This window comes from Myotis nattereri (assembly GCF_964212035.1).
Source record: "Myotis nattereri genome assembly, chromosome: 4".
Classification (NCBI taxonomy): Eukaryota; Metazoa; Chordata; class Mammalia; order Chiroptera; family Vespertilionidae; genus Myotis; species Myotis nattereri.
Window position 1 is genome coordinate 105,689,620 of NC_138079.1, and position 138,779 is coordinate 105,828,398.

At 52.3% G+C, this 138,779-nt stretch overlaps 7 protein-coding genes and 1 long non-coding RNA gene across 11 annotated transcripts; 2 read left to right on the forward strand and 6 right to left on the reverse strand.

Annotated features, from left to right (window-relative positions):
- Positions 1 to 20,231: 20,231 nt before the first annotated feature.
- Positions 20,232 to 58,054, forward strand: ITGAL (integrin subunit alpha L). Of its 2 annotated transcripts, none has more exons than XM_081089576.1 (31): positions 20,232 to 20,385; positions 21,486 to 21,588; positions 22,489 to 22,583; positions 22,695 to 22,762; positions 24,878 to 24,995; positions 25,118 to 25,248; positions 26,168 to 26,313; positions 29,411 to 29,543; positions 29,712 to 29,862; positions 32,049 to 32,122; positions 32,201 to 32,333; positions 35,156 to 35,307; positions 35,604 to 35,741; positions 36,154 to 36,351; positions 36,501 to 36,631; positions 38,152 to 38,312; positions 38,415 to 38,566; positions 39,959 to 40,048; positions 41,995 to 42,051; positions 42,144 to 42,217; positions 42,491 to 42,632; positions 46,837 to 46,947; positions 47,065 to 47,144; positions 47,270 to 47,356; positions 48,727 to 48,802; positions 53,551 to 53,664; positions 53,866 to 53,922; positions 54,002 to 54,103; positions 54,442 to 54,537; positions 55,203 to 55,313; positions 56,729 to 58,054. In XM_081089576.1, exons 1-31 carry the CDS (start codon positions 20,331 to 20,333, stop codon positions 56,897 to 56,899), a joined length of 3,507 nt encoding a protein of 1,168 aa, XP_080945702.1. In that variant the 5' UTR covers positions 20,232 to 20,330; the 3' UTR covers positions 56,900 to 58,054. The 2 variants fall into 2 exon arrangements, with proteins under 2 accessions (XP_080945702.1, XP_080945703.1); XM_081089577.1 differs by having other exon boundaries at positions 41,998 to 42,051.
- Positions 58,055 to 64,146: 6,092 nt separating this feature from the next.
- ZNF768 (zinc finger protein 768) lies at positions 64,147 to 66,706 on the reverse strand. Its single transcript, XM_081090108.1, has 2 exons — positions 66,462 to 66,706; positions 64,147 to 66,169 (listed from the first exon to the last, which is right to left on the reverse strand). The coding sequence occupies exons 1-2, from the start codon at positions 66,544 to 66,546 to the stop codon at positions 64,656 to 64,658; spliced, it is 1,599 nt and encodes a 532-aa protein (XP_080946234.1). The 5' UTR covers positions 66,547 to 66,706; the 3' UTR covers positions 64,147 to 64,655.
- Positions 66,707 to 71,749: 5,043 nt separating this feature from the next.
- On the reverse strand, positions 71,750 to 75,811 carry LOC308517564 (zinc finger protein 764-like). Of its 2 annotated transcripts, none has more exons than XM_081088770.1 (3): positions 75,421 to 75,811; positions 74,596 to 74,709; positions 71,750 to 73,568 (listed from the first exon to the last, which is right to left on the reverse strand). In XM_081088770.1, the coding sequence occupies exons 1-3, from the start codon at positions 75,614 to 75,616 to the stop codon at positions 72,673 to 72,675; spliced, it is 1,206 nt and encodes a 401-aa protein (XP_080944896.1). In that variant the 5' UTR covers positions 75,617 to 75,811; the 3' UTR covers positions 71,750 to 72,672. The 2 variants fall into 2 exon arrangements, with proteins under 2 accessions (XP_080944896.1, XP_080944895.1); XM_081088769.1 differs by having other exon boundaries at positions 71,750 to 73,571.
- Positions 75,812 to 76,126: 315 nt separating this feature from the next.
- LOC308517565 (protein SET-like) lies at positions 76,127 to 81,088 on the forward strand. Its single transcript, XM_081088771.1, has 2 exons — positions 76,127 to 76,228; positions 78,612 to 81,088. Exon 2 carries the CDS (start codon positions 79,627 to 79,629, stop codon positions 80,608 to 80,610), a length of 984 nt encoding a protein of 327 aa, XP_080944897.1. The 5' UTR covers positions 76,127 to 76,228; positions 78,612 to 79,626; the 3' UTR covers positions 80,611 to 81,088.
- On the reverse strand, positions 80,135 to 82,053 carry LOC308517566. The gene is made up of 3 exons (XR_013995853.1): positions 80,632 to 82,053; positions 80,349 to 80,443; positions 80,135 to 80,260 (listed from the first exon to the last, which is right to left on the reverse strand). It is a non-coding gene; the product is annotated as an uncharacterized lncRNA (long non-coding RNA).
- A 2,516-nt stretch (positions 82,054 to 84,569) lies between these two features.
- On the reverse strand, positions 84,570 to 84,824 carry LOC308517688 (small ribosomal subunit protein uS14-like; the record flags this gene model as incomplete). The annotated part of the gene is made up of 1 exon (XM_081088951.1): positions 84,570 to 84,824. The coding sequence occupies one exon, from the start codon at positions 84,822 to 84,824 to the stop codon at positions 84,654 to 84,656; it is 171 nt and encodes a 56-aa protein (XP_080945077.1). The 3' UTR covers positions 84,570 to 84,653.
- A 5,256-nt stretch (positions 84,825 to 90,080) lies between these two features.
- On the reverse strand, positions 90,081 to 95,806 carry LOC308517689 (zinc finger protein 688-like). 2 transcript variants are annotated; one of them, XM_081088952.1, is made up of 5 exons: positions 95,482 to 95,806; positions 95,074 to 95,187; positions 93,828 to 94,344; positions 91,549 to 91,620; positions 90,081 to 91,069 (listed from the first exon to the last, which is right to left on the reverse strand). In XM_081088952.1, the coding sequence occupies exons 1-4, from the start codon at positions 95,675 to 95,677 to the stop codon at positions 91,554 to 91,556; spliced, it is 894 nt and encodes a 297-aa protein (XP_080945078.1). In that variant the 5' UTR covers positions 95,678 to 95,806; the 3' UTR covers positions 90,081 to 91,069; positions 91,549 to 91,553. The 2 variants fall into 2 exon arrangements, with proteins under 2 accessions (XP_080945078.1, XP_080945079.1); XM_081088953.1 differs by lacking the exons at positions 90,081 to 91,069; positions 91,549 to 91,620 and having other exon boundaries at positions 92,754 to 94,344.
- Positions 95,807 to 117,233: 21,427 nt separating this feature from the next.
- LOC308517690 (zinc finger protein 689-like) lies at positions 117,234 to 119,220 on the reverse strand. Its single transcript, XM_081088954.1, has 3 exons — positions 118,690 to 119,220; positions 118,405 to 118,518; positions 117,234 to 118,289 (listed from the first exon to the last, which is right to left on the reverse strand). Exons 1-3 carry the CDS (start codon positions 118,892 to 118,894, stop codon positions 118,276 to 118,278), a joined length of 333 nt encoding a protein of 110 aa, XP_080945080.1. The 5' UTR covers positions 118,895 to 119,220; the 3' UTR covers positions 117,234 to 118,275.
- Positions 119,221 to 138,779: the final 19,559 nt, after the last annotated feature.

Consider the following 138,779-nt stretch of genomic DNA (forward strand, 5'->3'; position numbering starts at 1 on the left):
CCTGGTTTTTTTCTAGTAAGAATGTATGTTCATAGCAGCACATTTACAATGGCTAAGATCTGACAACAGCCCAAGTGCCCATCAGTAGACGAGTGGATACAAAAGCGGCGGTACAGTTACACCACGGGATACTATGCAGTCGTAATAAAGAAGGATCTCTTACCCCTGAGACAGCGTGGAGGGGCCTGGAGATTATTATGCTAAGGGAAATAAGCCAGTCAGAGAAAGACAAGGATCACATGATCTCCCTCATGTGTGGACTCTAATGAAGAAGGTAGATCCAGAGACATAGATGCATGGAACCGACAGCGGAATCTCAGAGGGAAGGCAGGGGAGGGAAGAGATCAACCAAAGACCTGTATGCATATATGCATAACCCATGGACACAGACAGTAGGCTGGTGAAGGCCTGGGGTGGGGACAGGGGTGGGGGCGGGCTAGAAGAGGTCAATGGGGTGGCGGGAGTGGACATATGTAATACTTTCAACAATAAAGATTTTTTTAAAGAAAGAAAACAATCTCACTGGACCAGAAAAAAAGAAAGAAAGAAAATAATGGCTGAAAAATATCTGGATCTAATAGATGCTCAACCCCCTCCCTGGGTTCACTCACAAGTATTTATGAAAGACCTCCTTTGTGCCGATCACTGCACTAGATACTGGAGCTATAGCAATGAACAGAACAGACAACAAATCCCTGTCCTCATGGAGCTGACATCCTAATGGAGATAGCAATAGCCGTGAAGAACCATTTGCTAGTTAGGGACAGATACTGAGGAGAAAAAGTAAAGTCTGCAGAAAGGAGGGTCAGAATGTGTATTGTGTGATTGTGGCCCGATAAGGCCTGACTGAAAAGATGACTTTGAAGTAAAGGACTAAGAGAGAAATAATGCAGAAAGAGGAGTATCTCAGGCAGAGTAAATGTCAGTGCAAAAGCCCTGAGGCAGGGGTATGCCTAGGGCAGTGATGGCGAACCTGTGACATGTGTGTCAGAGGTGACACACGAACTCATGTTTTTGGTTGATTTTTCTTTGTTAAATGGCATCTAAATATATAAACTAAATATCAAAAATATAAATCTTTGTTTCACTATGGTTGCAAAGATCAAAAAATTTCTCTATGTGACACGGCACCAGAGTTAAGTTAGGGTTTTTCAAAATGCTGACACGCCGAGCTCAAAAGGTTCGCCATCGCTGGCCTAGGGTGTTCTAAGAGCAACAGGGAGACCAGGGCGACTGGTGACCAATCAGAGGAGAGGCTTGTGGGAGTGGCACAGGGCGGGAAGGTAGCACAGGGTGTAGGGCCTCATAGGTCATGGTAGGACTGACGTAACCTGACCTTGCTGTAGCTTTTAATCTGCCCTCTAACCCCAGAGACCCAACCCTGACCAGTTAGTCTGAGACTCCACCACTCTGGCCCAACGTCCCGGTCAGTGTCCCCATTGCCGGCTCCTGACCGGGGCCTGCCACAAGCCAGGCACAGCCCCGAGTTCCCAACCCGCACCTCCCCGAGGCTGTCCCGTGGGACTTCGGCAATAGGCTCTGCCTCAGAAGACTTGAGAAATAACACCCGTGCCCACATCCCAAGTGGCAGGAAGCTTCAGCTTTGTGTCTGGGGTAAATGTGAGAAGCCCTGGTGAATCACCTCTTGTCTTAAGAAAGAGAGAGAGAGAGAGAGAGAGAGAGAGAGAGAGAGAGAGGGAGAGAGACTCAGAGTAATGACAGAGTCAGAGAAAGGAGGATTCGGAGCCACAGACAGGGAGTGAGAGGATGGCTTAAGGCGGTGAGGGAGAAAGTGATGCCGTAATCCGGGGAACAGTATTCCAGGCAGAGGAACACCCATGGCGAAGGACTTGAGATGAAGCAGCCTTCTGTGTTAGAGGGACTGAAAGGAGGCCAGTGCGGCTTGTGACACGTGGGCGAGGGAGGGAGCAGGAGGTGATGGGAGAGAGGAAGCGAGAGGCCAGGTGCATGTGGAGGGCCTTTGGATTTGGCTCTGGGTAAGATGGGAGCCATTGGGAAGTTCAGGCCAGAAGAGTGACGTGGCTGTTGAGAGATCAGATGGGGTGGGGAGCAGATGCAGACAGACAGTGAGGGGCTCCTGCAAAAACCCAGAGAAGAGAAGATGCTGACTTGTGTGAGTAGTTACATTGGAGATAGTAAGAGGTGATGAGATTCTGGCTTTTTTTTTTTTTTTTTTTGCAGGTAGAGCCAACTAATTTCCTGATGGGTTGGGTGCAAGATCTAATGGGTCATATGAAGGATTTTTGGACTTTTTATCCTAAAAGAGAAGCCACAGGATTGGTTTTAAGCAGGGGGTGACTTGGTTGTATTTGTGTTTTTGAAAGGTCATTTTGGCCTGGCCAGTGTGTCTCAGTGGTTGATCATGGAACCATGAACCAGGAGGTCAAGGTTTGATTCCCAGTCAGGGGACATGCCTGGGTTACAGGCTCGATCTCCAGTAGAGGGTGTGCAGGAGGCAGCTGATCAGTGATTCTCATCATTGATGTTTCAATCTCCTTCTCCTTCTCCCTTCCTCTCTGAAATCAGTAAAAATATATTTAAGAAAAAAGACCATCTGGCTGCTGGGAGAATAGACGGGAGGAGTGGGGTGCTGCAGAGCCGGGAAGGTGGTGGCTTACACTGGGATGGAGTCAGGTGGAGGGGTGAACAGCAAGCAGTGCAGCTCCAGGCCTTTGCCCCGGATGCTCTCCATCACCCAAAAGCCCTTTGTTCCCACCAAACAGCATTATCTTCGAGACTCCAGGCAGTCCCTCCCCGGTGACCCCATAACCATGGGACGTACTCTGTCCCAGCACCTGTCATGCAAGGTTTTCTCTGACACCTGTGAGCTTCTCACAGCTGGACTCCACAGCCCACGACCCAGTATGGGATGAATAAATGGAAAGAATGTGACTGAGGGAAGAGATCAATACCCTGATAGACCTCACAAAGCATTGCAAATCCTTTACTGTTACTGTTTTCTGTACTATTTTTTATTATGTTTTTAAAAAATATATATTTTTTATTGATTTCAGAGAAGAAGGGAGAGGGAGAGAGGGCTAGAAACATCCATGAGAATCATTGATCGGCTGCCTCCTGCACGCCCCCTACTGGGGATCGAGCTCGAAACCTAGGCGTGTGCCCTTGACCAGAATCAAAACTGGGACCCTTCAGTCTCCAGGCCGATGCTCTATCCACTGGGCAAAACTGGCTAGGGCTTTAAATACGTTTTTATTGATTTTTAGAGAGAGAGAGAGGAAGTGAGAGGAATAGAAAGAAACATTGATTGGTTGCCTCCTGCACACCCCTTACTAGGGATCAAGCCGACAATCTGGGCATGTGCCCTGACCAGGAATTGAACCAGTGACCTCCTGGTTCTTGGGTCAACACTCAACCACTGAGCCACATGGGCTGGGCTTTCTGTGCTCTTCAGAAATAAATTCAAACACTACAGATATATATCCTAGCATGAAAGCCCCTCCAACCTCAACCTCTATACTCTAGAGATAACTCAAGACATCTCTACAGCCTAGAAATAACTATGCAGAATTTAGTAAAATTCTCCTCCATCTGTTTTAATATGTACACTACAATAACAAAATGTTTAAGAGGCAGAGATGTGGGAGAGAAAGACTGCCTGCGTAGCAGACAAACAAGATGTAACACACACCGTTTTGTAATTTGTTTTTTATAAAAATTTATTGATTGGCTTGAGAGAGAGAGAGAGAGACTTGTTGTTCCACTTATTTATGCATTCATTGGTTGATTCATATATGTGCCCTGACCAGCGCTCGAACCCGAAACCTTGGCGTATCAGGATAACTCTTTAACTAACTGACCCACCCAGCCAGAGCCTAATTTGCTTTTTAAAACTTGCATTATCATGACAATCTTTCTATATTAGTACATGTCGATATACTGTATTTTGTTAAAGACTGAATAGTATTCTACAAAATGGATTTTTAAATCAGTATAACTAACTTCCTGTTATTGCTGGATATTTAATTGATTTTCCTCCCTTTTATATTAAAAGATTTCTTGGAACACATTTGTTGCATTTATTTTGAGACACCAGATTTTAGGAGGGTGGTTGACACAGGTGTGTCTCCTGCGGTGGCGGAGGACTTGCATCTGTGCCTTATGGGGAATAGTGGGTATAACCGAGAGTGTGCAGCCTGAGAGAGGAGAGTAAGGGGTGACATGAGCCCTGTCCCAATTTTGAGGGGGACTTCCAGATGGGGAGAGAACGGGCTTGTCCCGGGCATTTCCGCAGGGAGGAACCACGTCTAAAGCATGAAAGTCACAAGAAGGCAACTGAGCATGTAATACAACAAAGTACTTTCCTGCCGGCAGTGGTACTGGGGACTCAAAGGATCTCCTTGAGAAGTCTCGGGAAGGGGATACGCAGGGTCTGGCTGAAGATTTAGTACAAGGTAACATATAAGGGACGTGTGTGAGATGGTGGAGGGTTGAATTAGGTGATATTCAGGAAGCCCTTTTAGATCTGAAATTTGTTACTACAACGTCTAGTCAAAGGTATCCTACAGAATGGCATGGAAAAGTTGGCCTGATGCCTTCCAGGACCGGGAAGATTTTGACAAGTGGTGATGGGGAATGTGTATTTCAGGCAAAGGGGACAGGCCAATGTGAGACAGAGGAGGAAAAGTAGGAATTGAGGCTAAAGAAAGTTGGGGCCAAGTTATGGAGTAAGACTGAGCTTTACCTCAGGTAACAAAGAACGTTTGGTGTTTCTGCCTAGCCCTACAGCCCCTACTGGAGAACTACCCACCTCTACCAGGGGTTGAGGGTGAGGTGGCCAGATGCTGGTTTGTGTTTAGGATGTGACCCTGTTCGCTTGGCCGTAGCTGACTACTGTATGGTGGACATTTGTGTCCAGCTGGCCCAAGCACATTCTCCCTCCTGAGTGTAGAATTCAGAGATCTCAGCCTCTGTGGCCTTCTCAATGTAAATTTGGGATTAGTTTGCCACTGAGGGGCAGCCCCCTTCACCCTTTGCTGAGGTGGAGAAAGGTGGCCTGCAGAGCAACAGAGAGAAGGATAGGGGAGGTGTGGTGCTCTTTTCCGCCACCTGGAAGACCCAATTGTATCGGGGTTCCTCTAAGGCCGCGGTTCTCAACCTGGGGGTCGAACAACCCTTTCACAGGGTCGCCTAAGACCATCAGAAAACACATATATATAATTACATATTGTTTTTGTGATTAATCACTATGCTTTAATTATGTTCAATTTGTAACAATGAAATTGGGGTCAACACAACATGAGGAACTGTATTAAAGGGTCGCGGCATTAGGAAGGTTGAGAACCACTGCTCTAAGGGCTTCATAATATCCTGTAAACAAACGTATCCTTTTGATTTTAGTCAACTCAAATGAGTTCCTATTGCTTGCCAGAATGTGAGATTTGGCAAAGACCCTCTAAGTTAATCATCTATGTGTTGTTGTTTTTTGTCTTGTTTTCTTTTTGTTTTGTTTTAAATATACTTTTATTGATTTCAGAGAGGAAGGAAGAGGGAGAGAGAGATAGAAACATCAATGATGAGAGAATCATTGATCGGCTGCCTCCTGCACGCCCCTCACTGGGGATCGAGCCCGCAACCCAGGCATATGCCCTTGACCAGAATCGAACCTGGGACCCTTCAGGCCACAGGCTGACGCTCTATCCACCAAGCCAAACCGGCTAGGGCTTTTGTCTTGTTTTTTAAAATATATTTGTATTGATTTCAGAAAGGAAGGGAGAGGGAGAGAGAGACAGAGACATCAATGATGAGAGAATCATTGATCAACTACCTCCTGCACGCCCCCCACTGGGGACTAAGCCTGCAACCCGGGCATGTGCCCTAACCAGGAATGCAACCCTGGCGCTCAACCACTGGGCCACCCAAGCGTTTGAAGGGAGCTACCCAAGCTGCTGAAGGAGCGTTAGCATGTTCAGCTGCCAGAGCTGTGGCCAGAGGGGTTGGTGGTGAGGCCAGGGAGGAGGCCTTGCTATCAGTTAGATATTAGCAATCGCTGCTGCTTCCTGCCAACACTTCACCGCAGCACACAGTGCAAACACATCTGACAATAAGGCCTGCTCCGGGCTCTGTTTAATTTGTTTCCTAGATGAACTTAAGCTGCCTATTGAGAAGACAGGAAATGCTTTTCTTTTACCCACTGAGGTAGAATGACGGAAGGGAGTTCATTTTCCTTGATGTAGCAAATAAAATACACTGGGGAGCCCTCGCTGGTTTGACTCCGTGGGTAGAGTGTGGCCTGCAGACCGAAGGGTCCCAGGTTCAATTCCAGTGAAGAACATGTACCTCGATTGCAGGTTCAATCCCCGGCCTCAGTCAGGGCACAAGCAGGAGGCACCCAATCGATGTGTTTCTCTCACACTGACGTTTCTCTCTGTGTGTCTCTCCCCCTCCCTTCCACTCTATCTAAAAATCAATGGAAAAATATCGTCGGATGAGGATTAACAAAAAAAGACGACAACGCACACACTGGGTGTACTGGTATCCCCGTCACATCTGCAGCAGGCCAAATTTGGGCTTAGGCCACTTCAGAAGTTCAAGAATGATGGGCGTGTCTGGAGAATTAAGGAGGCGACCCTACGGAAGACCTCTTCAAGAGGGAGTAGAGGGATTTCCCGAGGGTGGGGAGAGACTCCTAATGGAATGAACTTGACCCAGAAACAAAGCCTTAGTTGTCAGAGAGGAGTAGTGATCCTTCACGTACATGGTGGCTATTTTTCAAGTAAATGCCTGGCTCAGCCCCCTGAACAGTCAGGGTTGAATAGAGAGAGACTGAGAAAAGGAGCGTGAGTAACGCCTGAAAGAGCTGCCCACTGGCCTGTACACACTGCAGCCCAGGAAGGAGCGCCTGGGGGCCGCCTGCACCATGATGCAGCTCAGCGCAGAGATTCTCCTCGCTCCACCACGCCCTCCCGCAGCTTTGGCATTTTCGAGGTTTTGAGACCAACAGTCAAGAATCGCTATATCGCCCTGGCCGGTTTGGCTCAGTGGGTAGAGCACCGGCCTGCGGACTGAAGGGTCCCAGGTTCGATTCCGGTCAAGGGCATGTACCCAGTGAGGGGTGTGCAGGAGGCGGCTGAATCGATGTTTCTCCCTCATCGATGGTTCTAACTCTCTATCCCTCTCTCTTGCACTGTAAAAAAAAATCAATAAAATATATTTATTAAAAAAAAAAGAATCGCTATATCTAAAGTCCTGGCTATAAAACAAGAGCCCAGGTGTGAGCTGGAGCAGTTCACGTGCCAGGGAGTGGAGCACTTTCTGAAATAACACAGGAATTTGCAGGAAGCTGGACACCTTGTGGCAGCAGGTGGGAGTAATAAGGCAACAACATGGGAGTCTTAAGATTAAGATGGTCCCCCTTGAGCTCACAGATTGGTGAGTCCTGTAGAGGTCTGAGCTGTCTGTGTACAGAGGAAGGAACTAAAGTCCAGAGAGGTGAAGAAATTCATCTGTACAACATAACAACACGGTATTGCCAGGAACTGGTTCCCAGGTCTCTGGCCCTGAACTGTATGTTCTTTTGGCCACAAAAATCAGCCACAGGCCTAGAGGCTAGAATGGAGCCCCTGGAGTGAGGTCACCCCACGACAGCTGGCCCCGTGGACTGGGCTGCATGTGAATACCCAAGGCGTGGCCTCCTGAGCCAATCCCTACCTGTGGTGCGTTCAGCTCAGCCCACCCTCGGAAACCCAGGCGGAGTTTTCCAGAACTTTAGAATGCTCCAGCCCCTTGGCCATGAGATCAGAAGGGCCTCGGAAGAGGGTGGCCTCCGAGCCCCACCCCCGTGGGGTCCTCTGGGCTTCAGTGACCTTTCCTCTGAGCCCAGCCTCCTTCTCTGGGGAATTCCTCCTTCGGGCCTCCTGGCAGGTGGGAAGAAAGGGAAAGAGCGCTGTGGTGATTCAGACGTTTTTCTGTCAGCGCCGTCCTGACCCCCATCACTGTACCCGGGAGGAAGTGGTGGGTGGGGAGCCTGGGCCAGGAGGTCGCAGCTGATGGCAATCAGCAGCATTTGCACCAGCAAATCTTGGTGAATCTGAAGAGAGAAGGTGAGCCTTGTGGACAAAAAGGGGGGTTCTATGGAAAGTAACTGCACAGGGTGACCTGGTCACAAATTCCAAACTGGGCAGGTCATGGTGTGCAGTCCTGCTCCAGGCTTACAACTTCTTCAGTAAAAGGCTTCTCTTTTTACCATAGCTAAGATTTGGAAACAGCCTAGGTGCCCATCAGCAAATGAGTGGATTAGAAAACTGTGGTACATCTACACAATGGAATACTATGCTGCTGTAAAAAAAGAAGGAACTCTTACCATTTGCAACAGCATGGATCGAAATAGGTCAGTTGGAGAAAGAAAAATATCACATGATCTCACTCATTTGTGGGATATAATGATCAACATAATTTGATGAACAAGAATAGATCCAGAAACAGAGAAGCATCGATCAGACCATCAAACCTCAGAGGGAAGGCAGGGGAGGGTGGGAGGAAGGGGAAGAGATCAACCAAAGGACTTGTATGCGGGCATATAAGCATAACCAATGGACACAGACACTAGGGGGGTGAGGGCATGAGGGGAGGTGGGGGGGGACTGGGGGGATACGGACATATATGTAATACCTTAATCAATAAAGAAAGAAAAAAGCCAGTGGCATTCAAAATTTTATTAGCCTGAGATATTACTTTTTTAAAAATATATATTTTATTGATTTTTTACAGAGAGGAAGGGAGAGGGATAGAGAGTTAGAAACATCAATGAGAGAGAAACATCGATCAGCTGCCTCCTGCACACCCCCCACTGGGGATGTGCCCTCAACCAAGGTACATGCCCTTGACCGGAATCGAACCTGGGACCTTTCAGTCCTCGGGCCAACGCTCTATCCACTGAGCCAAACCGGCCAGGGCTAGCCTGAGATATTGATAAGATTGTGATGATATGAAATTGTGTATATTCCCTGTGCAACATCAGATTTGCAGGAAAATGAAGCACTTAACATGAACTGAAATTGCTGGTACTCTGAATAAATGAGCAAGTATTACAGTTTTGTTTTTAGGGCCTAATGGGTTATATTGAATAGTTGGTTTCATCTCCTTAAGGTTTATTACCAATATCCATAAAACTTGACACATTAAAATCCCTACCCTTTGGTAAGTCCACTGTTATTTATTAAAATAAAAGTTCCTGTGGGTGATTGAGACATGTTTTCTTTCCTATATTAACAATAACTTTGAGTAATTTTAATACTAAATTTTTGTTAACAACTTAAAAAAAAAGAAAGAAAGAGAAAAGGCTTCTCTTTGCCTTCAGCAAGCCCTGTCCTTTGTTTCTGTGCCTTTAAGTTAACACATCTTTGAAATGCCTCCTTTCAGACCCCTCCTTCTAAAGCAGACCACGCTCAGGAGAGCACACATCTTAACTGGCCTGCAATCTGACCCCACCTGGATCCTCCCACCGCCATGCAATCTTCCCTCCTTAATTTGAAATGCATCAAAGGAATTGCGAAACTGTTTTTCTCTGGAGCATTTGAGATCCTGCTCCCCCGCATAGTCAGTTTAACTCAAACTCATAAAAATTCTCTACAGGTTTGGTTGTTTCTTACCTCAAGGGCTGATTAGTGCTGAGTCTGGGCAGTCAGGCCTGGTGGGCCGGTATGGGGGTGGGCGGCCTCAGTCTGCTTTTCCTGCTGCCATCTACATCAGCCACAGGCCCATGAGCCCCACGCATGCCCAGAGGCTTTTTTTTTTTTTAATATGGGTTTTAAAATTGATATTTTTATACAGAGAGGAACGGGAGAGAGAGAGAGAGAGAGAGAGAGAGAGAGAGAGAGAGAGAGAGAGAGAGAGAGACAGGGAGAGAAACATCAATATGAGGGAGAAGCATCGATCAGTTGGCTCCCATACACACCCCAACCTGGGGACTGTAATGGGGCGACCTGTGGAGACGACCACCAGGGACTCAGATCAAGATTTAGGAGCCTTTATTAAGCTGGCCAGCGACTACAGTGACAGCACCCTGCCGAAGCAAAGGCTGAACTGCAGTGCCGACTACAGGAGTTACAGCGTTTTTATTTGCAAAAACCACAAAGTTAGTTACAAAACCTTGTGTACACAATTAGTTCCCGACACAGTACAGTATCAGTACAATGACTACCTTCCTATCTATGTGTTCTAGGAACAGAGAGCACGGTGCGCCTCGCCTGGCCAGAGCACCAAATATGCAGCCCAGCACATTCCCTACTGGTCTTATTGGGAATCATATCATTGATTCTGCTTCCTGCCAGCCTTCTTCAGGGATTTGTTGGTAGTGGGTGTGGAGGACCATGAGCTTGACAGCTTGGGTTCTGCTTTGAATAATATTAAGTAAGCATTTAGTGAGGCATGGACCAAACAGTGAAATTATAAGTAGCAGGACCACTGGGCCGGCTATGGCTGACAGGAGGGTGGTTAACCAGGGCAACCAAGTAAAGAGGTTTTCATACCAATTTCCTTCTACTTTTCCTCTTTCCTCTCTGTCTAAGAGGCGTTTTCCAAGCTGGCTTAAACTTTCCCGAATAACTCCCGATTGGTTTAAAAAACAACAAGCTTCTCCCAAAACTAGGCACAATCCACCTTGTTTAAGAAATAGCAAGTCTAGCCCCTTTCGGTTCTGTAAAACTACTTCTGCTAAAGAGCTTAGAGAGTTTTCTAGCTGTCCTACAGATTTTTCAAGAGTGCTGAGGTCCTGGTTAATTTGCTGCCCTAGTTCCTTGTAGTTTTGTTGTCCAGTTACCAGAGCAGCTGTCCCAACAGCTGTGGATCCTGCTATGCCTAGCCCGACGAGGAGGGGGACTAGGATGGGTGCTCTTTTGTACCGCCTGGGCTCTGACCGTAGATGTTCTCTTCCCGCTTCTCCTGAGTAGCCATATACCTGTGGGAGTATGTGGGTTAGGATGCAAATGCCCGGATCTGATTTTGATAGTAATATTGGAGGGAAAGCACAGGGAGTAATTCCATTATCACATGCCCACCAGGTACCCTCTGGTGCAACAAAATATCTATTTAGGGACTCATCATACTCCTTAGGAAGTCCTATTACCTGGGTACAGGAAGAAGAATACGGAGAGGACTTTAGGGGTAATTTACCGGGGTTATACAGGTACCAGCTCCCTGTTAGTCCTCTAAGGTAAGACCTCGAGACTGGTGGCCCCACCTGCAGAGACCATCGGGCAAGCTTTCAACTGAGTAGTTGCGAATTTCGGAAGCATTTGATCCAAAGGAGATATTTGTCCCGATCCCTACATAGTAAGGTGGTTCAGGGTTTAGACATAACTAACAGTCCTTAGTCATATTGGGTGAAGTTTTGTTAAGGAAGTGGAACACAGCCTCTAGAGTACCCAATAAACCCCTATGAGATGTATCCCGCGGTCGTTCAAGTTCCCCCGAGGATCCGGCTGGTGTTGGAGCTGGCTCCGGTGTCTCCGTGTTGTTCCAGTCAGGCGTTCCCAGAACAGATGGAGGCGGGGTTGGAGCTTGCGTAGGCCTGGGGGGCCATAGGGGCTCAGGTTGGAATATTGGGTGCAGGGGGCCCACAGGGTGTCGGACCAGGGGAAGGGTGCGACGCTGAATGGTGAAAAGTTCGCCCGGATCCCGGCCTGACACATATATTTGGATCTCCCGTGTTTTTCCCCCTTCCCAATAGTCCGCCCTCCAGTCTGAAGGTTGTAGCATTACTGGATTGCAGTCCCCAACCGAGCAGTTGGCCGTGGGTGCCCCAGGCCTCGCTGTCCTGGTAAACCAGAGTAGTGAGTCAGTGGTCTTCCATGGGGCTAAGGTTTCACAGCCCCAAGAGGCACAGTAAAAGTCATCTTCACCCCCACACTCCGGGGGCCCTTCTCGGGGGCAGACATAATGCTGGGTTCACCATAGGTCTTGTTCAAGGTTAAGGCTTCCACACCCATATGTTTGTGTAGATACATACCCAGCATTTCCCCCTAATATCACAGATCCCCTTATGGTGAGGGGGCGGTTCCATTCTTTCCCAAATATTTTGCAAAGGTCAGTATGTAGCTTCGGGGGCCCTGAGGTGGTGGCCTACCCAATGATTTTACCGTCCAGCGTGCAGGTGACCTCCCAGGAGTAAACTGGGGCTTGGTGGGGATTCCAGCTTGCCAAAACCAGGAGGCATAAAAGGAGGATGCCTAAACAGGGTCTCTTTTCAGTCTGACCTTGAGTAGGTCTGCTGTGCGCTCTACAGTCCATTGTCCCGATGCGTCTTCAGCCTTCTTGATTTGTGTGCGGTGAATCCAGCACTTCTTTCCCCCAACTTTGACAGCAGTTGGGGTGCGTAGGATGACCTGGAAAGGCCCTTTCCACCGAGGCTCAAGAGTACCTGGATCGTGTCGCTTCACCCAGACCAAATCACCAGGGGCACACACAGGTGGACTGTTCGGGTTGGGTGTGCGGGCTTCCTGATGAGCTGCCCGGGCGATTTGGTGTACAGCCACTGAGCTGGTCTGGAGTGCCTGTAAGGACTTGAGGAGATTTCAGTTAGATAGCGCGGCCAGCTCTTCCTCCTGCAGCTGCGGGGGGAGAGGTGGCGGTCTGCCAAACATGATTTCAAAAGGAGTCAGCCCTTTTACATATGGGGTGCATCAGGCCCTGAGCAGAGCAAAGGGGAGGAGACTTACCCAGTTGTCGCCAGTCTCTAATTTTAGTTTTGTCAATGTTTCCTTAAGAGTCCGATTCATCCTTTCTACCTGTCCAAAAATTTGAGGTCTATAAATGCAATGTAACTTCCAGGTGACCTTAAGGGCCTCAGCTAGGGATTGAGTTACTTTGGTGATGAACGCTGGGCCATTGTCGGACCCCATGTATAGGTTCCGCTGCATCCAGCCTTCTTTTGAGTCCTAAACGTAATGTTCCACAGACAGATACCAGATTCTTACCTCTCCGCTGGAGGTCCAGGTGGTTCGTCGTTTTTGGATTGCAGTTTTGGGAGGAAAACTCTCCACCTCCCTGGGACCCGGGAAGGAGACTGGAGTGTCCTCGCCTGGGGCGTCCGGGTGTCCACCGGCAACTTGGCCAGAGTGGATCTCGCTGGGGCCTCCAAATGTAATGGGACGACCCATGGAGACAACCACCAGGAACTCAGATCAAGATTTAGGAGCCTTTATTAAGCTGGCCAGTGACTACAGTGACAGCACCCTTCCGAAGCAAAGGCTGAACTGCAGTGCCGACTACAGGAGTTACAGCGTTTTTATTTGCAAAAACCACAAAGTTAATTACAAAACCTTATGTACACAATTAGTTCCTGACACAGTACAGTATCAGTACAATGACTACCTTCCTATCTATGTGTTCTAGGATCAGAGAGCACGGCGTGCCCCACCTGGCCGAAGCGCCAGATATGCAGCCCAGCACAGGGACCAAACCTGCAACCTGGGCATGTGCTGTTGACTGGGAATCGAACTGGTGATCTTTTGTTGCCCGGGACAATGCTTAATCTACTGAGCACACTGGCCAGGGCACACCCCTTCTTTTCTACATTTTATTCATTTAAGAGCCACGAAAGAGAAAGAGTTCAGTGTAAGTATAAGTGTGTGTGTGGACGGGGACTAGAGACGCCACTGGGAATGGAGGTCACCCTCCAAGTTATTGCTGTTCCTCGCTCATAGATCTCACGATTTCTCTCTCATGGCATCTACTTCTCTGCAGTTCTGCACCATCTTCCCTTATTTATAACTGTTCGATCCTCTCCACATTCTTAGAAGGAACCAACTGATCACATCCTTGCCTCCTGTTTATTATTTAATTTTATATATTTATTAAATAAATTCCTGGCTCTGGAAATTCAGCCCTCTTCCTTTAACTCCTGTCCCTTTTGGAGATACAGCTGTCTGCTTCTAAGAGCCTAGGCCTCGGAAAGCTAAAAGGCTCAACTCTCCTCAGGGGCCAGGGCAGCCCCAAGCAAGCATTCACTCACTCAGTAAATACCAGGTGTGCCAGTTAAAAGTAACAGATTTTGTAATCAAAGAAAATACGATAATTTCAAGAAAAACAGCAGAAGTGCTTTATTCAAAGTAATGTCCATCGCGAGCTACACATTACCCCATCTTTCAGGTAATTTGTGGATACCATCCTAATAGAACTTTTCTTGTTTTGAGGCAAGCCATTCAGAGACCCAATTTTCCACTTCATACGTTTTGAAGTGCTGCTCAGAAAGTGCGTGTGCCATCGATTGGAACAAGTGGGAATCTGAAGCAGCAAAGTCTGGTGAATACAGCGGGTGGGTTAATACTTCCCAGGCAAGATCTTTTAACGTGTCTTTATCTGGTTTTGCAGTGTGTGATGGTGTGTCATCATGAAGCAAAATTACTTTGCTGTGTCTTCTGGCCCATCTGGTCGTTTTACAATCAAAGCGTGGTTCAAGTGGATTATTTGTTGTCGGGAGCAATCAGTATTAACAGTTTCACCTGGTTTTAGAAGCTCATAATACACCACAGCTTCCTGATCCCACCAAACACAGAGCATTGTCTTCTTTCTGAAGCGATTTGGCCTTGCAGTCAGTGTTGATGCAACCCGTGATTTTGTGCATTTGGGATTCTCAAAATAAATCCGCTTTTCATTGCTAGTCACAATTCCATGCAAAAAAGACTTTCTTTCGTGCCATTGAAGCAACATTTTACTGACGACTTCTCAGTTTTCCATTTGTCTTTTGTTCAGTTGATGTGGCACCCATTTTCCTTCCTTTAAAATCTTTCCCATTGCTTGTAAATGATCAGAAATTGTTTGTTGAGCAACATTTAATCTTTCTGCAAGCTGTTTTTGAGTTTGACACGCATTTTCATCCAAAAATGCTTGTAATTGTTGGTCTTCAAACTTCTTTGGTTGACCTAGACGTTCTTTATCTTTCCCATCGAAATCATCACTTTTAAAGCGTTTAAACCAGCGGTCACAAGTACCTTGAGATGGAGCATGTTCACCATAAGCTTCCCGAAGTATATGATAACTTTCAGCAGCACTTTTCTTCAAAATAAAGTAATGAATTAGGACTTTCCGCAAATGCTCTTTTTTTGGCATAAAATTCGACATTTTTAAGCGTAAAAACATCTATGATGTTAACATCTTGAGAAAATTGGACATTTGAAGTTTTGAAGCTTGCTGTCAATACAACAAAATAGCATACATATCAAATCGCACATATATCAACATATGTGTGACTCCAGTTATTGAAAAAAATCCGCATTATTAACCGGTACACCTGGTAGTTACTATGTACTTACCTACTGTGTTCCAGGCGCTGTTTTAGGTACTGAGGATACAGCAGTGAATAACACCAACAAATGCTACTACAGCCCCAGTGGAGTTTACATCCCAGTAGGGAAGAAGGACAATAAACTGGATGAGTAAATAAATTAGAAAGGTAAGCAGATGTCTGTAAGTGTTAAGGATCAAAGATCTAAAGGAGATAAAGGAAAGAGTTGTGAGGCTTTGCACGAGAGCAGCATGTGCAAAGGCCCTGAGGCAGCAGTGTGCTGGAATGGTAAAAGAGTATGACTGGAAAGGAATAAGCTAGAGAGGCCAGGGAGATAATGAGACGTCCCATAGGTTAAAGCTTTATGGGCCACATGGAGAACTTCGGTTTGTAGCTTGAGTGAAAGGGAAAGTCAACGGAAGGTTTTGAGTAAGAGAGTGACATGGTCTGACATAGTTTTAAAGGATCCCTCTGGCTGCTGTGTGGAGAAGAGGCTGTAGCAGGGACAAGGTTGGAAGCAGGTGGACCAGTTAGAGGAGGAATGCAAAATCCAGGAAGCACAGGATGATGCCATCTTGGACCAGGAAATGAGCCGTGATGAAGATGAAACATGGCTGGACACAAAGTCCTGTTATTCTATTATTATGTTGTTAATCCTCACCCAAGGATATTTTTCCAAGTCCATTGATTTTTAGAAAGAGTGGAAGAGAAAGGGAAAGACAGAGAGAAACAGTGATGTGAGAGAAAAACATTGACTGGTTGCCTCCTGCACGAGTCCTGAGCCCCGACCAGGGCCTGGTCCAGGGAGGATCCTGCAGCCAAGGTATGTTCCCTTGACCGGAATTGAACTGGGGACCCTTGAGTCTGCAGGCTGACGCTTTATCCATTGAGCCAAACCAGCTAGGGCCTGTTTACTCTCCTAAGTGGAGCAAGAGAAAATGCTCTCTCATTATTTTCTCATCCATATAGAGAAATAAGACATTATTAAAATAATTTTACTGGACAAAGGACACACAGGACTTGAGGCATCCAGACCACTGGCTCTGCCTAGATGCACAGATTCTGTGCACCCCAGGACTTCCCAGTCTAGGATCTCATTTGTGATTCGCCTGTGAGATTATATGTTTGAGTCATTTTCATGATCCTGTATAAAACAATCTATATATATAAAACACTAATATGCAAATAGACCGGACAGCCGAACAACCGGTCGCTATGACATGCACTGACCACCAGGGGGCGCACATGGGACATGGTGGGCATCAGCCACAGCGGGATGGTGGAGCAGGTGAGTGGGGGTGCCTGTCATCGGGACCAGCCTCTGGTGGTTACTGAAAATTCTTTGCTCCCACATACCAGGTCCAGCTGGCTTCTTGCACCTGCTGCCGGCACCAGAGCCACCGCTTGCACCCACTGCAGCGCCTGGTGCCAGCCCCGATCGCTTGGCACCATCAGTGGGTGCGAGCGGCAGCTGCCAGCTCTGATTGCCCCTCGGGGCTTCTCCCCCTCCCCCTGCTCCTGAGGGACAATTGGGGCCAGCAGCTGCCTCTTGCACCCGCTGATGGTGCTGGCCCCAATCACTGTGCACCACCAGCAGGTGCAAGCAGGGCCGGCACCCGCCTCTCTAAACACTTGGCCTATCTGAACCCTGAGGAGAGAGTTGCTAAGGTAGAGCCGGGGCATGAGAGATCATGAGGCTCTTGAAGGCCATGCCAGCAAGCGGGGACTGGGTTTTGTGTACGCAAAGGGGCATCCTGAGAGGGTTTGAGGCCTAAGAGAGACGTGCTCAGGTTCTCAAGGTTAACTTGGTGGTTCGTGGGAGAGAGAGCCTTCCTGGGGGAGCCAGCGGAGGAAAGGAAGAGCTGCAGTGGCAGTGAGGGTTCTGCTGAGAACTAAGGGGCTTCCAACGAAAAGCATAGACTCGGGAGACAGTGCAGGGTGTGGGCCCTCGGAGAGCTGACAGTCTGAGATATGAAGTGAGCCAGTCCCGTGTGTGTGTGTGTGTGTGTGTGTGTGTGTGTGTGTGTGCGCGCGTGGGGGCACATCCTGCCTCAGGACACCCCCGCGTGGTCCCTGCCGCCTGAGGTCTCTGCAGTCCGCCTCTTCAGGGGAATTACCTGCCCTCCGGGCACCCAGCCTCTGCCTGCTTCCCAGAATCCTTGGGGCTTGCTTACTTGTACTTTGTAGCTTCCTCAGCTTTATAGTCCTCAACAAGAAGGAGACAAAGTATTCTTTTTTTTAATTTTTCTTAAGCAGAGCATGATAAATATGTGAAGGGGTATCTTGCTGCTGAAACACACACAGGAACTTGTAATGCCTTTCATCCCAGGTGTTGCTACTGACACGCTTACAGTTTCTGTAAGCTTAAACCCTAATTCAAACACCCAAAATGGTTTTTAGAATAAATATTTTTATTGATTTTGAGAGAGGGAGGGAGAGGGAGGAGAAACATCCATCGGCTGCTCCTGCACGCCCCCTACTGGGGAACCGAGCCCACAGCCCAGGCACGTGGCCTGACTGAGAAGCCACAGGGGCCAGGGCGCATCCATGGGTTGAAGACGGCCTAAGTCCCTGGTCTGCGAACTGCGGCTCGCGAGCCACATGCGGCTCTTTGGCCCCTTGAGTGTGGCTCTTCCTAAGCCTTAGGAGTACCCTAATTAAGTTAATAACAATGTACCTACCTATATAGTTTAAGTTTAAAAAATTTGGCTCTCAAAAGAAATTTCAATCGTTGTCCTGTTGATATTTGGCTCTGTTGACTAATGAGTTTGCCGACCATTGGCCTAAGTAGTGGGTCTCAACCTTCCTAATGCCGCGACCCTTTCATACAGCTCCTCATGTTGTGGTGACCCCCAGCCATAAGATTATTTTCGTTGCTACTTCATAACTGTCATTTTGCTACTGTTATGAATCGTCATGTAAATATCTGATATGCAGGATGTGTTTTCATTGTTTGCGCCCCACAGGTTGAGAACCGCTGGAAAGGAAAACCTTCACGCTGGAGAGAGCTGATTGGACTGTTAATTCCCGGTTGATGTTCTCTGCTGAGATAATGACAGTTTTTCCAAACAGGTGAAACCTGTATGGTTAACGAGCACTAACAACATCTTGTATGACGATTGCAGGGCCCCAGGCTGTTAACCATGGTAACTTTGGAGCTTTAGAAGCAGGAGGTGGATGTTAAGAAGAGAGAGTCTTTATCCTTTACACACTTCTGTAACTTTTGAATGTTAAAATGCATAGTGTTGTAATTTCAGAACAAAACAAAAGAATTCGGTTCAATGTAAATTGGAACTGCCATACAGAGCATCAAAGAAGCCAGTCTGAATGATCAGATTTTAACTGAATTTGGAAAAGGCTCTCTGACCTCACCTGATCCCCAGGAGCCAGCGTGCCCCCTGGTAGCTGTGGGCAGGGGAGGATGAGTGCCCGGCGTGCGCAGCCTTCCCCAGGGCCGGACACTGGCAGCGGCCTCCTCACCACACAGGGGAGTCTCAGTGTCCTGCCCACTTTCCCATAAACAGATACAGCGCTTCTATTCCGTTATGCTTTTAACATCTTTATTCTTTCAAAACTTCCCATTATACACCCTCGTTGTCAAATGTATTTTTTTTCAGGCAATACAGAAAGTATAAACCTTATTCTGTTTGGAGTTTAGTTGTGTGTCCTTTCGGGTTTGCTTTACACTCACACACAAACACACATAATTTCAGCTTCTTCCTTTTTTGAAGTATAATTTACATATCATAAAATTACCGTCTTTAAGTGTATAATCCAGTGGTTTTTAATACATTCATAACGTTGTGCAACAAGCACCACCATCTAATTCCAGAACATTTCATCACCCCAAAAAGAAACCCTACACCCACCACAGCCACTCCTCATCCCTACTCCCCCATCCTCTCAGCCACGAATCTACTTTCTGTCTCTCTAGATTTGCCTATGCTGGGCATTCCACTTAAATAGAACCGTGTAGCACGTGACCTTTTGTGCCTGACTTCTTTAACTTATTATAACACGGACACAGTCCATCCGTGTTGTAGCAGATGCACCGGCACTTCATTGCTTTTTACGGCCAAGTAATATTCCACGGTGTGGCTACAAACCACGTTTTGTTTACCCATTCATCATGTGATGGACACTGCATTGCTCCCAGTTTTCCTAAAGTGAATAATGCTGCTATGAAAATTCATGTATGTTTTCAATTCTTTTGGGTCTGTACCTAGGAATCGCCAGGTCAGATGGTAACTCTATGGTTGCCATTTCTCTGTTTGCCGCCATTTTACATCCCCACTGGCAAAGTTCCAATTCTCCACCTTCTCACCCACACTTATTTTCTTTTTCATTCTAGCCATCCTGGTGAGGGTGAAGTCGTATCTTATTTTGGTTTTGATTTCAATTTTTTCTAATGACTAAATGATGTTGAGCATCTTGGTGGCCATGTGTATATCATCTTTGGACAAATGTCTATTCAAATTCTTTGCCCATTTAAAATAATGGCTTGTCTTTTTATTGTTGAGTTGCGAAAGTTCTTTATCTATTCTTGATTTAAGTCCCATATCGGGTATAATGTGTGAATATTTTCTCCCATCCTGTGGGCGTTATTTTTGAGTTTTTAGAATAAAAATGAATTTCTAAATGCACTGCCCTGTAACGTGCTCTTTTTACTTCACAGTGTGTCATGGGCATCTTTCCATGGTAAGAGGACGCCACCCCATTATGGCTGTACCTCAGTTCATTGGACGGTCCTCTGCTGAGCTTTCAAGCGGCTCAGGTCCATGAGTCAGTGGGAGACGAAGATGCGGCGGCTCTTGGTGCCGTTTGCTCCGGGATGATGTGAAAATGCAAGCAGCACAGGAAGTCTCTAACCTGCTTGCACTTCCCCTCTGAGACTCCGCGGTTTCACAACCCCTTCAACCCCTCCTTCACCACCACCCAGTGGTATCAGCTGGCGCCTCTGTGAGAAAGTTCCACTTCAAGACGCCCCAAAGCATTATCATTTCCTTCTCGCGCCCCGTCGAGGTGGCCAGCAATCCCCAGGGTCCTCTGAGACCCGCCTGCTTCAAAGATGAACTGGCTCATCACCATAGCGAGGCTGCTGCTGCCTGGGCCTCTTCTCCTGGGTAAGCAGGAGAGGGGAGGCGGGGAGGGGCATGTGGCTGTGGCCAGGGAACCGCAGGCCTTACAGAACCTCAAGGCCAAGGAGGAGCAGCTCTCGGGGTGGCACCGGCCATAGGTGATGGGGCCCAGGGATCTAGAGGAGAGGGGGCCGAAGGAAGTCAGAGTCCACAGCATCGGCCAGGTGTGGAGGAAAGACAGGGGAGGGGGCCAAGGATGGCCACAGTGAGAGGCGAGGGAGCGGCCCCTCCCCAGGCAGGTGGAAACGGGTGCACAGAGCTGTGCGGGGTCTGCTCCACCCGCTGCTCCTCATGTGGCATCTCAGGCAAGTCCTGCCCCCTTTCTGGGCCTCAGTCCCTTCACCTGAACATGCTGGGGCCTCGCCTCTGACCGCCGGGATGCTGTGAAATAAGCCTGGTGCCTGGAAGGCCAGCAGGGCCCGAGCAAAGCTTGGGACTTGCAGCCCAGGCTGCCTGAGGTCGGGAATCTGAGATCTGAGGCCAAGGAAGAGACTGGTCCCTGGCCGGTGGGGAGTGTGGGAGCATGAGAGCAGGGAAGGGGGAGGAGGGAGGAGGAGGAGGGAGGAGGAGGAGGGAGGAGGAAGAGGGAGGAGGAGGAGGGAGCTTCGCGGGGATCTTGAAACCCTGAGGCTGTGTGTGGGAGGAAGGCTGAGGATAACAATTTGAGTTCTCTGGCGCAAGGAGAAATGAGTGTGTGGGAGATACACCCTGCCTGGGGCATCCCCAGCTCCTCCTGGGGCCCCTTCCGTCTGCTCCTCTCCCACGGGACTCTGCCTTCTCATCCTTCCTTCTCTGCTGAGAGGCCAGCGGGCAGGCGTGTCCTTCCCAGGCCCTGGGACTGCCGGGCTCCGGGGAGCAGGGGGTCGCGGCCCCCCATCTCCCTGAGCCGAGGCCCTCGGGGGAGGCCAGGGAGGCTGGTTCCAGCCCTCGCTCTGCCTGGTCCGAGGCCGCCGGCCCTTCGGGGTCTACCCATCCCCTGGGGCACGTGGGCGGCAGCCAGTCCGCGTGTGGGGCGCGGGGTGGGGGTGGGGTGGGGGTGGGGGTCCCTGGCCGGAAGTGGCTGACGGCCCCCTTGCCTCCCTCAGCCCCGGCCTCCGCCTACAACCTGGACGTGCGGCACGTGCAAAACTTGTCCTTCCCACTCGCCGGGAGGCACTTTGGGTACCGCGTCCTGCAGGTTGGAAACGGGTGAGCGGATGCCCCAGGTGCCCCTGCCCCGCAGAGCCCGGGACGGGGCACCCATGTCAGCCCGGGGCTGGCCAGTGAGAGCCGCAGGGTCAAGGAGAACGTGGGGGGATTTCTCAGAAACAGGAGCAGGATGAGGCCCGTGCACCGCCCAAGCGCCACATGGGAACCCGAGAGGGGACGTCCCAGCCCCAAACACCAGGCCACGCTGCGCTCCTGCCCGCCCGGCACAGCGCGGCTAAGCCTAGGTCTCTGATGCCTGATCGAATGAACTTATAATGTCACATTCTGGCATATTCTCTGGTCCTCAGTCTTTCTAGAGCAGTGGTCGCGGCTCTTTGGCCCCTTGAGTGTGGCTCTTCCACAAAATACCACGTGCGGGCGCACACGTGCAGTGCGATTGAAACTTCGTGGCCGTGCGCAGAAGTCGGTTTTCGGAAAGGAGATAGAGAAACGAGTACACAGGACGAGTGTGGATGGGCGAGTTGGAAGGGGTCGACCTCAGCGAACGTACCTCAATCAGATTGAGGACGTTTTTAGCAAAGGCCAGCTTAGGAGTCCCCTAATGAAGTTAATAACAATGTACCTACCTATATAGTTTAAGTTTAAAAAAATGTGGCTCTCAAAAAAAATTTCAATCGTGGTACTGTTGATATTTGGCTCTGTTGACTAATGAGTTTGCCGACCACTGTTCTAGGCTGATGGAAATAATTCCTAACTTTCTAGAGTTTGGCATGTTGGGTGACTTCTCTGGGATTCAATAAGGAAGCAATAGGTGGGGCCCGAGGGAGAAGGCTGCATTGCTTTGAGGTGCCTGGCCGGGGATAGGATACCCCTTATGAGGTAGGAGTGGGGAGGTAAAGACCTGGGTAACTCCATCTCACAGGTGAGATTTCTCATCAGGGTTGTTGTGGGAGCACCGGGTGAGGGGAGCAGCCCAGGAAACCTCTACCAGTGCCAGCCAGACACTGGCCACTGCCTGCCAGTGGGCCTGAGCGGTGAGTAGCTGGTGAGGGAGCTGGGAGGCGGTGCCTCGGGGAAGTCGGGGCTGGCCCCCTCTACTCCTGGATTGCGCGAATTCCTCCAGACCAATCTTATGGTGCCCACAGGTTCCAACTACACCTCTCAGTACTTGGGAATGACCTTGGCGACAGACCCCACAAATGGAAACATGCTGGTAAGAATTTTGTGTAGTGTGGTGTCAGAGCCTGTGAAGCTCAATGCTAGGAAACTGATTGAAAAGAAGAAAGAAAAAAATGGATTAAAGATCATAATGAAGGCCCTGGCTGGTGAGGCTCAGTCTGTTGGAGTGTCATCCTCTGCACCAAAGAGTCTTGGGTTCGAATCCCGCTCAGCGCACATTTCCACATTGTAGGTTCAATCCCTGGTCAGGGCACGTACAAGGGGCAGCTGATCAATGTTTCTCACACCAACATTCCCCCCCCCCCTCTCTCTCTCAGAAATCAATAAAGAAACATATCCTTGGGTGAGGATTTTTTTTTAAAAAAAAAGATCCTATAGAAGATTAAAGGCATCAGAGCGATTTGGAGTCAGTGTTTATTGGGGATAAACTATGAGCCAGCTATTTTCAAGACCTTACTTACCTAAGTTTTTTCCAAATATTAACTATCTATAACGATTGACATACAAGATGATTTTTGGTGGTACACAAACTTAATGTTTGAATAGTTACATATTTATTTAAAGAACTAGTAGAAAAATTTACAACAAGCATTTCAAATTCATGATTTCTTAGATTGCATTGGTTAGGATGAGGCTAAAGTATTTTTTAAAAAGTAAATTTAGCCGAAACCGGTTTGGCTCGGTGGATAGAGCGTCGGCCTGCGGACTGAAAGGTCCCAGGTTCGATTCCGGTCAAGGGCATGTACCTGGGTTGCGGGCACATCCCCAGTAGATGTGCAGGAGGCAGCTGATCGATGTTTCTCTCTCATCGATGTTTCTAACTCTCTATCCCTCTCCCTTCCTCTCTGTAAAAAAATCAATAAAACATATTTTAAAAAATAAAATAAAATAAAAGTAAATTTAAAGTAATAAAATATTAAGGAAATAATGGTATGAATGATGTACCATATGGCAGAAATTGCAAAGTGCTACACAAATGCCTAAAGTTTGAAAAACACTTCTTTATCTCCTTTAACCCGCTTCACATTTTTTACACATGAGGAAACAGGACCAAAGGGGAGCGACTTGGCCAGGGTCACATGGTTTTAAAGAGACAGAGCAGGGATTTGAGTCAAATTCCCATTTGATTCCAAGTCCATTGCTCTTTACAATTCATTTCAGCAGCATCCAACAGCTACGTGAGAAATAGAAGACTGATTGAAATATCGATCCCGTACTTAATTGGAGCTTGTTTACTTAGCTACTATTACATGCCAAGCAGTGTGCTAGATTATGATGGGGGAAGGGGAGTGAGATTCAAAGATGACCATGACATGAGCCCAGACTTTCAAAAACTTGTAGTCTGGCAGGAATCTATAATAATAAAAGTGTAATATGCTAATTAGACTGGACATCCAAACAACCTTCCAGATGTCCTTCCGGACAACCTTCTGGATGAAGCTGGGGGCTGTGAGGGCCAAGGCAAGCCGCTGCGGCTGCGGGGGCTAAGCCCTTTGCACGAATTTCATGCATCGGGCCTCTAGTTGTAGTCATAAATGAAAGGGACACTGTGTGTATTCTGGGAATAGTGAGTAATTTTGGCTTAAACACAGAATGTGTGATGGGGAATGGAAGGGGATGGGTCTGGAAAAGTAGGCTAGTGCCCACCTGTAAATAATATGAATGCGAAACTAAGGCTTTTAAAATATATTGTATTGGTTTTTTACAGAGAGGAAGGGAGAGGGATAGAGAGTCAGAAACATCGATGAGAGAGAAACATCAACCAGCCACCTCTTGCACACCCCCCACTGGGGATATGCCCGCAATCAAGGCACATGCCCCTGACCGGAACCGAACCCGGGACCCTTCAGTCCGCAGGCCGACGCTCTGTCTACTGAGCCAAACTGGTCAGGGCCAAAACTAAGGCTTTTAGATCCTATCCTCCAGGACCCAGAGTAGGCAGGGAGCATTGATTGGCATAGAGCATTGGCAGTGAGGATGGAGATACTGGAATAAGAAACCTGGAGGCAGAATTCCCTTGGCTTGGTAACCAGTTGGATACAGGGCGTGAGGTCAGGGGGTGAGGACTCTGAGAGTTTTGTTTTTGGCTGATGATACCCAGCATGCACCGCAAGAGGAAGCTGAGACCCTTTTACTGTCGCTCCCTCAGGCCTGCGACCCCGGGCTGTCTCGGACATGTGACCAGAACATCTATCTAAGCGGCCAGTGTTACCTCTTCCCCCAGAACCTGAAGGGTCCTGTGCTGCAAGGGCGCCCTGGCTACCAGGGTAAGGAACTGGGGACGCAGTGGGTAAACATGCCTGCAGGTGGCTGGCCGTACATGGGCACCAGCATGGCCAGGCCAACATCAGGGACACTTTACCAATCCCTCTGCTTCTGGCTTCCGTAGAGTGCCTAAAGGGCAACGTAGACCTGGTGTTCCTGTTTGATGGCTCAGGGAGCTTGCAACCAAGTGAATTTCAGAAAATTCTGGCCTTCATGAAGGATGTGATGAAGAAACTCAGCAACTCTTCCTACCAGGTAAGTATATTAGCTAGGATTCCTGGTTATAGGTGCCTTCCTAAGGCATAAAAGGAAATTTTAGTATGTCTAGGAAATTTTAGGTGTTCCCAGGCCCTAAGGGCATGGATAGGTATAATTCGACCTCTGGAAGGGACAAGAAGAAGGAATAGAAAGCTTCTAGAATTTCCTCTAGTTCTCATTTCTGTTTCTTTTTTACTTTTGCCTCCCTTTTCGCTTTCTCTCTCTCTCTCTCTGTAGAATGGCTCCCTCAGCTTCTTTGGATCACATGGGCCTGTGGAAAGTTCTTAAGTTCACACGTTAAAGTTTCAGGAGGTTGGTTCGACTAACCCCTCCCACTGCAAATTCCAGATTCTCAGAGAAAAAATTATTGGCCTAGCCTCAGTCAAGTGGCTATCCTTGGCTCAGCCACCTGTACCCTATTTAGCAGGGTCACTCGGAAGAAGAGCTACGGGGAACCAGTTCTGTAGGTGAGGTAGGCAGACCCAGAGACTCGGCGCTCAGCAGACAGCACTACATAAAGAGTCAGAGATTTATTTAATTTTATTCTGTGTCTGTTTATTTTCAAAAGAATGCTTCGAGGCAGGGCAGTGGAGTTGGGTGGCCCAAGTCCTGGATAAGAAGTAGAGATTGGAGCCAGGCCGGCCGGCGTGGCTCCGTGTGTGAATGTCAACCCATGAACAAGGAGGTCACGGCTGGATTCCCGGTCAGGGCACATGCCTGGGTTGCAGGCTCCATTCCCGGTAGGGGATGTGCCGGAGGTGGCCAATGGATGATTCTCTCTCATCATTGATGTTTCTCTTTTCCTCTCCCTTCCTCTCTCTGAGATCAATGAAAGCGTAAAAGAAAAAGAAGTAGAGATTGGAGCAGACAAGTGAGAAGGCTGATATAACATTTCATTTCTTCCTTCTTCTTATAGTTTGCTGCTGTTCAGTTTTCCACGACCTACAAAACAGAATTTACTTTCTTGGATTATGTTAATCAGAAGAACCCTGATGTGCTGCTGGGCAAAGCACAACACATGAAGCAGCTGACCAACACCTTCGGTGCCATAAGATATGTCGCGTGAGTTCCCTTTGGCGGGAGAGAGCCCCCCGTCAGTCGTTCTGTGCGCACTAGCTTCTCTAAGTTGGGGTGTAGAACTCAACAGGCGGGTGCAGCAAGGGGCAGGTTATTGTAAGAACTCAAGGCTCTGGGTTGTAAGAGAAGTTGACTTTAACTGACTAAATCCCAAGGGAGGCTGCAGGGGTACTCATGAGCCTCTGAGACAGGGAGCACAGCCAGGCCTCCCAGGGGGCCGGAGCCAGGACTCAGAAAGCGACTGTGAACCACGGCAGCCACAGCAGAGTCACCACTTAGACGGGAACCAGCTTTGAAGTCAGCCCATGGCCAAAAATCTCAAATACTCAGAATTATCCTGGAATTGTTCGTAGAATTCAATATGTCCAAGTCCCATACTGGAAATTAGTATATCTCGATTTCCTAAAATTTACTACAGAAAAAAATGTTCCCCAGCTGGATCAGATTGCCGTGTTTTAATTGAGACCTAAATGGACGGAGCAGGGTTGTGTCGAAGGGCCACACTGTATATTTCTTAAAGACCTATTTTTAAACATTAGACTGGCCATGGAAACTGAGAGCAATTTGAGGAAGAAGAGAATTACATCTCCTCTCCCATGTTCCCCTGGATAGACACTCAAGTTGAGTGAAACAGCCAGATGCGTCTCCTATACTATTACACTTCTCCTTTGCATTTCTTTGCCAAGGATGTAGAGTTGGATTTGCACAAGTTGAACATGCGTGTGATACATCCCAGGGCTCTGCATGCGTGTTTCTGGCTCTTTCCTTCTGGGGCTTGCTTGACCTGTCATTATCCACTTCATTCTTTTCTCTCTGTAGACAGCTTTGGTGGGTACACAGTCAGGCGACATCCACTGAAAAAATGGCAGCTTCAGTTCCTCAACCTGAATTCCAGCCTCCAGGCGAGAAAGTGATTGGCTAAGCCTGGGTTAGGTCCACCCAGCCACGGCCTGGGTCTACTTTATGGTGCAGAGTCACATGACACAGACATGGATTCTGGGGTCCTTCCAGGGGAAGGGGGTAATTCTTAGAGAAAGGGGTCACCACAGGATGGGAGGACACCTCAACAGGTGTCAACTATGGGAGCAAAAAGTAATGGAAATGGATTTCATAAACACTTCTTGACATTCTGGCTGTGTGCCAGGCAGTGCTCCAGGTTAGGAGTTGGCAAGTGTGTGTTTTTTTTCTGTAAAGGACCAAATAGTAAATATTTTAGGTTTTTCTGGCCACATACGGTATCTGTTGCATATTATTCTTTGTTTGTTTTTGTAACCCTTTGAAAACAAAAACATAAGCACACATTTTTAGCTCATGGACCATATAAACACAAGCTGAGGGCTGGCTGGGGCCTGAAGGTGGTTATTTGCCATGTTCTAGGGGCCGGGACGATAGCAGTGAATAAAACAAAGAAAAATCTCTGCCCGCTTGGACCTTAACATTCTAGCAGAGGAGAGAAATGTCATCAGCAGGATAAATAAGTAAATTAGTTAATACAGGAGAAGATACGTTTGACTAAAAACAGAGCAATACTCACTAGGAGGATCAGGGAAGGTTACGTTTGAGCAAAGACTTGTTGGAGTTGAGGAAGCGAGCCATGTGGAAACCTGGGGGGCAGACCCGGCGGAGGGAATGGCAAAGGGCCGGAGGTGAGGTGCTCGGGATGCCCCAAGGAAAGCCAGGGCACCAGCGTGGCCGGAGAGAAGCGAGTGAGGGGAGAAAGAGCGCGAAGGAGGGCGATGAGGCCACGGGTGTCGGGAGGAGTGGGGGGCCTAGTGGGGACTTTGGCTTTTCCTCTGAGTAAATGAGGCATCATGGGAGGTTTTGAGCAGAGGGGTGATCATCTGATTCATGTTTTTGGAAAGGCTTCCTCTGGCTGAAGGGTTGGTATGAGACTGTGGAGGGGGCAGAGATGGGAGCAGGGAAGCCAGCTGGGAGGCTGTTGAAAAATCTAGATGGGGTAGAGATCCATGAACAGGACCCACGCTGGGCCATGTCTGTGTGGGTGGAGGTTAAAGAAATAGTTTGCATCCAACAAAGAAGTAGAGGTCTTGACAGCAGGTGTTTTGGGCCTGCCCACCAGGGCTCCTGTGTCGTCGTCAGCTCCCACGGAACTTTTCAGCCCTCCTCCCCGCGTCTCTCCTTTGCCTCACTGTGGCCGCTCCACGTGGCTCTCAGCTTCTGCTCCTAAGGCAGGTCCTGTCACAGTCAGGCCTTGCGGACTGGCGGCTCTTGGATTAATCGTCCGTCGCTGGTTCGCTGTGGGGGGGGGGAAGAGGGGTCAGAGGGTCCCAATACAACTGTTGTCCCAGCAGAATCTGTGGGCCACCGATCTTGCTCCATGAGGAGGCTGCAGAGGGCGGAACCTGGAGCCGGGCCCGTCCAGTATTCAGTCCTTCCTTCCTGCTATTTCACACCCGCTGAGCACCTGCTGTCGGCAGCCATAGATGCAGCAGCAAAGTGAACATGGCTCTTTCCTTGAGGAACTCGTGTCCGTGCCTTTGGGGGGAAATTGACACAGAAATCAGTTACTTCACTTCCCCAGGAGGCTTGCTGCAGCAGAGACCTACCGGCCGCCGGGGAGCGGGCGGCAGAGCCGGGGCTACATGCGCCTGCTCGCGAAGAGTCACTCTCCAGTTTTCTTTGGTCATGGACCCCCCCCCCCCTTGGAAAACTCACCTAAATCACCAACATATCTAATCGGAAGATAGTTGCCATGTGGTTGAAAGGGAGGGTAGGATGCCCAGAGCCTCCCCTCACGAAGCCTCCCCTTCCCACTGATGGGTTCTGGGGCAACTTCCTGACTGCCCGGAGTTCAGTTGGAGGTACTGGCTGAGGAGAGGTGTGGCAGCAAGGACAAGAAGGACGCTCAGAAGAGACCTTGGCAGGCCGGAATCGGAATCGGAATCGGGGAATCGCTGCAGGGAGGGAAGCGGGGGAGGGGGTGGAGGGAGGGGTGAAGGGGGTGGATGTGAGAAGAGCTTTTCATAATCAGCAGGGCAGTGAGTTAATGAGAGGGGGCGGGGTGAGGGAGACTCCATATGATGTGGGGGGAGTCTCTCACATCCCGCCTCCTTAAATACAGGACCCAGGTCTTCCGGGAGGAACTTGGGGCGCGGCCAGATGCCAGCAAAGTGCTCATCATCATCACGGACGGGGAAGCCACTGACATTGGCGACATCAGTGTGGCCAATGACATCATCCGCTACATCATCGGGGTATGGGCCCCAGGTGCCAAGCCTCTGCCTTCTTCCTGCGTCTCATCTTCCCTCGCCCGTTTCTGACCCGACTTCCCTTTCTCCTGGGGGCCATGGTCCTGTGAAAATAGTAGGAAATTGGTCTGCGATTCTGGGGATGTCAGCACTTCTCTCTTCTCTCCCTCACAGATCGGGAAGCATTTTGTGAGCAAGAAAAATCAGGATTCACTTCACAAATTTGCTTCAAAGCCGGTGGAAGAGTTTGTGAAGATTCTGGACACGTTTGAGAAGCTTAAAGACCTGTTCACGGAGCTGCAGAAGAAGATCTATGCCATCGAGGGTGAGTGGCAGACCCTGGAGAGCTAGTTCAAGACATTATATACAGAAGCTCACCTGGGGCATGAGGTTAGAGGCAGGCTGAATGGTAGCAAGGGGCACCCCCTCAGTGGCTGACGCAGAGCTGAGAGCTCTCCTGAAAAAGACCTCGGGCAGGAATTTAGGAGAGAGCGATTTAGGAGCAGCTTCCATTCCCTCTGAAATTCCTTCTTCCTCCTGAAGTTTAGCTGGGTCCAGGCTGAGGTCCAGGACTGAACTCGATCTTGCCGGAGCCAGCTGAGCCCTGTGGAATGACCATACTGCCTTACCCCGCCCTCAGCTTCCTCATTTCCGTTATCCTAGGCCTCCAATGACTTAAGATGGGTAACGGGCTGTGGCCAACTGCAAGTACCCCATAGGCGCTCTCCCTTGGTCCAGAATAGAGAAGATTTTGATTGGCATCAGCAGAGGGAGGGCTGGCCATGGGAGGGTATTTCCCCGGGAGGCCTCGTCTGCTGGAAGGGACATGGCTCCCACAGGGAAGGCGCCTTTGCTGGGCCAGAGCTTTGGTGTTCAGCTCAGCACGTTGGTGACATCGGGCCCAGCCCCCACAGTCTGGCTGGAATGCCTCGGTTCAGTGTCCAGGAAGCGGGAATGGGAGAGTCCAGAAGCAGTGTGGTGTGTATAGTAGAACCAGGCAGACCTGCTCAAGAATCCGCTCTGCCTGTGCTGCGTGGCCTCAGCCAGGTCATTCTCCCTCTGAGGCTCCCCGTTCTCTGTTAAAGGGGGATGATGGCGCCGATCTCACAGGATTGTAAGGTGCAACTGCTGTACTAGTTTCCGAGGTCTGCTATAACCAAGCACCACACAGCAGTGGTTAAAGCAACAGACATTTACTGTCTTACGGTGCTAGAGGCTTGGAGTGAGAAATCAAGGGGTCAGCAGGGGCATGCTCTTTCTGAAAGTTCTAGAAGAGCGTTCTCCTTGCCTCTTCTGGCTCCTGGTGTTTGCCAGCAGTCCGCGGCCTTCCTCGACTTGTACTGCGTCGCTGTCACGTGGCTGTCTTCTCCCCGTGTCTTCACGTTGTCTTCCCTCTGTGCGTGTCTGTCTCTGTCTGAATTTCCCATTTTACAAGGACGTCAGTCATATTGGGTTGGGGCCCACCCTACTGACCTCATCGTAACTTGGTTACCTCTTAAAGACTGTATTTCCAAACAAGGTCACATTCTGAAATGCTGGGGTTAGGACTTCAACATACCTTTTTTAAAAAATATATTTTTATAAGCATAACCAATGGACACAAGACACTGGGGGGTAGGGGAGGCCGGGGGAATGTTAAAGGGGGGCGGGAGGACGCCGAAATCGGTTTGGCTCAGTGGATAGAGCGTCGGCCTGCGGACTGAAGGGTCCCAGGTTCGATTCCGGTTAAGGGCATGTACCTGGGTTGCGGGCACATCCCCAGTAGGAGATGTGCGGGAGGCAGCTGATCGATGTTTCTCTCTCATCGATGTTTCTAACTCTCTATCTCTCTCCCTTCCTCTCTGTAAAAAATCAATAAAATATATTTTAAAAAAAGGGGGGGAGGGGGGAAGGAGACATATGTAATACTTTTGTAATAGTTTAAGCAATAAAACAAAATTAAGATATATATATATATATACATATATATATATTATTGATTTCATAGAGGAAGGGAGAGGGAGAGAGAGAGCAACATCAATGATGAGAGAGAATCATTGATCGGCTGCCTCCTGCACGCCCCACACCGGGGATCAAGCTCACGACCCAGGCATGTGCCCTGACCACCAATTGAACCATGACCTCCTGGTTCATAGGCCTGACGCCCAACCACTGAGCCACGCTGGCCGGGCGGGTCTCAGTTTAGAGGTCACCTCCTCTGGTAAGCGTTCAGGTGTAGCTTGAAGGTGGAACCAATGTGCGTTAGTGATGCAGTGGCGATAGAATGGGGGACCGGGCGGAACCAAGGTTTATTCCGGGTTTTCAGCGTGATTCCCGAGGAGGTGGGGGTGCCATCCGCTGATGGGGACGCCCTGGTGGGCACCGAAGTCGAATGCTGCGTCCCAGACCAGCTGATGGCATAGCTGGTCACCCCTCGGGGCTCATGGAGGGGAAGCCACTGGCAGACGCTGTGCTTCCCCTCAGGCCCGCGTGTCACTGTGCTTACTGCTCCTGGGTCTCGCTGCCCCTTAGGCACAAGCAAGCAGGACCTGACGTCCTTCAACATGGAGCTGTCCTCCAGCGGGATCAGCGCGGACCTCCGCGGGGTGAGTGGGCGGCGCGAGGGCCACGGGAGGCCGTGGGCGCAGCCGCCGTTCTGACCCTGCTCGTCCCCTTCCGGGCAGGGCCATGGCGTCGTGGGGGCGGTCGGCGCCAAGGACTGGGCCGGGGGCTTCCTGGACCTGCAGGCCGACCTGCGGGGCGACACCTTTGTGGGGAACGACCCGCTGACCCCGGAGGCGAGAGCCGGATACCTGGGTGAGTGCCGCTCCTCACGCGGGTTCGTGTGGTTTTCGGGGCCAGGGAGTCGCTCACCTGACTTTCAAAACAGGTAAATGAAAGCAGTTAAGCGGCAGGAACGCAATCAGAGTTTAAATACGGTGACAGCATTCTTAGCTTTTCCCTGGACAACCCCTCAGCTGGGTGTTAGTCATGCTTTTATTTTCCGTATTTTATGAGGCCTGATAGCAGTGGTTCTCCACCTTCTGGCCCTTTAAATACAGCTTCTCATGTTGTGACCCAGCCATAAAATTATATTCGTTGCTATTTCATAACTGTAATGTTGCTGCTGTGATGAATCGTCATGTAAATATCTGATATGCAGGATGGGCTTAGGCGACCCCTGTGAAAGGGTCGTTCCACCGCCAAAGGGGTCGCGACCCACAGGTTGAGAACCGCTGCCTTAGAGCCTGAAGCTTTGCCCCTCCCAGGGCCAGCTCATCCCCACAGAGAGCAGACAGCACGCCTTCTCTGTGCCAGCCAACGACCCCTGAGCACCAGCTGCCGCTGTACCTAACTTCGTACACCACGCCAGTCTCCCCCCACCTGCCAGGCACTAGGCACCCAGAGAAACCCCTGCAACCCAGAGCTGCCAACCTGATCACACTGCCGTCCTCGACTTGCTCAAGCTCTCCCGCCCGGCCTCAGTCATTCCTCCCCTCAGACGCCTCCAGGCCGCACTCGCCCTCCCTCCCCCTGCCTCCTTCCTGACCGGTGCCGCCCCTGTGGCCTGGCTGGCCTCCTGCCCCCCCACCCCCACCCCCTGCTTTGGGGAGCTGTGAGTCAGAAGCGTCTCTCCACAGCAGTGACCTCTGTGTAGTCACTAGTCGTTCCTTTACATGAACCCCAGGGACGGTTAAACAGCCCGCAGGTTGGGGGGGGCGGGGAGGGGGACCAGCAGCACCGCCCGGCTCCCTCCTGCTGAGTTTCCCAGAGCCGTGGTGGGCGCAGCCCCAGCTCTTCCGACTTGGAGCGCGAGGCCGCGAGTGTGGTCACTCCCATCGCCCCGTGCCTCTCAGGCTGCAGAGGGCCTCGCCTTGGAGCTCTTCCCATCACATTCATGTCGCCAGCCTGTCCCAAGGCTCAAACGGGCGCCCAGGGCCCCGCACAGGGCTGCTTGCAGCTCTGCCTTCCCACTGGCCGAGAACCACCTGCCTCATGCAGGACCTGGGGCGGGGCGGGACTCCTTTATTCAACAATCAAAACACGAAGATCGTATTAAATTCCTCATCGGCATCTACTCTTTAAGGGAGGCTGCGCTCGGGGATTTCTTTTTCCTTTTTCTGAGGTTCTCTACTGAGCAAGGCGCTGCTCTGAGTGCATGGCAGGTATTGACATACTCGATCTCATTTTATCTTCACGACAGCCCTGTGAGTAGGGATTTTATTATCTCTAGTTTAAGCCGAAGAAACTGGAGAGGTAAGTAACTCGCTCGGGTCACAGACCTGGGACCGGGAGCCCAGGAGTCGAGGCCCAGGTGTGCTGGTACCTGCACCACTGCCTTCAGGGTGGGTTTTTGTACTTTAACATCCATAAAATAGCTGCAGTGTTGCTCAGCAAAGAGGAAGAAATAACTCCAAACACTAATCTCCACCCACTACGTGTGCGGGTGCACGCACACACGTGTACATACTTATGAATAAATTATAAATATAATCTTGAGTGCCTGTTACGCTACCATCCTTCAGATCTGAGTTCAGATAGCACCAGCCTAGTGCTAAGCATTTTATATCAATGGTCTTATTTACTTCTCAAAAACCACCCTGTAAGGTTGATACTATCCCCATTTTTAAAAAATCTTAAACCGAGGATATGTTTTTATTGATTTTTAGAGAGGGAGGGAGCGAGAGAAACATTGATGTGAGAGAGAAACATCTGTTGATTGCCTCCCAAACGCGCCCTCTGACTGGGGATGGAACCCTTATCCTTTTGGTTGGAGCATGAAACAAAGCGCCAACCACTGACCCACCCAGCCAGGGCAATCCCCATTTTTTTAGATGAGGAAACCAAGGCTGGATAGTGAGGAAGTAATAACATAGGATTAAAACCGCGTCTGTCTGATTTCAAAGGGCAAGTTCTTAACCTTGTGCTTCAGCAACAGACATGAGTGAAGGGAGGGTGGCTCGTAGGCCCCAGACATCTCTGCCTTCGCACCCGCTGTCAGCTGCTCTAAGCAGAGGAGATAAAATTGGGTCAGTGCCCTGCTTTCAGGGTCAGAGCATCCCTATTGGCTGGCGCCTGCTCTGCAGACTCCTGGGTGCTTCCTGTGGCATCTCAGACATTTCATCAGTGCTGGAAGGGAGGGGCTGGCACCTCGCCACCACCACTGCCACCACCACCACCCCTGCCAGCGAGGTGTGATGCACGAAGATAGCCTGAAGCCTTGTCTTCAAGCAGGAAACGTTCCGATGTTTGTGCGAACTTTGCATCCTTCTTGCTAATCTATCCCGTTTGATTGTATTGTGTATTTAAGAATGTCGTCTCCTTACCACCCCAGGTGAGCTGAGCAGCAGGAAGGCACGGCGTGCACTGCGGCTGCTCTGCTTGGCTGGTGCGGCCAAGGCCTGAGAAACGCAGCCGTGGCCGTGGCCGTGGCCGTGGCCGTGGCCGTGGCCGTGGCCGTGGCCGGGTGGAGGGTCTGCGCCGCGCCCGGCACACGGCTCCTTTTCTCGGGGGGCCTCCTGGGCGTTTCAGTGCGTCTGTGCTGCTGACCAGCTCCCCGGGGCCTCTGCCCCCCCCCCATGTCACCCTCTCCCAGCAGTCATTGCGTTGCTGACTCCAAGTCCATGCTCTCTCCGTAGGTTACACAGTGGCCTGGCTGCCCTCCCGGGGTCTCACGGCACTGCTGGCCGCTGGAGCCCCCCGGTACCAGCATGTGGGGCGGGTGCTGCTCTTCCAGCAGTCGGGGGACAAAAGACAGTGGAGCCAGATCCAGAGAATAGACGGGACCCAGGTGAGCATGGCCCACGGTGCCGCCCGCGGGGACCTCGCGCTGCCTCTGCACCCGGCCCACCGGCTGCGTGCGGCCGGCGCCCAGCCTGTCGCACCTGCTCCGCCGCCGCCCTCCGAGGCGAGCGCTGTCACCTCCACTCGCCAGCTAAAGAAACCGGACCCCGAGGAACCCCACTTGTCCGGGTTCCCCCAGGCCCTGAGTGGGATGGACGGACTGTCACTTGGGGCACTGGACGCAGCTGAGGAGCCGGGTCTCCTGCTCGCAGGCTCCTCCTCAGCCGCCTCCTCTCCCTGCAGGTCGGCTCTTACTTCGGTGGCGAGCTGTGTGGCATTGACGTGAACCGGGATGGGGAGGCGGAGCTGCTGCTGATTGGAGCGCCCCTGTTCTACGGGGAGCAGAGGGGCGGCCGGGTGTTTGTCTACGAGAGGAAGCAGGTGAGGACCGGGCCATGGAGCTGAGGGGGGGGATAAACAGATTTCCAGGCAGCCCAGGCCCCCGTTACTTTGAGTCTTTCCCTGTCGGATTGTGTGTGAACCAGACCTTCCGGACCACAGACAGGCAGGCGGCGGTGGGCAGGCTGTGTGGCAGGCCCAGGGCACCCTGTCTGTGTGTGAGCCCTCACGTGGCCCTCACAGGCACCTCACACGGTGCTGGGGCCTTCCAAAGCCACAAGGTCACCAGAGAGCGAGAGGTGGAGCTGGGACTTGAGCCCCGTTAGCCGGTGGCATCATTCCAGTCTGAGGGACCACAGCGGCGTTTCTTTAGTGTGCGTCACGCACGAAAGGCGCGCCCTGTGAAAGCTTGCCGAGTGACTGGGGTGGGCCCTGTCACCTCGCTCCTTCCCAGCTGGGGTTTGAGGTGGTCTCGGAGCTGCAGGGGGATCCTGGCTACCCGCTTGGGCGATTCGGAGCGGCCATCACTGGCCTGGCAGACATCAACGGCGACGGGCTGACGGACGTGGCGGTGGGCGCCCCTCTGGAGGAGTGGGGGGCTGTGTACATCTTCAATGGGCAACCCGGTGGGCTGAGCCCCCGGCCGAGTCAGGTGAGGTACCCTGCCTGCCAGGTAAACCCATTCCCAAGGGCCCGGCAGCCTCTAAGCCCAGACCCCACCCCACCCCGCCTGACCCCACTCGTCCCACCCTCCAGCCAGCCCTCTTCCCAGCTTAGCATGACTTTCTCTCTTGGTCTCAGCGGATAGAAGGGACCCAGGTGTTCCCAGGAATTCGATGGTTCGGACGCTCCATCCACGGGGTGAAGGACCTGGGAGGGGACGGCCTGGCAGACGTGGCTGTGGGCGCCGAGGGGCAGGTGATCGTGCTGAGGTAAGACAGGACTCCCAGGCGCCACCTACAGTAAACGCGGCTTCCGTCCTTCCAACAGGTGTGCTAACGGCTTACAGCGCTGGCTCACTTGGTCTCCTCTCCACCCTGTGGGATGGGTTCTCTGGTTACACAGGCTTCATGCCTCGTCCCAGGAAAACTGCTGCCATTCAGCAACAGACTAGGATTTGAACGCAGGCCTGTCTGACATTAAAGCCTCGAGAAGCAACGGCATGTGAAGGCCCTAGAACAGCTGTGGGCAAACTACGGCCCGCGGGCCGGATCCGGCCCATTTGAAATGAATAAAACTAAAAAAAAAAAAGACCGTACCCTTTTATGTAATGATGTTTACTTTGAATTTATATTAGTTCACACAAACACTCCATCCATGCTTTTGTTCCGGCCCTCCGGTCCAGTTTAAGAACCCATTGTGGCCCTCGAGTCAAAAAGTTTGCCCACCCCTGCCCCAGAACCAAGTGTCCTGGACTCAAGCACTGCCATTGACTTCTCGGGTGATCTTACCCCTGTCACTTAGCTTCTCAGGCCCTCGGTTCCCTCGTCTGTGAAATGATGATTAAGCCCCTGCCTTACCCATATCTTAGAGTTATTGGAGATGTCGTGTAACATCATCTAGTGAACAGATATTTACTTAGCAGCTACTACGCCTTAAATACCGACTTGGGTACCGAGAGTAGAAATTAGACAAAACAAAGTGTAATTGCCATGGTAAGTGCTGAGGGAAATGAACAGGGTGCTGTGAGAGCGACGAGCAGGGGAGACCGACTATAGGTTGAGGGGACAGAAAGGGCCGCTCTGGGGAGGGGAGGTCTGAGCTGGGACTCGGAAGATGAGAAGCAGCCAGGCTTGCAGAAGTCTGGGGTAGAGCTTCCAGTGGGAGACCAGGCTGTGAGGCCGGCCAATGTCTGGTGGGCTGGGACGTGCTCGGTCACGGGAGCGTGTGCGAGAGACGACGGGAGGAGGGCAGGGTGGTGTGGATAGTAAAACGTTTGGATTTTATTGGGATCATCGTGGCATCAGTGAAGGGTTACAAGCATGGAAGTAGCTCAGTATGATTTCTCTATTTATTTTTTTAAAAAATATATATATTTTATTGATTTCAGAGTGGAAAGGAGAGGGAGAGAGAAACATCAATGATGAAAGAGAATTATTGATTGGCTGCTTCCTGCACGCCCCCTACTGGGGATGGAGCCTACAACATGGGCATGTGCCCTTGACTGGGATTGAACCCAGGACCCTTCAGTCCGCAGGCCGACCCTCTATCCACTGAGCTAAACCGGCCAGGGCTGATTTCTCTTTTTAAAAGCTCACTCTTCTGTATGGAAAATGAAGACTGCCAGACTGAGCCAGGAGTTCATGAGTTATCGTTATCATTGCAAGGAGACACTGATGTCGCCATCTGCTGTAGAGAGGGGGCCCCTCCGGACTCTGTAGATGGGTTCGTGGGTCTGAGTGGGGATTGCAGTTGAGGCCAAGGGAGAGAGTGGTTGTTTCCTGCCCTGCAGCTCCCGGCCTGTGGTGGATGTCGTCACTCAGATGTCCTTCGCCCCCACCGAGATCCCGGTGCACGAAGTCGAGTGCTCCCAGTCAGCCGGCAGCAAGAAGAAGGAAGGCGTTAACATCACAGTCTGTTTCCAGGGCAAGCCCCTCATGCCCCAGTTCCAAGGTCAGTGCTGTCCCCTGCTCCCCAGAGCCTCTGCCCCCCCGAATCCAGGCTTATGGCCCCAGGATCCACCACCGTTCAACTCCTGCCTTTCACTCCGCTCAGGACTCCTGGTTACCAACCTCACTTACACTCTGCAGCTGGACGGCCATCGGATTCGAAGCCGGGGGTTGTTTCCAGGAGGGAGACGTGAACTCAACGGGAACATAGCCGTGACCCAAGTCGAGTCCTGCATTCCGTTCTGGTTCCACTTCCCGGTAAGGGAGCCAGCAAGGCTGCACCAGGAAGTGAAGGGGGGATGAGCTGAGCCGAGAGAGGCAGCTCTGGGTGCAAGGCTTAGCTCTGGGTCACAGCTGAGTCACAAGTCACTTTGATCTCTCTGTACTACCGTTTCCGCTCCTGGGCGACAACAGTAATAACACCTTTGGCGTATTTCCTTCCGGTCCTTCATCTATATTCACGGGCGTTTTCCACGGGGCTGTGACTGTAAGGTACTTACCATTCCTTCCTGCTCTCTTCCTATGTCATGTATTAACACTGCTGCCCAGCTTTCATAATCATTTGTCAGGACTACAGGACACTCAGGGGAGAATGTCACTATTTGCCAGGAACACACGGGCAGTTATTGTTCATCTCCATCTCAGAAAAAGGTTTTTTAATATTGACTTGAACAATTGCCAGAACACCCAAATTCCGTTCGCTCATCACAGTCCTGTGTAAAATAGGTTTGACTCAGTGGTTCTCAACCTTCCTGATGCCGCGACCCTTTCATACAGCTCCTCATGTTGTGGTGACCCCCAACCATAAAATTATTTTCGTTACTACTTCATCACTGTCATTGTGCTACTGTTATGAATCGTAATGTAAATATCTGATATGCAGGATGTATTTTCATTGTTCGCGACCCACAGGTTGAGAACCACTGTGTCTCTTGAATATTTCATAAGAGTCTCGGTATATGATTGGTGTATAAAATCTCGCAGTTGGCTTTATATTTTTTATTATGGGAATGTTCAGGCATACGAAAGTACAAAAAATAGTTGAATGAACCCCCAAGTACCTCTCACCAATTATCAACTCAATTTATCACCAATTATCAATTATCTCAACAATTATCAACTCAATTTTATTTCACAGACCCGCCCCCCCCCCCATTACTAAACTTGGAAATTTTACACATAAATTTGTCAGCAAAGAAGCTCTATGATATGCTAGGAAAAAATAAAGTTTAGACTTGGAAGTTGGAAATATTTGGGTTCACTTCCTAGTTCTAGTCCTTAGAAAAATCGTGTCACCTTTTTAGACCTTATCTTCCTCCCCTTTAATGTGGAGGGTTGGTAGAAACTAGGTGAATACGATTTGAGTAACTTCAAATGTCCTGTCAGGCACTGGTAACAACAACTAAGACCCACCCCTGTTCTCAAGGAACTAGGCTATCCTATATAATAAAAGCCTAATAGCCCTCACCGGTGTGGCTGCCCGCCTAGTGGTCAGTGCATGTCATAGCAAGCAGTTGAGTGGCCTTAGCATATCATTAGCATATTACACTTTGATTGGCTGAATGGCTGACCCCGGACAAGGGGTGCATGTCCCTGGAAGTGTGGCAAAGGTTAAACTCTTGCCGTAAGCTGTATTCTTTTCACCCTCAGGTATGCATTCAGGACCTCATCTCTCCCATCAATGTCTCCCTGAACTTCTCTCTCTGGGAGGAAGAAGGGACACCGAGAGACCAAAGGGCGGTAAGGAGACATCAGCTGGGGGAATTGACAGGAAATAGAGAAGAGTAGAAATTCAATTAGCAACACTGTGTTATAGTGGAGTCTTTGGTTTAAAGCAATAGAAACCAACCATGGCTTACTTAAGCAGGAGAGGAATTTATGGGAGTTTGTGTTTAAAAGAAATTTGGAAAAGCAAGATTGGGAAGAAGGGGAATCAGGGTGGAGGCTCTGAGGCTTCTCCAGGGGGAGAAGTGATGAATGGACTCTTCAGGGCATGCATCTCATTGGTCAGAACATAGTCACATGGTCACACCTGATTACAACACTCTGAGAAACACATGTGGTCATGTGACCAGATTTTAAAAATGGAGGCTCTATTTTATTTATTTAAATATATTTTTATTGATTTCAGAGAGGAAGGGAGGGGGAGAGAGAGATAGAAACATCAGTGATGAGAGAGAATCATTGATCAGCTGCCTCCTGCACACCCCACACTGGGGATTGAGCCTGCAACCCAGACATGCGCCCTGACCGGGAATGGAACCATGATCTGGTTTATAGGTTGACACTCAGCCACGCCGATCGGGCTGGTGGCTCTACTTTAAAGGCAGATGGGGAGGGAGGATATATGGGGACAACCAGCACTCTGCCATTGGCACTAACTTTTGAAAAGCCAAACTGTCATATAGGAACTCAGGGTAGAAGAGTGATCTGCAGTCACTATTGTCAGAAAAAGACTTTCTGGGGGAGGCGCCGTTGCCGTTGGGTCCTGCGGGATGAGTGGCTCTGGGTAGGTGGAGCGAGGAGAGGCAGCGGGCACAGCATGAGGAAAGGTAGGGGGTAAGTTCCAGGCAAATGGGAGGTGGGCTTGGCTTCTGGCAGAAGGACAGCTGAGCAAGACAGAGTCCCTGACTGCCCATTTGGGGGCTGGCTGTGGCCCAGCGGGTGGCGGTATGAAGGTTGAGGTTGGGTTGGAGCAGTCGGCAGAGGCTGCCAGGACCCCTGCCCCTCAAGGAAGTCAAGAGGCTGCTTGGCGGTTGACCCGGAAGCAGAGGAGGCTGGAATCTCTCTAGAACAGCAGGCGCCAACCTTTCGGACCTCACGGACCACCAGTGGCCCGCAGACCACCGGTTGGCGACCGCTGCTCTAGAACATACAACTGATAGCCCATAAGATACTGCTGTGATCTCATTATGTCAGGATGAAGTCCCAACTCCCTCTCAGGGCTTGCAAGGCCCAGGGACCTGGGCGGGCTTCTCTCCCCTGCCCCTCTGACCCACGGCCCTGCACAGGCAGTCTCTCTTGCCTCGAGCCCTTGTGAGGACTGTTCTTCCCCCCACCCCCTCCCCACCCCTCCCTTTCCTTCCCTGGGCTTCCTCCTGCTCATCCTTTAGATTTCATTTGAGAGGCCACTCCTTCAGGAAGGCCAACCCCAACCCCCACGTGTGGGGTGGGATTTCCTCCTGCATTTCCTCTGCATGTTCCCCCGTAAGCCTGAAGGTGCCAGGTCGCTTCTCCCACCAGACTGGGCGGGCAGGAGTGTGTCCATTTGGTTCTCGACGCATACCCAGTGCCGGCATGGGGCCTGGCCCAGAGCAGAAGCTCTGGAAATATTGTAAAAACAGACCTTGATCTAGAGAGCTGTTGTCGGGGGTGCTGGGGGTCACAGAGGGAGCCCAGTAAAGGTCACAGCCGGTGAGCCCAGAGGACATTCCTGCCAGGGAAGGAGCTGGGCCGGGAGGAGCTGTGGGCTGCTCTGTCAGGCCTGACCTGTCCAGAGAGGGAATGGACACCCCGATCCTCAGCCTCCCCCGAGGAGCTACCACCAGAGGACGGCTGCACAGATGGCCTTGGGCTGGGTCAGGGGGTGGGCCCTGCCCTGGGAGGGTGTGGTCCTGGGAGGGGCGACCACAGCTGGCCCAGCAGAGCCTGAGCCACTAACCGCTCCTGTCACTCCTCGTGTTCAGCAGGGCAAGGACATCCGGCCCATCCTGAGACCCGCCCCCCACTCAGAGACCAAGGAGGTAAGAGGGGAGCAGGGGCTGTGGGGAGGCCAGGGCCAGGCCTCCCGGGTCTGGGGGCCTGAGCCTCCCGTCCTTTCTCCTTGGCCTTTCAGATCCCTTTTGAGAAGAACTGCGGAGAGGACAAGAAATGCGAGGCAGACCTGGGGCTGTCCTTCTCCCCTGCAAGGTCTGTAAGGCTCCCCTCCTGCTCCCCTCGGAAGACCCGCATCCGCACTCACTAGATGTGTTCTCTGGGCCTCAATTTCCTTCTCTGAGAAATGCCAGTCCCTGCAGCTCTCCTGTCAGGGTTAACCGAGGCTGGAACACATCAGGCCTGCACGCAGGAGCTGTATCTGTGGGTTTCTTTTGTCTGGACTACCACAGTCCGCAGTCCCAAAGGCCCCGCCTCCGATCCCACTTCCTTCACCTTAACCCCCGGGACGTCCCGGTCTCCCCCCAGATCCAGGGTCCTGCGGCTGACCCCCTCTGCCAGCCTCGCCGTGGAGCTGACCCTGAGCAACTCGGGCGAAGACGCATACTGGGCCCAGCTCAGCCTGGGTTTCCCCCGGGGACTCTCCTTCAGGAAAGTGGAGATGCTCAAGGTGAGTGAGAAGGCAGGGCCCGCCCGGCTTCCCTGCGCGTCCTGCAGCTTCTGCCGCCTCTGGACACTCAGGCGGCCGGGCATGGGCACCGCGGCTCACAGAGGTCTTTGGGCCAGGTTTGGGCTCGCAGCCCGAGGGCCACCCTCAGGTTGGGTGGCCTGAGACACAAGGTTCATCCTCTCTGAGCCTCAGATTCCACAACCAAGAAATGGGAATCTGAGAGGGTCCCGTGACAGGGGCTCCTGGACCTGCTGAGCAAGAGCATGCGCCAGGGGCCGAGAGACCCAGCTCCGCCCCCCGCAAGGCGACCCATGTGTTTTTGAGGCCTGGGTTTTCTTAAATACAACTTGTGTTTTTAAAATTGTTAGTACAAGAGTAATACATGATCCCCACAGAAACTTGGGAATTATAGAAACATTTAAAGAAGATAATCACCCATACTTCTACAACTCAGCAATTACTACTTTGAATATTTTGGTATTTATCCTTCTGTTTATAAATACAAATTGCATTACACACACACACACACACACACACACACACTATATATATACTAGAGGCCCGGTGCACGGATTTGTGGGGTCCCTCGGCCTGACCTGTGGGGATCGGGCCGAAACCAGCTCTCTGACATCCCCCGAGGGGTCCCAGATTGTGAGATGGTGCAGGCCAGGCCAAAGGAAGCCACTGGTGCACAATCGGGGAAGGGAGGAACAGCAGGAGGGGTCCAGGGTGTGTCCGGCCCATCTCGCCCAGTCCTGATCAGCCAGACCCCCAGCAGCAAGCTAACCTACCGGTTGGAGCATCTGCCCCCTGGTGGTCAGTGCACATCATAGCGACTGGTCAAACGGTCAGACACTTAGCATATTAGGCTTTTATTATATAGGATTATGTATTTCATTGATTTCAGAGAGGAAGGGAAAGGGAGAGAGAGAGAGAAACATCAATGATGAGAGAGAATCACTGATCAGCTGCCTTCTGCACACCCCTACTGGAGATTAAGCCCTCAACCCAGGCATGTGCCCTTGATTGGAATCAAACCCAGGACACTTCAGTCCGCAGGCCAACACTCTATCCACTGAGCCAAACCAGCTAGGACAATTTATCTATTTTATATTTGTTTTTTACTAAAATGGCATTTTTTTCTCCATTTTTTTTAATGTTTTTATTGTGGTAAAATATATGTAATATAAACATGACCATTTTAACCATACAGTTCAGTGGCTTTGAGTACATTCATGATGTTGTGCAACCATCACCGCAATCTATTTGCAGAACTTTTTCATCATTTCAGAAGTTCTGTGCCCTTAAGCAATAACTTCCTGTTCCCCACCTTCTTCCCATGTGACTCTAATCTGCTTTCCGTCTGTGCATGTGCCTATTCTGGATGTTTCCCATGAGAGGGATCATATACTTGTCCTTTCGTGTCTGTATGACTTCACTCAGAATCATGTTGTTGAGGTGCATGTGTAAAGTTCATTCTCTTCTAAGTGTAGGTAAATTTCCATTGTTTCTCCTTTCGCCTGTCGGTGGACACCGGCCTTATTCTTACACAGCAACACCCAGTGCTTCCTCGAGGGGCATCTAGCGGAGTGATAAAGACCTAGGGCTGCGCCGAAACCGGTGTGGCTCAGTGGATAGAGCGTCGGCCTGCGGACTGGAAGGTCCCGGGTTCGATTCCGGTCAGGGGCATGTGCCTGGGTTGCGGGCACATCCCCAGTGGGGGATGTGCAGGAGGCAGCTGATCGATGTTTCTCTCTCATCGATGTTTCTAACTCTCTATCTCTCTCCCTTCCTCTCTGTAAAAAATCAATAAAATATATTTAAAAAAAAAAAAAGAAAGAAAGAACTAGAGCTGTGGAGTCAGACCTGTCCTCCAGCCCCTGCCAGCCCCTACCAGCCCCTACCAGCCCCTGCCAGCCCCTGCCAGCCCCTGCCAGCCCCTACCAGCCCCTGCCAGCCCCTGCCAGCCCCTGCCAGCTCCCTGCCAGCCCCTGCCAGCCCCTACCAGCCCCTGCCAGCCCCTGCCAGCTCCCTGCCAGCCCCTGCCAGCCCCTGCCAGCCCCTGCCAGCTCCCTGCCAGCCCCTACCAGCCCCTGCCAGCCCCTGCCAGCTCCCTGCCAGCCCCTGCCAGCTCCCTACCAGCCCCTGCCAGCCCCTGCCAGCCCCTGCCAGCCCCTGCCAGCCCCTACCAGCCCCTGCCAGCCCCTGCCAGCCCCTACCAGCTCCCTGCCAGCCCCTACCAGCCCCTGCCAGCCCCTGCCAGCCCCTGCCAGCCCCCTGCCAGCCCCTGCCAGCTCCCTGCCAGCCCCTACCAGCCCCTGCCAGCCCCTGCCAGCCCCTGCCAGCTCCTGCCAGCCCCTGCCAGCCCCTACCAGCCCCTGCCAGCCCCTGCCAGCCCCTACCAGCTCCCTGCCAGCCCCTACCAGCCCCTGCCAGCCCCTGCCAGCTCCCTGCCAGCCCCTACCAGCCCCTACCAGCCCCTGCCAGCCCCCTGCCAGCCCCTGCCAGCTCCTGCCAGCCCCTACCAGCCCCTACCAGCTCCCTGCCAGCCCCTGCCAGCCCCTGCCAGCTCCCTACCAGCTCCCTGCCAGCTCCCTGCCAGCTCCCTGCCAGCCCCTACCAGCTCCCTGCCAGCCCCTACCAGCTCCCTGCCAGCTCCCTGCCAGCTCCCTGCCAGCCCCTGCCAGCCCCTACCAGCTCCCTGCCAGCCCCTGCCAGCTCCCTACCAGCTCCCTGCCAGCTCCCTGCCAGCTCCCTGCCAGCCCCTGCCAGCTCCCTGCCAGCCCCTGCCAGCCCCTACCAGCTCCCTGCCAGCTCCCTGCCAGCCCCTACCAGCTCCCTGCCAGCCCCTGCCAGCCCCTACCAGCTCCCTGCCAGCCCCTGCCAGCCCCTGCCAGCCCCTACCAGCTCCCTGCCAGCCCCTGCCAGCCCCTGCCAGCTCCCTACCAGCTCCCTGCCAGCTCCCTGCCAGCTCCCTGCCAGCCCCTGCCAGCCCCTACCAGCTCCCTGCCAGCCCCTGCCAGCCCCTGCCAGCCCCTGCCAGCCCCTACCAGCTCCTGCCAGCCCCTGCCAGCCCCTACCAGCTCCTGCCAGCCCCTGCCAGCTCCCTGCCAGCCCCTGCCAGCCCCTACCAGCTCCCTGCCAGCTCCCTGCCAGCCCCTACCAGCTCCCTGCCAGCCCCTGCCAGCCCCTACCAGCTCCCTGCCAGCCCCTGCCAGCCCCTGCCAGCCCCTACCAGCTCCCTGCCAGCCCCTGCCAGCCCCTGCCAGCTCCCTACCAGCTCCCTGCCAGCTCCCTGCCAGCTCCCTGCCAGCCCCTGCCAGCCCCTACCAGCTCCCTGCCAGCCCCTGCCAGCCCCTGCCAGCCCCTGCCAGCCCCTACCAGCTCCTGCCAGCCCCTGCCAGCCCCTGCCAGCTCCCTGCCAGCCCCTACCAGCTCCCTGCCAGCCCCTGCCAGCTCCCTGCCAGCCCCTACCAGCTCCCTGCCAGCTCCCTACTAGCCCCTACCAGCTCCCTGCCAGCTCCCTGCCAGCCCCTGCCAGCTCCCTGCCAGCCCCTACCAGCTCCCTGCCAGCTCCCTGCCAGCCCCTACCAGCTCCCTGCCAGCTCCCTGCCAGCCCCTACCAGCTCCCTGCCAGCTCCCTGCCAGCTCCCTACCAGCCCCTGCCAGCCCCCTGCCAGCCCCCTACCAGCTCCCTGCCAGCTCCCTGCCAGCTCCCTGCCAGCCCCTGCCAGCTCCCTGCCAGCTCCCTGCCAGCTCCCTGCCAGCTCCCTGCCAGCTCCCTGCCAGCTCCCTCAGCTGTGAGACCCTGAGCAAGTCACTCAGCTTCCCTGACCTGTTTCCTTATCCCCGTCTGCGGCTGAAACCTGTTCCTCGCAGAGTGTGATGACGATGAATGGTTTCGTATTGCTTCAATCGAGCACTTTAAAAGTGGTGGCTGAATGTGTCGCTGTAAGAGCAGTTTAACCCCCTCCCAGTACCCTCTCCTGTGAGGGCATCGCCATCTGCTGACCCACTCCTGCCTCCGAACTGCTCGGTCACTCCCAGTTTCCCCCCGTTGGAAATAGCGCTGCAGCAGACACTCAGCACGGACCTCTGCTGTGCCCTGTCCTTGGCCCCGCCCCTCCGAGAATGTGCCCTGAGAGGGGCAGAGCTGAGGGTTGGTGGCCTCTGGGAAACTCGTCCTCTCTCTCCTCACCCCCAGCCCCACAGCCAGCTTCCTCTGAGCTGCGAGGAGCTCCCTGAGCAGCCCCGGCTCCTGCCCAGAGGCCTCTCCTGCAACGTGAGCTCTCCCATCTTTAGAGCAGGCAGCTCGGTGAGTGCCCCGGGCCGGAAGGCAGCGAGCACTCGTGGGTGATATGGGGTTGGACTGGGGGCTCTGTGGTGCCCCCGGGGCTCAGGCCCTTCCTCACCTCCCCTTCCCTCCGGCCAGGTGGTCATCCAGGTGATGTTTCACACGGTGCTGAACAGCTCCTGGGGGGACTCTGTGCAGCTGCACGCCAACTTGAGCTGGTGAGCGGGCCCGGCCCCCCGCCGCACCCCTGCCCTGGACTCACGCACCCCTGCCCTGGACTCACGCTGCCTTGCAGCTCAGGCCAAGCCCTTCTCTCAACGCGGCCTTCCCCTGCCCCATGCAGTGCCAACGAGGACCCGGGCCTCCTGGAGGACAACTCAGCCACCACCAGCGTCCCCGTCCTGTACCCCATCAACATCCTCACTGAAAGGTGAGTCTCGCCTCCCCACCCAGGGCCCAGACCTTGCCTCCCAGCTGTCCCTCAAAGCCCTTCCCTGTTCCAGGGGCATCCCCCACCCCGACCCCGGGGTCATTAGAATTGATGCCAGCTACAACCCAAGAGTCTTCCACACACAAAAGAGCGAAGGCCCTTTTAGAGCCCTGAGTCAGATCAGCGTTTACTGATAGAAGAAAGAGCACGCGCTGACCTTCCCAGACTGTGCGGCACCGCTCAGCCCACGCTCTCCTGGGGCGTCCAGCGCCCGGGGAGCGGCTGTGCCCCCCAGTTCACTAACGAGCAGCCTCCTGCAGCTCGGAAGCACTGACGCGGAATCTGAACTTGAGTCTGAGTCCAAGGCCCCAGCCAAGCTCTTTAGTTTTCAGCTGCTCTGGGCCCCCTTCCTTCCTGCCCAGCGCCGCGGGCAGAGGTGAGAGAAAAGCTCTCCGTGGCTTTGCCCGCTCGGAGCTGATACTCAGATAACAGAGCCCGAACTCCTGGCACATGGAAGCAGTGGGTTCAGGATATTGTGGAAGGGAGGACCCAGGGGGGTCACTCGTTGGATTTTCTCGTTTGCAGGAAAGGAGATGAAGCCAGAGAAGTGGAGGGTGGCTTTTCAAGGTGGCTCGGGGAGACGAGCACAGGGCAGGCCCGCGCCAGGGTGTCTGGTGCCTTTGAAACAAATGCCGGACACAATGCTGTTGTCAGAAGCGCGCTATGAAATTAGAGCCAGGAGGGACGGTGTGGGCTGGAGGAGAGATGGAAGGGGCAGGGAAAGCTGGGGCTTGAGCCGGGGTCTGGAGCGTGGGGACAAGGGCCAGGGAGGAGGGGACATTCTCATCGGGGAGAACAGCCTGGAGAAGGCACGGAGGCAGCCAACCGCCAGGCAGGTCTGGGAGCCGGCGACTCCGGACACGGACAAGGCAGGTCTGTGCGGGGCCAGCAGGCAGGCAGACCGGGATCTGGCTTGGGACCTGACCTTGTGGGGGCTGGGAGCCTCTGCTGGATTCCGTGTGGTGAGTGGCAGGATCAAGAGCGCTGTTAGGAAGGTCGAGGGAGAGATGGGGTGGGGAGGCGGCCGGAGGCTGGCGCACCCGCGGAGGCGAAGAGCAGTGGCACCAGCACGGGCGACCCCGTGAGGTGGTGTGTGCTGCCCTTGCCGGCAGGACTTTGGGCAAGAGGCTGACCCCTCCCACCAGCCTTAGTCTCCGAAGGGAAATCGCGGGCGATGTGAGGATTACGCGGTCGCCAGCGAGGTCCCCGCCAGTGCTGGCCGCTCAAAGGCTTCCCCTGGCCCAGCCCCCTGGGTGGCCTCTGGGTCGCCGTCCTCTCCCCCTTCGACCTCTGCTCTTCTCTCTCCACAGCCAGGACAACTCCACACTCTACGTAAGCTTCACCCCCAAGGGGGCCAAGGTCCACCATGTCCAGCACACCTACCAGGTATGAACCGCAGTGTGAAAGGTGCCTGAGGGGCACACCCATGCAGCCCCTGCCTGGACCGAGGGTGCAGGGACAGTCAGACGGGGCCTCGCCGCGGGGGGTGCGGCCTCTGCTGTCCTCCAGCCCTTTCTGTGCTTCCGGGACAGCGCCCTGGCCGCTGCCCACCGCCGGAGACGCTGCTTTAGCAGCACAGCCCCCGAGGGCCAGCCGGCCGGAGCGAGATCCGGCTTTTCATTCGAACGTTTACCGAGGCGCTGTTCTAGGTTAGGTGCTTTGCTAGGCTCTGGGCAGCAGCAGGTGAAACAGGGTCCCTGTCCACTCACCAAACCCAAGCTCTGTGCCTGGTGCTCATGCACACAGCCCGCATAATCCCCACACCCACCGGGGAGAGCCTTAACCGGGGGGGGGGGAGGCGTCGCCATTCCCGTTTCTCAGATGCGAGGTCTGTGGCCCAGGCAGGTCCAGAACTGGCCCGGGTTAGCCAGCCGACGAGGGGAAAGGTCAGGTTCACGCTCTTAGTTGAATACGAAGATCCCTGTGTTTAGCCTCGAAGTTAAGGCCTGTGGTTAACGGCGGTCCTCACTGCGGAACTCGGGAGGAGGCCACCCCTGAGTGCGAGGCGTGAGGAGCCCCAGGCTTTCTTAGTGGGCCCTCAGGAGAGGCTTAGGCACTGACCAGCCAAGAGCATTTTCATCTGACTGCGGGGAAAATTGAGGCCCAAAGAGGACACGTCTCACCCAGGGCCGCTCTGGAGTCAGGGCAGACCGGAGAGGAGCCCAGCCGTAGGGGACCCGAGCCGTTCCGGCCCCTTCCGAACAGGGCTGGAGCCAGCTCCCGGGACTGAGACGCGGGGGCGCGGCCTTTGGGGGGAGAGGCCCCGGGCGGTGGAATGGAGCGTTTGGCTCAGGCAGCTGAGCTGGCTCCCAGTTCCCGCGGGAGCTGGACCAGGGCACTCGTATGACCAGGCAGGCCTGGGCCCAACCCCAACTCTGCCATTCGCACACCGGGTGGCCTTGGGCAGGGACCTACCTGCCGTGCCTCAGCTCCCCCTTCACAAATGGAGTTTGAAATAAGAACGTGGAGGTGGCCGTGAGGTGCAGTGGGTTGCGTCCTCCCTGTAGAGCGCTTGGGGCAGTGCCTGGGAAGTGGGTTGTGCGAGGGGCGAGGTGGGTGCTGTGCTGCAGCCCTGAGACGCCCCAGCTGCTCTGGAAGCCTCCTTATGGTCCTGCCTCCCTGAGCCCAGAACCAGCTCAGAACCCTTGAGCTGCCCCTTCCCCTCAGAAGAGCCTGCAGGGCTAGACACCTCCATCCGCCGCACCGCCCTCCAGCGCTGGGAGCCGAGCCGCCAGTCCAGCGCCTGGCCCCCACGCAGCCGCTCTCGCTAACGACCCTAATGTGATCTCCGTTTGCACTAGACCCGGCCAGTGTGGGACGCTGGCGATCATTCCCCCTCTTTTGGAACTGTCCCCTTAGCCAGGCCCTTCTTGCCACGAGGAGGCCAGCTCTCACAGTGGAGGTTTATTATGAGCTCGACGGGCGTGAAGCCCAGTGAGAGCTGGACGGCGGGACCGTCTTCCTCGCTGGCAAGGAGCACAGCTTCAGGCCGACCCGAAACCTTTGGAACTCTGCCATTTACAGCTGTGTGGCCTTCGACAGTTCACTTACCCTCTCTGAGCCTCAGCTTTTCCATCTATAAAGCAGGGATATTAACACCTACTTTATGGAGTTGTACTGGGGAGCAAATGAGGAAATACGTTGCAAGTGCTTAGCCTCGTCCTTGCCACGTGAGGCATCTGTGAGCTTACCTGTCTTGGTGTTATTGTTACCGCTGTTACCCAAGGACAGAGATGGAGCACTAGGTTGATGAGAGCACCCAAGGACAGAGTGCTCGAGGTTGAAATGCCAGCTCTGGTGCTTGGTAGCGGCAGACAAATTAGTGCATCTCTCTGAGCCTCAGGGCTCTCATCTGTGAAATGGGGGTGGGAGCATCGTCCACCACAGAGAGGACGCGTTTAGTGGGAATCAGAAGAGGCCTCGCACGCAGTGCTCAGTAAATGGTGACACTGCCCGCGGGTTCTAACCGTCTGTTTCTGCTCTGTCATCACCGCCGTTCCCTCAGAGCCGGTGTCTGGCTCTGGGCTGGTGCTACCGACTGCTCTGTATCGGTGTCCACAGGGTCCGTGTCCCCGTTTCAACTGACACCCCAGATTGTGTCCCTCCTCATTCTCCAGCACACCTGGCCCTGCAGCGTGTCGCTCATCTCCACTGGGACGTCTTCCTACCATCTTTTCCTTTTGTTGGTCTTTGAACAGCTTTATTGATATACTAGAGGCCTGGTGCACAAAATTTGTGCACAGGTAGGGTCCCTAGGCCTGGCCAGTGATCAGGGCTGGTCGGGGCCTTCCTTCCCCCAGCTGCCGGCTGCCGGCTGCCAGCTGCCAGCCAGGGCCTTCCTTCATTCCACACTGCCCCCTGGTGGTCAGCGCACATCATAGCAAGCAGTTGAACTCCCGGTCGGTCAAACTCCCGAGGAGACAATTTGCATGTTAGCCTTTTATTATGTAGGATAATTCATATACCACACAATTTACCCGCTTCAAGTATACAAGATGATGGTATTTTTAGTATATTTACAAAGTTGTGCTACCATCACCATAATCTCATTGTGGGACATTTTCACTTCTCCAAAAGGAAGCCCAGTGCTCATTTGTAGTCACTCCCTCATCCTCGCTGCCCCAGCTCCTGGCCACCATTACTTTTGTCTCTGCATGGGTTTACCTATTCGGACATTACACATGACTGAAATCAGACAGCATGTGGTCTTTTGTGACAGGCTTCTTTCGCTTAGCGTAGTGCTTTCAGGGTCCATCCATGATGTGGCATGCATCAATATTTCATTCCTTTTTATTGCCAAATAATATTCCATTTGTAAGACAGGCTACATTTGATTTATACGTTTATCAGATCATAGACATTTGGGTTGTTTTCATTTTATTATCTTTTTCTATACCAGCATCTTCTCTGGTTTGCTTAGACTCCTTTATTTTTTTTTTTTAAATATATCTTTATTGATTTCAGAGAGGAAGGGAGAGGGAAAGAGTGACAGAAACATCAATGATGAGAGAGAATCATTGATTGGCTGCCTCCTGCATGCCCCCTACAGGGGATCAAGCCCGCAACCTGGGCATATGCCCCTGATCAGAATCGAACCTGGGACCCTTCAGTCTGCAGGTCGACGCTCTATCCACTGAGCCAAACCAGCCAGGGCTGCTTAGACTCCTTTAATCGCCCCAGTTCTTCCCCTCAAACAAAACTTCCAAGTCGGTGAACTTCTCCTTCCAACACGCCTGGACCACTGCCTCCTCACGTGGTGTTGTCGGTCCCTCTTCTCCCCTCGTCCCCAGTCCTGCTCAGACTGAGCGTCTCGTCTTCTTGCTCCTGGATCCCCGGCCCGGCTCCGAGCTTGGGCCTTGACCCGCCTTTCCCACTGCTTCCCACCCAATGCCTGCAGAGCCCCCTGGCACCACCCTCCTCGGGCGCTTCCCGTGACTCCCCGGCCTCCCTGACTGCGTACCCCCAGGCCTTCCGGGCCCCACAGTCTGAGCCCAAGTCTCCTTTCCAGACTTGTCTCCTCTCCCTCCCCAAGCACCTCCCCTCCCTCTGGCCACGCCACACTCACCTTGTGTCGCCTCACTCCTTTCTCTTTCTGGGTACCGGTCCCCATCTTCACCTGTTCATTTCCTGTATCTTTCACAGTTAAATTCAGATGCTGCCTCTGACAGGAGGTCTTTTTAGTTTAATCTAACTGACATTTTAAAAGCATCCGCAGCCTGGCCGGTGTGGCTCAGTGGGTTGAGCGTCATCTCATGCACCAGAACGTTCCCAGTTTGATTCGCAGTCGGGGCACATGCCTGGGTTTGGGCTCAGTCCACGAAGGGGGCGTGCAGGAGGCAGCTGATCCACGTTCTCTTTCACATCTATGTTTCTCTCGCTCTCCCTCTTCTTTCCTCTCTCTCTAAAAATCACTAAAAAAAATCTTTTAATAAAATAAAAAGTGTCCACAAAGGTTTGCTGAGAGAGTGAATAATAGAATGCCTCAAACTGGATATATATTTCCCTGCCTGACCTCCCTGAGGCGTTCATGTTTATACATTTCTGGGCCTTCCAGCCCAAGCACAGCCAGCTCTTTTGTACAAAAGGTACTCAGGAAATGTTTCTTACGTTAGGTCAATGCAATTGCCAAAATGAGTCTTTCCCAACCCGCATTGTGTAAATAATTCTTGCAGCGAACCTTGTTAAATGTCATTCATGCTTTTACTCATTCAGAAAATGACTTTTCTGGAGGCCTGTTATGTGCTAGTCTCTGTGCCAAGCAGTAGTGCATCGCAGGTGAAATAAGCCACAGCTCCTCTCTCGGGAGCCCTCCGCCCAGTGGAGATACGGATGCGCGAGCAGACACGTGGCCATCCCGCTGGGGAGCAGGATGCTGTGGACACACAGGGGTGGGCAGCTGCCCTGTTCTTGAGGCGAACTTTCAGGATGGTATTGAGCAGTGACTTGCAGGATGGGGAGGGTTTGCCACGTGGAGAAGGCAGAGAGGCACATGTGACCCACAGGTGTCATTGAGGACGGGGGGCGGGGGGTGCCCACAGCCTAACACATGGGCCTCAGCCAGTGAGGGCTGGAGTTGGGTTGGCATTAGGGTGGCCGGCATTCAGGGCTCAGCAGCCATCTGTCCTCTGTACCAGGTGAAGATTCAGCCGTTTGCCCATGACCCCAACGTGCCTGCCCTGGAGGCCTTGATTGGGGTACCAGTGCCTCAGAGTGAGGGGCCCATCACTCACACGTGGGCTGTGCAGATGGTGAGTGCTGCCCAGCGGAGAGCGTGCCCAGGGCTGTGGGGGCGCGTCAGAGAGGGTGCCGATGCTGGGCGGGGAGTGAGGGGGGAGGAGGCCTGTCCCGCTCGGGGGGTGTCAGAATCTGCCCAGGAACGCCCAGGTCTGTCGGGTGGCGAGGACGGCCAGGGTCCTCTCAGCTCTGGACTAACTGATCCTCGTTCCTAGGAGCCTCCTGTCCACTGTCACAATGAGAGCCTGGAAAGGCCCCCCAGCGCGGCTGAGGTATGGACGTGTGAGTGCGAGGGGCGGGCAGCGTGCCGGCGGGAGGACAGCCCTCAGCCCTGCTCGTCCTTGTTCCCAGCAGCCCTGCTTGCCTGGAGCCCAGTTCCGCTGCCCAGTGGCCTTCCAGCGGGAGATCCTCGTCCGAGTGACCGGGACTGTGGAGCTGGTGGGGGAGATCAAGGTAGCGCTGCCGGTGACCCACAGGAGGGCTTGGGGGGTGGGGGTTCTCACCTGAGGTCTTCCTGCATTTCCTGTGTTATCTTGAACAGTCCCCGATGTTTACACACTTGCAGGTGAAAGAGAACCATGATGTTTGAAATGAGCAGGGCTGTTCTCAAAGGTTCCTTGTGGGAAAGCTTGCCTCCCAGCGGGGGGAGTGGCGCACGGGGCTGCAGAGCTCCAGGCCGGCTGTGATGCGCCCCCTGGGACCCATTCTCCCCCCTTGAGTGGAGGTGGGGCCGGAGCCAGCGGGTCCTGGGGCCCGTGCGCGGCCCTGATGCCTCCCCACCCCTCCCACAGGCCTCCTCCATGACCAGCCTCTGTAGCTCCCTCTCCGTCTCCTTCAACAGCAGCAAGCACTTCCATCTCTACGGCAGCAACGCCTCCCTGGCCCAGGTAGCCACCTCCCCACCTTCTCCTCCTGCTCCTCAGACGCCCCGGGGGCAGAGGGCAGCAGAGAGGCCTGAGGGACCCCAGGGCAGACAGGGAGAGGTTTGGGCCGAGCACAGTGAGAGCCACCAGCCTGGGCCCAGGCTCCCGTGGCAGCCGCCGCGGGCTCTCACCGCCACCGGTCGGCAAGCAGGCCGCAAGGTCACCTGTCCAAGGTGCGTCAGGTAGAGATGGGTTTGATGGCAGCTCAGCCAAGGGGGCCCCACTCCGCAGGCAGAGCATGACCGGAAGACGCTAGGGCGAGAGAGCAGCAAGTGCAGGGCCAAGGCCGAGAGAGTGGGGGCGGAGGGGGGCAGGTTCGAGAGCCGAAGGCTCAGAGCAGGAGAAGGGAAGCTGCAGCTAAAGAGGCGAGCAGAGCAGAAACGCTTCTGGGAGGCTTTGCAGGCGGAGCTGCGATTCTGGCATTTCCTCCTGGAACTGAGGGGCCGCCTCGGGGACGGTGGTGTGTGTTCGCCAGCTCGCGCTGGTGGCCGCAGCGGGAGGGCCTGGGCCAGAGCCTGGTGTGACACAGTCCAGACTGGAGATTCGAAGACCCGGAGACTGAGGCCAGGTTCGCAAGACATCTTGGGGTGGGGGCCTTCTCTGCACTCCCTCCTCTCGTCCTCCCCCAGGCCGTCCTGAAGGTTGAAGTCGTGTATGAGAAGGACATGCTCTATCTCTACGTGCTCAGCGGCACCGGGGGGCTGCTGCTGCTGCTGCTCATCTTCCTGGCGCTCTACAAGGTCGGAGCTCTGGGAGGCACGGGCGTGGCTGAGTGACAGGCTGGGGATGGGGAATGGCAGGGTCAGGGAGGAGAATGGCAAGCCCAGGGCTGGGGACCAGGGAGAGGACCAGAGCCAGGCGCTGGGGTGCAGAGGCGCGGGCCATAAGCACGGCCCCTGCCTCTGTGGGGCTCACAGTCTCGGGGGAGACACAGGGACACGTGACGGAGGCTGCTGTGCGGGGCCTGGTGCTCAGGAGCCTGTAGGCAGGAGCCTCGCGTAGGCCGGGGCTGCGAAGGCCTCCCAGGGAGGCCGCACTGGAGTTGGGCTTTGAAGGGTGCGGGGAAGTTAGCCAGAGGAAGGGCGCTGGCGGGCAGATGTTGCCTGTAAAATAGGCAAGTAGTCCCGGAAAGAGCATAAAATTAAAGTTTCTTTCTATTGAACCCCAGAGGGTTGTCATGAAAACAACTTTTTTGTTTCTATTCCGTAGGTTGGGGTTTTGTTGTTGACATATGTATGTGAGAGAGAGAGAGAGAGAGAGAGAGAGATCAGCGTATGTCTGTATCTGTAGAAAATGCATATGGATTAGACTGTGTAACTGCCTGGGAACTTGAATTATTCCCAGATGTTATATTTCGATGCCCTCCCGTCTGAGCACAATTATATCCACTTCTCGCTTTGTAACCAGTGGTTTCCTGCCCTCTGGGTGCCCCATCGTTTGTTTAACATGCTCTCTATTGGTGAACAATTAGGGTGTTTGTAATTTACATCTGTTTCAAGCAGAAAAGGTTCTTGTTGCCCACGTCTTCGCACACTGGTCCAAATAGTCTTTAAAACTAATTCCTAGCCCTGGAATTGCTGAGCCAAATGATATATATGTTTTGAGCTTTCAATAGAGACTGCATGACACATACTAAGCACTGGGTAAGCATGGGCTCTAGATATTGTAATATGCCTCCCGAGCCACCCACCTGAAGTATTGGTACCTGGCGTCCTCCTGAGCCGAAAGAACGGACCAGTAGCCCTAACTGCTTTGGCTCCGTGGGTAGAGCGTCGGCCTGCGGACTGAAGGGTCCCGGGTTCGATTCTGATCAGGGCACATGTCTGGGTTGTGGGCTCGATCCCCAGTAGGGGGCGTGCAGGAGGCAGCCGATCAATGATTCTCATCATTGACGTTTCTAACTCTCTCTCCCTCTCCCTTTCTCTTTGAAATCAATAAATATATATTTATATATTTTTTTAAAAAAAAGAATGAACCAGGAAGCGTACAGCTTTTTAGCACTTTGCCAAGAACCAGGTGTGGCAGGCGCTCTCGCCCATCCCTGGAGTGGAACCACGAGTCCGTGGTTTATTAACATAGAAAGTGCTTTCATGTTTTGCCGGGACCAGCTGTGCTCCAGGGACTGTCTGCTCACTCAGCTCTGGTCTTCCTGCAGGTCGGCTTCTTCAAACGGAACCTGAAGGAGAGGATGGAGGCCGCCGACGCCGCCAGTGGGATCCCTGGAGAAGGCCCTGGGCAGGTGGCGGCGGCGGAAGAGGCCACGGATCCGAGCAGCGTGGATCTCCTCCCCAAGGAGGAGGCCCTGGACGGAGGCGGCACGGACTGAGGCCCAGGCCTGACGCAGAGGGCCCCGGGCTGGACTTGGGGTGCTGGCGCCACTCTGCTCTACCTGCACGTCACTCCGGTCCCCTAGCCCAGCAGTCACCGACCTTTCGGACCTCGCGGACCCCCAGTGGTCCGGACCACCGGTTGGCAACCGCTGTCGCCAGTCTGCCCCTCCCTAGGCTCCCGGCTCTCAGTCCTGAACATGGAGCTCACTCCCGCTTGCCTCCAAGGGACGGGCCAGGAAGGCTGCCACGGTGAGGCCTTGTGGGTACCAGCTGGTCCTGGCTTCTAACAGCCCCTCGTAGCGTCCTCCCTGGAAGAGAGCGTCTGATCTAAATTTGGAGAAACTAGTCCCGGGATCCAGTGATCCTCCCAGCCCTCACACCCACCTGCCACGGGGGCCCGCTCTCCCCTGCACGGTCCGGCCTCCATTCTGCCGCCAGCGAGCAGATCTGATGTGTGTCACCGCTTCTGCTGCAAACCGTTGCTCTGTAGCTAGAGACCAAGTTCCTTAACGTGCCTTCCAAACCCGCAAAACAGCCTCACTGTGCCCATGCCCCAGGCCTTCCTGGCCTCTGGCACAGCCCTCCCACCGCCCCGCGAAGCTCCCGTTACACAGGCCTTTCTCGCTCGCCGCCTTCACCCAGGCTGCTTTCTGCCCGGACGTCCTCCCCCTCCTCCTGGCTGACTCTCCTCCGTCTTCAGACCTCATCGCTCACATCGACCCCAGGGCAGCCCGCCCCCGACTCACCTGGGCTCCCGTATCACCGCCCTTACACTCGCCTGCAACTGTCCGTCCCAGCAGGGATCCTGTTTGTTCATCGTGAGATGATTTATTTCATCTCCGTGTCTCAAATCCCGCAGTGAGCTCCCTGGGTGGGGACCGTGCCTTGGCATCCCTGATGATGTCACAGAGCCAGACGCGTCGTCGGTGCTTGACACAGTGTCACTCCATTAATGACGGGGCCGGAGGGGAGATAGAGGAAAGCGTGTGGATGGGCCGTGGCATCCCTTCTGAAGGCTCAGTCTTCCGCAGGCGCCTCCTCCACAGTCCCCGCCCGGACTCACCCACACCCCCACCGGCCTCCCCTGCCAGACTCTGAGCTCAGGGGCGGGGCCCTGGCTCCCAGCGCCAATAAATGGGAAAGTCTGTCCAATTCTGTGATGTTTCTGTGCCGGGGCCACGTTCCAGCCTGGCTCATTCAATGAGCATTTTCTTCTCACTGAGTGGGACCCAAACAGTAGCTCTCCTCCCCCCCCCCCCCCCCTCTCTCTGAGGACCCTGGGCTCACCTGTGGGCTAGTTCAAAAGAGAAGCAGGGAGAGACACCGGAAGTGAGGAGGCTAGGGAAGCACTGACAATTCACTAAGGGGTGAGAGTAGACTAGACTCTCCCTTTTTTAAAAACCCTGAGGCCCCCTCCTTTAGACTGGACAGGGGGGCCAGTCACCACTGCCCTCTTGGGGCCCCTTTTCACTGTCGGGACTATCACAGAGCAACAGCGTCTGTGGGGTGAGCCTGCAGGTTGTGTTCACTTACGTGACATTTCTTTGAATGCTTTGTGTCATACTCTGTTCTGTGCTCCGAGGACATGGGAAGCTTCACTCCATCGAGAACACAGTGAGAGGGTAGAAATGTGATTCCAGGTAGTGAGAGGGCTGCGAAGAAATAAATCAAAAGACCAAGTTAGAGGGTGATGGAGAGGGTCCTCTTAGATAGGTGGTCAGGAAAGTCTCTCTAAAGAGGTGATATTCTGTGACGGGGGGCGGGGGGGGGGTGCGGGGGGGGGGGCGGGGAAAGTCGATATTTGCATCCAGTTTGGAAGCAAAAAAGCACAGAAGATCTGGGAGGCGTGCCCTGGCCGGTGTGGCACGGTTGGTTGGGTGGCATCCAGTGCAACAAAAGGTTGCTGGTTCGATTCCCGGTCAGGGCACAGGCCCGGGGTTTCCAGCTCAGTTTCTAGTGGGGTGGGGTGCAGGAAGCAACCAATCACATCAATGCTTCTCTCTCTCCTCCTCCCTTCCTTCCTTTTTAAAAAGAAAATATTTTTAAAGTTAATTGTTTTAAAAAGATCTGGAGGCTTAGTTCAGGACCAGACCTGCCATCATCGTCCCCAGACATCCCACCTCCCTGACCAGCACCTGTCCTCGCATATCTGTGGCCTTTGCCCATGTGCTCCCCTCGCCAGCATGTGCAGTCCCCCCCTTTCCTATCCATGAAAACCCTCCTACTTCAAAGCACTTCAGAGCTTTTCTCAGTCCCACAATTCCTGGACAAAAGCACCGTCCACACCACGCTGTTTCTGCCTCATTGGGGCGCATAATGTTGTGGAGGGACATTCGCAGGAATAAGACCACCGACTCCAATTAGGTCTGAAACAGCAAGCGAGGATTTATTAAGCTGGCCAGCGACTACAGTTACAGCACCCCGCGGGAGCAGAGGCTGAACTGCAGCGCCGACTACAGGAGTTACATTTTATGATTAAATTCTGTGCAGGCCCAGAGAAACGGTGTCTTTCAAATTCTGGGCCCCCCCATGTGGAGGAAGCTCTCTTTATTTATACTTTTTCCAGTCCTTTGTCTCCCAAATTTGGAATGAGACTTCCGGGCCTTCTGAGAAAGAAGGCCTGCGTGCTGGGAAGGGGCCATGAGACCATATTTCAAGGCCTGGCCTGATGTCAGTACCTTCCTATCTGTGTGTTTTAGGAACAGACAGCACAGCATGACCCGTCTGGCCGAAGCGCCAGATATGCAGCCCAGCACATTCCCCACTGGTTTTATGTACATGAGTCAAATCATTGACTCTTTTGGGTCATTGTTGGGGAGGGACCCCTGAGGACTACAAGCTTGATAGAATTAATTCTTTGCTGAATAAAGTCAGTGGGCTTGTTTATAAGATAAGGGCCTGGAATGATCTCTAGAGGGTGCGAAGAGTCCTGGACTCTCTATCTTGCCTGGGCTGTCATAAGCCGGGTGTGATGAAGCCACATCAGGATCCCGTCGACCTTGACTGCCGTGGGGGTGGTCCTTTCCAGGTAGGAGTCAGTCCTTGGTTGGCAAATTTCTTTACCCAAACAGAGTCACCAGGTTGGAAGGGATGAACCAGATACAGGCAGATCATCTCGGACTTGCTTCTGGTCTGCTTTCTGGGTAGACTGTAAAGCCTGAAAGAACTCCTGCAGGATTTTTCAATAAGTCCTCGCCGCTTGCCCGGTGATGGATGGGGGAGAGCCTCCTGCCCTAGATAGGGGGGCCCTCTCACCCCTGCCGGGAATCTCACTGCGGCCTCCAAATGTTATGGGTTCACTCAGCGAGATAGACCACCAACTCAGAATTTAAATTTAAGAGCCTTTATTAAGCTGGCCAGCTGACTACAGCCACAGCACCCTGCCGAAGCAGAGGTTGAACTGCAGCCCAGACTACAGGAATTACAGTATTTTTATTTGCAAAAACCACAAAGTTACAAAACCTTAGTTCCCGACACAGTATAGCATCATTACAGTGACTACCTCCCTATCTATGTGTTCTAGGAGCAGAGCGTACAGCGTCCTGGGAAGGGGCCATGAGACCATATCTCAAGGCCTGGCCTGGAGTCAGTACCTTCCGATCTGTGTGTTTTAGGAACAGACAGCACAGCGCGCCCCGTCTGGCCGAAGCCCAGATATGCAGCCCAGCACATTAACACTGACTGTGTGGGCTCCTGCCTCGAGAGCAGGTTCTGGAAGGCGAGCCTCAGGCTTCACCCACATATGTTACCAACGCTGACCCTCACCAGGGCGGGCACAAAGGAAGTGCCCTCAGATGTTTTGGTTTCAGGACCTCTTTATACTCTTAAGAATTATTGAGGACCCCAAAGAGGTTTGTTGTTTTTTTTTTTTTTTTTTTTTTACATGGATTATATCCAGTTATATCTGGCTAGAAATTAAATGGAGACAAATGTAAAGCATAACACCCAAGCCTTCAGGCCACACAGCCCATCAGAGTGATGCCATCGGCCATGATGAATCACGTGGCCTCTAGGAAACACTCTGCTCATGGGAGAGAGACGGCGACAAAGTAAACAACAGCTTAGTGTTGATACGAAAGGAGTCAAACCCAGTCAGCCCTGGGTTTGAATCCAGCTCCGCTGTGCGATGTGGGGCAATTTCTTATCCTCTCTGGGACTCATTGCTTCATCTGTAAAATAGAAATAACTGTACAGGGGTGGGCAAAAGTAGGTTTGCAGTCATTTGTATGGAAAATAATAAACAATAATACAAGAATAAACTCTGTGTTTCACATACTCAAAACAGTAAACCTACTTGTGCTCCATCTCAGGGCCATTATGACCATTAAATGGCCCTTATAAACTGTGGGTCACTGTTCCTAGCCCATCGGTGCCTGATAACAGTGGGCAGAAATGGTGGTTTATTTTTTTTAATGTAATTTTATTGATTTCAGAGAGGAAGGGGGAGAGAGAGAAACATCAATGATGACAGAGAATCATAGATCGGCTGCCTCCTGCACGCCCCCCACTGGGGATGGAGCCCACAACCCAGGCACGTGCCCTTGGCTGGAATCGAACCTTCTGTCCGCAGGCTGACACTCTATCCACTGAGCCAAGCCGGCTACAGCAGAAATGGTGGTTTAGATGTGTAGGATGATGTGGTAAAAGCAGTGTCTCGGACCACAAGTCAAGACAGCTGGTGTTGGAGTTCTGGCTCTCCCACTAGCTCTCCCACCGTGATCTTAGGAAGACGCATGCTCTTCCTGGGTCTGGTCTGCCCCACCTGGGATCTGGAGGTACCTTGGGAATTGTCACGAGAGAAAGGGGTGGGGGCTGAGCAGCTGAGCCCCACCCTCATTTGATCAGCTTTTATATACTAACTAGTAGCCTGGTGCACGAAATTGATGCACATTAAAAGGGAATTAGAGGAAATATTTTAATATTGCTATTTGCCCTTTCTCTATAATAGAAGTGTCAGAGATGAAAGAAAATTAGTAAAATGTATATGAAAATCTCCCTCCTGCCCTAACCAGTTTGGCTCAGTGGATAGAGCGTCGGCCTATGGACTCAAGGGTCCCAGGTTCCATTCCAGTCAAGGGCATGTACCTGGGTTGCGGGCACATCCCCAGTAGGAGGTGTGCAGGAGGCAGCTGATCGATGTTTCTCTCTCATCAATGTTTCTAACGCTCTATCCCTCTCCCTTCCTCTCTGTAAAAAATCAATAAAATATATATATTTTTAAAAATCTCCCTCCTGTCAGAGTCTGGGGCACACTGTGGGACCCAGAGTCAAGTCCCCACCCACCTGCACATGCTTCGAAATCGCAGGAGACCCAGACCTGGACAGCCCCAATCCCCATCAAGCCCCACCAGGTGGGGGACACGGCCTGAGGTCCCCCACCCCGGCCAGGCGCCACGCAGCCTCAGGTCCCTACTAATAGGTCGTTACGCATCACAGCATGATAACCATTTGCATATTAGCCTTTTTTTAATGATGTTCTGTGCATGCACGCTACTTTATCAATTAAGCACCACAGGCACCGTGCCCAGGGCCTCCCAGCTTAAAAGGGCATGAGCATGTTTGGAAGCTGAAAAAAGAATCAACTCCAAAATATAAAAATTAAATTGTATAATTGAAATAAATGCTGAAGTAATGTCTCCAAATGTAGTATTTCAGGTAGTCAAATGCAGTTCTATGTATATACTTACATACTAGTATATGAACTATATTAAGTATAGGAGTCAGAGTATTTTAATATTTGAACTTTTTTTTTATTATTATTGATTTTTTACAGAGAGGAAGGGAGAGTTAGAAACATCGATGAGAGAGAAACATCGATCAGCTGCCTCCTGCACATCCCCTACTGGGGATGTGCCCGCAACCCTGGTACATGCCCTTGACCGGAATCGAACCCGGGACCTTTCAGTCCGCAGGCCAATGCTCTATCCACTGAGCCAAACCGGTTTCGGCAATATTTGAACTTTTGTATGGTAGGGTGTCTGTACAAAAATGTGCATAACGTTTATAAAGATCTTTAAAAGACTGAGACTTTAAGGGATCTACTTCCAAAAATAATGAAAACTTTGAAAACCACTAAACACAACCAAACCCTACTGAACCACATGCTCTCTAGGCCCTTCCAGGGCTTGCAGGCCTGAGAGGCTGGACTGAAATGTGCTGAGGAGCGGTTTCCTCTTGGCAAGTTACACGGCCCTGAGGCTGGGCACGGGGTGGGGATGAGGGCAGGATCCTGAGCCCTAGAGACCTTAGAGCAACACACCCCACCTGCCTTGAGGCCAAGCTGGGGACAGGTGGAGCGGGCGGACCTGGTCAGAATGTCTTATCTGCCTCTTAAGCCACAGAGTGACTGAACAGGCCACTTAGCTGAGCTCCATTTCCCTAATCCGTGAGATAGAATAAATAAACCTTTCACAGGGCCCTGTGAGGCCCTAGCAGGAATTCATCTCAAGATGTGTCTAGCAGCCAGGTGATTCCCCAAGGCAGGGCCTGTCCCCTCAGCTGAGGTATCACAGGCCACACCCCAGAATACCCCCCCCCCCCCCCCCGCAATCCCCAATCACTGATGGCACCAACCTCCCATCCTTTCCTAAGGAGCCAAGTGTTAGGAGGGCTGAGGCTCAGCTGGAAAGTAGGATAAAGGTGGGGTGGTAGCAGGGTGACCCCACTGAAAGGTACAGGGGTCCTAAAAAGGAGGCAGAGCTGTGGCAAATCAGGCCAGCCTGGTGGGAGGGTCTTAAAGGCTGACATCCAACCCTCCTACTGGGTCCAACACCAAAACCCCTATGGATGGGGTTGAAACTTGAAGTTCTGGTCAGAGTCAGGATCTGCACAGTGGTGGCTGGAGGTTGCAGCTGGGAGTGGGGGTGTGGGGGTGGGGGTGGGAGAGCGGCACAGCTGGGGGTGGGGGGGGAATGGTACGCAGGCTCCAGACTCAGATATGAGAATCAGGGTGTTTTCTGGCCCAAGGGCAGACCCTCCCTGTTTGGGAAGCGGGACTGCCACAAAGGTGAAAGGCTCTCTCAGACCCACAATGGCCCCCGTGTCTGTGCAGCGTTCAAAGCATCAGCGAGGCCTTGGGCAGAATGGGCAAGTCACTCCTCCTGAGCCCAAGACTAGTGAAATCCTGACATTAACAGCTCTTCCCAGACTGGCCCCACGGCTTCGCTGGCTCTTCCAGTCATGACCTAGTGCTCCCACTGCCCAGGGCACTGCCTGTGCACGCATTTTAACGACAGATCTCTTTAACCACGTAGAGGTTTTTATTGAACGCAAATTCAGGGGCTCCAAAGCCTGAGGACAAGGGAGACTGGGGGTTGCACTCAGAGGCCCAGGCCCCCTCTGGGCTTTACTCCCCATCCCACCTCCCCTCACCCCTTCCTGACTCAACAAGGTCTCAGTAGCTACGGATCTAAGCTACCCCACTCTAAGTAAGTAACCCTCCCCGCCCTCCCCCTCCCCCATCTAGCGCTTTGCCAAGCAGGCCTCCACGAAGGGGCATGCTGCTGCTGAGGCCAGCTCTCTGTTGACCTCTTTCTGGATTCTTCCAGAGCCTCCTGCTGCCTGTTGGGACTACCTCCAGCCCCTCTTCATTACCCATTTCCCATAAATCTCCAGGGCATATAGCTTTCTCCTCCCTAGCCCCCTCTCCTCCTAGAATCCTCAACTCCTCCAGCTTTCCCACTATTCTAAAGGTTTCTCTAGCTCCGTCCCCTCCTCTTCTGCCCACCAAGCCCTGCCCGACAGGGCCCCAGGTCAGCGACGGCCAGCGGCGTGGGTCCGCTGGTGGCGGATGAGGTCGGAGCTCTGGGAGAAGGCCTTCCCACAGTCATCGCACTTGTAGGGCCGCTCCCCGCTGTGCACGCGGTGGTGCTGCAGCAGCGTGGAGGAGCGGCAGAAGCCCTTGCCGCACACAGCGCACCGGTAGGGCCTCTCGCCCGTGTGGGAGCGCTGGTGCTGAATCAGCGTGGAGGAGCGGTTGAAGGTCTTCCCGCAATCCGGGCAGCTGTAGGTGCGGCCCGGCAGGTGGGTGCGGGCGTGGATGGCCAGCACAGAGCTCTGGCCGAAGCGCTTGCCGCACTCGGGGCACTTGAAAGGCTTCTCGCGGGCATGGCTGCGGGCGTGGGGGATCAGTGCTGAGCGCTGGGAGAAGCTCTTGCCGCAGATGCCGCAGCTGAAGGGCCTCTGCCCAGTGTGCACCCGCTGGTGGCTCCGCAGGGACGAGTTCTGGCTGTAGCACTTGCCACACTCGGGGCAGCTGTAGGGCCGCTCGTGGCTGTGCGTGCGCTGGTGCCGCAGGAGGTAGGAGCTGTCTCCGAAGGCCTTGCCACAGTGCGGGCACTTGTAGGGCTTCTGACCAGAGTGAGTGCGCTGGTGGCGAAGCAGGTAGGAGCTGTCGGCGAAGGCCTTGCCACAGCGGGGACACTTGTAGGGCCGCTCCCCCGTGTGGGTGCGCTGGTGCTTGATGAGGTCAGAGCTCTGGGAGAAGGCCTTGCTGCAGACCTCGCATTTGTAGGGCTTTTCGCCCGTGTGGATTCGCTGGTGCTGGATGAGGGTGGAGCCCCGGCCGAAGCTCTTCCCGCAGATGCCGCAGATGTTAGGCCGAGGGCCCTGTCCACCCCTGGCCCGACCACCCCGTCGGCCTGAACCCCGAAGGGTTCCTGTCAGGCCCAGAGGATTCTGGAGCATCTCAAACTGGGGGGTAGCCAGCAGGGCCCCCGTGGGCATCTCAAAAGGTGGCCCTAGGGGAAGGTCTGCTGTGGGCTGCTCCCCAAACCCCTGTGCGAAGGAGTCCAAGGGATGGACTCCCAAGGGGATGCTCAAGGGACTCTTTGCCTCGGGACTGAGAAGCACCTCTGTACCTTCCTGGAATTTGGAACTTTGAGCTTCAAATTCAGGGCTTTGGGTTTTGAACTCAGGGTTCTGGGGTTCGTACCCAGGGCTCTGGGGCTCATACCTCGAGCTTTGAGATTCATACCCAGGGCTCCGGGGCTCATACCCAGGGCTTTGTGGTTCAAACTCGGGGCTCTGAGAATCTGAATCAGGGGTTCTGGGTGCAAATTCGGGGCTTGGGGGCACAAACCCAGGGCTTCGGGACTCAAAACCTGGGCTTTCAGGCTCAAACCTGGGGCTCTGGGGTTCAAACTCTGGGCTTTGTGACTCAAACCCAGGGCTCTGGGGTTCCAGCCCAAAAGGAATCTCTTCCACCTCATAGTCCCCAGTGCTCTCTTGCTGAGAAATTTCCTCTTCCTCATTCTCACGCATGTTGCCTGCAGGATCAGAGAATTACAGAAAACCCAGATTGTGTGGAGCCTGGAAGGTCGCTGGGTCCCACCATTAATTAGTTGCACAAGCCGCTCCCCGCTCCTCAAACATGGTCGCTGGCCCTCGTGCAGGTGCTGAAATTCCCACCTTCCCCACGGCAAACCCGGGACACCCGGCCCCCGCCCCCACCGCCCCCGGTCCCAGGTGTCCAAACCCCCCATTCCCCTCCCCGCCCACGGACCACAGCCCCCTCTCCCCTCCCAGGCACGCTCCTTGGAGGGGCGCTCCCTCCCTCACCTTCCAGGGACCCTTCGGGCCCCACTTCGTCAGGACTTTGCACATCCCGGGGTTCGAGGCCCCACGGCGACGCCTCCCGTTCCATCCCCGCTGGCTCCCAGCGCGGCGGCGGCGGCGGCGATGGCGGCACGATCCTGCGACCCGGCCTGGGAGCCCCGAGACCCAGGCCCTCGCCGCCCGCCACTCAGCGACGCCCGGGGGACCCGGCTGCCCGGCCCCAGCCCCCAAGGCCGGACGTCTTGACCCTGGGCCTCTCTGGCCGGCCGGGCCCCTCCCCTCTCCTCCCCGCCCCGGGGCCCCGCCTCCACCCACAAGGTCTCGGCTGGCTCTGGGGCGCTCACAGGCCCCCACGCGTGGCCTCGGAGGGAGGGGGGACCTCACGACTAGCCCCGCTGCCCCCAGGCCCGGCTCCCGCCCGCGACCCCGCCGTCTGGCCCCCGGCCCCGGGCTGGGCTGCGGCAGCCGACCCCTCCCCCCGCAGGAAGTGTCCGTCCGCGGCCAGTTCCCCCGGTGGCTAGCGCCGCGGCCTCTCTAGGAGCGGCTGGAGGTGGAAACTCGTTGGCATTAACCCTGGGCTGGATGGCCCCGGCGTCGAGGTGGGCGAGGACCGAGCACCCTGGAGCCGGCGGGCGAGGCTGGGCAGTTTGTGTGCCTACGTCCTCGGGCTCCGTCCGTCCGGCGGCCTATCTGTCCTTCCTCTGGGCTCGGCATCCGTCAGTGACTGTGGCCAAGGGCGAGGGGACAAGCGAGACCAAGGTCAGCGAGAAGGAGCGACGCTTCCCGGCGCCGGCGGGGGCGGTGTCTCGCTCCCTGCGCTCCCGGGCCTCGGGGTCAGCTCCGGTCGCGCCTCGGAAACCTGGACGGGCCCCCGCCCCTCCGTGAACTCATGGAAACTCTGGGGCACCCCACGCTCCCGCTAGAATTCCACTGCCCCCCGCCGGCGCGCCCACCCCCGCCCCTCCAGGCTCCCTCCTCCCGGCTCCTAATTTCCACCCTCCCTACCCCGTCCCGCTGGGCTAGGATCGTTGCCAAGGAAACAGCTCCGCCTCGAGTTCCCAGAGGCCCCGCCCCTGCCGCTCAGGGCGCTCAGCGATTGGCCAGCAAAGCTCGCGCTCTCGCCGCCCCGCCCTCTCCCGCTACACCCGCCGCTCGCCGTTGAAGGTCGCCGGGGAACGCGAGTCCCCCCAAAGCGCCTGCGGGAGGAGCGGGCGGGACCTGCCCGGCGTCTCCCCTCCGGCTGGGCCTCTGCCTTCTGAACTCTCCCCGCCCCCGTTTCCCTTCATTATGTTTTATCTGCCCGAAGGATGAAAGCCTGGGAGTGAGGGCAGACACCCTTCCTCCCGGGTCTCCCCGCTCGCCGCCAGCGCTTCCCCGGAGGGGCCCGCCGGGAGCTCCGCCCTCCGGGAGGAGGCTGCCTTCTTTGCAGCCACCGCGCCTCCTGCCGCCTCCTTCCCCGAAGCCTGGGTTTAAGTCCGACCTCGGGAGCCTCAGTCCGTGGTTCCTGGGCTCTCTCCCAGGGAGGCCAGGGCTCTGGGGGAACTTCTCCCAGGTGAGGGTGGAGCGGTAGTCGGGGTGGACGTGGACAGAGAACCGTCTGGCCTTTACGGTGGCGGAGAACTCCCGGTCCCTTCTTGGGGAGGCGCGTAAAGAAAGGAAACCGAGGAGCGCTGCCCGAGTGCAGCTGGAATCAAGGGGGGAAATGACCCCAGGAGACACCCTGAGAGGACCCAGCTCTCGTTCCTTGCCGCCGAAAACTAGTTGGGTCGCCTTCTGGTAGCTGAAAAGCCGATGCTCTCATTGTGAGGGGGGCAGGAGTCGTGGTTTGTGGTCTCCTACCTTCCCAGACAAATGAAGGGAAGAAACTGGTAAGGAGGAAAGATGGCATCTTCCGTTCTCCTGCAAAGAGGCGGGATCAGGATTGGGAGGATTCCAAGTGGTAAAAGGCTGGAGAGAATGTCTGCATAGAGGCCTACAAACAGGATCACTGATACCCTCCCACAAATAAAGCGGGCACCTCCAGAGCAACCGCTTCCAGCCCCATGCCTCTCGCCATCCCGGGTCTGCCCTGCAGCCTCCTTTAGGATGAACACCTGCAAGTGCACTGATTGGGAAGTGCTGGACCTGGGGTGCCCCTGCTCATCCCCAAAGCACTCACACACGTGGGCGACAGAAGTCTCCTTCATGAGACTTTCTGACCTGCTTACCCAGACAATTCACATGGGAGAGCAGCCGCTCTGCAGTGAGGAGCAAAACTTCCAGCGCAGGTCTGACATGGTCCACCGCCTGTACTCTCCACAGATGGGCTACAAGCCCACATGTAGCAGAAGTCGGTCCAGGGCTCCAAGCTGCCCGGGCACCATCATTTCCACGTGGAAATTCAGCCTCACTGGTGCCTAGAGGAAGAGTGGCCGGCTGGCTCCCAGGCAGCCTCCTCTAGCACCAGACCTGTCTACGCAAGAGGCTTTCAAGAGGCGGCAGCCAGCCCCGTCTGCCACCCATAGCAGCGAGAGGCTCCAAGCACAGGAAAGCCTCTGATGACGGTTCCAGCTTGTCCCAACTAGGGTGCTAATCCAAGGCAGGAGTCCACTGGCCTTGCTCTCCCACTGTGTGCTGGTGAGGAGCCTGTGTGTCCCAAGGTGAGCAGCCACTTTCTCCACATCATCATCCCCTGGTGTGCTCCTTCCCTCTCTTTAAAATCAGTAAGTTAAAAAGATGAAGTACACAGAAAGAGAACCTGCCACAGCACAGCCCCTTTGGCAAGAACAAAGGAAATGGTCTTGTGTCCAGCAAGGTCATCCCCTGACCTAAGATTTGACACAGGCCCTGAGACCAACCCCTCCTCTTTCAAAAGCTAAGAGCAGCTAGAAAATAACATTTCATTCAGAGCAGTGGTTCTCAAAGTTTAGCAGGCATAGAATTCCATCCCTGGAATAATACTTTAAACAACAAAGAATTTAAATTAAAAAAAAAAGCCAAATTGAAAATATAAAGAGCATTTTTTAGAAAAAAGATAAATCAAGTTGTATTAAATTTTATTAGGTTAAAAAACCTATTCTAGTAGATGTGTGGTAGTCTAAGCTCCCATCAGTCCTAAATTAGATACTTCTATTTTAATTTCCATATGGATAAAGTACCTTACCAAATACTTTTAAGGCTAAATAAAAAATGTAAATAAAGACTTTTAAACTCTTTGGAATACTAACACTAATGCTAATTAAAGTAGGTCTGGACCTCATTCAAAAAAAAAAAAAAATTCCATCCCTGAAGATTCAGATTCAATAGCTAGGAACAGGGCCTGAGGAAGCTAGCTACATTTTTTTATTGTTGCTGTTAATCTTCACATGAGGATATTTCTCCACTGATTTTTTAGAGTGGAAAGGAGGAGCCGGAAACCTCAATGTGAGAGAGACACATCGATTGGTTGCCTCCCGCGTGCCCAGACCAGGGTACATGCCCTTGACCAGGATTGAACCTGGGACCCTTCAATCCACGGTTGATGCTCTGTCCACTCAGCCTAACCAACTAGGGTGCTAGCTACGTTTAAAGAAACAGTATGTGATTCTTTGGCAGGAAGGCCTTACTTTGAAAAATACTGGCCTAATGCAGGTTTTAGCTTCTTTGGGTCACAGCTTTGCACATCCTGTTCCTAAAAAGATGCACGTAACCATTTCTAAAAAGCTTAGGGGTCTTTGGAATTCAAATCAATACCCTTATTTTAGATGGACAAGCCAGGGACATGTGGTCATGGCCTCACCTCGCACAATGGCCACATGGATGGGCTCATATCTGGTACAGACAAGCACTTCTCCAGTGAAGCCCTAGAAACTCTTTTGGCTTAAATTGTTTCAGGTTCTGAGCCTCAGAGGCCTGCAGTAGCAGAAAGAGAGCCCTACCCTTGGTGGAAGTACCCGTGCCAAGAAATGAGGAGCTAAGAATGGAATGAGGTTTTGGCTTAAGCATTTCATGACACGATTATGGTGGTAAGTTAGGTCCTGAGGCAGGAAGCAGAAGAGCTGGGTCTGGAGTTCCGGCCCTACGCAAGCCTTGCAAACTTCAAAGCACTCAGAGAAAGTAGTCATTATGGCATCTTTAATTGGCTGAGGCTTGGGTCCAAATTGGGCTTTGAGTCTGAGCTGAGTGAGAATGGTGTTTCAGGCTGGGTTTTCCCCAGGCAGCCTGAGAGTTAGATGTACACTGCCTTCTTTAGGGAATTAAAAGCTGGTACAAAGGTAGCTCCTACCACTAAGGTGCCTTCTCACACCATTCCCACTTATGACAAGGTGGCACACTAGCCAGTCCTCCATGGAAAGTTCAGGTGGGCTCAGACTTGGAATCAAGTCAGTTCATGACTTCACCTGAACAATGTGTTTTCCCCAAATCTTCTCTTTAGAAGTTTCTCCAGATTGACAAATCTTCCTCCCTAAGGTAGGCAGACACAGGGCTGAGTAAAGAAGGCAAGTACACACGGGCCAGCAGAGGACATAACCCCTATTCTTCCTCAAGTGAACGTGTCCAGGACAGGGTCTGCCCATGGCTGGCTGCTTCCATCGCCTGGGCAAGGCTGGGCTCTGACCACAAAGGAATGAATAGATGGCTAATGGAGTCACAAGGCGAGAGGGCAGAGATCGTGTGCAGAGCTTGGGAATATAGATGAGTACAATCCCCTCTGGCTACTTCTCCCAATGTTCCTGGCCTAGCTCATGCTGGTGGGTACAGAGTGAAGATCAAGCTTTGCTTGTTTGCCCTCGGCTCTCACCTCAGGCTGGTTTCTCCCTTGCCTTGGTCCGCTACATGGCCATCTTCCCACTCCTCTCATACCTGGGCTCCACTGACACAGGGCTGGGCTGTCTCCTGTCCTGGTCAGTGCCTGGGTGCCCTCAGAGGGAGTGGGCAGATACCCCCAGAACCCTGGCTGAGACACTGAGAAATTCAGGAGCGGTGTGACCAAGGCAACAGTAAACCAAGATCCTGCCATCTGTGTGTGGCCTGGGTCAGGTTGCTTAGCCTCCCCCAATCTCAGTGTCCCCAACTGCGAACGCTCAAATCTCTTCCAGTTCTAACACGTGATGAGGCCCTCCTGGTTGGGTCTAGGGTGGATAAGGCCTGAACCATATGGCTCTCCCAGGGAGGCCCAAGGAAGACTGCAGGCACCGCCGGGCGGCTGAGAGCAGTGCTGTGGCAGAAATGGCCCTGGTGTAGGGCAAAGATTCAGTCCTGCCTGCCTCTTCCTGACCGGGCAGTTATGAGGGTGAAATAAGTTCATGGAAAAGACAGTACTTTGTAAACCATAAGATACAATGCAAGCAAGATCTAAAATAAAGCCTGCTTTTACTTCTCTCCTGTGCCCTTTCACATATATGCCCTCTATGTAAATCCCTGATTCAGGAAAACTTGAATGCTACAGACCAGCTGACGCCAACCGGTGGTCCGTGGACCACTGGTGGTCCGTGAGGTCCAAAAGGTTGGCGACGGCTGCCCTACACCACGGTTTGCAAACTCCAATTACCAGAGGAGCCCAACAGGTCATGTAAAGGAGAGGGAAACGCCAGGTGGAGCGAGCCTGCCTGGAAGAGACGTGGGCAAGCCTGAGCGCCAGCTGACGCTGGTCGGGAGCTGATGAGGGCGGCGAGCATGCCGAACCGGAGCACAGGTCCGGCTCTATCCAGAGGGAACAGCTGCCCCCGCTCCTGCCAGCTGTGGTTTTGTGGGAGTTTAGGTAGAGCTGCCAAATCTTTGGATTTCTCGAGAGAAGTCAGAAACCTGGATTTTGTGTGAAATCTTAACCAAAAATTTGTAACATTTTAAAATTCTGACGAGGCCAAAAAATAAAAGAGCTGCAGGCCAGATTCAGTGCACGGCCACCAGTTTTTAACTTATGCAGTGAAAAGGCAAATGGGTAAAACAAGGTTCTCTTCCACCTCAGTCCTCTTAACTCGTCTGAGAGACGGCCTTTTCTTCCCACAGCGGAGGTCAGCGGGGTCTGACCTCGTCCTAACTCAGCAAAGGGGGCTTGTAGGCTAGGCCAGCAGAGACCGAGGTGTCCCGTCAAGCTGGAGAGCACCTAAAACATGATGGCGCTTGTCCCCCAGGTCCAGTTCTTACAAGGAATTCTATGACCTCCCTGGAGCCCCCAGAGGTTCAGTACAGATTCCAGCTTGGGCCTCAGGAAATGTTTAGATCTTCACCCTTGGTCTTCTCACCTTTGAGGCCATCACCCACACTCCTGGAAGATCTCTGGGTAGTGCTGGAAGCCCACAGGTGGGTCCAGGTCCCCTTGGCCAGGGGTCAGGGGCACAGGCAACCCACTGGCACCCTGGCCCTTTCGTCCCCCGGCACCAGGCCTATGGACCCACTGGTGCTTGGCCATGGCCGACTTCTGGCCAAAGCACCTGCCGCACTGAGGACAGGGGTAGGGGCGCTCCCCGCTGTGGGTTCGCCGGTGGGCTGCCATTTCGGAGCTCTGCCGGAAGCAGCGCCCACAGTCTGGGCAAGGGTAGGGCTTCTCGCCTGTATGGGTGCGCACGTGGCGCCGAAGGTCTGAGGCGTGGGCAAAAGCACGGCCGCAGTCTGGGCAGGGGAAGGGGGTCTCGCCGCTGTGGACCCGCCGGTGCTGGCAGAGGGCAGAGCTCTGGCTGAAGCAGTGGCCGCAGTCAGCACAGCGGTAGGGCTTCTCACCCGTGTGGACCCGTAGGTGGGTGGTGAGGGCAGAGCGCTGGGTGAAGGCCCGGCCACAGTCCGGGCAGCGGTGGGGCCGCTCCCCACGGTGGATGGCGCGGTGCTTGCTCAGAGAGGAGGCCTGGCCGAAGCCTTTGCCACAGTCAGGGCAAGAGAAGGGCTTCTCCCCCGTGTGGGTGTACAGGTGCTCCACCAGAGTGGAACGCCAGGCGAAACTCTTCCCACAGAGGTAGCAACCGTGACGCTGGTCTGCCCTTGGGACAGGGGGATGGGCAGAGAGTGGGGGGCGACCCCGGTGAGGCCCCGTGGATGGCTGCTCCAGACCGTAAGGGAGACCAGCAGAAGGGGGTGTGAGAGCCTTCAGCCCAAGAGGCTGAGCGTCCGGGGCCCCGGGGCCTTCTCTCAGTCCTTTCTCATCCCTGGTTCTGGAACCTGCTGGGAGGTAAGGGGAGAGCTCAGACCCTGGCTTCCTTATCCTGGTCCTTGAATCCCACACCCCATGTGGTGAGAGGCACGCAGCCACCTTCTGGACCCACAGCTGCCTGTGGGCCTCAGCTCAGGACAGGCAGGGAAACGGAGGACACCTTTCCTCAGCTGCAGAGGACAGACAGCAAAGCGTCAGAAACAGAGGAGGAGGAACGTACGTTCTACCTCAGGGCCAGGGAACGGCTGGGCAGGCAGCAGATGTGCGGCCTGGATCGCCGGGGTGAGGAGATAGACGCTCAGGCAGCAGGCACCGCACAGGGAGACGCGAGCTTGGCTGAACCAAGCTCAGAGGCGCTGGGCATACTGTGCAACCAGCTGCAGGGTGGATGACTTAGAGGAGACCAGCAGAGCCAAGAGGAAGGACGCTGCTCCAAAATATAACAAAAAAAGAAAGTAAACTGCCCTGACCGGTTTGGCTCAGCGGATGGAGTGGCGGCCTGCGGACTCAGGGGTCCCAGGTTCGATTCCGGTCAAGGGCATGTCCCTTGGTTGTGGGCACATCCCCAGTGGGGAGTGTGCAGGAGGCGGCTGATCGATGTTTCTCTCTCATGGATGTTTCTAACTCTCTATCCCTCTCCCTTCCTCTCTGTAAAGAATCAATAAAATATATTTTTAAAAAAAGTAAACTAACGCACAGACAGAGGAGCTAGATGGAGGCAAACAGGAGGGAGGATGTGGAGCAAAACAGAGCTTCAGGCCAACAGACGTGAAGGGCGGGAGCGGGGTGGGAGCGGAGAGGCGGGGCGCTCCCAGCAGAGCCCGTCACACAGCGGGCCGGCTCCGGGGGGACTGCGGCCGGGGCAGCATTGGGCGGGGCAGCATTGGGCGGGGCAGCATTGGGCGGGGCAGCATTGGGCGGGGCAGCATTGGGCGGGGCAGCATTGGGCGGGGCAGCATTGGGCGGGGCAGCATTGGGCGGGCAGGACGGTCAGGCCCAGAGGAAGCCCGGGGGTCGGCGTCCCCAGTACCTCACCCGTGTCTTCTCCTGCCGGACACGCTCCCAACTCCGGGTCGCGGGCGTCTGGCCCCCACAGCTCAGCCTCTTCCTCCACCCAGGCGATGAGGGCCGGCTTGGTGCCTCGGAGCCCTGCGGAGAGGAACGCGCACCGCGCTGCCGGGAGGGGGGCCCTGGCCTCTGGCCCCTCCCCGTGCAGGGCCCCCCTCTCTGCAGGGCCCCCCTCCCCGTGCAGGGCCCCCTCGCCGTGCAGGGCCCCCCTCCCTGCAGGGCCCCTCCCCGTGCAGGGCCCCCCTTCCCGTGCAGGGCCCCCCTCCCTGGAGGGCCCCTCCCCGTGCAGGGCCCCCCTCCCCGTGCAGGGCCCCCCTCCCCGTGCAGGGCCCCCTCCCCGTGCAGGGACCCCCTTCCCTGCAGGCCCCCTCCCTGTGCAGGGCCCCCCCCCGTACAGGGCCCCCCCCTGTGCAGGGCCCCCTCCCCGTGCAGGGCCCCCCCTCCCTGCAGGCCCCCTCCCTGTGCAGGGCCCCCCCCCCGTGCAGGGCCCCCCCCTGTGCAGGGCCCCCTCCCGGTGCAGGGCCCCCCTCCCGGTGCAGGGCCCCCTCCCCGTGCAGGGCCCCCCTCCCGGTGCAGGGCCCCCCTCCCGGTGCAGGGCCCCCTCCCGGTGCAGGGCCCCCCTCCCGGTGCAGGGCCCCCTCCCGGTGCAGGGCCCCCCTCCCGGTGCAGGGCCCCCTCCCGGTGCAGGGCCCCCCTCCCGGTGCAGGGCCCCCCTCCCCGTGCAGGGCCCCCTCCCTGCAGGGTCTCGGCTGCACAGGGAGAGGGGCCGGGCGGCGAGCAGCAGGCCCTCACCGAGCGCGCCCAGGTGGCCGTAGTTCTCCCGCATCACGTCCCGGTACAGGGCCCTCTGCGCGGGCCGCAGACACCCCCACTCCTCCGGGGAGAAGTACACGGCCACGTCCGCGAAGCTCACGGGCTGGGGGCTCCTCCCCGGGCGCGCGGCCGCCCCGGGTTCCTGCGCGGGGAGCGGGGCCGGAGGCGGCGCCATGGGAAGTGCCGGCCCCTGGTCCGCGGCCCCGCGTGCTCCCGGGCGGCCTCTGCGGGGACCACGCGGCGGCTGAAGCGACAGAGACCGGGGCCGGGCGCCCTCCTAGGAAACGGCGGCCACGCGGCCTCACGAACCCGGCTCCTCCGGAGTTTGGCCCAGATGACGCCATCCCGGGGTCTCCGGGGCCTGGTCGCCAGCCCTCAACCAAAATGGCCGCCCCGGCTTCCCCCGCGCAGCGGCGCCGCCTCGCCTGGGCCAGCCCCCCGCCCCCCGGGCCGCCCCCCACCCCCGCCCCCACCCCGCCCCCCGGGCCACCCCCCGGGCCACCCCCGCCCCCCACCCCCCCCCCCCCCGGGGCCGGCCCCGCTCAGGTTGGAGGACCCGCCCGCCCGGCCCACTGCGCCTTTGGAAGTTCGGGCCTTACTCTTCGTGGCTGGGCCGCCTATAGCTGGGCTGTGGCCCATCCCTGGCTGCCAGTAACTTTTTCTCTTTTTAAAATATTTTTTACAGAGAGGAAGGGAGACGGATAGAGAGTCAGAAACATGGATGAGAGAGAAACATCCATCAGCCGACTCCTGCACACCCCCCACTGGGGATGTGCCCGCAACCGAGGTACATGCCCTTGACCGGAACCGAACCCGGTTAGGGCGCCAGCAACCTTTTCCTAAATGTTGGGGGGAGGGGAGGGGGAGTAGTGAGTAAGGAGACCGTTCTCTGCTGGAAGCTTGTTGGGGCCTGGAACTGTGGGGCCTTCTATCAGGAGATGGGGGGCGCGGGGGGAGCGCAGGTGAGATCTGAGAGGTCAGGACCCTTTCTGCAGCTCACCTCCCCACATGCCTGCAGCACCTCCCCAACATCCGCTCACCTCCCCACATGCCTGCAGCACCTCCCCAACATCCGCTCACCTCCCCACATGCCTGCAGCACCTCCCCAACATCCGCTCACCTCCCCACATGCCTGCAGCACCTCCCCAACATCAGCTCACCTCCCCACATGCCTGCAGCACCTCCCCAACATCAGCTCACCTCCCCACATGCCTGCAGCACCTCCCCAACATCAGCTCACCTCCCCACATGCCTGCAGCACCTCCCCAACATCAGCTCACCTCCCCAACATCCGCTCACCTCCCCAACATCCGCTCACCTCCCCAACATCAGCTCACCTCCCCACATGCCTGCAGCACCTCCCCAACATCAGCTCACCTCCCCACATGCCTGCAGCACCTCCCCAACATCAGCTCACCTCCCCAACATCCGCTCACCTCCCCAACATCCGCTCACCTCCCCAACATCAGCTCACCTCCCCACATGCCTGCAGCACCTCCCCAACATCAGCTCACCTCCCCACATGCCTGCAGCACCTCCCCAACATCAGCTCACCTCCCCACATGCCTGCAGCACCTCCCCAACATCAGCTCACCTCCCCAACATCCGCTCACCTCCCCAACATCCGCTCACCTCCCCAACATCAGCTCACCTCCCCACATGCCTGCAGCACCTCCCCAACATCAGCTCACCTCCCCACATGCCTGCAGCACCTCCCCAACATCAGCTCACCTCCCCAACATCCGCTCACCTCCCCAACATCCGCTCACCTCCCCAACATCAGCTCACCTCCCCACATGCCTGCAGCACCTCCCCAACATCAGCTCACCTCCCCACATGCCTGCAGCACCTCCCCAACATCAGCTCACCTCCCCAACATCCGCTCACCTCCCCAACATCCGCTCACCTCCCCACATGCCTGCAGCACCTCCCCAGCATCCGCACGCCTCCCCAACATCAGCTCGCCTCCAGCTCAGACCGGCTCCCGAGCTAACCTGCCACCCTGCCTCTGCACAGCAGACGGCCTGGCTCAGGCTGAACCCACCCCTTTCTTCCTCCAACCTGCCCCTCCTGGGGTCTTTATCTCAGCAAATGCACCCACTCGCCCCATCCTTTCTACTGGGCGGTTACTGCCTGCCTGCTTCCTGCTCCACACGCCTTCATAAGCACCCTGCCCTAAGACTTGATACTTTTCCTTTGGCCAACAAATCAATCACAGTATTTCCACACTTCGTGGCAATGCACTCCCCACCGTCAGCAGGTTCTGGCTGTCATCCTGAACTTTCTCTGCGGGCCTCCATCTGCAGCAGGGAACAGAGAGGCATGAGTAGGAACCACAGGCAGGTGCAGAGGTCACCAGGAGAAGCCCAGGTGTCCAGCAACGGGCAAAACTACAAGCCCTTGCAGGACCACTCCCTTAAGCATTAACCCCTGGGGATGGCTTTAGGCCTCAGCTGTGCTCCAGGCCCAGCGAAGCAGCAAAATCAGGGACTGCCTGTGGCTGGCATCAGGACCAGCTGCCTTGACTAATGACCCCCTGGAGCCAACCAATCAGTGGAGACTACCACCCTAAGGGGGCGCACCTGGAAAGCTGATGAACATTCTATTGGATCCTCCCCTGGGACCCCGAGATAAAGGGATAAAAGCTCTTAAGACAGGGACCTAGTGTGCTCTCTTCTCCGGGGCATGCTCAAGCCTTTCCTCCCTCTCCCATCTCTCAAGGCAAGTCTCTCTCTCTCTCTCTCTCTCTCTCTCTCTCTCTCTCTCTCTCTCTCCCTCTATCCCTCCCTCCCTCCCAAGCTCCAAGGGCCCTTCTTTTGGTTCTGTAGCTCGTTTCCTGAGCCCATTTCTTCTATGGCTCACTTCTTCTACCTTTGTGACTTTCTAAATAAACTTTCTCTTTAAAAAAAAATTTTTTTTATTGACTTCAGAGAGCAAGGGAGAGGGAGAGGGAGAGATAGAAGCATCAATTATGGGAGAGAATCATTGGTTGGCTGTCTCCTGCAGGCCCCACACTGGGGATTGAGCCCACATCCCGGGCCTGTGCCCTTGACCAAAGATGGAATTGGGACCTCGTGGTTCATAGGTCAATGCTCAACCACCACTGAGCCACGCTGGCCGTGCTAAACTTTCTTTTGTAGTTTGAGTCTTCGCTCTTAATTCTTTCTTAGCCAGAACTCGCGTACTGAGGTTGCTGAACTGAAGTCTAACACCTGCCAACGTTTCCAAAGGCCTTCCTGGCGGATGCTTCTCCCCACCACCAGGGGAGCTTGAAAGTAAAGACTTGATTATGGCAGAAAGGGGAAAGGAGGAGACAGAAAATCTGGGAAGCGTTAGGACTCAGAGTTGCCCAGGACTCAACCTCAGCCCTAGCTCTGTCAGCCTCTCGGGACCCTGAAGGACACAAGAGAAAACAGGACATTTCCATTAAGACCAATAGCATTTTGTCACCTGTCAGTACCCACCCTTGCCATGGTGCCCATGACACACAGGCCTGGAACAGCTCTGGGTAGTCCTAGACACTCAGGGCTGTCTGGACCTTCCTGGGGAACAAGCAGGGTTTGAAACTCTGGGTTGGCCCCTGGGGCCTCTGGCACCAGGCTGGTGAGCCTCTAGCTGAAGACCTACCTCCTACAGCGGGGACAGGAGTAGGGCCACTTGCCTGTGTGAGTCAGCAGTTAGCATGAGCGGTACCATCTGAGGCGAAGGCAGGGGCCGCACTAGCTGCAGAGGGCCTGTGGGAGCACACGGCTCCTTGATCCCGCTCGACTCCAACTGTGGGAGCGCAGCTCCTCGGACGCCAGGTATTAGACGGAGACATGAGGAGTCGCAGGCATACAGGAGAGACTTCACTGTAGACCGAGTAGCCATTGCTACTATAGGAGCCATCGAAGTAGTTCTTCAAAGTAGCCCCACAAAGGCAGTCCCACAAAGCGGCCCAGCCCCCCCCCCCCCGGCTGGTCAGTGGCCTTATATACACGCTCACACAGAAGAGGCCTCGTGCCCATGAGTGACACAGACGCTACATGAACATAAACAGGTTACATCAGGGGTCCTCCAACTACGGCCCGCGGGCCACATGCGGCCCGCCGAAAACATTTATCCGGCCCGCCGGGTGTTTTTGCCGCCGCTGCCTGTCCTGCTTAGCAGCCGACTCGTCCCGGGCCTGCAGTGCGCACGTGTGGAATGTCTGAGGGACAGGGAACTGGCCCCCTGTTTAAAAAGTTTGAGGACCAGTCTCAGCGCGCCTTCCAGCCCCGCCGCTTCCCTGCGATCGGCTCCTCGGACCTCCCGCGCGGCATGGCCCCCAAACGCCAGTCCTCGCTCCCGCCCCAAGCGAAGAAACCCAAAGTGTCTCCAGCCCCCAAGCCGGAGAAGAAGCCGGCCCCTCCGGAAGTGCCGAAGGGAGAAAAAGAACAGCAAGAAGCAACTGAACATATTGATGAAGTACAAAATGAAATAGACAGACTTAATGAACAAGCCAGTGAGGAGATTTTGAAAGTAGAACAGAAATATAACAAACTCCGCCAACCATTTTTTCAGAAGAGGTCAGAATTGATCGCCAAAATCCCAAATTTTGGGGTAACAACATTTGTCAACCATCCACAAGTGTCTGCACTGCTTGGGGAAGAGGATGAAGAGGTGCTGCATTATTTGACAAGAGCTGAAGTGACAGAATTTGAAGATATTAAATCAGGTTACAGAATAGATATTTATTTTGATGAAAATCCTTACTTCGAAAATAAAGTTCTCTCCAAAGAGTTTCATCTGAACAAGAGTGGTGATCCATCTTCAAAGTCCACTGAAATCAAATGGAAATCTGGAAAGGATTTGACGAAACGTTCAAGTCAAACACAGAATAAAGCCAGCAGGAAGAGACAGCATGAGGAACCAGAAAGCTTCTTTACCTGGTTCACCGACCAGTCTGATGCAGGTGCAGATGAGTTGGGAGAAGTCATCAAAGATGGCATTTGGCCAAATCCATTACAGTACTACTTGGTTCCTGACATGGATGATGAAGAAGGGGGAGGAGAAGAAGATGGTGATGATGATGAAGAAGAGGAAGGGTTGGAAGATATTGATGAAGAAGGGGATGAGGCTGAAGGTGAAGAAGATGAAGATGATGATGAGGGGGAAGAAGGAGAGGAAGATGAAGGAGAAGATGACTAATGAACACTGATGGATTCCAACCTTTTTTAATTTTCTCCAGTCCCTGGGAGCAAGCTGCAGTCTTTTTCCTTTTTCTTTTTTCTCCCCCTCTTGTGCTCAGTCGCCCTGTTTTTGAGGTCTCTTTTCTCTCCTTTACACCATGGTTCTCACCTTATTTGGGGGGGATGTACCTTGAGCAGAATACAGTGGGAAAAGAATCTTTGCCCCTTTCTGTTCCAAATTCATTTTTATCCCTTCCTGTCTCAAGAAAAACTTAATGGAATCAACACCACCGTGCTCTGTGGGAAAAAAGAAAAACCTTCTGCTCCCTTAGCTCTGCTGGGAGCTGGAGGTGGCTAGGACCCTGTGTAGTAGTGCATAGAATTCTAGCTTTTTTCCTCCTTTCTCTGTATATTGGGCTCAGAGATTACACTGTGTCTCTATGTGAATATGGACAGTTAGCATTTACCAACATGTATCTGTCTACTTTCTCTTGTTTAAAAAAAGAAAAAAAAAATTTAAAAAAGGGGGGTTATAGAAGGTCAACAAAGGGTGGGTTTGAGATGTTTGGGTGGGTTAAGTGGGCATTTTGACAACATGGCTTCTCCTTTGGCATGTTTAATTGTGATGTTTAACGGACATCCTTGCAGTCTAAGATGACACTTTTAAAATTCTCTCCTAATGATGACTTGAGCCCTGCCACTCGATGGGAGAATCAGCAGAACCTGTAGGATCTTATTTGGAATTGACATTTCTCTATTGTAATTTTGTTCTGTTTATTTTTAAATTTTTGTTTCACTGGAAAGATAATGCTCAGTTTTAAACGTTAAAAGTGTACAAGTTGCTTTGTTAAAATAAAACTAAATGTGTACACAAAGGATTTGATGCTTTTCTCTCAGAACAGATTTCAAGTTTGACTTGTATAACGTATTGTCAAACTTGGTCAACTCCATATTTTATACGCACTTTGCAGGATGATCTCAGGGCTATGTGAACTGAGTAAAGGGGTTTGAATCAGTGTATTAATGTCTCCATAGCTGGGAAACATCATGAGTACAGTTTGTTATCAGTTTCTGAAAATTTTCAAATCATTTGGAATACCAGATTGCTCAAACTTAGTTCTGAGTATGTTGTACCTTTAGTTTTGTATATCAAATTGGCATTTTTAAAAATGGGTCTATATTTACCTGGATATAATAACAGTGCCTGCCACCACCACCAGACAGACCTGGTGCTCTAATGCCGAGTTACACACGGGGCTATTGCTGGCGTGTCTTCGTTGGCACTATAAAGGCGGCCCAGAAGACAGGCTCGCAGAGTAAGAAGTCCATATTGGTGGTTAAGAAACTCAGGTTAGGCGTACTTTTGTCTCAAGTACCAACTATTTAGCTTACCGTTCTCCAATGAGACCCGTCTGTGAATCTGGGCGAGATGATGGACTGTTTGCTAGATGCCATTGTGCATAGAACAACATTATGAGAAGCTACCTAATGCCTAAGCTTTTTAATGCTGTAAAGTATAGTAGCTGAAATTAAATGCCAGTTAACTTTTTCAGAGATGAATTAATGGACAGCCTGGTCAAATTCAGAGCTATTTGATGTATAAAACATTTTATAAGTGGAACTATTCCATCAATAGGCAAAGTGTAATAAAACCTATCTAGATGGATAGTATGTAATTTCTGCACAGGTCTCTGTTTAGTGAGTATACTGGTCAGGAATCTTGCTCCAATAAAGGAACATAAAGAGTAAAAATAAATAAATAAATAAATAAATAAATAAATAAATAAATAAATAAAAAGTTTGAGGACCTCTGGGTTACATCCTTGCCTGCATGCACGCATGTGGCAAATTGGCCTTGATCATCCGGGGTACTCTGAATAGGGTTCCCACAGGGTCCCTCTCCAGAGAGTGCACTGGACCAGGTTAAAGATGATGGCAAAGCATGATGCATTCGGGCAGGGAGAGTGCTGCGTTAGTGCCGATGCTGAGGCTGGGCACAGATGAGAGGAGGGGGCTCAGAGACCAGGTCAGTGTTTCTGATCCCAGGGGGATCAGACAACTTCCTCCCTCCTGGGGATCCCGAGCATCTGCACCCCACAGCTGGGTCTCCTGCTACCCAGGAGGGCTGGTTTGGGGTCTGGGAATCCTGGGGAAGAAACTAAACCACTAAAAAATCCCCCCCCAAAAAACAATACATTTCTTAATACTACCAATGCATTCCTCAGGCATCGGGATGTTCTAGGTGTTGGAGGTATTGGTGAACCACAATAAGCTTCCTGCTCTGACACTAAACTAATTTTACACTAAGGTGTGAGCTCTGCTGGCACAGGTGCGGACCTTGGGCAGGCTGTGCTCGGGTCTGTGCAGACACAGAGCGGTGTTCGGAGGTTTCTGCATGGGGCGGCGGCGCTCCGAGAGGAATTCCTGGAGACAGCACTTAGGTGGGCATGGAAGGGTGTTAGGTTTGCAGGTGTGGTGTGTACAGCGCAGAACGCAAGAGCGCAGGCTCGCTGAGCTAGAGGCGTGTCCCAGGACCAAGGATCCCGTCTGCCTGCAGCCCAATGGGATCGCTTGCCTGGAGGGAGAGCGAGATCTGGTTTGAACTGGAGGGCGGCGAGCCGTCGGCCTCGGTGTTGTGGCACAGGTCCTGACCTGTTTGCAGGAGTCCCGGGAGCCACGGGAGGGGTCGGCCAGGGGAGACGCAGTTGTGAATTTGAGGGTGATCTGGCGGGAGTCACAGGAAATGGAGCCGCCTGGGGCCGGCGGGGGCGAGTGGGCACCTGTTCCTTCCGGCCCCACCTGCCCCTTCCCCTTTCAGAGAGCAGGGATGGCCGGCCCTCAGGGAGCGCGCCTGGTGGCATTAGGTCGGCCGCATCTCGTGCGGGCCAGGGCCCTCTTCGCGGGCAGCGGGCAGCCCACTCCTGGGGAGGAAATACTCGGCCATGGCCACGGCCACAAAACTCCTGCGCCTGGCCTTCCCACCTCATGCTTCCTCCCATCAGGACCCTCGCGGGCACCTCCGGGGAAGCGGAAGCCGGAAGTACGCACCCAGAGCATGCGCGGCCCCCGCCCCAGGAGGGGCACTCGGCCTCCGGGGACCTAGGGGGCCGGAACTCGCTCCGGGCGTGGCCGCTCTAGGACGCCGAGAACTGGTTATGCGAACTCGGTGATCCCAGGGCCGAGGAAACGGAGCCCTCAGAAAAGATGGTGGTTCTCTGGCGTCTTTGTTTTTAGAGGAAGGCGTTTAGCAGCTCCAGTGTGGGTCTGATGTTGATGACCTGGTTTGTTAACCCCCTCGAGTTTCTTCTCTTGCTGTCCCGCGAGCGGCCTGGGAAGCGCCCTTGCCCACAGTTAAGATGGCCGCGGCCACTTCGGCTTCCCTTGGGGGCGCTGCGGGGTGGGCGGATGAAAGGGGAGACTGGGGTGAGCGTGCGCCCGCGGCGGCGAGGGGTCTAGCAGAGGGGGATACGGGGCCAGCATTCAGGGGCCACTGGCCAGATGTCCATTTCCTAATCCCCGCCAGAAGGCCCACTCCATGGCCTTAATAAAAACTATTTTTTAGCAAGCCAATTCGTTTCTCAATTTTTTTTTCATTTGCAAGGTATAGAATAATATTCTCTCTTCCCACCCTATTCCTCTTAGGTTTCCTAAATATCCCTCCAGAGATGGCCCGTTTGTCTCTGCATGCATGTTAGTGTCACTCTATTATCTACATCTGGTATTTCCAACACTTCCTGTGTCTTTAACTAGGACACTGAGCCGAGTGCCTTTCTGCCTTAGAGTCCAGTTATTTCGCAGAAGAGGAAACGAAGGCCATTTGTTCCCGGAAGTCAGGCAGCCCATGTGACTCGGGGCCTTCTGGCTCCGAAATGCCAGCCTTTTCCACCGCCTCCTCCTGCCTCCGCAGGCCTGTTCCGGAAAAGCAACATGAAATTTTGAATTTACTGACCCTGCTGACCTTGTGAAAGTGAACTGGGGTGTTTTGTTTGTTTTGTTTTATTATGTACAAAGAGAGAGCATTCTGTCGAAGGTAGATGTCTTGACCCATTCATGGAAGTTCTCTTAGTCCAACTTTATGAAGCCTATGTCCTTCGGGTACCGACTGAAACGGTGGCGGCACGTGGTGAGGCCGCACTTGCGGATCAGACTGTGGCCGTTTGAGCAGACGCGGCGAGGAGGAGAACCCTGGCGGAATTTCCTCGGATGGCTCCGGTAGAGTTGCTGGTGACCCATCTGGCTCACTCTGTAGCAACGAGGCAAAAGGCTGAACTGGGTTCTTTATTCAATTATGATTGCATAGAAAATTAGATGAGTTACTGGAGGAGGGCACATTGTTTTAATGTTTCATTTAAATGTGCCCCCTGATTTCCCAATTCCAAGCTCTCCTGACAGAGTAACGGCAGACTATGCGAGAGCTGCAGCTGCTTCTGTGACAAAGACTAGTAATCATCGCTTACCTTGAATGTCACTGTTTGCCGGCCTCTGCTCTAAGTGCTTTTGCCTGTTAACTCATTGGACCCTCACACGGCAGAGATGGGAACTTTCTGGATCAGGAGGCTGAGGCATGGGGGGATGACCTTGCCCCAGGCCTCCAACTCCAGAACCCATGCTGTAGTGCCTCAAATGACTGAAGGCACAATCTCAGCAACCAAAGAGAGGTGAGATTTTAGACCAGGTCACCTACCAGGATGCAGTTGTAATGTGGGGCAGTGCAAGAAGCAGGGACCTAGGAGGTCAGAAGAGCTGCTTCTGATCACACACGCACAATTCCATATTATCATATACACTGAGTGGCCAGATTATTATGACGACCCCATCAGTACTTCGTTGGGCCACCTTTTGCCTTCAATACTGCGGCGATTCTTCTTGGCATTGACTCCACGAGATGTTGAAAGGTGATGCAAGGAACCTGACCCCATGCCTGATGAATAGCACTGTCCAGTTCTGTGAGATTTGATGGTTGTGGAACCAGCTGCCTGATGGCTCTTTTAACTTCGTCCCACAAATGCCCCATTGGATTGAGATCTGGTGATTGTGGGGCCACCTAAGCAAGGTAAAGCCTCCCTCATGTTCTTGAGACCACTCCTGCACAATACAAGCACCGTGGCATGGCACATTGTCTTGTTGGAAGAAGCCATCTCCATTGGGATATGTAATCAACATGATAGGATGAACTTTTTAAAAAATTTTTATTAAATCTTTATCGTTCAGATTATTACAGTTGTTCCTCTTTTTTCCCCCCATAGCTTCCCTCCACTCAGTTCCCATCCCACCCTCTGCCCCTACCCGCCCCCCCCCCGCCCACTGTCCTCATCCATACGTGTACAATTTTTGTCCAGTCTCTCCCCGCACCCCCACACCCTTACCTCCCCCGGGAATAATCAGACCACTCCCTTTCTATGCCCCTGATTCTATTATGTTCACCAGTTTATTCTGTTCATTCAATTATTTATTCACTTGATTTTTAGATTCACTTGTTGATAGATGTGTATTTGTTGTTCATAATTTGGATCTTTACCTTTTTCTTCTCCTTCCTCTTCTTTTTTTTTTTTTCCCAAGTTTCCATATGTACTTTATTCACACAGTTGTCACCTCTTCAGTCCATGCGTCAGAGCAAAAGTCTGTGGCTAAGTCGCCCCACTCAGGCCCAAAATCACCCGACTGAGGACACACCACCCAAGGGTACCTGAGCTTCTGCAGGGCCGGGCTTTTTTAATGAATAAAAACTCAACTCTAAAAAAATATATATATATAAAAACTGGGGAGAAATTAAGTTTTATAATTGAAACTGAAAATTCCAAAATGGAAAATGTACAAACTGAGAATCTAGGGGTCCCCTCTCCCCAGCTCTGGCCTCCAGGAAGGGCAGTCCTGGGCGCCCTCAGCTCCTTCCTTCTCCCCCTGGGGAGGGGCAGGGTCCGGTTTTTGGTCAGAAGCCAAGAAGTGGAGAAGAAAAAGGAATGATAACTTGCTCTGCACAGAGGACAGGTTAGGATGGCTTGGAGATAAATAGCATTTGGGTTAAAACTACGTCATTAGCAAATGTAGTTCTTATATCTTTCCCTCTAGGCTGCAGGATAGATTCTGAATTTATAGTTACACCAAGAAAAAATACTCTCGTCCCTCCCCCACCCTGCCCCAAAAATGCCTGCCCACGCCTGTCCCCCTGAGGACTTTGGTTTGGGGGGTCCCTCCCCACCCAGAGATAGCCTGCCGGGCTCTGCCTGGGCCAGGCTTTGATGTTGGATAGCTCAGTGCCCTGGAGCCCCCAAACTCCTGTGCAGTTAGTATGCTGGAGGCCACAGGTGGCTAGGGAATGGGGGCTGGGGAAGGAGGAAACTGCAGGTCAGAAGACTGAGGGAGAGAGAGGCGACCTGGGAGGGCCCAAGCCAGGCCCAGGCTGAGCACAGGAGCCCCTGGGAGGCTGCTGGTGCCCTCAGTGCCCGGGTGGGGCAGTGTCACTTGGCTCCAGGAAACAGAAGGCACTTTCTTGGGGCTGACCCGAGACTGGCTTGTGGTGGGGGATGGGGCAGTAGCCCAGAACTGGCCATGAGGCAGGTGGAGTCAGAGGCACCCTTCTCAAAGTCCCTCTACCCTGGCTGAGTCCTGGGGGGGGGGGGGGAGTGATGTTCCAGGGCTGGGTCGGGCGTGGCTGGAGCCTGGCATGCTACCTCCATGGCTGGGGCATTCCCTCCCCCCTCCCCACGTGCTCCCCTGCCCTGGTGCACCGAACCTGGCTCTGTCCCCACCCTCGGTCCTTCCTCTTCTTAAAGGATACCTTTCAGCATTTCATATAATACTGGTTTGGTGGTGATGAACTCCTTTAGCTTTTTCTTATCTGTGAAGCTCTTTATCTGACCTTCAATTCTGAATGATAGCTTTGCTGGGTAAAGTAATCTTGGTTGTAGGTTCTTGGTATTCATCACTTTGAATATTTCTTGCCACTCCCTTCTGGACTGCATAGTTTCTATTGAGAAATCAGCTGACAGTCGTATGGGTACTCCCTTGTAGGTAACACTGTTTTTCTCTTGCTGCTTTTAAGATTCTCTCTTTGTCTTTTGCTCTTGGCATTTTAATTCTGATGTGTCTTGGTGTGGTCCTCTTTGGATTCCTTTTGTTTGGGGTTCTCTGCATTTCCTGGACTTGTAAGTCTATTTCTTTCACCAGGTAGGGGAAGTTTTCTGTCATTATTTCTTCAAATAGGTTTTCAATATCTTGCTCTCTCTCTTCTTCTGGCACCCCTATAATTCGGATGTTGGTACGCTTGAAGTTGTCCCAGAGGCTCCTTACACTATCTTCATACTTTTGGATTATTATTTTTTTTCCGGTTGGGTGTTTTTTGCTTCTTTGTATTTCAAATCTTTGACTTGATTCTTGCGATCCTCTAGTCTGCTGTTGGAACTCTGTATAATATTCTTTATTTCAGTCAGTGTATGCTTAACTTCTAGTTGGTCCTTTTTCATAACCTCAAGGGTCTCACCAGATTTCTTGTTGGTCTCACTAAATTTATCAGTGGTTTCTAGAAAATTCTTGAAAAACCTTAGAAGTGTGGTTTTGAATTCTATATCCAGTAGTTTGCTTTCCTCCATTTCTGTCATTTGTGACCTGTTTCTTTGTCTCCACACTTTTAATGCTTCCCTGTGTTGGTAGAGTGGCTTTGTGTGCTAGGTGTCCTATAGGGCCCAGTGGCTCAGCCTCCCCAATTACCTGAGGTGGACACTCTTGGTGCACCCCTTTGTGGGCTCTGTGCACAGTCTTGTTGTAGTTAAGCCTTGATTGTTGTAGGTATCACTGAGGGAATTTACCTCCAGGCCAACTGGCTATGAGAATCAGCTGTGTCTACAGTGGGAGAACTTCTGTGCTGGAGACACCCTTAGGAGCAAGACTTGCTTCAGTGGGGCTTTCGTGTTCACTGAGTCTGCCCCCTGAATGTGTCCCTTATGGATCTGAGGAGTTGTAATCTGGATGGTCCACTCTGACCACTGGGTACACTGGCTCTTGGATCTCTAAGGAGGTGCTAATTTAGCCTCTGCCTGAGGCTACCCAGCAGGAGCTATGGAGAGATCTGCAGATTCCTCTTCTTTGTTTGGGGTTTGGAGGTGCCCAGATGAGGCCCAGCTGTGAAGCAATGCAAGCTGCTGTGGGGCCTTGGGTCTTCTTTTGGAAGTTCTGGGTCTCTCTGACCCAGCTGCAGTTTGTTAGGTAATTTTCAGATTGCAAAGGGCCAGGCCATTCATATGCAAAAGCCTCTGCCGCAGCTCTCGTGGAGCAGCGTCTCAGGGAATCAACAGGGCGGAGCAAACAGCTATGGCTGATCCTCAGCCCTGCCCTAAGAGGCCTCGGGTCTCAGTGTCCCGCAGTAATCGCTGCAAGCACCTCTGAGAGAAAGCCGCCCGCGAGTTCCGACCGATGCCAGACAGTCCAGTTTCTCCCCATGTGAGTCTGGGTCCCCACAGACTCGCCCTGGAGTTCAGAGCAGTCGGGAGCTTGAGACTCCCTCCTGATTGAAAGACAACCGTGTCCTCAGCTGCCAGCCCTTTCCGCGTGCACCTCCGTACCTCTGCACTTTACTTCCGCACCTCCTCTGAGTCTCAGTGTGCTTTCCTCTTTCCTTCTAGTTGTAGAATTTTCACTCAGCCAGCCTTCCTGTGGTTCTGGGTGATGTCCGTTTTGTCTTTTAGTTGTATTTTTGAAGTGGTTGTGCGAGGCAGCAATTTCTGGTGTTTACCTACGCCGCCATCTTGGTTTCTCCAAGAGGATGAACTTGATCAGCAATGATACTTATGTTTGTTGTGCTATTCAGACGTTGTTCCACACAAATTAAAGGGCCCAAATCATGCCAGGAAAACATGCCCCAAACCATAACACTGCCCCCACCAGCTTGAAGGGTTGTACTCATGCATGTGGGGTGCATGCTTTCATGCTGTTTCCTCCAAATTCTCACTCTGCCATCTGCATGATGCAACTGGAAACATGATTCATTGGACCATATGACTTTTTTCCAATTCTCAACTGTCCAATCCTTGTGTTCCTGTGCGAATTGGAGACGTTTTATCTTGGTAACTGCAGACAGCAAAAGTGTTTGAACAGGCCTTTGGCTTCCATATCCCATACGATGCAGTGTACAGCTAATTTGCCTATAAACGTCAGGTGGTCATTATAATCTGGCCACTCAGTGTAAATGTAAAGAGAAAAATTTTAAATGATGGGCTATGATGTCATTAGTATTGAAAAGTAAATATGAGGCTTATGTTTTTGTCATTCAGGCCCTGGCCAGTGTTGCTAAGTAGTTAGAGCATTGGCCTGTGCACCAAAGGGTTTGGGTTCTATTTCCGGTCAAAGGTACTTACCTAGGTTGCAGTACAGATTCCTCAGCCCTGATTGGACACTGTGGAAGGCATCCAATTGATGTGTCTCTCTCACATCGATGTTTCTCTCTCTCTTCCCCTCTCTCTAAAATCAATAAAAACATATTTAAATTTTTTTCAGTGGTAAATTCTGTTGTGCATATTTTACTGCAAATAAAAACAACCCACTGACCTCCCAGTATATTTAGAATTAAATCCAAACTTTGCATGATGGCAAGCAAGAGCTGTGACCTGTACCCTTCTCCGGGTGTGGCTCAGTTGGTTGGGCGTCATCCTTTGCACTGAAGGGTTGCTGTTCAATTCCCTGATCACAGATGGGGGCCGTATAGGAGGAGGTGGACGATTGATGTGATTGCTTTCACACAGATGTTTCTCTCTCTCTATCCCTCCCTCTCTCTCTCAAAAATCCAATAAAGATCTTTTTTTTTTTTTTAGTTCCTTTGTAGTGCTTATTACTTGCAATACAGTACCTTGTCTTATTTATATACTGGCTTATCACTACGCTCCCCCCTTCCGCACCACTCAGAGGTAAGTTCTAAGAGGATTCCTGTTTCAGTTTTCCCTGCTATATCCTGACACACAGAGTAGTTCCTAGTACATGGTAAATGCTTACTAAGTTTCTGTTAAAGAGATAAATGAGAAAGAGCAGACAGCACTCATCTTGTGCTTCATGCTGACCTTGGTGGCAGTGTTGTGCTTGACACACTGTGCCTGGTTCTGCTCCCCCCTCCCTGGTGGCACCTCCTCTCCAGCTCCACCTTCTCTTTGACCCACCCCTCCCCAGTACTGGTCATCCCTGGCCTTCACACCCTCCCACTCCTGACTGCCCCTTACCCAGCACTCAGGCTCCCTTGCTCCTGCTATCTGTGCTTGAAACCTCTGGGACTTACTTGTTCACAGCTCATATTGGCAGTCACTGAGCCATGCAGCTACTATGGCAGAAACCTCTCATGAGTATCTTTCTTCCCAATTCCAAGGTCAGGAAGCAAGAAAACATCTCGCGCTTTAGCTTGGTCCCAGCTCCTGATCAGCTCTGGGAGCAGGTGTCCAACGGTCTCTAGTAACCGGTCTCCTCCTACAGGTCATACTTTACACTATTTACAAAGACATCTGTAAAAAAATTTTTTGATTTTTAGAGAGGGAGAGGGAGAGGGAGAAAGAGAAACATCAATGTGCAAGCAGAACATCAATCAGCTGCCTGCTGCACACCCCCTACCAGGGATCAAGCCCATAATATGGGCATGTGCCCCGACCAGGAATTGAACCAGCAACATCTTTGGTGCACGGGATGATGCCCAACCAACTGAGCCACACCCGACAGGGCCAAAGGCATCTTCTGAGAGTACCTATCAAACAACTCTGCTTCTAAGAACTTTCTCTGGCTGCTCAGGGTAATCCTTAAGCTCCTCTGCTGGGATCTGTTGGCTCTTCCAGCCTGGCATCCACCTCACTGCTGCATCTTCCGTTACTCATGATCTAGTTCTTTTCTTTTTAATTGGTTTTAGAGCCCTGGTTGGTTGCTCAGTGGTTAGAGCATTGGCCTATAGTCCCAAGGGTCTTGGGTTCAATTCCCAATCAAGGGCACGTACCTTGGTTACAGGCTTGATCCCTGGTCCCGATCAGTGTGTGAGCAGTGTGTCTCTCTCTCCCCTCCATTGTCTCTAAAAAAATCAATGGGGAAAAAAATATCCTCAGATGAACATTTTATAAAATTAGATTTTAGAAGGGGGGAGAGAGAGATATCTATTGGTTGCCTCCTGGATTCACCCTGACTGGGGATGGAACCTGCAACCTGGGTGTGTGCCCTGACTGGGAATCAAACCTTCCACCTTTGGTGTATGAGTACGACACGATGCTCCAACTGAGCCACACCAGCCGGAACCGTTACCGAGTTGTTTGTTTCAGTCAGACTACTGTTCCTTATACGTGTCTATCCCGGTTGAAACCTTTCTCATCCTTCAGGCTGATTTAAACCACTTCTTCCAGGAAACCTTCCTTGTTTCAGAAGACTTGCCCAGGTCTCTTCTTGCTCTTCACAAACTATTTTGTATTGATTAGAATAATAATAAAAACTGGTGTTTATTAAATACTAACATGCAAGGTAATCTACATTATCTTACTTGATCCTATAGCAATTTGAGGAGGTAGGTTTTATAGATCAAGAAACTAAGGCACAGGAGGTGACCTGGGGTAAGAGGTGACTTGCCTGAGGCTGCACAGCTAAAAAGCAAGTGCGTCAGGATCTGAGCCCAGACAGTCCGGCTCCAGAGACCAGGCTCTTCCCTTTATTCCACACTGTGTCCATTTCTAAGCCTTTTCATGAACAAGGCTCCCTTTGCCTGAAAATCTCCCCACACAGCAATCACCACCTAATGCTGTGGGAAGCACAACCCTCTCCTCCAAGATGCAGTTCCTGGTATCTCGCCAGCAGGACGGTTAGGTGGTGCCTCTGGCACATCCTTCATCACAGCCGCGATCAGGTCACTCTTTTCTGAGTCAGCCTGTCCCTGGAGCCCAGCACAAAGCCCAGAGGCCTCAGGTGGTGTTTGTGAGTGACCGCATGGAGCCAGCCTTCCTCAGCCTGGGGTTCCCTCATCACCTCGCTGCCTCTCCAGCAGAAGGCCACTGAATGTGGGCTGTACCTTTCTGAGTGAAGTCACTGGCTTTGGCAGGGCTTTCCATTTTCCTGCTGAGATTCTCCCAGACAGGCAGGGTTGGGCCCTGCATCCTGAGGAGCCACCCCTCTAAGGGGAGGCCACTCTCTGGCTGGGAAGTAAGGACCAAAATACCTTTTTAAAAAAATTCATTTATTGATTGAGAGAGAGAGAGAAAGATACATAGAGAGATGAGAGATACACAGAGAGAAACAGCGACCCATTGTTCCACCTATCCATGTATTACTGGCTGATTCTGGTATGTGGCCTGGGCGGGGATAGAACCCACAACCTTGGCATATTCAGACGATGCTCTAACCAACTGGGCTAGCTGGCCACGACCAAAAAACCTTTCCTGTAGTTGCTGTTGTTTGCTGTCCCACTGGCTTCCTGCCCAGATCTCAGCTCTCACCTCACTCTCACCTGGGCGGGACCTGTTTCTACTGACTGCTCAGAGAAAGTGGTAGAAATATCTGGGCTCTGTGTCAGTTTCCAGCTTCGCTGTCTTAAAGCAGTGGAATGTTGGGGGGGAAAATCACTTAATCTCTGAGCCTCAGTCCACTCATCTGCAAAACATGGCTATTGATATCCATGCCCTGCCTCCTTAGCCTTTCTGAAGTGTAAAATGTCGAGAATTCACTCTTTCAACACATTTATTGCACATTTACTATGTCATACATACCATATTGTTTAAATTTCAGTCTTCACAGTAACCCTTTCCCTTGAGGTAGACGTTAGTAACCCTCATTTCACAGATGAGGGAGCGAGGCTGGGGAGGGCCACCTGCCGGCCATGCTGTGCAGAGACGGGCTCTGTGCCGGGCTCCCTGCTGGAGTCAGCTGGCCAGGCTGACCACCTCCACCCGGCCCCTCCCCAGGCCCCAGTCCTCAGCGTTTACCTCTCATGCAGATAAGCAGCAAGGGGTGTTTTTTGAGACAGCAAAGATCTTGATTGCACCTGCTACTGAAACAACACTGAGAAAAGTCCGCGTCTCACTCATTTTTTAGACAAACTGGGGAGAGGGGCGTCAAGTTTAATCTAGGTGACTCTTTACAGGCACTTTCCTTTCTACGTGTTTGAAAACCTGAGGGATCCTGGAGGGAAGCCCAAGGGATGAACCTGGGTTCCCAAGTCCCTGATTTAGGAAGCTCCCTCAGGGCCCGGTCAGTCCTTATCGCCGCGGTCAGGCTCAGCCCCGCGCGGGAGCCACTCACCCGCACTCCTGAAAGATGTTCGGGTAGTGCCGGAACAGCACCGGCGGGTCCCGGTCATCCCGGACCGGGGCCTGGGGCACAGCGCGGATGCCTGGCCTCCGGCCTCGCCGGCCCCCCGAGCAGGAGCGGTGGATCCACTGGTGCGCGTTGACCGCGAACTTCCTCTTGAAGCACATGCCACACTCGGGGCAGGGGAAGGGCCGCTCGTCCGAGTGCATGCGCTGGTGGCTGACCAGCAGCGACGGGTAGGTGAAGCGGCGGCCGCAGTCTGCACACACGTGGCGCCGCTGGCGGGCCTGCGCGCCCCGGCTGGGCCCCGGCGCTGGCGGGGCTGGCGGCGGCGCCCCTGCGCCCGGGTCCCAGGCTTTCGTGGGCGCGGGCGGGGGCGGCTTGCCGAGGGCCCAGTCCGGGTGGTGCTGAACCAGCTCCCCGGGCCGATCCTTCCCGGGAGTCTTTCTGGGTCTCTTGGCTCCTGGCACTGCTTTGGGTTCCTCTTCCTTCCTGTTTGGGGCACCTCCTGCGAAACAAGAATCAAGACACATTTTAAGGCACATTTGCTTAGACTGTCTCAGGCCACAGGGTGCCTTTAGGGAAAGACGTGCCAGAGAAATACTGCACAGGGACCGACACACAGGCCTCCAAGGGCAGTGAACCAGTTCAGTCTCTCCAGCCTCGGGTCCTCACATGTCAGATGCGAACCATGGTGACTCCTTTCCGAGGCTGCTGGACCCATGAAACCAGTGGGAGCCTGTTAGGCACCTGGCCAATGCTCAAGGCGCAGTAGCTACTATCGTTTCCTCCGCTTTCTGTGGGTGAGAGCTGCACAGAGGGGACCTGTCTGCTGCGGTCACTGCAGGGGGAGGGGGTGGGAAGGGGGGAGCCAGGCTGCCTTGCTGGGCATGGCCTCCTGTACCACCTCGCTTTGCTTGAGGAACGTGAAAGGGGGTCTGAAGTCACGTCCATTCTTAGGGGATTTTAGTTGTTCCCGAAAAAGGGACAATGGGTGGTGTTTTCTACCACAAGGACCTGGAAACCCGAGTGTTGGACTTGGGCTCCTGATTTCCCTACTCGGGTCTCAACATGATGACGCTCAAGTTCTGAAAGCTGTGTGCCGGGTCCGCCTCCTTTCCTCCATTACCAACACCGCGGCTCCTTCCTTCCTCTCGGGAGGCGGGGAGTGGGGATCTGAAAATGACCATCTCGCTGGACAGGAAGCCCGGGTGCCGGGAGGCCCGGGGTCCCTCACCTCGCAGGGCTCCTCCCACGCGTTCCCCCAGCTCAGGATCCTGGGCGGCCGGGCTCCACGCCTCGCTCCCCTGCTCCATCCAAGAGATGAGGTCTGGTTTGGGGCCGGGGCATCCTGGGGGAGAACGGAGCACAGCGCCGGCCTGAGAGGCTGCCCTGGGAGCCGGCACCCCCCTCCGGGGCGAGGGCGCGTCCGCAGAACCTAAGGTCCACGTGGGGGAGTCCCCATGCTCCCCGCCTGCAGGAGGCGGGCGCGGGTGCAGCGCCCCCACGGGCGCGGGGCACAGGGTGGCTGGTGCTGTTGGCGGGACAGTGCGCGGTCAGGGCTCACACGCCTCCGAGCCCCTCTAGCATCTCCTCCGTGAGCCCCAGTGAAGGTGAAGGAGGGGGGCGCCGACCCGGGCCTCACCGAGCGCGCCCAGGTGGCCGTAGGTCTCCCGCATCACGTCCCGGTACAGGGCCCTCTGCGCGGGCCGCAGGCAGCCCCACTCCTCCGGGGAGAAGTACACGGCCACGTCCGCGAAGCTCACGGACCCCGGCTTCTTGCCACCAGGCCGGGTCCCCCCAGCCGTCAGCGCCGGGAGCGGGGCTGGGGGCGGCGCCATGGGGTCCGCCAGCCCCGAGCTGCGGCCGCCGGGCCCCCGCCTCCCCGCCCCCGGCTCCGCCTCGCCGTCCGCAGGCCCGCTCCCCAGGCCGCGGCCCCTCCAGCTGGGGCGTCCGGCCGCCGCCGAGGGAAGCGAAGTCGCAGGGACTGGCTGCTGGGGCCGCTGGGGACTCGGGGGTTCTGACCGGGACCCACCAACCCCTCGGTGTTTATTCACTTCCGGGCAGCGTGGCCATAGACTCCCGGGCCGAGGGGCCCGGAAGGGGCCTTCGGAAACAGGGCCACATCCCGGCTTCAGCTGTCGCGGCCGCTCTTGAGGGCGCCGTCCCCCGATCACATCAAACATGGCGCCCGCCTGCCTTCTCCCTCTCCTCGCCCACTTGCCCTCAACTAAAATGGCCACCTTTTGGGGGGAGACGGAACGGAGGGGAGGCGTGGGGGAGCCTTCTTGCCTTCGAGAAAGATGGACGGGCGAGGCGGGCAGCACCTCCCTTTGCGGCGGCCCAGCGGCCGCTGATTGGCCCGAGCGCAGGAGGCGGTGCCGCTGATTGGCCCGAGCGCAGGAGGCGGCTCCGCTGATTGGCCCAAACGCAGGAGGCGGTGCCGCGGGTTGGCCCGAATGCAGGAGGCGGCGTCGCTGATTGGCCCAAACGCAGGAGGCGGCGCCGCGGGTTGGCCCGAATGCAGGAGGCGGCGTCGCTGATTGGCCCAAACGCAGGAGGCGGCGCCGTGGGTTGGGTCGAGTGCAGGAGGCGGTGCCGCGGGCCGGGCTGGCGGACGTTGGGCAGGTGCTCGCTCCTGGAGTCCGGTTGCCTGGCTCTGGAACCTACCGGGACGGGGCGTTTGTGAAGTCCCGGGTGGTGAACCCGACGGTCTTCTCCCCGCCCCTCCCGGCGTCGGGACCCGGCCCCCAGCCCCGCGGGAAGCCGCTCACACCCGGGCCAGACGCGGGGACACAGCGGGCCTGGGGCCGCGGGGCCACCCCCTCCTTGCGCGCTCCGCTCGGCTCGCTCAGCCTCCGCCTGGAGCAGCGGGCGCAGGAATGTGTTTGCTGAGGTTCGAATTGGAATGGGGAAATTGTTTTATTTTCTTTTTTCCCCAAATTAATAAATGCATATGGGTTTAAAAAGTTTTTGTAATGAGAAGATCAGCCATAGCCGGTTTGGCTCAGTGGATAGAGCGTCAGCCTGGGGAGTGAAGGGTCCCAGGTTCGATTCCTGTCAAGGGCATGTACCTTGGCTGCAGGCACATCCCCAGTCGGGGGTGTGCAGGAGGCAGCTGATCGATGTTTCTAACTCTCTATCCCTCTCCCTTCCTCTCTGTAAAAAAATCAAGAAAATACATTTGTTTTAAAAAGAAAAAATCAGTTCCCTGTACCCTTTCCCCCTATTCTCCAGAAGGCAACTACTTTAAACTTTTTATTAATTTTAATTTTATTGTACATACAGTAAAATGCACAGATCTTCAGTGTAAAATTGGCCAAGTTTTGACAAATGTATACAACCATATTTAACCATCAGTCACCCCCAACAAGATATAGGACATTGATGTGACCCCTGAATGTTTCCTTGTTCCCAGTTTTTTATTGTGGTAAAATACAAGTCACATAAACCATTACACATCAGCCATTTAAAACTGTACAATTCAGTGGCATTTAGTACATTTATTGTGTAAACCAGTCATTACTTTCATCACCCCTAATGGAAACCACCTACCTACCCATTGAACAGCCACTCCCATTCTCCTCTTCCTGCAGCCCATGGCAGTCACTAATTTGCTTTCTGTCCCTATCGATCTGCTTTTCCTGGATATTTCATATAAATGGAGCCATGCACAGTGTGTGGCCTTTCCTTCTGGCTTCTGTCTTTAGCATGTGTCGGTACTTCATTCCTTTTTGTGGCATTGTATGGATATATCATATTGCCCATCTGTTGATGGAGGTGGACATTTGGGTTTCCAACTCTTATCTAGTACTGCGTTGAACATGCATGTATGTCCCATAGGTGCCCCAACAGGGGATTAAACCTGCAACCTTTAAAAAAATATATATTTTTTGTATTGGTTTCAGAGAGGAAGGGAAAGAGATAGCAATATCATGATGAGAGAGAATCATTGATTGGCTGCCTCCTGCATGCTCCCCTACTGGGGCTGGAGCCCACAACCTAGGCATGTGCCCTTGACCAGAACGAATCTGGGGCCCTTCAGCCTGCAGGCCATGGCTCTAGTCTATCCACTAAGTAAAACCGGCTAGGGCCCCTGCAAACTTTTTGGTGTACGGGAGGGCATTCCAACCAACTGAGTCACCTGGCCAGTGAACCATTTCTATGTCCACAATTCAGTGGCATTAATTGCATTCACAATGTTGTGCAACTGTCACTACTATCGATTTTCAAAATGTTTTCTTCACCAAAAAAGGAAACCCAGAACCCATTAAGCAGTCACTTTCCATTCCCCTGTCGCTAAGCCCCTGGTAATTTCTCATTTTTCTGACTATGAATTTGCATGTTCTGGTACCTCACACAATATTTGTCCTTTTGTGTCTGGCTTCTTTCACTTAACATAGTGTTTTCAAGGTTCAGCCATGTTGTGGCATGAATCAACACTTCATTCCTTTTTTATTTTTTTAAAATATATTTTCATTGATTTCAGAGAGGAAGGGAGAGGGAGAGAGAGATAGAAACATAAATGATAAGAGAGAATCATTGATAGTCTACCTCCTGCACGCCGCCTGCTGGGGATCGAGCCCGCAACCCGGGCATGTGCCCTTGATCAGAATCAAACCCGGGACCCTTTAGTCCGCAGGCTGACACTTCATCCACTGAGCCAAGCTGGCTAGGGCTTCATTCGTTTCTTTTAAAAAATTGTGGTAATGCATAACATAAAAATTACTATTTTAACAATTTTGAAGTGTACAGTTCAGTGGTATTAATTCGTTCATATTGTTGTGCAACCATCACCAGTATCCATCTCCAGAACTTTTTCATCTTCACAAACTGAATCAATAATCAATATATTTCCTTTCTTGTCAACTGTTGTGGTTTTTAAAAATTGAAATATATTTGGCATATAACATTGTGTAAATTTAAAGTGTCCATGTTGATTTGATATATGTATATATTGTATTATCATTATCACTTTGCTTTCCTTGAATTTTCTAATTTTTTTTTCTCCTTATAACATCTGCCTTTTCTGCTTCTTGAACTTGTTCCAAATGACCCAGGACAGCAGCAAACCTCAATCCCCATTTCCCCCTGGGGAACCGTTCTCCTTAGAGCCCTCCGTCCTTTCTTTCCAAAGTGGGGCCAGCCTCAGCTGCCATGCAGCGTCTTCCCGTCCTGCTCTCCTGGGTGTGGCCTCTGTTCCCTACACTCAACATCTTCCTATATTTTAGTTAAGATGGTTCATCCTAATGGATTGTGGCATTGGACCGTAAGTACTAGATGTCTTCATCCCCATGCGTGGAATATTCCTGTAATGAGGCAGGATGCCAGACAGCATTTGTTCAGCAGGGGGCTGGTCACTGGAGATAACAAGACCTATGAGGTCTCCGTTGGCGGCAGCCCACAGTCTGGTCTTGGGGACCAGTCCTTGCGTGGCTCTCTGGCACATGCTGAGTCGCCCCTTTGTGTGCAGGGATGGCCTTTGCTGATCAAGCTAGTGCCTTTTTGGTCTTTATATTTTCTGGTCATACCCTTGCTGTTGTGTTTGTTTGTTTGTTTGTTTGTTTTTTACCAGGAATACTTTCTGGCTAAAGTGTGACTTCTGCTGATACAGCGTCTACAATCATATGCTTATTTTGTAACTTTAACTTTGAGGTCTGGAGGTGCCTCACTGCACTCATTATGGTGAATAGTGTGGAAATGGAATAAGGGAAAATATGTCCTCAGGAAAGAGTCTACTTTTAAACAGGAGGATCAACTTTACCTAAAGAGATAGTATAAAGCATTTCACCTGGACCAAAAAATACTTTTGTTTACTCGGGTACTATGTTGTAAATTGATTCTCTTTGCACCAGGGATGGAAAAGACTTATGAAGATGGAGCTAAACAACAAACTGTTAACTAGTCAGATTGACACAAGCTTTCAAGACTAAAATTGTCCCATCGTAAGTGGCTGAAGTCATGTTGTTGTTCTTTATCCTGCCAATCAGAAAAATACAAAGATGCTCTTGTTTTCAAATTGTTTTATTGCCCACCAAATTGTAAATATTTGTTTAAGAATCTTGATCAGATAATTATGAGAAGTTATAAAATAGACAGGAGATAATTATGGTTCATAAATTTTACTTGTCAATAACAGGGTACATCTGAACTTAAAGGGAGAGCTCAAGTTTCTTGCATATAAAGCTGTCTTACTTTGAAGTATTTAGGGGTGAAGTGTAATTTCTGCAACTTACTATGAAATACATTAAGATGGAAAAATGAATGGATGGAGGGATAGATGGACTGACACATGATAAAATAAGTACAGCAACATTACAGAATCTAGGTTAACTGCAGAACCTAAGTGATGGACATGAGTATTTACCATAAAACTCTTTCAACTCTTTTGAACCTTTGACAAATTTTATAATAAAGTGTTGGGGACCAGCTCTGCTATTTGTTCTTCAAACTATAAAGACATGTAAGGTGCCTTCACGTATTTTGTCTCTGATGACCCTATGAAGGTGACATTAGCCCCATTTTACAAGTGAGACAACTAAGGTGCAGAAATGTTGAATAATATGCTTAAAGCCACCCAGCTGGTGGGGACTGAGCTGAACCTGGAATCCAGGTCTACTAATTAAGGAGAGGCTGTGTGGTGAAGTAAAAATAACACCCCATTCCCATTAATAATTATCTTTGGAACCCAAGGGTCCCGAGAAGCAGTCTTTTGCTCAAAGGTATTTGAGTCACCCAGTGCCACTCCTGGCATGCAGACATGCTTACTCTTACCCACCTCCTTGCTTATTCCTTCAACAGTGTCTTGTTCTGGAGTAGGGCGAGCATATCCAAATGGGTCAGAAAAACATCTGAATTGTTGACACGTTACAGAAAAAATTAGACTGAAGATACTATGCCTTGATTTCAACTCTTAATTATAAGTAATTATTATTATTGCTATTTTAAATATATTTTATTGATTTCAGAGAGGAAGAGAGAGGGGGAGAGAGACAGAAACATCAATGATGAGAGAGAATCATTGATAGGCTGCCTCCTGCACGCCCCCTACTGGGGATTGAGCCTGCAATCCTAGCATGCGCCCTTGACCAGAATCGAACCCAGGACCCTTCAGTCTGCAGGATGACGCTCTATCCATTGAGCTAAACCAGCTAGGGCTCAAGTAATTATTTTTTTAAAGTCCCTAACATTATATATTTCCAGGTGCTGTGGCCCAAGAATACATCGAGAAGATGTAAAATCCAGGAAACATGCAGATATGTAAGAAGAAGAAACACTGTAACCACAAATTCATAAATGTTTGGGGAAAAATTTATATTCATTCAGCTTAATACTTTGCACACTGTGTGCAGAGTGAGCGTGGGGCAGGAGAATTCCCCACCCGAAGCCTTTTGCTTCTCCGTGGCCACCTCTAGATCTGTAAGGCCAGAGTGCCAACAATGCTTGCACTGCACGTCTGCCTGCCAGACATGCACTGGCCTGACTGACAGGCAGAATCCTTGGATGAGCTTCCCCCAGGGGTCAGGCCCAAAGTGTGCCCTCTGCTCCAGGGCCTCTCTGCAGTGGGTACCCGCTCCTCTAACAGGTCTTCATGTCTAAAGGGCCCCATCTCTGAGGAATAGGGGGGATAGAGGCCAGAATGCTCTCAGGGAGAGAACAATCCAGAAAGAAAAGTCAGGTGGATGGTTCGCAGTGAGTAACCCCAACTGGGACCGGGAAGTGGGAGCAGGAGCCTCAGAACACGGGCTTAGCCCTCAGGCGGCCATTCGGATCGCAGCCTCCTCCTCCCAAAGGACTTCTCCGTGCCCCTCGCCTCTGCTCGTTTCCCAGCACAAAGCTTTGTTTTCTCTGAACACCCACGCCCTTTCCTTACCCGCAAACACACAAACCGTGCCCGAAGCATCTCATGGGAGCTCTCTCGCCTAACACTCTTGAAGTCGATCTGGAAAGTACCAGAAATTAACGGGGGATCCTGGCCTCCCAAACAGGATTGGCCCTGAAAGCCCCGCTACAGGCTGCTGCCACTTGGGCTCTGGTCAGAGGGACTGACCCACTGGTGGTCTTCCGGGGCCGGCTCGCGCTCGAAGCCTTCCCCACCCTGGGCCCAGGAAGGGCTGGCTGTTAGAGCGGATGTGCTGCTGATGGAGGAGCGTAGGGAAAGCAGAGGCTCCTCAGGGCAGGGGCAGGGCTTCGCGCCTGTGTGTGTGCACCTGTGGGAGGCCAGCAGAGAAGTGCATGTAGGCCAGCGGTTCTCAACCTGTGGGTCGCGACCCCTTTGGCGGTGGAATGACCCTTTCACAGGGGTCGCCTAAGACCCTCCTGCATATCAGATATTTGCATGACGATTCATAACAGTAGCAACATGACAGTGATGAAGTAGCAATGAAAATAATCTTATGGTTGGGTCACAGCATGAGGAACTATTTAAAGGGCCAGAAGGTTGAGAACCACTGCTGTAGGCAAAACGGAGGCTGCATTTAGGACAGCTGGAGGGCTTCTCGCCTGTGTGCTGGTGCTGGTGGGTGGCCAGCAGCGGGGGGTCAGTGAAGTGACTCTTGCAGTCTGGGCATCGGTAGGGCTTCTCCCCAGTGTGAGCCCGCCTGTGGGTGGCCAGGGAAGCCCTGTGGCGGCAGCAGCACCCGCAGTGGCAGGAGTAGGGCTTCTCACCTGGTGGGTGAGTTATGCTAGAGCAGGCACTTGTACTGGGGAAAAACAGGCTTGACACTGGTCACCGAGGAAGGGCCACTGTGGATGGCTGCGCTCACCAGCCATGATCCCGGCTTCTGGCTGAGCGACCCCCCCCCCCCCCCCCCCCCCCCCCGTGGGAGAGCACTGACCACCAGGGCGCAGCTCCTGCATCGAGTGTCTGCCACCTGGTGGTCGGTGTGCATCATAGCAACTGGTCCTTCCGCTGTTCCATCAATTTGCATATTAGCCTTTTATTATATAGGATTATGCCTGCAGGCAAAACAGCTTTCCTTTTTTAAATCTCTGATGAATGGCATTATCCATTACACTGTGATCCACATAATATCCAAAGGAACACTTGTCTTCGTTATATCACACAACAAAAATCAAATTACATGCGTTTCCCCTTATCTTCCTTGGAAGCTCAAACTCCATTCGGCATGAAACGGGGGTTGTCCAGGATGACTAAGGCACTGGAGGCCCACCTGGCAGGGAGACCGGAACCTTTCTGGAGATGGGGTGCAGGGAGGCTCGAAGGGCTTTAGAGGGAGCGGAGTGCGCTGAGGCTGAGTGGGGAGGAGGGTTCTCAAAGGCCTCATCCTGGGGTTGGAAGTGAAGCACCTGTGGCCCTTCCCGTCCCCTCGCCCCCTGGATCCTGGACCTCCACGCCTCCACCTCTATTTCCACCTAAGAGGTTTGGGGCCTGAAATCCTGCGAAGGGGAAGCATTGGATTCGGCTGAGACCCGCTTAGGCCCGGGCGGGGGGGGCGGGGGGGTAAGGCTGCTTCCTCAGCGCCCCACACTCGCAGGCCATCCATCCCCCTTCCCACAGATGACGTTCCGGGACGGCCCCGTGCGCGGGGGCAGACACCCCACTCCTCCGGGAGAAGTCCCCGGCCCCGTCCGCGGAGCTCTCAGCCCCTAGGCCGCCCTCCCTCCTCCGGCGGCGCCACGGAAAGGCCCTCATTCTCCGCCGAGAGGCTCCAGGCCTGCGGAAACCTAGAGCTTCCCTGGCTTCCTCGGAGAAGGCGCTCCAGGGCGCACAGTCCTGCTCCCAACCGCGCTGGCGCCGCTGGGCCCCAGCATCCTCCCTCTCCGCCCGCCCCCCGCACCAGGGGGCCACCGGGCGCTGGGAGCGCACAGTCCTGCATCCTTCCCTCTCCGCACCCGGGGCCAGCCGGGCGCTGGGAGCTACAGTCCTGCATCCTTCCCTCTCCGCACCCGGGGCCACTGGGCGCTGGGAGCTACAGCCCTGCATCCTTCCCTCTCCGCACCCGGGGCCACCGGGCGCTGGGAGCTACAGTCCTGCATCCTTCCCTCTCCGCACCCGGGGCCACCGGGCGCTGGGAGCTACAGTCCTGCATCCTTCCCTCTCCGCACCCGGGGCCAGCCGGGCGCTGGGAGCTACAGCCCTGCATCCTTCCCTCTCCGCACCCGGGGCCAGCCGGGCGCTGGGAGCTACAGTCCTGCATCCTTCCCTCTCCGCACCCGGGGCCAGCCGGGCGCTGGGAGCTACAGCCCTGCATCCTTCCCTCTCCGCACCCGGGGCCAGCCGGGCGCTGGGAGCTACAGCCCTGCATCCTTCCCTCTCCGCACCCAGGGGCCACTGGGCGCTGGGAGCGCACAGCCCTGCATCCTTCCCTCTCCGCACCCGGGGCCACCGGGCGCTGGGAGCTACAGTCCTGCATCCTTCCCTCTCCGCACCCGGGGCCAGCCGGGCGCTGGGAGCTACAGTCCTGCATCCTTCCCTCTCCGCACCCAGGGGCCACTGGGCGCTGGGAGCGCACAGCCCTGCATCCTTCCCTCTCCGCACCCGGGGGCCACCGGGCGCTGGGAGCGCACAGCGGAAACCCGGAGACGGTGCGCGCCGCTCGGCCTCTGAAAGCTGAGGGTGAAGGGCCCCGGGGCTGAGGTCGGGTTTGACCGGTTGAAGCTACTCCCCTCTGCTGGTTTGGTGCAGCCTCTGACGGGCAGGTCTGGATGTCCGGGACCAGGAGGTGAATAAAAGCCGAAGGACGAGCCCAACCCGCCTGGCTCTGGTTGAGCGTCTGCCTGTGAACCAGAAGGTCTCGTTCAATTCCTGGTCAAGGGCACATGTCGGGGTTGCGGGCTCGATCCCCAGTGGGGGGTGTGCAGGAGGCAGCCAATCAATGATTCTCTCTCATCATTGATGTTTCTATCTCTCCCTCTCTCTTCCTCCCTGAAATAATTTCTCTGAAATCAATTAAATATATATATAAAGAAGGTATGTACTTATTAAAAAACAAAACAAAACCGAAGGACAAAAGAAAACTCAGGCGAATAGGGGTGGGAGGTGGGTTGGGGATCAGGTCCCAGCACCGCTCAGGGGCTCCTGCAGGCCTAGGCCTGGCCAGCTGCGCTGCAGGAGCAGGTGCCCGTTGGGTATTTGATTGGGCCCATGCCCAGCGGTCACAGAAGCCTTCCCTTTTTCAGACGCAGATGAATCTTGTAGGCCAGGTGACTGATCACCAGGTCAGAGTCGGATTCAAAACTGAGCCAAGTAAATTTGAAGATCTAATTGGCTTTATTAAGTGATTCATATATGGGGCTTCACCCCATCTGGTAACTAGAAGGGCACTCCAAGGGTTGTACAAATGTAGATTTAAAAAATATATATTTTTTTTTATTGATTTCAGAGAGGAAGGGGGAGGGAGAGAGCGATAGAAACATCAATGATGAGAGCGAATCATTGATCGGCTGCCTCCTGCACGCTCTCCACTGGGGTGGCACTCATAACTCAGGCATTTGCTCTGACTGGAAATCGAACTGTGACCTCCTGATTCATAGGTCGATGCTCAACCTCTGAGTCACACTGGCCAGGCCAAATGTAGATTTTATAGGAAGAAGATTGGGGCAGGGATGCTATTAACAAGAAAAGAAATGAGTATTTGGGGGCCAGGACATCTTGTGGGGAGAGAAGGGGAAGGTTTTTATTTCTTAGGTTGCTTCTTCTTTTGGTGGAAGGGGGTGGCTGAGGGTGAGGCGGGGTCGAAGAGAAGAAGAAGGGCCCACTTGGCAAATTACCTCACTGGCGATTGACCAGAAAATACCGTATTGATTGATCAAGATTGTTTCTGGGAGAGGTTGAAACTGCAATTAGAACGGGTATTAAATCTAGGTTTGGTATCACGGATTTTTAGCACGAGGCCCCATTTGGGGCCTATGGGTTTTTTCTTTAACAAAAATCATCTTCTGGCTCCCAGGTTTAGCTAAGCGCTTAGAGTCCTGCCCCAAATAAGTACTTAATAAATACGAGCTTATAGTTGTACTTGTAATTATATTTCCATCTGTATCCTGTCTTGATCAGAAAACTTGGCTTCAAATTATGGCTCATAGATGAGAAATAAACCGGGAAATGAACCGATCATCTCTTAAGCTGTTTTTCAAGCATTTCCAACCAAGTGTTCATAAGAGCAGAGAAGGCAAGTTCTAGAGGTGCAACGAAAAGCTGCCCACCGCGGCAGTGAAACCACTCTGAAGACATGGTATGGCTTTAAAGTGCATGTAAGTTGCATTCTAGTTCATAATACACCCAATTAAAAAGAATATACAATCGAAAGTAAGTCATGCAAGTGCTGAACACTTACACTGCTGGAGAGGGTAAGTTAGTGTAACCACTTAGGGAAACTGGCGGTATCTACTACTTGCATACGCAATTCCACTTCTGGGTGTATGCCCAGCAGAAATGCACACATATGTTTGCTGTAGGACATGTGCTCAAATGTTCACAGTAACACCGGTTGCAAGGGCTGAACACTGCAAACTATGCACAACAGTAGAATGAATAAATTATGGGATATTTATTAAATGGAATACGATTCAGAAATGAGACTGGTCTACAACCACATGCATAATATGGATGAATCTTGTAGGCAAATGAGTTGGCAAAAGAAATCAACCCAAAATAGTATATTATATACGATTCTATTCACATAAAGTATAAAAATAGAAAACTAATTCAAGCTATTAAAAATCAGGATAGCCCTGGCTGGTTTGTCTCAATGGCTAGAGCGCTGGTCAGCTCACCAAAGGGTCTCGGGTTGGATTCTGGGTCAAGGGCACTGTACCTGGGTTGCAGGTTCAGTGGGGTGGGTGGGGGAGGCAACCAATCAGTGTGAGATGTTTCTCTCTCCCCTTTCCCCCACTTCCACTGTCTCTAAAAAAATAAATGGGAAAATGTCCTCAGGTGAGGATTGACCACAACAACACAACAAAGAATCAGGATAATTCATTACCCTGGGGTGCTTCTAGGGTGCTTGCTAATAACATTCTGTTTCTTGATTTAGGTGCCGGTTGCTCAGATGTGTTGAATTTTGTGAAAATTTAGCTTTACTCTTATGATATATGAACATACCCTATGTGTATTCTTCAGTTAATTAAAAGGTCTCCGTCCTCTAATCCCATCCCCTCCCTAGATGCAACTTCGGGTACCAGTGTCTTATGTCCTTCCTGAGATAGCTTAGGTGTAGAAAAGCATATCTTCTGTTTTTTCTTTTCACAAGTAGTATACTAAACACACTGTTCACCTCCGCTCCAACCTCACCCCGACTCCCCCACCCTAGTCATGCAGCGGCCTCCCATGGTCTCCTCTGCAAACGGGCTCCATGGCCTAGCACCCCCATTCCCGTCACCCATGATTGTGAGCTGAGGCCTTGGAGGCGTCGCCACCGAGGTTTCCACCAGCACCCAAGCAAGAGCATGGCCACCCCCTCAGCGGCTGGCTCGTGGCCACCATGACTGCTTGGGTTCCACTTCCAGCAACAGCCCCCGGGGAAGTGCCAAGTACCCTGGGGAAGCCACCCCCTGCCACCGTGGTCTTCCCAAGGCCAGCCCAGGTCATGGGTGGGTGAGCTGTTTTTTGGGGGAGTCCACTCTTGTGTTCATGGCCACAGTGTTGGGGTCCCCAGAGCACTTGGAATCTCCCCAGGCCTCCAGCAGCATGATCACCTGTGACCTGGCTCGGGAAGCCACAAGGAAGCAGCAGCCTGGCAGCCAAAGTGGGCCCCCTCCTGAGTGGCCACCACCCAACACCAGACTTCCAGAGGCCCTAGGCTCTTTTGAGCCCCTCTCCCTCCTTCTCTAGCCCCTTTCCCCTCCTCATACACCCCATAGGCTAGCAAGCTGCGGCACGCAGAACCAGTTGGGCTCCTTTATGTCAAAATAGCAAAACACCAAAAAAGGAAGTTGAGAAAGCCCCACTCATTACTACCCAAGCCACATTCAAGCCTTCCTGACACCCCATAACCGTGTGCCTTTACCAAATGGAAAATAAATGACAAGCAGCCAGGAAAAAAAAAAAAAATACTGTTCACTTGGCACTTTTTCCTCACTTACATCTTGCAAACTCAGCACATATAGTCTGCTTCTTTTTTGAGTGGCTGCATAGTGTTTCATTGTGTGGATGAAACAACTTATTTAGTCTGTGAAAATAATAAAGAAAACCTGATTCAAAATGGAGCCGGGAGCAGTGAAGATAGGGATTGCATCACTTTGCGACTTACTTCACACCAAGCACATCAAACTCGCGGCCGACAATGAATATTTTTGCAGTCCAGCCAATATAACAGTATGTCAGAAACGTTTTGATAAAAATTTTGTAACTTAATTTTCACAATATCCTGTTATACCTAATTATTAATAATGAACTACAATGTTCGCTAATGACCTATAACGTGTTGCATTCATTTCCCTTATGCAGCTTACGCGCAGGCGCGCCATTTCTCTCCACTAATACTCGCAGCAAATATTTTAGCAGCCGATGGCCACATCATTCGTCTTGGTCTGACTTGTTTGGTGTGCGCAACAGGAAATATTTCGCTTTCGGAAAACAAGAAAAATAGGTTTATTTGTGCGGCACTTATTAATTTGTGCAGTTATTCAGTGTCTGGTAAATTAATGTTCAAGAAAAAATATTAATTTTTATTAGAATGTTCTATTACAGTATTTTTTAAAATGTATTTTATTGATTTTTTCACAGAGAGGAAGGGAGAGGGATAGAGAGTTAGAAACATCGATGAGAGAGAAACATCGATCAGCTGCCTCCTGCACACCCCCTACTGGGGATGTGCCCGCAACCAAGGTACATGCCCTGACCGGAATCGAACCTGGGACCCTTCAGTCCGCAGGCTGACGCTCTATTCACTGAGCCAAACCAGTTAGGGCATTTTATGGTATTTTATATTAAGAATTACTCATTTATTTCAGCCCTTTGTATTCAGCATGTCACTATTGAAATAAACCTACGTTTCTATGAAAATTGAAGCTTTTGTTTTTTGTGGCCCACATAAACTTAAACCTTGGTTATTTGGCCCATATTAGCCTTTGAGTTTGACCTGCTTGCTTTACATATACCAGCAGGAAGAAAGGTTTTCTCCTTACCCAGCAACAACCCAGCCAATGAGAAGCTGCCACAAAAAAACACAAACAAAAAAGAGCTATTGTCCCTCCTCATGCATAATTTTAACTAAATGGATAGACTACCAAAATTAATTTAGAACTCCAGTGACCATTACAGGGAATTGTGACCTCCCCAGACTTGTGTTTCTCAGAACTAAATTAGAAGATCATGGCTCTAAAAGTAAACAGGCTGAATGGGATGCCTATTTTATTGGCACCTGAAGACTTCCAAACCTATTCAAGACTCTGAAGTCACTGGGGTAGTAAACACACAATACAACATACAAATGATGTATGGTAGAATCCTATACCTGAAACCTATCTAACTTCATTAACCAATGTCACCCCAATAAACTAAAAAAGGCTCTGAAGTCGCCACTTTACAAAATATCACATAGATTAAACAAATAATTGAAAGAAAATAAAAGCTTCTGGGGCCTCTTTTTCCCATTCACCATCCTCTCTGTCTCCAACACCATCTTCCTCTTTCCTTTCGGAACCAGCCTGTGTCCTTCCCCTGCCCTCTTTGTCTCTGGGCATGTGGCAGCCGTCTTGTGCCCGGGCTCTCCCTACTGCACAGTCCCCACCCGCTCTGTGCCCTCCACTTCTTCATTCTGCTCCTCTCCCCGGACTTCCCTTTTCCTCCTAACCTCTCCCCACTCCTTCCTCCCCTGAACCTGTTAGAGTCAGACCCTCTGAGGGTCCAAACGTGAAGCCTCTAATTTCTTATGTTCCCTGGACTAACTAACGCCGAATTGGGAGCCATAGTCTGGGATTTTTCCACAGTAACTGAGGATCCCAGATTTGCTGAGGAATTTAATGTGGTAATTCAAGTTGATTAACCTGGTTTCTCTGTCTTATATCAGCTAGTTCACATGCTTGCTGGTGAAGGCCAGGCCTACACTGGATGAATCCTACTAATTGTGTCTCTCTCATTGATGTGTCTTTTTTTAAAATATATTTTTCATTGTTGATAGTATTACAGATATCTCCCATTTCTCCCTCCTTTACTTCCCTTCTCCCAGCTCATACCGCCCCCAGGTCTTCATGATCCTATAAGTATGTAAGTTCTTTGGCTTTTCTCTTCTTGTCCCCTCAACCCCACATGGAGGTTCCATGGCTCCATCACTGATGTTTCTTCTATCTCTCTATCCCTCTTCCTCTCTCTCTAAAAATAAATACATTTTAAAAAATGCAACCAATTTCTGGGTATTTATTTTGTATCCTGATACTTTCCTGAATTTATTTATCAGTTCTAGTTTTTTTGGGTGGAATCATGTCATCTGCAAATAATGAGTTTTACTTCTTCCTTTCCAATTTGATCACCTTTTATTTCTTCTTCTTGTCTGATCGCTGTGGCTAGGACTCCCAGTACTATGTGGAATAGGAGTGGTGAAGTGGACATCCCTGTCTTGTTCCTGGTCTTAGGGGAAATGATTTTAGTTAAGTATAATGTTAGCTGTGGGTTCGTCATATATAGTCTTTATTATGTTGAGGTATGTTCCCTCTATTCCCACGTTGCTGAGAGTTATCCCAAAGGAGTGCTGGGTATTGTAAATGGGTTTTTCTGCATCTGTTTATATGATCATGTGATTTTTAGCCTTCATTTGGTTTATGTGGTGTATCACATGAATTGTTGGGTGACATTTTCCAGTTTCTTGACTGATTGTTCTTGGGATTTGGGAAAACATACACTTCTCAAGAAACGCTGGGAAAGGAATTCCCTTATGTACACACAAGGAGGAAGCCCCAGAGGCCACAGGAAGGTGAGAAGAACATAGGGCATGAAAGCTAAGTTACAAGAGAGGTTAAATAGGAAAACTGAGGTAATCAAGATAAAAACTATTGATTTGTTAACTAACTTACCAGTCATCTTAAGGGACAGTTTAGGGGAGCAGTAAGTTGTACAGCAGCTGGCTTTGGAGTGAGACCTGGCTTGGATCCTAGCCCTTAGATTTACTAGCTATGTGATCCTGGGCAAATTACTTATTACTCTGTCACTGAGCCCCAGTCTCCTCCTCTACTGCAGGGAACCAATACCAACCGTCAGGTGAGCAGTTTGAGGTTACCCTTCTTAGAAGTTAGCAAGTTAGTCTGTAACTGTTTCATGGATGCTGGCAGAAGACAAGAGCCTCCTACGCGAGAGACAAAAGATCTGATTCATGGCTCAACAAGCAGCCTCAGCATCATGTATGCATTCGTTCTTTTTGCCTCCTAAGTTCCACAGAGGCAACATGGGGGCCCATATGGATGGTTGGTACACCGTGAGTTGCATTATAGGGGGGGGAACAATGAGCTTGGGGAATCTGCTGCTGGTTAGTAAGTGGTAAGTTACTCTTTGACCAGATAGACACATCACCTCTCCCTCGAGGTTCTTGCTGGGAACACAATCCTGAGAAATGGCCTGGGTAGAGTGGCCAGAGCCTTGCCTTTGTGTTTGTTTGTTTTTGTTATACTCAAGGTCATGGTTGATTGCAGCAAAAGGATACAGATTAAGATCAGCAAAGGGAAAAGGCACAAGTGGCAGAGTCCAGAGAAAGAAGGCCTAAACTTCCAGATGTTCTCGCCCAGTGGCGTTGAACAGAAATGCATTTAATTCTCCCAGTAATGATTTGTGATAATATAATATATACAAATTGCTGCCAACCAGAGAAGCTCACCTGAGCCTTGCTGTCCAGGATTTTTATTGGGAGTCGGTCACATAGACAGGGAGTGCCTACACCACTGATCTCAGCTACTTCCATTCCAGTCTCCCCGAGCAAAAACAGGCATTCGCCATTAATCACATTGTTAGGATAAACTTACCTGGCCTGTGGACTGGAGGGTCCCAGGTTCAATTTCGTTCAAGGACACATGCCCGGATTGCGGGTTTGAACCCCAGTGTGGGGCATGCAGGAGGCAGCCAATCAATGATTCTCTCATCATTGATGTTTCTACCTCTCCCTTTCTCTTCCTCTGTGAAATCAATAAGCATATATTTTTAAAAAAATTTAGCTGGAAATAGATGGGGACAGAGGCCAGCGGGAAAGTTCTTTATTGTTTTTAAAGATAGAGTTTAGCACAGGGGTGGGCAAACTTTTTGACTCGAGGGCCACAATGGGTTCGTACACTGGACCGGAGGGCTGGAACAAAAGCATGGATGAAATGTTTGTGTGAACTAATATAAATTCAAAGTAAACATCATTACATAAAAGGGTACGGTCTTTTTTTTTTTAGTTTTATTCATTTCAAACGGGCCGGATCCGGCCCACGGGCCATAGTTTGCCCACGGCTGGTTTAGCATGTTTGTAGGCTTGGGTGTGTGTGTTCCAGAAAAGAGAGGGACTCTAAAACAATAAAACTAAGAGGAGAGAGAGAATTAATAGATGGAGCAAAGTCCCTGAGGGGGCAGTTGATGAAATCCAGGCACAGCTATATTGATGAGCATTGCATGTGAGAGGCTTTTTAAAAAAATGTTTTTATTGATTTTAGAGAGGGAGAGGAAGAGGGAGAAATGATTTGAAAGAATCAATTGGCTGCTTCCTGCACGCCCCCTACTGGGGATTGAGCCCACAACCCTGGCATGTGCCCTGACTGGGAATCAAACCAGTGACCTCTTGGTACATAGGACTACACTCAACGGAGCCACACTGGCCAGGGCATGAGGGACTTCCTTGAGGTGGGATGGAAGCAAGTAAGAGTGGTCTCACTGGTAACTTTGGAGTCAGAGTGGGGAGTGGACTGTTGAAGGAGTTTCTATTTAATACCTTGTTTTCTTCGTGAAGAAGGTACTCACTGGCTCAAGATAGATGGAAGACTTAAGTGACACTGAAGGCTTAACTGAGGTTGGAGATCAGAAGAGACCAGTTTTTCTTCATAGCTCATATATAGGCATAGAGGCAGATGGGAGATTAACCTATACTGGGGCTGTGTATTAGTTAATTCTTTTGGTTGCAAGTAAAAGAAACTCAAACTACCTGAAGCAGAAGGGGAAATTACAGGAAGGATACAGCTGGTCATCAAATGGGCCCTGGGACTGAAGGGCTTTAGGAAACCTACGAAGTTGTCTGTCATCTCTGCCCTCTGTAGACCACATACTGGAACTTGGCCACCAATGGCTCCCGAGTTTTAATGAGTTATAGTCAGGTCCAAAGAAAATTATAAATTCCTAGGTGAAGAAATAGTTAGGCCGGCCTAGTGATAAAAGTAAGGAAAAGAGCCAGTTCTAAAACAGGGGGCTAGGCAGTCATCTAATAGGTCTTTGCCAGGGTAGGGCAGGTCTCCATCAGAACTGTAAAAATTTCTACTTGGTTAAGGAACTAGACTTACATTTTATAAACAGTAATTCCACAAGGGACATAATCCATTCAACAGACATTTTAATGAGACCCAATCTGGTCTGACCCCTACCTTGGGGTAGCTCATCATCCAAGGAGAAACAGTTATAATGAAACTTGCTAAACACCAGAACAGAGATCATTACGAAATCTGTGTTCCCCAGTTGCTCCCGACTCCGGGGCTGAGATCAGAACTAAAGTGGGGGATGCCCCCTTCTAGCTGTGGTAATGAGAAGAGTCAGGTTTGGAAATTCCAATTTGGTGCAGCTACCCAAAGCAGTGATAGGCCTGTTCATTCAATTCAGTAAAGCTTTACTGAGCACCTACCTACTCGGGGTGGGTGCCCTGGAGGCTTATCAAAGATTAAGTGAGACACATTGCTACCTCTGGAGCTTCAGTGAGGGGCAGCAGGCATGAACGCAACTTGATGACTATATACTCTTTCTGTTTTGTATGCAATCACCTAACTTTCTACCCTCCTCGAATGGCCTCACCTCGTTTTATGAAAAAAAATGTTGACTGAGGACTCATGGAAGGTTCTGTGTTGAAGTGAAATCTAGGCTCTTCTAACCACTGGCTGCATGGAACCAATCCAAACCCACCAGATCAAATACAAGCCGGTCCGGCTTTCACCTCTTGCTACTAACCCATACGCCTCCCCTGCTTTTCCTTAAGATCAATCTTGTCCCACCGCTCGCTGAACTTATGTCCCAGACCAACTTGAACCAACTGTCCAAACAGAGTGCAGAAGACTTAGCTTCACAGCATGTGGTTTAAAAAAAGAACCTTAGGTTTTGGGGTGTCTCCAGCCCAGTAAACCCCAGGTACAGGCTGCCACTCCTCCCAAATCCAATGCAATCTAGAGCTGTTAAAACAAGTCCAGACCAAGGAGGTATACACTGTGGTGCTGGCTTATTTTTGTATGACCCTTTAAAAGGAACATTGAAGATCATGTTTGCAGACCATGTGTGGGAACTGAAACCCTATCTTTTAGGAATGATTGACCAAATGCTGTTAACCTGAACGGCTGCCACGTAGAGGAAATATTAAACATGTTCTGGGCAAGGCATACGGGGAAGGAGAGTCCGGCACTTAACCACCCTCTAAAGATCACAGCTATCCCACAAAGAAATGACCTGCCTTGTGAGGTAGTGACCTCCCTGTCAAGGGAGGTTTAAAGCAGGAGTAGAACACCACTTGGCAGGAGTGTTGTAAAAACGGGGCCACACGTAAGGAGGAAGAGGCAGAGGTGGGGAAGATCCTCCTGACCGCATGTAAGGGGAGACCCCCTATATGCAAATTAGAAAGGCAGCCAGCCCCTGAAGTATAAGGGGAGGAATTTTACCCTGATGGTCACACACACACAATTTCTTTTAGGATTGGATAGCTTGTTAAACTTGAACCAAATGATGTGACCTCTCCTAATGGGACCATCTGTTCTAGACAGAGTAAGGCAGCCAGGGTGGTAGAATGTACTCAAGTTCAGGTCTGTGGCAGGAGACCTGGGTTTTCCTTCTGAACCTGCCTGTATGACCTAGGGCTTCTCCTTCCCTTCTCTGGCCTCTCAATGAAATGAAATGAACTTAAGACAGTCCTTCCCATTCTAAAGGGCACTGCCCTTTTGACCAGTTCCCTCTATAGCAGATCTAGGGCTGCAGTTTTGGACTCGGGGGCTACACTTGTGCACGGCCAGCGACCACCTCTGGCGAAAGCAGCGGCCACACTCAAGGCAGGGGAAGGGCTTCTCCCCGGTGTGCAGGAGCTGGTGCTGCGCCAGGTGGCTCCACTGGGCAAAGCGCTTGGAGCACAGGTCGCAGGCATAGGGCCGCTCGCCTGAGTGAACGCGCCTGTGACTGGCCAGCAGGGAGGGGTAGGCGAAGCGGCGGCCGCAGTCATCACAGGCGTGCAGCTTCTCCTCCGTGTGCGTGCTGCGATGTATGGCGAGGGAGCCGCTCCGGCGGAAGGCGCGGCCGCAGTCCGGGCAGGGGTAGGGCTTCTCTCCCGTGTGCAGGAGCTGGTGCTGGAGCAGCGTGCTGCGCTGGGAGAAGCGGGCCTCGCAGTGCTCACAGGCATAGGGACGCTCGCCCGAGTGCACCCGCCGGTGGCTCACCAGGCGGGAGGATGAGGAGAAGCGCCGCTCACAGTCTGGGCACGGGTAGGGCTTCTCGCCCGTGTGGATGCGCTGGTGGATGACCAGGGCGGTGCGCTGGCGGAAGCGGCGGTTGCATTCCAGGCAGGTGTAGGGCTTCTCTCCCGTGTGCGTGCGCTGGTGGATGGCGAGCAGGGACGGGTAGGCAAAGCGCCGCGCACAGCTAGGGCACTGGTGGGGTTTCTCCCCTGTATGTGTGGTCCGGTGATTGGCCAGGGACCGGCTCCTCCGGAAGCAGCGGCCGCAGTCAGGGCAGTGGTAGGGCTTCTCGCCCGTGTGGATGACCTGGTGCTGGGAGAGGTTCTTGCGCTGGGAGAAACGTTTGCCACATTGGTCACAAACATAGGGACATTCACCAGAGTGCGCCCGCCGGTGGCTGACCAACAGAGATGGGTAGGAAAAGCGGCGCCCACAGTCGGGGCAAGGGTAAGGCTTTTTCAGATTCTGGGCACACTTGTGGCTTTTGAGAGCCGGGTGATCAGGGAAGGTACAACCACAGTCAGGGCAGATGGGACCCCCAGATGTCTGTCTGGGAATCAGTCGGGGCTTGCTGGGCTTCCGTCCTCTCTTCCCCTTCCGGGGTGCCTCCTTAGGTGGGAATACTTCCTCTTCTCCGTTCTTCTTTCTGGTTCTGGTTTCTACAGGGACACGGGAGAAATTAATTTAACACATACTGGGCTACGACTCTTGCCTATTATAGTGTTTACAGGTTATAAGACAAATAAGTTGGCCCCTGTCTTCCAGGAGTGTTAGTGACACAGACAACCGAGTGTGACATACCACTAATCAAGTATGGAGGGAATTACAGGAGCCCCAACCCAGCTTGGAGAAGTTGGGGAAGGTTTCTCAGAGATTAAGCTGACTTTAAAAATTAAACGTTTCTGAAGAGGTAAGTATAAGGTAGAAAGTGGAAACAACCTATGAGCTAGCATAGACTAGGTCATAGGCCCTCTAAGCCAATGGTTCTCAAATTTTATTGTGATCAGAGTCATTTGGAGGGCTCCTGGAACAGACTGCAGGGCCCTGCTCCCAGTGCTCATTCAGCAGGTCTGCATCTGTAACATGATCAGGGTGATGCCCATACTGGTCTGAGGACCGCACTCTTAGAACCACTGCTGTAAAGGACTGTGAACTCTATTTTACCCAATGGCTCTCAAACCTAAACATACATCCCAATCCATTGGGGCTAGTAAACCACACACATTCCTAGATATCTATAAAGGTGAATAAATAGTTCTGGTATGGGTTCCCCCAAGTGACGAGTATAACTGATGGCCGTTTGATAACCCATCTTGGCAAAAAAGGAATAGTTTTTTTATCCTCACCCAAGGACATGCAGAGAGGGGGGGGGGGGGGGGACGGGACACATCGATGTATGAAACATCAATAGGTTGCCCTCCCTACATTCCCTAGGGATCAAACCTTCAAGCCAGGTATGTGCCTGACCAGCAATCAAACTGACAACCTTTCCCTGCACAGGACAACATTCAACCGAGCCACTCCAGGTGGGCTAAATGGTTTTCTTTTTCCCTTTATTATTTTTCCATCACCATTTACAGGCTGAATGGTTTTTGTTTTGTTTTAAATTTTTTTAAAAAAATATATTTTATTGATTTTTCACAGAGAGGAAGGGAGAGAGATAGAGAGTTAGAAACATCGAGAGAGAAACATCGATCAGCTGCCTCCTGCACATCTCCCATTGGAGATGTGCCCGCAACCCAGGTACATGCCCTTGACTGGAATCGAACCTGGGACCTTTCAGTCCGCAGGCCGATGGCCCATCCACTGAGTCAAACTGGTTTCGGGTATTTTTTTTTTTTTTTTATTGATTCAGAGAGAGAGGGAGAGATAGAACCATCAATGGTCAGACAGAATCATCAGCTGGCTGCCTCCTGCATGCCTCCTTCCCAGGCATGAGCCCTGACTGAGAATCAAACCGTGACCTCCTGGTTCATGGGTTGAAGCTCAACCACTGACCCACACCTGGCTGAATGGTTTTAAGCAAGGAAATGTCAGATCTGAATCTTAGAAAGATAGCCCTGGTCTTAGGGAATCCGACAGTTCCATCTGCCCCTGGGGGTGGATCTGGGGCCATTCTACCTGACCGGTATTAGTCAGAGCCTCGCTTGATCCTGAGGAGAGTGCTGCCAGAGGTCAGAAAGAGGCCCCTGCACCCCAGGCAGCTGTTCTCCACGAAGGCCCTTCGACCAAAACACAGAATTCGGAGAGGTATAGGTTCTCTCTCCGAGGAGGGTGGGCAGGGATCCTGGGAAGGAGGCAGGAGGGTAGTAGCTTCTCTATTCACACAATAGAGAACTACACACACAGTCAAACCTCGGTTCTGGAAAGTTCCTATCATGAACAATTTGCTTCTCAACCTGACAACCCTTTCAAGCTGATACCTGTATGATCATGTGCAACAAACAAAGGAGAGAATGTGCAAGTAGGAGTCAGTTTACCACAGTTAAAATCTCAGGCTATTGTGCTGTGAATATTTTCATGGATTTTTGGGGGTTTTTTTGCTTTTGTTGCTGCTTGTTATTATTAAATCTTCATATTTTACTGTACATTTCCTTTTCTTTTTATTAAATGTTCATTTATATTTCATGTCTTTTTTGCTTTTCAAGTATCTACAAATATTTATAGATTAAACAGTACATTAGACATGTACTGTATATAAAAAAAGGTTAAAACAGAATCATTTGGGAGTCTGGGGTGAATTAATTCAATTTACAGTACTTCGAATGGGAAAAATATAATTCGGTTTTCGAACAGCCTTACGGAATGAATTCAGTTCGAGAACCGAGGTCCCACTGTAGCTGGTCTTCAAGCTGATAGTGAATCTCTGTGGTGGACCAAGCCAACACCGTCACAAACGGTCCCCTGAAACCGTGAAAAGGAACTCGGTAAATGGAGAACTGCAACATGGGTCACAGCCACCCAAGTCTGGACCGAGTCGCCACAAGCTGCGGGCCCTCCACGGGCACGTTCCACTCACTTCTTTGGACCATTAGTCCCCTGGGGCACTCCTGTGGGTCCAGGGCAGCTGGTTCCCAGTCTTCGGTATTTCGTTCCAACCAGGAGATGAGGGCTGGTTTGGGACCCGCGCACCCTGGGGAAGGAGAACCAGCTCATAAGTAACTCCGGGTCAGTATGTTCCCGGAGCATCAGCTGCCAAGCCCCCGTCCTGGTCGCAGTCCAGGACCCTGGACACCCTGCCCCCTCCCCCCGCCCAGCTCCCCGTCCCCTCTGCCCCGCGGAAGCGGATTGGACCGGGCCTCACCGAGCGCGCCCAGGTGGCCGTAGTTCTCCCGCATCACGTCCCGGTACAGGGCCCTCTGCGCGGGCCGCAGACACCCCCACTCCTCCGGGGAGAAGTACACGGCCACGTCCGCGAACTTCACCGCCCTGGGCTTCCTTCCCCTTCTCCGGCCGGGTCCGGCCTCTCCGGGTCCCCGCGCGGAGCGTGGAGCGGACGGCGGTGCCATTGGGCCAGAGAAGCCGGCGCCACGACCTCCCGTTCCCGGCTCGGCCCCTAGCGGACCCCGGGATTTGGGAGCCCTCGGGGTCCCGGGACTGACGTCCTAGGGCAGGCCAGGAGGGGATCGCAATCAGCCGCCTGCAGGGCTAACGGAAACCTCTCGCTGTTATTCAGGAAACTCCTGCCCGAACGTGGGGGAAAGGCACCGGAAGATGCCTTCGGCGAAAATGGCGGCGCTGCTACTGCACCGCCTCGGCCTGGAACACAGGCAGCTTCCAGCTATCGATTTTATTGACCAGAGCGCCATGACGGCTTCCTACCCTCTTTGCCCTCAAGTGTGATGGCGCTGCGATTGGGCTTCACGCCCTTTTTCCTCCTCTCCCACGCGCTCATTGGGCGGCGGTGGAAGATCGAGCGTTCTGATTGGCTGCTGACGAAAGCGGCCTGTTTGAACGAAGCCAACGGCAGTGTAAGGGCAGGAAACTGGCCCCTGGTGTAGGGTGACGGAGTTTTGAGGCGGGAAAGCCTCCAAGTGGCCTGGGATTAGCCGGCGGCGGTCGGAGCGCTGCGCACCTGAGGGAGGGGCGGGTCTGAGGAGGGAGCCGCTGGGTTCCTTTTCGTGTCTTTCTAGATCAGCGGTTCTCAACCTGTGGGTTGCGACCCCTTTGGGGGTCGAAGGACCCTTTCACAGGGGTCGCCTAAGACCATCGGAAAACATATAATTACATATTGTTTTTGTGATTCATCACTATGCTTTAATTATGTTCCATTTGTAACAATGAAAATACATCCTGCATATCAGATATTTACATGACGATTCATAACAGTAGCAAAATTACGGTTATGAAGTAGCAACGAAAATAATTTTATGGTTGGGGGTCACCACAGCATGAGGAACTGTATTAAAGGGTCGCGGCATTCGGAAGGTTGAGAACCACTGTTCTAGAGGAACCGTCTCTTTGGATAATGGGGAACTTCCTCGTTGCCCTTTTGGGAAGGGAATTACTATTAGAGTTTCGTCTGTGCTGGCCACATACCCAGCATATTACACATTCTATTTTATTTATTCTTTGCCACCACTGTGTGAGGTAATGGTTATCATTCCAGTTCCACTAGTGAGGAAAGATACTGCTAGCAAAATGGAGAGATTTAAACGGGGGCGGGTGGGGGCCGCGGGGGGGCCCGATAGGGTCTTATTCATGCCGCTGACTAGGCACTCTCCCCTCCCACTACCTTGATTTGCTGGGTAACTCAAGAACCCCCCTGAGCGCCTGGTCTCCTCTAGGGTTCAATCTTTTGTGTATCCATACTTTATTTTTACGTGACACTTGTTCAACATACAAAGCATAGTGGTAGATAGTGAGAAGAGGCTGGGTACAAAAATAAGCCCTGAATGAAGTTTACAGTCTAGTGAGGCATAGAAAGTCACAACTAATAATGATACAAGCATGTATGGGCAAGATATATTGGGAAAGAAAATTGCTGCTGGGACCAGTCAGCTCAGCACCTACGCCCATCGGTCTGTCCCCCCTTCTGTGTACGTGTCGTGGTGCATAGTTTTGCCAGCTCATCATTGCCCAGGAGGTCTGGGGACAGGAGAATATACCATTTGCTATACAGTCAAACCCTGGTTCTCTAACATCTCCCATCTCAAACAATTCAGTTCTAAGTTCTCGACCAAGCTGTTCACTGAAAAATGTCTCAGTTGTTGACCAAAACTTCAATTTCGACCTGACAACCCTTTCACGCAGATACCTCAGCATGACAAAAAGCATCTCTCAGGCAACAAAGGAGAGAATGAACCTACTATTAGCACAATTAAAACATAAAGAGGCCATCAAGAGTGCTAATGTTGCTAAGGACATAAAGGTGCTCACAAAACAACAATCACAGGCGATTGAATAGGTAGAAAAACTGTGTTGATTGGATAAACAAAAAGCAGTTAGCTGGTGACAGCAGTTCAGAGGCAGTGATGTAAAAAACATTCCTTTAAAGCTAGTAGGGTATGGTTCAATAAATTTAAGAAAAGAAGTGTTTATTTATAGATTAAACAATACATTAGACATGTACTGTATATAAGAAAGGTTAAAACAGGGAATCATTTGGGGGTCCGAAACAGACTAATTCAATTTACATTATTTTAAAAGTAAAAATGATTCCATTTTCTAACAAATCACTTCTTGAATAACCTTCCAGAACTAATTAAGTTCTAGAACTTAGGTTTCACTGTATCTTTTTCTTTTTGAATCCTCACCCGAGAATCAACTTTTTCCATTGATTTCTAGAGAGAGTGGGAGGGAAGGAGGGGGGGGGGGGAGAGACACATTGATTGGTTGCCTCCTGCACACGCCCTTGACTGGGAATCCAACTGATGACCCTTCAGTTCACAGGCCGATGCTCTAATCACTGAGTCAAACCAGCCAGGACTTCACTGTATCTCTTACATCAGCTGATGACATACACATTTATCTTTCCAACCCATTAATATTTTTAATGATTTTTTAAAAAGTTATCTTTATTGTTAAGAGTATTACAAATCTCCTCCCTTTTCCCTTCCTTGCCCCCCTCTACCCAGGTCCCACCCCACCCCAGGCCTTCACCACCCTATTGTCTGTGTCCATGGTCAATGCATATCTATACATATAAAAGGCTAATATGCTAAGTGTCCATCTGACCTGTAGCTATGATGCCCACTGACCACCAGGGGGCAGACGATCAATGCAGGAGCTGATGAGCTGCAGTGACTTGGCAGCGGCGGTTCTCCAGCACCCAACCCGAAACCAGAGAGGAGGGAGCCTGATTCCTTGTGGGGCCATGTGATTCTGAAAGGACAAAGCAGAAACATACTCCTCTCCCTCTCCCCTATCTTGCCTTGTAGGGCTGGGCCCTCAGCCCAAGCCCCCTCCTTTTCTGAGTGACCACAAGGATGCTGGTATTGACCTAACTCCCCCAACCACCACCTGAGTGGACCAATGAAGCTCCAGGAATGCAGCTAAGGTCCTGATAAGGCTATAGTGGGGGACGGCCCAAGCCTCAGAATGTGCTGGCCACTTCCTGACCTTTGTGCTGTAAGACCCTGATGAAAAACCCTGACCTAAATGACCAATCTCTGTAACCCACATCACCCCCTAAGCCCACCCAAATAACTAGCCCTATATAACCTTTGTTCTCCTGGGACATGTTCTCTCGCCTTACCGCTGCGTTGGACAGAGGCTGGGAGCCAAACCTACGTTTGATTAATAAGATTAATAAAGACTCCTTGCTTTTGCATCGGAAGAGGCTCCCTGGTGGTGGATTATTGGGGACCCCAAACTCTGGGCATAACATTTGGGGGCTCGTCCGGGATCCCAAAACCCACGAGGGACCCCTCTCCGGAGAGTCTACTGACCGCGGTAAGTGTCTGTGTGTCGTCTGTTCTGTCCTGTGTGAGCTTGCTTCTGAAATCTGTGCCTGATAAGATCTAAAGTGGGCACACTGGCGGATCTCGGGCAGGAGGAGTCAGGGGACGCCTTGAACCTCCATCTGGAGGGGTGTAAAAGCCCCTAACGAGGGGAGTGGATTACCCTCAAACCTCTGGGACGAGGCGGGTCGCTCCCGCTGGCCGACACATGGCCATCGTCCAGTTTTCAGTTTTTCTTCCACGGGGTCGGAAGGCTGTTCTTAGGTGTCTTTATTTGTTTGGTGTCTGTGTTCTTTTGTTTAATTTTGTGGACTCACTGGACGGATGCTATGGGACAGACTCAAACTACTCCTTTAAGCATTATGGTTGATCATTTTAAAGAGGTTAAGGGAAGGGCTAACAACCTCAGTGTAGAAGTGAAGAAGGGTCGATGGCAGACTTTCTGTTCCAGCGAGTGGCCGGCTCTCAATGCCGGGTGGCCGCCGGAGGGGACTTTCGACCTCCCCACCATTTGCCGGGTCAGAGATGTCGTATCTTGGCTGAAGGGGGGTCATCCCGATCAGCTCCCTTACATTATTACTTGGCAGGACCTTGTGGAGGACCCTCCCTTCTGGCTCAAGCCCTTCCTGGCTCCACGCCCTCCGGAGCCGGCACCCATATTTGCCTTGCAGGACGCGGAGAAGAAGAAGAAGGAGGAGGAGAAAACCACTCTGCTGTTGGCTCTGGCTCCCCTCTACCCGGTTTTGCAGGGGGGTAATGAAGAAGAGTTAATTTTTCCTCCCCCGTATCAGCTCCCAGGGCGCCGGAGAGATTCGATCCTGCCCCGTCGCGGGAAGCTGACGCAGTTCCAGTTCCGGGTGTGGCCGGGATCGCAGTTCTGGGGGTGGGAGTTCCGGGAATGGCCGCGTTTCCGGTAGGAGGCCTGCCCCTCACCCGGCAGAGGGCTCAGCGGGAGCTGTCCGTTGCCACACCCGATTCCACTATCAAGACCCTGCTCTTACGGACCGCCAGACCCCCAGATGCAGATGGCAATCAACCTTATTATTATTGGCCTTTCTCTACAAGCGATCTTTACAACTGGAAGGCGCAGAACCCTAAGTTCTCCGAGAAGCCGGGGGGACTTATTGACTTGCTAGATTCTGTTCTTTTCACCCACCAGCCCACATGGGACGATTGCCAGCAGCTTTTGCAGGTCCTGTTCACAACGGAGGAGAGAGAGAGGCCCGGAAGGTGGCTCCCGGCGTAGATGGGAATCCAACTACCAACCAGGCCCAGATAGATGTCTCTTTCCCCTTAACTAGGCCTGAATGGGACTTCAACACGGCAGAAGGTAAGGAGAAGCTCCGAATCTACCACCAGACTCTGATGGGGGGTCTCCGCATGGCTGCTAGGAAGCCTACCAATTTGACCAAGGTAGGGAACGTACAGCAGGAAAGGGATGAGTCTCCAGCTGCCTTTCTAGAACGGATCATGGAGGCATATCGCAACTATACCCCCATGGATCCAGAAGCTCCTGAAAATAAGGCAGCTGTGGTCATGAGCTTTATAAACCAGTCAGCCACAGACATTAGAAAGAAACTGCAGAGGATATATAGATTAGGGGAAAAGAGTTTTCGGGACTTGTTGGAGGTGGCTGAAAAGGTGTATAACAATCGAGAATCTCCTGAGGATAGGCAAGCCTGCGCCATGGTGGCTGCTAGTGGCAAGCAGACCCGAAACCTGGCCAAGATTCTGCTAGCCACCACCACGGAGAACCCTGAGGAGCGGACCCGCCACCTTCGCCAGCTTGCCAATGACCAAGAAGGAGGTAAGGGGACCGCCCGGGGCGGGAAGAAGAAGCTGCAACGGAACCAGTGTGCTTACTGCAAAGAGATAGGACACTGGGTCCGGGAATGCCCAAAGAAGGCCGGTAAAAAAGGAAACAAGACAGATCGGGTGGAGGTCTTGGAGCTGGGAGGACTAAGTGATTAGGGGAGTCGGGTTTCGGACCCCCTCCCCGAGCCCAGGGTAGCTCTTAGAGTGGAGGGGACGCCTGTTGACTTCCTTGTCGACACTGGAGCACAACACTCGGTCCTACGCACACCTCAAGGGAAGCTAGCCAGCAAAAAGTCCTGGGTGCAAGGGGCAACTGGCATGAGCCAGTATTCATGGACTACCCGAAGAACAGTAGACCTAGGAACGGGCCGAGTATCCCATTCCTTCATGGTAATACCGGAGTGCCCCTCCCCCCTATTAGGACGGGACTTGCTGACCAAGATCGGAGCCCAAATAACTTTCAGACAAGGGGGGCCCCAGGTCACTGATGGCAAAGGCCATCCCATCCAGGTTCTGACTCTGAGACTGGAGGATGAATATCGCCTCCACCAGGGGGCGCCCCCAGGAGAGAACAATATGGACAGATGGCTACAAGAATTCCCCACTGCCTGGGCAGAGACGGGGGGAGTAGGACTGGCCGCTCACAGGGCCCCAACCCTGGTAGAGTTAAAACCAGGGGAAAGTCCGATAAGAGTCAAACAGTATCCAATGCCCCAGGAGGCCCGGAAGGGGATTCAGCCTCATATCCGAAGACTGCGAAGCCTAGGGACACTGGTTCCATGCCAATCTACCTGGAACACCCCCCTCCTGTCAGTCAGAAAGCCCCACACGAATAACTACCGACCAGTCCAGGACCTCCAAGAAGTAAATAAAAGAGTTATGGATATACACCCAACCGTTCCTAACCCGTACACTCTCCTAAGCTCTTTAGCACCCTCTAGAGTCTGGTACACTGTATTGGATTTGAAGGATGCTTTTTTCAGCCTGCCGCTCGCGCCTCAAAGCCAACCCCTGTTCGCCTTCGAATGGCACGATCCAGAGGAAGGCTACAGTGGACAATTAACCTGGACGCGGTTACCCCAAGGGTTCAAGAATTCGCCCACCATCTTTGATGAGGCACTGCACGAGGACCTCGGTGAGTACAGGAGAGAGCACCCCAGTCTCACCCTCCTTCAGTATGTAGATGACATCCTGGTTGCTGCAGACACTGCCAAGGACTGTGAGCAGGGGACCAAAGACTTGTTGGCCACCCTAGGGACCTTAGGGTACCGGGCCTCTGCGAAGAAAGCTCAGATATGCCAAGAGAGGGTGAGTTACCTGGGGTACATACTGGAGGGTGGACAGCGGCGGTTGTCGGACGCTAGGAAAGAGACAGTCCTGAAAATCCCTATTCCCACCACCCGGAGGGAAGTAAGGGAATTCCTAGGATCAGCTGGCTATTGCCGCCTCTGGATCCCAAGTTTTGTTGAGATCGCCAGGCCCCTATAATGAAGCTACCAAGGAGGGGAAGGCCTTTGAATGGACTGAGACAGAGGAAATTGCCTTTAATCAGATAAGGAGAGCTCTTTTGGCTGCTCCAGCCCTAGGCCTGCCGGACATTACAAAACCCTTTCGCCTCTTTGTAGACGAGCGCAAGGGAATAGCAAAAGGGGTTTTAACTCAGGCTTTAGGCCCCTGGAGCCGCCTGGTAGTGTATTTGTCTAAAAAGCTGGACCCCGTACCCGCCGGCTGGCCGCCGTGCCTAAGAATCATTGCAGCAACCGCGCTCTTAGTCAAGGATGCTGACAAACTGACCCTGGGACAGGAAATCTGGATAACAACCCCGCATGCCATTGAGGGAGTCCTAAAACAGCCTCCTGACCGATGGATGAGCAATGCACGCATGACCCACTATCAGAGCTTACTGCTCAACCCTCCTAGAGTGCGGTTCCATCCCAGCGTGGCTCTCAACCCCGCTACCCTGCTGCCTGACCCCGACCTAGATGCTCCGCTTGCTGCATGACTGTGCGGGGATCCTGGAGCAGGTACATGGACTTCGGAAGGACTTGACCAACCGGCCCCTCCCTGATGCAGAGGCCACCTGGTTCACGGATGGAAGCAGCTTCGTGCGGGACCGGTGCAGGTACGCGGGTGCAGCGGTGGTCACCGACACAGACACTGTGTGGGCAGAAGCACTGCCCCCTGGGACATCAGCCCAGCGAGCAGAACTCACCAAGGCACTGACACTGGGGGCAGGGAAGCGGCTCAACGTTTACACAGACAGCCGTTATGCATTTGCTACGGCTCATGTTCACGGGGCGATTTACCAGGAAAGAGGGCTGTTGACAGCAGAGGGACAAACAGTGAAAAACAAACAGGAGATTCTCGACCTGCTTGCGGCCCTATGGCTTCCCACGAAGCTAGCCATTATCCACTGTCAAGGGCACCAGAAGGCAGATGACCCAGTAGCAAGAGGTAACCAAAAGGCTGATCAGGCAGCCAAGGCAGCGGCCTTCACCTCGGTCCCTGCAATGGCCATACAACTACCAGACCCCGGGGACCCAGTTCTACCAGATCAGCCTAAATACTCTCAGGAAGAGCTGCAGCAGATCAGAAAGCTCCCCCTCGCGAAGGAAGTGAAAGGGTGGTGGTACACCTCAGATGGGAAACTCATACTACTGGACTGGCTTGGGGTCACAGTATTAGAACGCATGCATTGGTCCACCCACTTGGGAGCCCGGAAGTTAAAGGACTTAATTCAGCATGCCAAAATCAAGATCCACCAACAAGACTCCAAAATCAATCAAATTATAACCTCCTGTAAGACCTGCCAACTCACAAATGCAAGAGCTGGATCAGGTGGACAAGGAACCAGGCTCAGAGGCACCAAACCAGGAGCACCCTGGGAGGTTGATTTCACTGAAGTCAAACCAGGGAAGTATGGTTATAAATATCTTTTAGTGTTCATAGACACCTTCTCTGGCTGGGTAGAGGCATACCCAACCAAGCATGAGACAGCCCAGACGGTGGCCAAGAAGCTGCTGGAAGACATCTTACCCAGGTATGGTTTTCCTGCTATGATAGGCTCCAACAACGGACCAGCCTTTATTTCGCAGGTAACACAGGCAGTAGCCAAAGTCATAGGGGCGGATTGGAAATTACATTGTGCTTATAGGCCCCAGAGTTCAGGGCAGGTAGAAAGAATGAATGGAACTCTAAAAGAGACCCTTACCAAATTAACGATGGAGACTGGCGGGGACTGGGTGGCTCTCCTTCCATATGCCCTTTACCGGGTGAGGAACTCCCCTTACACCCTGGGTCTCACCCCTTACGAGATCATGTTTAGTAGACCCCCCCCCCCCCCGCCCCCCATCATCCCTAACCTCAAAGCTGAACTTCTTGCAGAGTTTGAAAATCAGGAGATATCTTTTCTCTTAAGAGGACTGCAGGGGGCACACGAGGACATTTGGCCACGCCTTCGCGCTGTTTACGAGGCTGGCCCAACCCCGACGCCTCATCAGTACAAGCCAGGAGACTGGGTGTTCGTTAAGAGACACCGCCGGGAGACCCTCGAGCCACGTTGGAAGGGCCCCTACATCGTCGTGCTGACTACACCCACCGCTCTCAAGGTAGACGGCGTTGCAACTTGGATCCACCACACCCACGCTCGCCCAGCCGACCCCTCTGCAATCCGGGAGGATTTCATCGCGCAGTGGAACATCAAACACAATCAGCACAACCCGCTCAAGCTCAAGCTACGGCGCATTCAACCCGCCTGATGTTGGTAACTCTGTTGATCCTGTTCGCTGTCGTCCATACTGCCGGGCGTCCCCACACCCCCTACAATCTTACCTGACAGATCATAGACACCAGCTCGGGGACAGTACTTAATCAGACTTCCCAGATTCACCCTAAGAACACTTGGTACCCGGACCTTTACACAGATTTGCTAGGCCTCGTCCGCGTTTCATGGGACCCTAGTTTCACCCGGGGCTACCATTTCTATGTCTGTCCTGGGCACTCACGGACTCCGCGGGGGCGCACCCGAGACCCATGCGGAGGAGCAGAGGGCTACTTCTGCGCCTCCTGGTTGTGTGCCTCGACTGGACACATCTGGTGGACTCCCCCAAAAACTGATGACCTGATAACCATGGCTCGGCCGGCGGCACCGGCCTGTCAGAAATCTAGCAAGGGTCTCCACACCCCATGCAACCCTGTGCGGATATCCTTCACAGAACAGGGAAAGAAAGCAACAGGATGGAACACTGGTAAAACCTGGGGAATTCGCCTCTATGATAAAGCTAGACTCGGGGCTATGGACCATGGAGGATTATTTACCCTTCGAGTACAGGCAGCAGCCCCTCACCAACAGACTCCAGCAGGAGTGGGGCTTAACCAAGTGCTGGCCCCCCGACCTGTCCCTCCCAGTCCTCTGCATCCCCTGTTTCTACCGGGGCACCTCCCACCCCAAGTCACTCCCTACCGTCTAATGCAGACCTCCTGTGGAAAACGGTTGAAGGAGCGTATCGCGTTCTGAACGCTTCTAGACCTGACCTAACCAAGTCTTGCTGGCTCTGTCTAAATGCCAAACCACCATACTATGAGGGTATCGCAATTAAGGGCAGTTATACAGCAGCCTCTACTACCAGCTCCTGCAGGTGGCAGCAAACTGCTACAAGGCTCACCCTCCAGGCGGTGACAGGACAAGGAACTTGCATAGGCAACGTCCCCTCTGAACAGTCACATCTCTGTAACGAAACTCTAGCTACCCCTAAAGAGACAGCATATCTTCTGCCCCCTGAGAATGCATGGTGGGCCTGTTCCAGTGGCCTCGCTCCTTGCGTCCATTCCTTAGTCCTTAATTCCCAAAAAAGAGGGTTTCTGCGTACTTGTGCAGTTAATCCCTAAGCTGATATATCACTCGGGAGAAGAAGTTCTTAACAGAATAGACACCATTAACCCCCGAAGCAAAAGGGAGCCTATTACTGCCCTAACTGTGGCAGCTCTCTTGGGACTAGGACTAGCGGGAGCCGGAACTGGAATATCCTCCCTTGTCATACAGGACAAGAACTATGGAGCCCTGAGAGCAGCCATTGACTTAGACATAGAAAGAATTGAAAAATCCATCACCCATCTGCAAGAATCCCTCACTTCCTTGTCGGAAGTAGTACTCCAAAACAGAAGAGGTCTAGGCCTGCTATTCATGCAGCAGGGGGGCCTATGTGCAGCTCTAGGGGAGGAATGCTGTTTCTAGGTTGATCACTCAGGAGTTGTAAAAGAAACCATGGCCCTTGTAAGGGAAGGACTGCAGAAGCGAAAGCTAGAGAGGGAGCAGTCTCAGTCTTGGTATGAATCCTTGTTTAACTGGTCCCCATGGTTAACGACTCTTGTCTCGGCCCTCGTCGGACCCCTTGTAATCCTCCTAATGTTGCTAACTTTCGGCCCTTGTATTATTAACAAATTAGTCCAATTTGTCAAGGAACGCATAGGAGTAGTTCAGCTAATGATCTTACAAGCCCAATACCGGCCTCTAGCGATGGAAGACGAGGTAGGAATGCAGTCCGTCTCATGATTGAGCCGTAAGTTCCAAGACAAGGGGGGAATGAAAGGACAAAGCAGAAACATACTCCCCTCCCTCTCCCCTATCCTGCCTTGTAGGGCTGGGCCCTCATCCCAAGCCCCCTCCTTTTCTGAGTGACCACAAGAATGCCGGTATTGACCTAACTCCCCCAACCACCACCTGAGTGGACCAATGAAGCTCCAGGAATGCAGCTAAGGTCCTGATAAGGCTATAGTGGGGGACGGCCCAAGCCTCAGAATGTGCTGGCCACTTCCTGACCTTTGTGCTGTAAGACCCCGATGAAAAACCCTGACCTAAATGACCAATCTCTATAACCCACGTCACCCCCTAAGCCCACCCAAATAACTAGCCCTATATAACCTTTGTTCTCCTGGGACACGCTCTCTCGCCTTACTGCTGCGTCGGACAGAGGCTGGGAGCCAAACCTAGGTTTGATTAATAAGATTAATAAAGACTCCTTGCTTTTGCATCAGAAGAGGCTCCCTGGTGGTGGATTATTGGGGACCCCGAACTCTGGGCATAACAATTCCACCTTTGGTCCTGGGTTATGTTGTTGCTAGGGCACTGTTGGCCCAGATTCTGGTTTACTGCACACTTGCGTTTGCATTCCACACCCTGTACAACAGCAACTTTGCACTCCAGGCCCCCTTGGGGGATGTTGGAGAGCCGGTTTTGGCCTGATCCCCGCAGGCCGGGCCAAGGGACCTCACCTGCCAGAGGGACCCTGCTCACTCCTGAGTCGCCCTTTGAGCCGCAGCACCACCCCAGGTGCAACTGACCAGGAAGGGACCATGGGAGGTTGGCTCCAGGGTGTGTCCAGCCCATCTCACCCAGTCCCGTCCTGCTGGCCACCTTCTAATTAATTTCCTTTCAGTGTACATGAATCCATGCACCGGGTCACTACTATCTATATAAGTTCTTTGGTTAATCTCTTCCTACCCTCCCCTCTTCCCTCTGAGATTCTTCACTCTGTTCCATGCTCCCAGGTCTCTAGATCTATTTTGTTTTTCAGTTTATTTTGTTCATTAGATTCCACATATAAGTGAGATCATGTGATATTTGTCTTTCTCTGCCTGGCTTATTTTGCTTAGCATAATAATCTCCAGGTCCCTCCATGTTGTCTCAAAGAGTAAGAGATTCTTTTTTTATAGCTGCATAGTATTCTAGCATATAAATATGCCACAGCTTTTTTTATCCACTCATCTGATGGGCATTTGGGCTGTTTCCAGATCTTAGCTATTGAAAATAATGCTGCTATGAATATAGGGCTGCATATATCTTTTCTGAATAGACTAATAAAAACTAAAGAAATTGAAGCTGTAATAATAATAAAAGAAAACTACCAGCAAACAAAAGTCCTGGTCTGGATGGCTTCACAGAGGAGTTTCACCAAACATTCAAAGAAGAACTAACACCTATCCTCCTCAAATTATTCCATAAAATCCAAGAGGAAGGAACACTTCCAAGTTCTTTTTACGAGGCCAGCATTATCCTAATTCCAAAACCAGATAAAGACACTACAGAAAAGAAAATTACAGGCCAAATATCCCTAATGAATATAGATGCCAAAATCCTCAACAAAATATTAGCAAATTGGATCCAGCAATATATCAAAAAGATCATACACCATGACCAAGTTGGATTTATTCCAGGGATGCAAGCTGGTACAATATTTGTAAACCAATAAATGTGATACATCACATAAACAAATTGAAAGACAAAAATCACATGATCCCATCAGTAGACACAGAAAAAGCATTCAACAAAATCCAACACCCATTTTTTAAAAAATATTTTTATTGATTTCAGAAAGGAAGGGAAAGGGAGAAAGAGATAGAAACATCAATGATGAGAGAGAATCATTGATCAGCCACCTCCTGCACACCCCCCACTGGGGATTGAGCCCACAACCCAGGCATGTGTCCTGACCAGGAATTGAACTGTGATCTCCTGGTTCATAGGTTGACACTCAACCACTGAGCCAGTACAGCTTGGGCTCCAACACCCATTTTTGATAAAAACTCTCAGCAAAGTGGGAATAGAGGGATCATACCTCAACATATTAAAGGCCACATATGACAAACATCATACTCAATAGACAAAAACTAAAACTATTTCCCCTAAGAACAGAAACAATACAGGGATGTCCACTTTCACCACTCTTATTCAACACTAGAGGCCTGATGCACGAAATTTATGCAAGGGTAGGCCTTTGCAGCCCCAGCCTCCAACCCTCATCGATCGCCCCGCTGGCCGGTGGCCTGGGCCTCCCTCTGCGGGGCGATCGTGGGGCGATGGCGGCCCCACCCACCCACCAATTGCCTCTCATTCACCTTGGCTGGCCTGGCGCCAGTGTGTGTCATAGCATGGTCATCTGAATGGTTGTTCTGCTGTTCAGTTGATTTGCATATTATGCTTTTATTATTATAGATAGTACTGGAAGTCCTAGCCATAGCAATCAAACAAAAAGAAAAAGTAAAAGGCATCCAAATTGGAAAGGGGGAAGTAAAACCGTCATTATTTGCAGATGATATGATATTGTACTGGTATATAGAAGACCCTAAAGACTCCACCAAAAAACTACTAGATTTAATAAATGAATTCGGCAAAGTAGCAGTATACAAAATTAACATCCAGAAATCAATGGCATTTTTATACACCAATCATGAACTCTTAGAAAGAGAAACTAAAAAAAAAAAAAAAAAAAAAAATCCCACAATGGGGCAGTGAGGGCCTGGGGCAGAGGATGGGGGCAGGCTGGACAGAGTCAATGGGGGGGAGGGAGGAGGAAACATATGTAATACTTTCAACAGTAAAGAATTATTTTTTAGCCGAAACCGGTTTGGCTCAGTGGATAGAGCGTCGGCCTGCGGACTGAAAGGTCCCAGGTTCGATTCCGGTCAAGGGCATGTACCTGGGTTGCGGGCACATCCCCAGTGGGAAATGTGCAGGAGGCAGCTGATCGATGTTTTTCTCTCATCGATGTTTCTAACTCTCTATCTCTCTCCCTTCCTCTCTGTAAAAAATAAATAAAATATATTTTTTAAAAAAGAATTATTTTTTAAAAATCCCATTTACCATTGCAACAACAAAAAATTAAGATACCTATAAATAAAAATAACCTGAAGCATCCATCTTATATAAAAACTGCTGTTTGAAATTTTAACCCTGCTACTTTGGCTCCTGTAAATGCTTGCTGGCTTAAATAATAAGGGAAATAAGACTACTCCCATTCCAGAGAGACCAAAAACCTTTCCCAGACAAAGTTATCAGTGTTGGCGCCAGGCCAGGCCTTTGGTTGAGGTCTCAAAGCCCTAGCACATAGGGCTCTTTAAGGACTTGCAAAGGGGACCGCAAAACCCCATATTTGGGAGACAAAGAAGGTAAAAAGATATAAATAGGGAAACTTCCTCCAAATTGGGGCCCAGAATTTGAAATACAGTTTTCTCTCAACCCACGCGCAATAATAATAATAATAAAGTGTAACTCCATCTCTCTAAGCGTTGCTTGGTTCTTCTCCGGTCTTCTGTAATGAACCAAGTAAAAGACCCATACTTGGAAAACTACAGGACATTGAAAAAAGAAATAGAAGAAGATACAACAAGTGGAAGCATATACTGTGTTCATGGATTGAAAGAATTAACATCATTAAAATGTCCAACTCATTAATATTTTATTTTTAATATATTTTATTGATTTTTTTATAGAAAGGAAGGGAGAGGGATAGAGCGTCAGAAACATTGATGAGAGAGAAACATCAACCAGCTGCCTCCTGCACACTCCCCACTGGGGATGTGCCCGTAACCAAGGTAGATGGCCTTGACCAGAATCGAACCTGGGATCCTTGAGTCCACAGGCCGACGCTATATCCACTGAGCCAAACTGGTTAGGGCCCCATTCATATTTTAAAGCACCTACTATGGGCAAAACAATTCTCCAAAGCCTACAGGGAGTGAAGACAATATGACTGGAATAACAAAAGCAGTAAGACATTCTGAGGATGTCTTGGAAGGTAAAACAAACAAACAAAAACAAACTGCAGTAAACCTTACATTGAGTTTTACTCTATCCTAAGGATAGTGACTTTATTGAAAAAACTACTGAGGGATACCTGGCCGGCATGGCTTACTGGTTGAGCGCTGACCTATGAACCAAGAGGTCACGATTGATTTCCGGTTGGTGCATATGCCTGGGTTGTGGGCTGGATCCCCAGTGTGGGGTGTGCAGGAGGCAGATCAATGATTCTCTTCATCATTGATGTTTCTATCTCCCTCTCCCTCTCTCCCTTCCAGTCTGAAATAAATATATATTTAAAACACACACACACACAAAAACGTTATATTAAGTGAAAGGAGCCAGATTTTTCAAAGTGTGTATCTTTTGATTCCATTTATATGAAATGTCCCAAATAGGCAAATCCGTAGAGACAGAATGTAGGTCAGTGGTTGCCAAGGGCTGAAGGAAGGGAGGATGAGGGAGTGACGGCTAAGGGGTTTCTTCCTGAGGTGATGTGCTAAAATTGACTGTGGCATGGTTTTTCATAACTGAATATACTAAGAACATTGAATTGTGCTCTTTAAATGGGTGAATTATATAGCTTGTGAATAACATCGCAATAAAGCTGTTAAAGTCACTGCACTGTAGTCGTAGACATGGAAAGATGGTCTGGTAAATTATTCACACCCTATAAAACAGCAAACCAAGCCAGACGCTCACGACTCCCAGGAGCCATTCTGGGACAGGCCTCCCCCAAGCCTCGGCCTGACACCCGCCATCGGGCGTCTTAGCTCCTCCTTCCCCTCACCCGCTCCAGGCATTCTGCGCTCTGTGGGTCGCCTCCGCGCCTGCAGCTCTCGCCCAAGAATCGGTTTGAGTAGGTTACCAATGAATGAGCAAAAACAAACGGGCAGCGCGAGCCCGAAAGGCTTCACCGAGCGCCCCCAGGTGGCTGCGGGTCTCTTGCGTCACGTCCCGGCCCAGGGCCTTCCGCGCCTTAGGCTCCAACACCCGCCGTGGCCGCAAGCTTTACAGCCCCGTTCTCCTCGGCTCAGGGCCCAGCTCTGGGCTGCGATGGAGCGGGCGCGGGGCAGGAGCAACGCTTGGGCCTCTTTCAGTGCCAGGTCCTATGGTACAGCCCCAGGGCCTCTGTCTCTAACCGGCTGAGGAGACACTGCTCCGCGGGACCCGGCGTCCGAGCCGCCCGGACCCGCCTCCACGTGGGGCCACGCTGCGGCCAGAACCCAGGAATCACGGCGTCGCGTCGTGGGTCACTCGGACGCTGAGGGGAACAACGGTACCGGAAAATGCCCAACTGAATAGGGCGGCGACCTGCCTTCACGACCCTCGTCACTCGTCCCCTCCAGCTGATCCTATCAAACCAGAGTCCGCTCCAAATCCGGGCTCCGGCAGTGACAATTCTCAACGCTCATTTGCTGCTCGCGGCGATTGGCTCGAGGACGTGGCTTCCGATCGCGCCCAGTGATTGGGTTGCTGTCATCACTGACACAGCGACGTCCGCGCTGATTGGCCTCTTGGGCCAGCCTCCGGACGCTGTTGCTAGGGAACGCGTGACGGGGGACCGCGTCCTTAGAGCCGGACTAGGCGTTCCGAGGGGTTTTCCCGGCAATGAGCCGGCCTTGGCGCGATTCTACCTCGGCTCCTGTTCCGCTGACTCACAAGGCCCCCCAAAGCGCGTCCTGGACACAAAATGAACTGGTTCCTGTCCTTAGAGGAGGCATGTCTGGGAGGCTGAGCACATGTATTGCATTTTTTACATGATAGAATCCTCTAACCCTGAGCAACGCTCCACACGAGGTGGGCAGTGTGGTCCCTATTTAAGAAGAAAATTGAGACTGGCTGACTGGTGCCCGCCTCTCTGGCTTCAAGTCCAGTGCCCTTTCTACTCACCTAATTAATCAGTAGAAGTTTCCCTTCTGAGCCGCACGGCCTCGGAGGAGCTCACAAACACTCCTGGATAAAAGGCCCTGGCCACCAGCAGGACTTCACTGACTCACAGAAGCGCCCTCTTCCCTTTTCTCCATCGTCTTAAGGGCTGAGCACACAGCCAGAATCTTATTCTTTGTTGCTCCCAAGCATCTAATAACTAGTCATAAGAAAAAAAAACAACCCACACAATGTGCTGGAAATTGTGCAAAACGCTCCAAATGCATTATCGTTAATTTAATGCTTGAGGCAGATCCATGAGGCTGATCATCTCACTTTCCAAATGGGGGCGCTCAAGCTCAGTCCAATAAGAAAACTCTGGCAGTAACACAGCTTAACTGAGCCGGCAATAGAATCCAATGTATCTGACTTTGAAGCTCAAATTATCCTAACATTACACATACAGTTTCTCCTCGGCACCATTATTGTTCCAAAATAAGGAATGAAAAATTTTTCTTTGCTTTCCCCTTGCCCCTGTGTTCCAACCCTAAGCTCCAAGTAAGAGACTCTCATTCCATAATTAACTTCCTTTACAGTTATGAGGTACAGGACCTGTGAGCTCAGGCCTTGAAGTCAGGGGGAACTCTACTTCATGGTACCTGTATAATGCAAGCATGCTTCCTCACCTTGCCACTGTAGGTTTCTTCGTTTGTAAAATTGAGGTCATATTATCTACCTCACAGACATGTCATTGAAGTTTAAAAGAGTTAACTGTAAAGTGTGGGGCCTATGGTTGTTAATTCAGGGGTTATTGTCTGAGAGAGATGGAACTTAGCTCACAAGAGGGGTGCTGTTGGTTTGAAACCTGGGGAATCTGAAACTGGTTCCCATACACCGAGGGCAAGGAGAGACCAAAGAAAGAGGCAGACTACTCTAGACTGGTAGGTGGCAGGTTTAACAAGCCAGGGAACTTACATATAAGTCTTGTCTTGAGTGGCCACCAGCAGATCTCCTCCCATGCCCACCAGAGTCTTAATAGTTTATATAGAGGCCTCAATAGGGTTCAGTCATGTAGACGTCAAGATGGTCTCAACAACATGTTGCTCTCTCAAGTCTTCATCCTTGAAAATGGCTCCCATTGTGGGACCAGTGGGCAGAACATACATTTCAAGGATAGGGGAGGGGTGAGGAGCCTCCCAATTGCCCAGGTTGGGCTCACAGCTCAACCAATAGTCATGTTCTCTCTTTTTTTTTTTTAAATATATTTTATTGATTTTTTACAGAGAGGAAGGGAGAGAGATGAGAGTTAGAAACATCGATGAGAGAGAAACATCGATCAGCTGCCTCCTGCACATCTCCTACTAGGGATGTGCCCGCAACCCAGGTACATGCCCTTGACCGGAATCGAACCCGGGACCTTTCAGTCTGCAGGCCGACGCTCTATCCACTGAGCCAAACCGGTTTTGGCATAGTCATGTTCTCTTGATGACCTCCTCCAACAGACACTCCCTAGCATGTTCTATATCTTGAAGCAGTGATAAAACACTGTAAGTATATCATTTTTATTCTTGGAGAAGTCTTGAAGGTTGGGGTATGGTTTTCAACCCCACCTTCTTCTGGTCCTATCCCTTGGATAATCAAGTATCTTTTTCTTCCATATCCCTGGTGCCAGGGTCCCTCACTCTCCCAGGCTGACTAATCTAGACTTATGGGAGGATCTGGGTAATGCATAACTTCTGGATCTAAGAACTGAGACTCAAGCCTGGAAGTGGCCTGGTGGCTGAGAGAATGGAACTGACCTAGAAAAGGTACTGAAATTGCAGTGGGTGCCAGGCCATGGTTCATTGTCTCAGGGTGAGGCACCTGCCGTGGCACTGGTGTCTCCATAGCCCAGTGTTTCTCGACTTTTGGTTCCTTCCCTCTGCATCTCTTCCCCTTGTTTTCTGCTAGAAGAGGTTAGGATCTCAGGACTTGGGCTGTAAGCAGTTTTAGTCCAAGAGGCTTTTCACAGTTCTTAGAGGGTGAGGATGAGGGCAGTGGGAAAATTCAAAGACATGAGCCAGAGCTCCCCTGGATAGTTGAGTAAGAGAGGCCCTCAAGTCCCCACAGCTGGCTCTTAGCCCCATAGCATCCTAGCAACACTGACCCCTCACGAAGAGCCCATCTTGTGCTTGGAGTCTGAGAGAACGCCTCAGTCAGGGGTTTTGTTCCTCACCTGTGATCGACCTCCCCCCATACTCCTTGCAAACAAGAGGAACCCTCTAGGACAGCGGTTCTCAACCTGTGGATCGCGACCCCTTTGGCGGTCAAACGACCCTTTCATAGGGGTCGCCTAAGACCATCCTGCATATCAGATATTTACATTACGATTCATAACAGTAGCAACATTACAGTAACGAAGTAGCAACGAAAATAATTTTATGGTTGGGTCACAACATGAGGAACTATATGTAAAGGGCCAGAAGGTTGAGAACCACTGCTCTAGGAGCTCCCTGGGATCAGCTCAGGGGAAAAAACAACAAAAAAAAAACAGGACCTTAATATCTTCAACCTGTAGAGAAGCTACTCTGACATTCTTTATATTTCAGGTTTATAAAGGTCCAAGATTAGTAACACATGAGTATTCCAAAGAGTGTAGCTGAAAAGCTAAGAAATAAGGAAAAGCCCACTAGATTTGAAGCTCTTTTAAAAAAATGTTTTTATTGATTTCATAGAGAGAGTAAAGGAGAGGGAGAGAGAGATAGAAACATCAATGATGAGAGAGAATCATTGATGGGCGGCCTCCTGCAAACCTCCCCACTGGGGATTGAGCCCACAACCCGAGCATGTGCCCTGACAGGGAATTGAACCGTGACCTCCTGGTTCATAGGTCGATGCTCAACCATTGAGCCACACCAGCTGGGCCTGAAGCTCTTTTTAATGAATGGCACATTAAAACTCTGATCTTCACCTTGAAATGATTATGAATGTCAACCAACCTTGCACTCTCCCACTTCAACCAAAGGATATGTACCCCGAGCTCCAACACTTAAGTCATCTTTGGGCCCCTTTCCAAAGAGTTCATGTTTTGTTGAGAATTCCCATTTACAAAGCACTTTGATCCTTTGCCCCTCATTAGCAAGGGACCCAATCTCTCTGCCTTAAATTTCTTACATGTTAAATGGGGGAAATCATTTCTTCCTCTTAGGGATTTTGTGAAGATTAAATGAGATAACGTGATTAAAAGTCCTCTGT

Excerpts from the sequence above, each read along its gene's own strand:
- ITGAL (XM_081089576.1), top strand. The coding sequence starts at position 20,331 with ATGAACTGGCTCATCACCATAGCGAGGCTGCTGCTGCCTGGGCCTCTT. Across the intron at positions 32,123-32,200 it reads TCAGCGCGGACCTCCGCGGG|GGCCATGGCGTCGTGGGGGC; the intron begins GTGAGTGGGCGG and ends CCTTCCGGGCAG. Across the intron at positions 38,313-38,414 it reads CCTCATGCCCCAGTTCCAAG|GACTCCTGGTTACCAACCTC; the intron begins GTCAGTGCTGTC and ends CACTCCGCTCAG.
- ZNF768 (XM_081090108.1), bottom strand. The coding sequence starts at position 66,546 with ATGGAACGGGAGGCGTCGCCGTGGGGCCTCGAACCCCGGGATGTGCAA. Across the intron at positions 66,170-66,461 it reads GCCCGAAGGGTCCCTGGAAG|GCAACATGCGTGAGAATGAG; the intron begins GTGAGGGAGGGA and ends CTGATCCTGCAG.
- LOC308517564 (XM_081088769.1), bottom strand. The coding sequence starts at position 75,616 with ATGGCGCCGCCTCCGGCCCCGCTCCCCGCGCAGGAACCCGGGGCGGCC. Across the intron at positions 74,710-75,420 it reads CGGCCACCTGGGCGCGCTCG|GGCTCCGAGGCACCAAGCCG; the intron begins GTGAGGGCCTGC and ends TCCTCTCCGCAG. Across the intron at positions 73,572-74,595 it reads TCCGGCAGGAGAAGACACGG|CAGGTTCCAGAACCAGGGAT; the intron begins GTGAGGTACTGG and ends CTTACCTCCCAG.
- LOC308517565 (XM_081088771.1), top strand. The coding sequence starts at position 79,627 with ATGTCTGAGGGACAGGGAACTGGCCCCCTGTTTAAAAAGTTTGAGGAC.
- LOC308517689 (XM_081088952.1), bottom strand. The coding sequence starts at position 95,677 with ATGGCGCCGCCCCCAGCCCCGCTCCCGGCGCTGACGGCTGGGGGGACC. Across the intron at positions 95,188-95,481 it reads CGGCCACCTGGGCGCGCTCG|GATGCCCCGGCCCCAAACCA; the intron begins GTGAGGCCCGGG and ends GTTCTCCCCCAG. Across the intron at positions 91,621-93,827 it reads AACATCTTTCAGGAGTGCGG|AGACAATGGAGGGGAGAGAG; the intron begins GTGAGTGGCTCC and ends TGATTTTTTTAG.
- LOC308517690 (XM_081088954.1), bottom strand. The coding sequence starts at position 118,894 with ATGGCACCGCCGTCCGCTCCACGCTCCGCGCGGGGACCCGGAGAGGCC. Across the intron at positions 118,519-118,689 it reads CGGCCACCTGGGCGCGCTCG|GGTGCGCGGGTCCCAAACCA; the intron begins GTGAGGCCCGGT and ends CTCCTTCCCCAG.